Source organism: Haliotis rufescens, unplaced genomic scaffold, assembly GCF_023055435.1.
Source record: "Haliotis rufescens isolate VD_foot unplaced genomic scaffold, xgHalRufe1.0.p SCAF_62, whole genome shotgun sequence".
NCBI classification, from domain to species: domain Eukaryota; kingdom Metazoa; phylum Mollusca; class Gastropoda; order Lepetellida; family Haliotidae; genus Haliotis; species Haliotis rufescens.
This window is the reverse complement of record NW_025964353.1, coordinates 711605-855783: the sequence shown is the minus strand read 5'-3', so window position 1 is coordinate 855783 and position 144179 is coordinate 711605. Positions and strand designations below refer to the sequence as shown.

The 144179-nt window shown below is 40.5% G+C and overlaps 8 protein-coding genes across 11 annotated transcripts in view; 5 read left to right on the top strand and 3 right to left on the bottom strand.

Moving 5' to 3' along the window:
- LOC124114000 (nodal-like) overlaps window positions 1–1159 on the top strand; it is a 1983-nt gene extending 824 nt beyond the window's left edge. The window contains exons 2-3 of the mRNA XM_046474512.2: window positions 102–189; window positions 333–1159. Of these exons, the coding sequence (XP_046330468.2) occupies window positions 102–189; window positions 333–1159 (915 nt within the window). The remainder of the gene's footprint in view (window positions 1–101; window positions 190–332) is intronic.
- A 2338-nt stretch (window positions 1160–3497) lies between these two features.
- LOC125375909 (nodal-like) lies at window positions 3498–5481 on the top strand. The gene is made up of 3 exons (XM_048386913.1): window positions 3498–3542; window positions 4423–4510; window positions 4655–5481. Exons 1-3 carry the CDS (start codon window positions 3498–3500, stop codon window positions 5479–5481), a joined length of 960 nt encoding a protein of 319 aa, XP_048242870.1.
- Window positions 5482–8494: 3013 nt separating this feature from the next.
- LOC125375908 (nodal homolog) lies at window positions 8495–9793 on the top strand. Its single transcript, XM_048386912.1, has 2 exons — window positions 8495–8822; window positions 8967–9793. The coding sequence occupies exons 1-2, from the start codon at window positions 8495–8497 to the stop codon at window positions 9791–9793; spliced, it is 1155 nt and encodes a 384-aa protein (XP_048242869.1).
- Window positions 9794–36083: 26290 nt separating this feature from the next.
- Window positions 36084–40559, top strand: LOC124114002. Its single transcript, XM_046474515.2, has 3 exons — window positions 36084–36464; window positions 36552–37100; window positions 40539–40559. Exons 1-3 carry the CDS (start codon window positions 36084–36086, stop codon window positions 40557–40559), a joined length of 951 nt encoding a protein of 316 aa, XP_046330471.2.
- Window positions 40560–42125: 1566 nt separating this feature from the next.
- Window positions 42126–43124, bottom strand: LOC124113994 (nodal homolog 4-A-like). Its single transcript, XM_046474506.1, has one exon. It carries the CDS (start codon window positions 43106–43108, stop codon window positions 42302–42304), a length of 807 nt encoding a protein of 268 aa, XP_046330462.1. The 5' UTR covers window positions 43109–43124; the 3' UTR covers window positions 42126–42301.
- Window positions 43125–60262: 17138 nt separating this feature from the next.
- LOC124114005 (TNFAIP3-interacting protein 1-like) lies at window positions 60263–110179 on the bottom strand. Of its 3 annotated transcripts, none has more exons than XM_046474518.2 (19): window positions 110028–110179; window positions 100980–101028; window positions 99783–99852; window positions 82439–82672; window positions 81150–81271; window positions 79832–80362; window positions 78702–78836; window positions 77528–77622; window positions 76771–76900; window positions 76342–76455; window positions 73709–73906; window positions 70543–70782; window positions 69966–70112; window positions 69408–69491; window positions 68651–68864; window positions 67982–68128; window positions 66754–66803; window positions 65976–66088; window positions 60263–65602 (listed from the first exon to the last, which is right to left on the bottom strand). In XM_046474518.2, the coding sequence occupies exons 4-18, from the start codon at window positions 82599–82601 to the stop codon at window positions 65990–65992; spliced, it is 2469 nt and encodes an 822-aa protein (XP_046330474.2). In that variant the 5' UTR covers window positions 82602–82672; window positions 99783–99852; window positions 100980–101028; window positions 110028–110179; the 3' UTR covers window positions 60263–65602; window positions 65976–65989. The 3 variants fall into 3 exon arrangements, with proteins under 3 accessions (XP_046330474.2, XP_048242880.1, XP_046330475.2); XM_048386923.1 differs by lacking the exon at window positions 110028–110179 and adding an exon at window positions 109693–109711; XM_046474519.2 differs by lacking the exons at window positions 99783–99852; window positions 100980–101028; window positions 110028–110179 and adding an exon at window positions 84604–84664.
- A 3098-nt stretch (window positions 110180–113277) lies between these two features.
- On the bottom strand, window positions 113278–134366 carry LOC124114006 (dynactin subunit 4-like). Its single transcript, XM_046474520.2, has 14 exons — window positions 134230–134366; window positions 134003–134073; window positions 133261–133439; window positions 131124–131167; window positions 129847–129948; window positions 129640–129707; window positions 128686–128795; window positions 128165–128274; window positions 127630–127703; window positions 126768–126822; window positions 125282–125389; window positions 123832–123932; window positions 121615–121693; window positions 113278–116091 (listed from the first exon to the last, which is right to left on the bottom strand). The coding sequence occupies exons 1-14, from the start codon at window positions 134356–134358 to the stop codon at window positions 115963–115965; spliced, it is 1359 nt and encodes a 452-aa protein (XP_046330476.1). The 5' UTR covers window positions 134359–134366; the 3' UTR covers window positions 113278–115962.
- A 28-nt stretch (window positions 134367–134394) lies between these two features.
- Window positions 134395–143847, top strand: LOC124114007 (DNA-binding transcriptional regulator BolA-like). Of its 2 annotated transcripts, none has more exons than XM_046474521.2 (7): window positions 134395–134524; window positions 136226–136308; window positions 137375–137422; window positions 138032–138083; window positions 139107–139171; window positions 142994–143062; window positions 143448–143847. In XM_046474521.2, the coding sequence occupies exons 1-7, from the start codon at window positions 134506–134508 to the stop codon at window positions 143526–143528; spliced, it is 417 nt and encodes a 138-aa protein (XP_046330477.2). In that variant the 5' UTR covers window positions 134395–134505; the 3' UTR covers window positions 143529–143847. The 2 variants fall into 2 exon arrangements, with proteins under 2 accessions (XP_046330477.2, XP_046330479.2); XM_046474523.2 differs by having other exon boundaries at window positions 134422–134496; window positions 136223–136308.
- Window positions 143848–144179: the final 332 nt, after the last annotated feature.

Sequence of the window (144179 nt, the reverse complement as noted above, 5' to 3'; positions counted from 1 at the left end):
TTGCAGACATATCCCCTTTTGTCAGCAAGCTGAGTCATACAGTTGATTATCAAAAGGATTCAACCAAATTCATGCTGCGATTGTTTAATATTCTTCAAAAGGGGGCACCACTTGCAACAGCAGCAGGCAGAAAGCTCAAAACAGCTGATTTTATGAAAGTCGACACTATCAGGAGCTTCGCAGCTAAAGGTAAGCTTAACACCAGACTGACTGGTGTGTAGATGTGCAATACAAACCCGGAAAATATCTTTCTGATTCCAAACAAGAATCTATTTTGGGAAAATGCTTCACCTTTTTATTTACTTGTTATATGATTCGGTTTCTTATTTCAGACATGAGTAAAATCAATGAAAGCAGCAGATTTGGCCTTTCGTTCAAGATACCTAGTCTGCCTAAGGACGAGAGTCTCCGATTAGCTGAGTTCCGGTGCCCACGCGCTCTCTCCCTTCTAAAGAAGTACAAGGTCAAGGTCAGCATTTTTAAGGGAAAGAAGATCGCAAGAAAAGTTACCATCAGAGTCCAACCTACTACACACCATAAAGATGTTGTTTTTGACATCAGTCGAGCCATCACTGCCTGGGTCAACGGTTACCACGGTGACGTCACCATTCATGTGGAAATGCCGCGGACTTTCTTCCGACTTCTTTCGAAAACAACATCCGAAGCTTATGAAAACTTACTTGTTTTGTATTTGGAAAATCAGGACTTTCTTCAAAACGTTTTTGTCAAAGAGCAGTCAACATACGATGGATTGAAGAATAGCGCATCGCGTGGTAAGAGATCTGCACCTGACATAATCAGACGTCGTCGACGCAAGAACAGAAGATGGAATAAGGCAGGAAAGAAACAAGGCTGTCGTCTGTACGATTATGACGTGGACTTTAACACAATCGGCTGGGGACAGTGGATAATCCACCCTACACGCTTCAACTCCAAATTCTGTCACGGAAACTGTCCCTCCCCGATCGACGTCCGCCTCAAACCCACCAACCACGCCATGTTGCAGTCACTCATGAGAAGCAAGCGTTCCAACGTCGCTCCCTCCCCTTGTTGTGTCCCTACCAAACTGGAACCTCTCAGTATGATGTACGTGGAGGATGGCGAAGTCGTTGTACGTCATCACGAAGACATGATCGCCTCTGAATGTGGCTGTCGGTGACGTCCACCAAAGCATAAAACGTTTGAGAGGTTTGAGAATGCCATGTGATAAACGTATCAGTGCTATTATTATTTATACTAATAAACTTGAATTGATAAAATGTCTTGATGCTTTGTCTTTCACTGGTTAATTGTTCCATCTGTCTTGGACATGTTCTGATAATACACTGTACAATGTGTACCTCTTGTGGTACAAAGAACATTTTGCACTCACGATGTAAAGATAAACCCTTCAGTCTATGTGGCTTACTCCATCATAAACGATTGTAAAAGACATATTCCAGCAACATTTGAATGCACCTCACAATCGTTAAATTAGTTGAACGCGTACTTGTGACGGCATTTTAGTTCCTCGATATAAATTATTGTTTGTGGTTTCTTTTCAAAAACATGTACTCGTGACAAGGAGTAGTATTATGGATAACAACTTCTTTATTGAACATACACAACTTCATCAGGTGAAGGGACAAGAAGTAGCCATGGAACGATGTACATGTATTTGAATAATAAAGAAGTTGTTGAACCTAATAATATTCCCTGTCATGTTTACATCCAACTTCGATATTCCTATAAACACTCTCAAATAGCTGTACTGTCACTTTAATATTTTTGCTTGCAACTACAAGCGACTGAGTCAACCCATGTAGATCGCGAAGGGCCTCAAAGTCAGTTCTGTAAATACCAATAAAAATGTCTTCAATCTCTGACAGAATAGTGTGATGAACTGTTTTCATTTCACCAACAAGAACATCGATTGGAAAAGATTATTAGTGGAAAAGTTTAACAGTTTAATCATTAACAGGGTTAGACTATGAGTATTCTAGTTAGACGAGTCTGGAAGACAGCATTTCTGGTGTCCCCCGCCGTGATATTGCTGGAATATTGCTAAAAGCGGCGTAAAACAATACTCACTCACTCACTCACTGGAAGACAGGCTTGTTACAAGTAATGATGGTTGTTGTTCGGCGTCTAACGTTGCCTTTATGTTGAACAGCAGAACGAATTAATGGAGTGTTTCTGATACAGTGTGTAGAGTTAAATCTAATAATAACCTTTTCGTAAATGTATCAACCTACTTCACTATCAATAGTAGAAATTAAAAGATACATCATTTAGGAATTAGTTTCAAGATAATTTATGGTGAAAATATCCTCATGCTTACACATAATACGCTAAAAACAATAGTTCTTCATTCAAATGAGTGTCTTCCATTCCTGTTGTTTTAAAGAGCATACTGCAACGGAAAATAGACAACGCAATATGATTTTACTGCTATTCAGCAAATGGTTTGGAACAGATATGTTATTACATTGAACATATTTTATTTTCAAGGAGCAGTGATTTTAACAAATTATATAAAGTTTGTCTCTGAAATAGTTCAGTTACTCTCAGCATAACGAGTAGCTGAAAATTGGAATCCACTTTGGAATTCTAATAGAGCCAATCAGAAAATAACGACTTTGGTTATATCCAGAGATGTACAAACTATTCATTCTTCACAGATCAAGAAGTTAATTATGTCTTTTGATTCACTTTCACCATATTGATTCAACAACAAGAGGCCAAATAGCAATGATGATAGCACAGGAGACATGCTAACTGTCTGACACTTTTGCATATGCTGACTGTGGTGTCTGACATGCATGGCGACTTCGTCATCAACATTGCCGCAATAACACATGTCGGGATATTGATAAACACTCAGCTGAGAAGGATTTAAAATAATTGATCTTTGTATTGTTTTGATGATAGACAATCTCGTTTCATGACATGTACCCATACACTTCCTTCGTCATTTAAAACGGAAGAAAGTGTGTGTGTTTGGATCAGACAAAAACAATATTCTATATGTGATCGGCATATGCCATGTACAGTTTCCTTACGAGAAGATGTGTTCTGATATCTTGAAGTGAATCATTAGATTCCAACGTAAATGAACTTGGAGTGAAGGTAACACACATAACATAAATATAAGTATGTATACCGAAACGTCGCCTTTCCAAGAAGTTGTTATCCATAAATTGTGTCTACTTTAACAAACACAATGTAGTTATATTACAGACGATACCAACGTGTAGATACCAATCTTGGAAATATTCCTGTTAGGGAAAAGTACAAATGATATGTAGGTAGTGATACTTTCTATGCTTATATTGATCTTACATACTGCGTAAATGTTTGCGAAAAGGATAGGAGTGAAGTAAAATCTCTGCAATCTAAAGAAACAAAGGTGTAATCCGTTCCATGAACATTCACTGTCGCGTGTAATGGGTTACTCTTGAACCTGACGAGTTGTTCTCTTAAACCAATGACAACAGTAATAAGCTTAGATTAGCGGGATGAGAGTGATCCTGAAGACAGGATCAGACAGTGATTGTTCGACAGTCAGATGAGACAGGGAGACGGGCTTGTTACTGTGGATTGGGGATGATCGTCCCTGTCTGGTGAATGGATATCGAAATCCTTGTTTATCTATGAATATTGAATATATTTTATATCTATGAGAAACAGCGTATAAGTACATATTTGAACAGTAAAATCAAACAAATTGAAAATATACAAAGTCCAAGAAGTCTCTCCACTGTCATAAGATTACCTTTTAAAGTAGACATTTCACGAAATGGGAATATACATTAGCAAAATTAATTACTAATTTAAAGTATCCGAGGTATCAGAATATGTATGGCTAATGTGTGTTTAATTCTTCATTTCACAAAGTATTAGGTTATTTTCCTCAAAACCTTGCATTAAAGGTATGATGTAGTGATGTAACCAGAAGGTGTTATTTTACATGAAGAAGCTACAACTAGATCTGATGCACGCGACATGTCCTTACGACAGATTATAATCTTTGCCTGAAGGAATATGGACACCTCGCCAACACCCGACCATTATGTTACCACTTGTCTTGTTTACACAAGTAGTAGGGTCTGGTATATAACGCCACACTGAAGCTATCACATCATCGCTTGCATTTCTGCATCCTACACTGACAAACTAAAAAATCAATCCAGCTATCAGAAAATGTCGCAGTGTAAAATCGCCATTTTATTTCTGACATATCTTGCCAATGTTGGAGCACGTCGCTTAGTTTCACCCAAACAATGGCTAAACCAGGATTTTCAAGTCAAACCCCACACTTACCGGAATGAGGGAAAACATGTTGCAGACATATCCCCTTTTGTCAGCAAACTGAGTCATACAGTTGATTATCAAAAGGATTCAACCAAATTCATGCTGCGATTGTTTAATATTCTTCAAAAGGGGGCACCACTTGCAACAGCAGCAGGCAGAAAGCTCAAAACAGCTGATTTTATGAAAGTCGACACTGTCAGGAGCTTCGCAGCTAAAGGTAAGCTTAACACCAGACTGACTGGTGTGTAGATGTGCAATACAAACCCGGAAAATATCTTTCTGATTCCAAACAAGAATCTATTTTGGAAAAATGCTTCACCTTTTTATTTACTTTTTAATATGATCCTGTTTCTTATTTCAGACATGAGTAAAATCAATGAAAGCAGCAGAGTTGGCCTTTCGTTCAAGATACCTAGTCTGCCTAAGGACGAGAGTCTCCGATTAGCTGAGTTCCGGTGCCCACGCGCTCTCTCCCTTCTAAAGAAGTACAAGGTCAATGTCAGCATTTTCAAGGGAAAGAAGATCGCAAGAAAAGTTACCATCAGAGTCCAACCTACTACACACCGTGAAGATTTTGTTTTTGACATCAGTCGAGCCATCACTGCCTGGGTCAACGGTTACCACGGTGACGTCACCATTCATGTGGAAATGCCGCGGACTTTCTTCCGACTTCTTTCGAAAACAACATCCGAAGCCTATGAAAACTTACTTGTTTTGTATTTGGAAAATCAGGACTTTCTTCAAAACGTTTTGTTTGAAGAGCAGTCTACATACGATGGATTGATGAATAGCGCATCGCGTGGTAAGAGATCTGCACCTGACATAATCAGACGTCGTCGACGCAAGAACAGAAGATGGAATAAGGCAGGAAAGAAACAAGGCTGTCGTCTGTACGATTTTGACGTGGACTTCAACACAATCGGCTGGGGACAGTGGATCATCCACCCTACACGCTTCAACTCCAAATTCTGTCACGGAAACTGTCCCTCCCCGATCGACGTCCGCCACAAACCCACCAACCACGCCATGTTGCAGTCACTCATGAGAAGCAAGCGTTCCAACGTCGCTCCCTCCCCTTGTTGTGTCCCTACCAAACTGGAACCTCTCAGTATGATGTACGTGGAGGATGGCGAAGTCGTTGTACGTCATCACGAAGACATGATCGCCTCTGAATGTGGCTGTCGGTGACGTCCACCAAGCATAAAACGTTTGAGAGGTTTGAGAATGCCATGTGATAACCGTATCAGTGCTATTATTATTTATACTAATAAACTTGTATTGATAAAATGTCTTGATGCTTTGTCTTTCACTGGTTAATTGTTCGATCTGTCTTGGACATGTTCTGATAATACACTGTACAATGTGTACCTCTAGTGCTACAAAGAACATTTTGCACTCACAATGTGAAGATAAACCCTTCAGTCTATGTGGCTTACTCCATCATAAACGATTGTAAAAGAAATATTCCTGCAACATTTGAATGCACCTCACAATCGGTAAATTAGTTGAACGCGTACTTGTGACAGCATTTTAGTTCCTAAATATAAATTATTGTTGTTGTTTTTTTTCAAAAACATGTACTCGTGACAAGGAGTAGTATTATGGATAACAACTTCTTTATTGCACATACACAACTTCATCAGGTGAAGGTACAAGAAGTAGCCATGGAACGTTGTACATGTATTTGAATAATAAAGAAGTTGTTGAACCTAATAATATTCCCTGTCATGTTTACATCCAACTTCGATATTTCTATAAACACTCTCAAATAGCTGTACTGTCACTTTAATATATTTGCTTGCAACTACAAGCGACTGAGTCTACCCATGCAGATCGCGAAGGGCCTCAAAGTCAGTTCTGTAAATACCAATAAAAATGTCTTCAATCTCTGACAGAATAGTGTGATGAACTGTTTTCATTTCACCAACAAGGACATCGATTGGATAGGATTATTGGTGGAAAAGTTTAGCAGTTTAATCATTAACAGGGTTAGACTATGAGTATTCTAGTTAGACGAGTCTGGAAGACAGCATTTCTGGTGTCCCCCGCCGTAATATTGCTGGAATATTGCTAAAAGCGGCGTAAAACAATACTCACTCACTCACTCACTGGAAGACAGGCTTGTTACAAGTAATGATGGTTGTTTTTCGGCGTCTAACGTTGCCTTTATGTTGAACATCAGAACGAATTAATGGAGTGTTTCTGATACAGTGTGTAGAGTTAAATCTAATAATAACCTTTTCGTAAATGTATCAACCTACTTCACTATAAATCGTAGAAATTAAAAGATACATCATTTAGGAATTAGTTTAAAGATAATTTATGGAGAAAATATTCTCATGCTTACACATAATTTCGCTGAAAACAATAGTTCTTCATTCAAATGAGTGTCTTCCATTCCTGTTGTTTTAAAGAGCATACTGCAACGGAAAATAGACAACGCAATATGATTTTACTGCTATTCAGCAAATGGTTTGGAACAGATATGTTATTACATTGAACATATTTTATTTTCAAGGAGCAGTGATTTTAACAAATTATATAAAGTCTGTTTATTGAGATAGTTCAGTTACTCTCAGCATAACGAGTAGCTGAAAATTGGAATCCACTTTGGAATTCTAATAGAGCCAATCAATAAATAACGACTTTGGTTATATCCAGAGATGTACAAATTGTTCATTCTTCACAGATCAAGAAGTTAATTATGTCTTTTGATTCACTTTCACCATATTGATTCAACAACAAGTGGCCAAATAGCAATGATGATAACACAGGAGACATGCTAACTGTCTGACACTTCTGCATATGCTGACTGTGGTGTCTGACATGCATGGCGACTTCGTCATAAACATTGCCGCAATAACACATGTCGGGATATTGATAGACACTCAGCTGAAAAGGATTTAAAATAATTGATCTTTGTATTGTTTTGATGATAGACAATCTCGTTTCATGACATGTACCCATACACTTCCCTCGTCATTTAAAACGCAAGAAAGTGTGTGTGTTTGGAACAGACAAAAACAATATTCTATATGTGATCGTCATATGCCATGTACAGTTTCCTTAAGAGAAGATGTGTTCTGATATCTTGAAGTGAATCATTAGATTCCAACGTAAATGAACTTGGAGTGAAGGTAACACACATAACATAAATATAAGTATGTATACCGAAACGTCGCCTTTCCAAGAAGTTGTTATCCATAAATTGTGTCTACTTTAACAAACACAATGTAGTTATATTACAGACGATACCAACGTGTAGATACCAATCTTGGAAATATTCCTGTTAGGGAAAAGTACAAATGATATGTAGGTAGTGATACTTTCTATGCTTATATTGATCTTACATACTGCGTAAATGTTTGCGAAAAGGATAGGAGTGAAGTAAAATCTCTGCAATCTAAAGAAACAAAGGTGTAATCCGTTCCATGAACATTCACTGTGGCGTGTAATGGGTTACTCTTGAACCTGACGAGTTGTTTTCTTAAACTAATGACAACAGTAATAAGCTTAGATTAGCGCAATGAGAGTGATCCTGAAGACAGGATCAGACAGTGATTGTTCGACAGTCAGATGAGACAGGGAGACGGGCTTGTTACCGTGGATTGGGGATGATCGCCCCTGTCTGGTGAATGGATATCGAAATCCTTGTTTATCTATGAATATTGAATATATTTTATATCTATGAGAAACAGCGTATAAGTACATATTTGAACAGTAAAATCAAACAAATTGAAAACATACAAAATCCAAGAAGTCTCTCCACTGTCATAAGATTACCTTTTAAAGTAGACATTTCACGAATAATTAGCAAAATTAATTACTAATTTAAAGCATCCGAGGTATCAGAATATGTATGGCTAATGTGTGTTTAATTGTTCATTTCACAAAATATTAGGTTATTTTCCTCTAAACCTTGCATTAAAGGTATGATGTAGTGATGTAACCAGAAGGTGTTATTTTACATGAAGAAGCTACAACTAGATCTGATGCACGCGACATGTCCTTACGACAGATTATAATCTTTGCCTGAAGGAATATGGACACCTCGCCAACACCCGACCATTATGTTACCACTTGTCTTGTTTACACAAGTAGTAGGGTCTGGTATAAAACGCCACACTGAAGCTATCACATCATCACTTGCATTGCTGCATCCTACACTGACAAACCAAAACATCAATCCAGCTATCAGAAAATGTCGCAGTGTAAAATCGCCATTTTATTTCTGACATATCTCGCCAATGTTGGAGCACGTCGCTTAGCTTCACCCAAACAATGGCTAAACCAGGAGTTTCAAGTCAAACCCCACACTTACCGGAATGAGGGAAAACATGTTGCAGACATATCCCCTTTTGTCAGCAAGCTGAGTCATACAGTTGATTATCAAAAGGATTCAACCAAATTCATGCTGCGATTGTTTAATATTCTTCAAAAGGGGGCACCACTTGCAACAGCAGCAGGCAGAAAGCTCAAAACAGCTGATTTTATGAAAGTCGACACTATCAGGAGCTTCGCAGCTAAAGGTAAGCTTAACACCAGACTGACTGGTGTGTAGATGTGCAATACAAACCCGGAAAATATCTTTCTGATTCCAAACAAGAATCTATTTTGGAAAAATGCTTCACCTTTTTATTTACTTTTTAATATGATCCTGTTTCTTATTTCAGACATGAGTAAAATCAATGAAAGCAGCAGAGTTGGCCTTTCGTTCAAGATACCTAGTCTGCCTAAGGACGAGAGTCTCCGATTAGCTGAGTTCCGGTGCCCACGCGCTCTCTCCCTTCTAAAGAAGTACAAGGTCAAGGTCAGCATTTTCAAGGGAAAGAAGATCGCAAGAAAAGTTACCATCAGAGTCCAACCTACTACACACCGTGAAGATTTTGTTTTTGACATCAGTCGAGCCATCACTGCCTGGGTCAACGGTTACCACGGTGACGTCACCATTCATGTGGAAATGCCGCGGACTTTCTTCCGACTTCTTTCGAAAACAACATCCGATGCCTATGAAAACTTACTTGTTTTGTATTTGGAAAATCAGGACTTTCTTCAAAACGTTTTGTTTAAAGAGCAGTCTACATACGATGGATTGATGAATAGCGCATCGCGTGGTAAGAGATCTGCACCTGACATAATCAGACGTCGTCGACGCAAGAACAGAAGATGGAATAAGGCAGGAAAGAAACAAGGCTGTCGTCTGTACGATTTTGACGTGGACTTCAACACAATCGGCTGGGGACAGTGGATCATCCACCCTACACGCTTCAACTCCAAATTCTGTCACGGAAACTGTCCCTCCCCGATCGACGTCCGCCTCAAACCCACCAACCACGCCATGTTGCAGTCACTCATGAGAAGCAAGCGTTCCAACGTCGCTCCCTCCCCTTGTTGTGTCCCTACCAAACTGGAACCTCTCAGTATGATGTACGCGGAGGATGGCGAAGTCGTTGTACGTCATCACGAAGACATGATCGCCACTGAATGTGGCTGTCGGTGACGTCCACCAAGCATAAAACGTTTGAGAGGTTTGAGAATGCCATGTGATAACCGTATCAGTGCTATTATTATTTATACTAATAAACTTGTATTGATAAAATGTCTTGATGCTTTGTCTTTCACTGGTTAATTGTTCGATCTGTCTTGGACATGTTCTGATAATACACTGTACAATGTGTACCTCTAGTGCTACAAAGAACATTTTGCACTCACAATGTGAAGATAAACCCTTCAGTCTATGTGGCTTACTCCATCATAAACGATTGTAAAAGAAATATTCCTGCAACATTTGAATGCACCTCACAATCGGTAAATTAGTTGAACGCGTACTTGTGACAGCATTTTAGTTCCTAAATATAAATTATTGTTGTTGTTTTTTTTCAAAAACATGTACTCGTGACAAGGAGTATTATTATGGATAACAACTTCTTTATTGCACATACACAACTTCATCAGGTGAAGGTACAAGAAGTAGCCATGGAACGTTGTACATGTATTTGAATAATAAAGAAGTTGTTGAACCTAATAATATTCCCTGTCATGTTTACATCCAACTTCGATATTTCTATGAACACTCTCAAATAGCTGTACTGTCACTTTAATATATTTGCTTGCAACTACAAGCGACTGAGTCTACCCATGCAGATCGCGAAGGGCCTCAAAGTCAGTTCTGTAAATACCAATAAAAATGTCTTCAATCTCTGACAGAATAGTGTGATGAACTGTTTTCATTTCACCAACAAGGACATCGATTGGATAGGATTATTGGTGGAAAAGTTTAGCAGTTTAATCATTAACAGGGTTAGACTATGATTATTCTAGTTAGACGAGTCTGGAAGACAGCATTTCTGGTGTTCCCCGCCGTAATATTGCTGGAATATTGCTAAAAGCGGCGTAAAACAATACTCACTCACTCACTGGAAGACAGGCTTGTTACAAGTAATGATGGTTGTTTTTCGGCGTCTAACGTTGCCTTTATGTTGAACAGCAGAACGAATTAATGGAGTGTTTCTGATACAGAGTGTAGAGTTAAATCTAATAATAACCTTTTCGTAAATGTATCAACCTACTTCACTATCAATAGTAGAAATTAAAAGATACATCATTTAGGAATTAGTTTAAAGATAATTTATGGAGAAAATATTCTCATGCTTACACATAATTTCGCTGAAAACAATAGTTCTTCATTCAAATGAGTGTCTTCCATTCCTGTTGTTTTAAAGAGCATACTGCAACGGAAAATAGACAACGCAATATGATTTTACTGCTATTCAGCAAATGGTTTGGAACAGATATGTTATTACATTGAACATATTTTATTTTCAAGGAGCAGTGATTTTAACAAATTATATAAAGTTTGTTTATTGAGATAGTTCAGTTACTCTCAGCATAACGAGTAGCTGAAAATTGGAATCCACTTTGGAATTCTAATAGAGCCAATCAGAAAATAACGACTTTGGTTATATCCAGAGATGTACAAATTGTTCATTCTTCACAGATCAAGAAGTTAATTATGTCTTTTGATTCACTTTCACCATATTGATTCAACAACAAGTGGCCAAATAGCAATGATGATAACACAGGAGACATGCTAACTGTCTGACACTTCTGCATATGCTGACTGTGGTGTCTGACATGCATGGCGACTTCGTCATAAACATTGCCGCAATAACACATGTCGGGATATTGATAGACACTCAGCTGAAAAGGATTTAAAATAATTGATCTTTGTATTGTTTTGATGATAGACAATCTCGTTTCATGACATGTACCCATACACTTCCCTCGTCATTTAAAACGCAAGAAAGTGTGTGTGTTTGGAACAGACAAAAACAATATTCTATATGTGATCGTCATATGCCATGTACAGTTTCCTTAAGAGAAGATGTGTTCTGATATCTTGAAGTGAATCATTAGATTCCAACGTAAATGAACTTGGAGTGAAGGTAACACACATAACATAAATATAAGTATGTATACCGAAACGTCGCCTTTCCAAGAAGTTGTTATCCATAAATTGTGTCTACTTTAACAAACACAATGTAGTTATATTACAGACGATACCAACGTGTAGATACCAATCTTGGAAATATTCCTGTTAGGGAAAAGTACAAATGATATGTAGGTAGTGATACTTTCTATGCTTATATTGATCTTACATACTGCGTAAATGTTTGCGAAAAGGATAGGAGTGAAGTAAAATCTCTGCAATCTAAAGAAACAAAGGTGTAATCCGTTCCATGAACATTCACTGTGGCGTGTAATGGGTTACTCTTGAACCTGACGAGTTGTTTTCTTAAACTAATGACAACAGTAATAAGCTTAGATTAGCGCAATGAGAGTGATCCTGAAGACAGGATCAGACAGTGATTGTTCGACAGTCAGATGAGACAGGGAGACGGGCTTGTTACTGTGGATTGGGGATGATCGCCCCTGTCTGGTGAATGGATATCGAAATCCTTGTTTATCTATGAATATTGAATATATTTTATATCTATGAGAAACAGCGTATAAGTACATATTTGAACAGTAAAATCAAACAAATTGAAAACATACAAAATCCAAGAAGTCTCTCCACTGTCATAAGATTACCTTTTAAAGTAGACATTTCACGAATAATTAGCAAAATTAATTACTAATTTAAAGCATCCGAGGTATCAGAATATGTATGGCTAATGTGTGTTTAATTGTTCATTTCACAAAATATTAGGTTATTTTCCTCTAAACCTTGCATTAAAGGTATGATGTAGTGATGTAACCAGAAGGTGTTATTTTACATGAAGAAGCTACAACTAGATCTGATGCACGCGACATGTCCTTACGACAGATTATAATCTTTGCCTGAAGGAATATGGACACCTCGCCAACACCCGACCATTATGTTACCACTTGTCTTGTTTACACAAGTAGTAGGGTCTGGTATAAAACGCCACACTGAAGCTATCACATCATCACTTGCATTGCTGCATCCTACACTGACAAACCAAAACATCAATCCAGCTATCAGAAAATGTCGCAGTGTAAAATCGCCATTTTATTTCTGACATATCTCACCAATGTTGGAGCACGTCGCTTAGCTTCACCCAAACAATGGCTAAACCAGGAGTTTCAAGTCAAACCCCACACTTACCGGAATGAGGGAAAACATGTTGCAGACATATCCCCTTTTGTCAGCAAGCTGAGTCATACAGTTGATTATCAAAAGGATTCAACCAAATTCATGCTGCGATTGTTTAATATTCTTCAAAAGGGGGCACCACTTGCAACAGCAGCAGGCAGAAAGCTCAAAACAGCTGATTTTATGAAAGTCGACACTATCAGGAGCTTCGCAGCTAAAGGTAAGCTTAACACCAGACTGACTGGTGTGTAGATGTGCAATACAAACCCGGAAAATATCTTTCTGATTCCAAACAAGAATCTATTTTGGAAAAATGCTTCACCTTTTTATTTACTTTTTAATATGATCCTGTTTCTTATTTCAGACATGAGTAAAATCAATGAAAGCAGCAGAGTTGGCCTTTCGTTCAAGATACCTAGTCTGCCTAAGGACGAGAGTCTCCGATTAGCTGAGTTCCGGTGCCCACGCGCTCTCTCCCTTCTAAAGAAGTACAAGGTCAAGGTCAGCATTTTCAAGGGAAAGAAGATCGCAAGAAAAGTTACCATCAGAGTCCAACCTACTACACACCGTGAAGATTTTGTTTTTGACATCAGTCGAGCCATCACTGCCTGGGTCAACGGTTACCACGGTGACGTCACCATTCATGTGGAAATGCCGCGGACTTTCTTCCGACTTCTTTCGAAAACAACATCCGATGCCTATGAAAACTTACTTGTTTTGTATTTGGAAAATCAGGACTTTCTTCAAAACGTTTTGTTTAAAGAGCAGTCTACATACGATGGATTGATGAATAGCGCATCGCGTGGTAAGAGATCTGCACCTGACATAATCAGACGTCGTCGACGCAAGAACAGAAGATGGAATAAGGCAGGAAAGAAACAAGGCTGTCGTCTGTACGATTTTGACGTGGACTTCAACACAATCGGCTGGGGACAGTGGATCATCCACCCTACACGCTTCAACTCCAAATTCTGTCACGGAAACTGTCCCTCCCCGATCGACGTCCGCCACAAACCCACCAACCACGCCATGTTGCAGTCACTCATGAGAAGCAAGCGTTCCAACGTCGCTCCCTCCCCTTGTTGTGTCCCTACCAAACTGGAACCTCTCAGTATGATGTACGCGGAGGATGGCGAAGTCGTTGTACGTCATCACGAAGACATGATCGCCTCTGAATGTGGCTGTCGGTGACGTCCACCAAGCATAAAACGTTTGAGAGGTTTGAGAATGCCATGTGATAACCGTATCAGTGCTATTATTATTTATACTAATAAACTTGTATTGATAAAATGTCTTGATGCTTTGTCTTTCACTGGTTAATTGTTCGATCTGTCTTGGACATGTTCTGATAATACACTGTACAATGTGTACCTCTAGTGCTACAAAGAACATTTTGCACTCACAATGTGAAGATAAACCCTTCAGTCTATGTGGCTTACTCCATCATAAACGATTGTAAAAGAAATATTCCTGCAACATTTGAATGCACCTCACAATCGGTAAATTAGTTGAACGCGTACTTGTGACAGCATTTTAGTTCCTAAATATAAATTATTGTTGTTGTTTTTTTTCAAAAACATGTACTCGTGACAAGGAGTATTATTATGGATAACAACTTCTTTATTGCACATACACAACTTCATCAGGTGAAGGTACAAGAAGTAGCCATGGAACGTTGTACATGTATTTGAATAATAAAGAAGTTGTTGAACCTAATAATATTCCCTGTCATGTTTACATCCAACTTCGATATTTCTATAAACACTCTCAAATAGCTGTACTGTCACTTTAATATATTTGCTTGCAACTACAAGCGACTGAGTCTACCCATGCAGATCGCGAAGGGCCTCAAAGTCAGTTCTGTAAATACCAATAAAAATGTCTTCAATCTCTGACAGAATAGTGTGATGAACTGTTTTCATTTCACCAACAAGGACATCGATTGGATAGGATTATTGGTGGAAAAGTTTAGCAGTTTAATCATTAACAGGGTTAGACTATGATTATTCTAGTTAGACGAGTCTGGAAGACAGCATTTCTGGTGTTCCCCGCCGTAATATTGCTGGAATATTGCTAAAAGCGGCGTAAAACAATACTCACTCACTCACTGGAAGACAGGCTTGTTACAAGTAATGATGGTTGTTTTTCGGCGTCTAACGTTGCCTTTATGTTGAACAGCAGAACGAATTAATGGAGTGTTTCTGATACAGAGTGTAGAGTTAAATCTAATAATAACCTTTTCGTAAATGTATCAACCTACTTCACTATCAATAGTAGAAATTAAAAGATACATCATTTAGGAATTAGTTTAAAGATAATTTATGGAGAAAATATTCTCATGCTTACACATAATTTCGCTGAAAACAATAGTTCTTCATTCAAATGAGTGTCTTCCATTCCTGTTGTTTTAAAGAGCATACTGCAACGGAAAATAGACAACGCAATATGATTTTACTGCTATTCAGCAAATGGTTTGGAACAGATATGTTATTACATTGAACATATTTTATTTTCAAGGAGCAGTGATTTTAACAAATTATATAAAGTTTGTTTATTGAGATAGTTCAGTTACTCTCAGCATAACGAGTAGCTGAAAATTGGAATCCACTTTGGAATTCTAATAGAGCCAATCAGAAAATAACGACTTTGGTTATATCCAGAGATGTACAAATTGTTCATTCTTCACAGATCAAGAAGTTAATTATGTCTTTTGATTCACTTTCACCATATTGATTCAACAACAAGTGGCCAAATAGCAATGATGATAACACAGGAGACATGCTAACTGTCTGACACTTCTGCATATGCTGACTGTGGTGTCTGACATGCATGGCGACTTCGTCATAAACATTGCCGCAATAACACATGTCGGGATATTGATAGACACTCAGCTGAAAAGGATTTAAAATAATTGATCTTTGTATTGTTTTGATGATAGACAATCTCGTTTCATGACATGTACCCATACACTTCCCTCGTCATTTAAAACGCAAGAAAGTGTGTGTGTTTGGAACAGACAAAAACAATATTCTATATGTGATCGTCATATGCCATGTACAGTTTCCTTAAGAGAAGATGTGTTCTGATATCTTGAAGTGAATCATTAGATTCCAACGTAAATGAACTTGGAGTGAAGGTAACACACATAACATAAATATAAGTATGTATACCGAAACGTCGCCTTTCCAAGAAGTTGTTATCCATACATTGTGTCTACTTTAACAAACACAATGTAGTTATATTACAGACGATACCAACGTGTAGATACCAATCTTGGAAATATTCCTGTTAGGGAAAAGTACAAATGATATGTAGGTAGTGATACTTTCTATGCTTATATTGATCTTACATACTGCGTAAATGTTTGCGAAAAGGATAGGAGTGAAGTAAAATCTCTGCAATCTAAAGAAACAAAGGTGTAATCCGTTCCATGAACATTCACTGTGGCGTGTAATGGGTTACTCTTGAACCTGACGAGTTGTTTTCTTAAACTAATGACAACAGTAATAAGCTTAGATTAGCGCAATGAGAGTGATCCTGAAGACAGGATCAGACAGTGATTGTTCGACAGTCAGATGAGACAGGGAGACGGGCTTGTTACTGTGGATTGGGGATGATCGCCCCTGTCTGGTGAATGGATATCGAAATCCTTGTTTATCTATGAATATTGAATATATTTTATATCTATGAGAAACAGCGTATAAGTACATATTTGAACAGTAAAATCAAACAAATTGAAAACATACAAAATCCAAGAAGTCTCTCCACTGTCATAAGATTACCTTTTAAAGTAGACATTTCACGAATAATTAGCAAAATTAATTACTAATTTAAAGCATCCGAGGTATCAGAATATGTATGGCTAATGTGTGTTTAATTGTTCATTTCACAAAATATTAGGTTATTTTCCTCTAAACCTTGCATTAAAGGTATGATGTAGTGATGTAACCAGAAGGTGTTATTTTACATGAAGAAGCTACAACTAGATCTGATGCACGCGACATGTCCTTACGACAGATTATAATCTTTGCCTGAAGGAATATGGACACCTCGCCAACACCCGACCATTATGTTACCACTTGTCTTGTTTACACAAGTAGTAGGGTCTGGTATAAAACGCCACACTGAAGCTATCACATCATCACTTGCATTGCTGCATCCTACACTGACAAACCAAAACATCAATCCAGCTATCAGAAAATGTCGCAGTGTAAAATCGCCATTTTATTTCTGACATATCTCGCCAATGTTGGAGCACGTCGCTTAGTTTCACCCAAACAATGGCTAAACCAGGAGTTTCAAGTCAAACCCCACACTTACCGGAATGAGGGAAAACATGTTGCAGACATATCCCCTTTTGTCAGCAAGCTGAGTCATACAGTTGATTATCAAAAGGATTCAACCAAATTCATGCTGCGATTGTTTAATATTCTTCAAAAGGGGGCACCACTTGCAACAGCAGCAGGCAGAAAGCTCAAAACAGCTGATTTTATGAAAGTCGACACTATCAGGAGCTTCGCAGCTAAAGGTAAGCTTAACACCAGACTGACTGGTGTGTAGATGTGCAATACAAACCCGGAAAATATCTTTCTGATTCCAAACAAGAATCTATTTTGGAAAAATGCTTCACCTTTTTATTTACTTTTTAATATGATCCTGTTTCTTATTTCAGACATGAGTAAAATCAATGAAAGCAGCAGAGTTGGCCTTTCGTTCAAGATACCTAGTCTGCCTAAGGACGAGAGTCTCCGATTAGCTGAGTTCCGGTGCCCACGCGCTCTCTCCCTTCTAAAGAAGTACAAGGTCAAGGTCAGCATTTTCAAGGGAAAGAAGATCGCAAGAAAAGTTACCATCAGAGTCCAACCTACTACACACCGTGAAGATTTTGTTTTTGACATCAGTCGAGCCATCACTGCCTGGGTCAACGGTTACCACGGTGACGTCACCATTCATGTGGAAATGCCGCGGACTTTCTTCCGACTTCTTTCGAAAACAACATCCGAAGTCTATGAAAACTTACTTGTTTTGTATTTGGAAAATCAGGACTTTCTTCAAAACGTTTTGTTTAAAGAGCAGTCTACATACGATGGATTGATGAATAGCGCATCGCGTGGTAAGAGATCTGCACCTGACATAATCAGACGTCGTCGACGCAAGAACAGAAGATGGAATAAGGCAGGAAAGAAACAAGGCTGTCGTCTGTACGATTTTGACGTGGACTTCAACACAATCGGCTGGGGACAGTGGATCATCCACCCTACACGCTTCAACTCCAAATTCTGTCACGGAAACTGTCCCTCCCCGATCGACGTCCGCCACAAACCCACCAACCACGCCATGTTGCAGTCACTCATGAGAAGCAAGCGTTCCAACGTCGCTCCCTCCCCTTGTTGTGTCCCTACCAAACTGGAACCTCTCAGTATGATGTACGTGGAGGATGGCGAAGTCGTTGTACGTCATCACGAAGACATGATCGCCTCTGAATGTGGCTGTCGGTGACGTCCACCAAGCATAAAACGTTTGAGAGGTTTGAGAATGCCATGTGATAACCGTATCAGTGCTATTATTATTTATACTAATAAACTTGTATTGATAAAATGTCTTGATGCTTTGTCTTTCACTGGTTAATTGTTCGATCTGTCTTGGACATGTTCTGATAATACACTGTACAATGTGTACCTCTAGTGCTACAAAGAACATTTTGCACTCACAATGTGAAGATAAACCCTTCAGTCTATGTGGCTTACTCCATCATAAACGATTGTAAAAGAAATATTCCTGCAACATTTGAATGCACCTCACAATCGGTAAATTAGTTGAACGCGTACTTGTGACAGCATTTTAGTTCCTAAATATAAATTATTGTTGTTTTTTTTTTTCAAAAACATGTACTCGTGACAAGGAGTATTATTATGGATAACAACTTCTTTATTGCACATACACAACTTCATCAGGTGAAGGTACAAGAAGTAGCCATGGAACGTTGTACATGTATTTGAATAATAAAGAAGTTGTTGAACCTAATAATATTCCCTGTCATGTTTACATCCAACTTCGATATTTCTATGAACACTCTCAAATAGCTGTACTGTCACTTTAATATATTTGCTTGCAACTACAAGCGACTGAGTCTACCCATGCAGATCGCGAAGGGCCTCAAAGTCAGTTCTGTAAATACCAATAAAAATGTCTTCAATCTCTGACAGAATAGTGTGATGAACTGTTTTCATTTCACCAACAAGGACATCGATTGGATAGGATTATTGGTGGAAAAGTTTAGCAGTTTAATCATTAACAGGGTTAGACTATGAGTATTCTAGTTAGACGAGTCTGGAAGACGGCATTTCTGGTGTCCCCCGCCGTTATATTGCTGGAATATTGCTAAAAGCGGCGTAAAACAATACTCACTCACTCACTCACTCACTCACTGGAAGACAGGCTTGTTACAAGTAATGATGGTTGTTTTTCGGCGTCTAACGTTGCCTTTATGTTGAACAGCAGAACGAATTAATGGAGTGTTTCTGATACAGTGTGTAGAGTTAAATCTAATAATAACCTTTTCGTAAATGTATCAACCTACTTCACTATCAATAGTAGAAATTAAAAGATACATCATTTAGGAATTAGTTTAAAGATAATTTATGGAGAAAATATTCTCATGCTTACACATAATTTCGCTGAAAACAATAGTTCTTCATTCAAATGAGTGTCTTCCATTCCTGTTGTTTTAAAGAGCATACTGCAACGGAAAATAGACAACGCAATATGATTTTACTGCTATTCAGCAAATGGTTTGGAACAGATATGTTATTACATTGAACATATTTTATTTTCAAGGAGCAGTGATTTTAACAAATTATATAAAGTTTGTTTATTGAGATAGTTCAGTTACTCTCAGCATAACGAGTAGCTGAAAATTGGAATCCACTTTGGAATTCTAATAGAGCCAATCAGAAAATAACGACTTTGGTTATCTCCAGAGATGTACAAATTGTTCATTCTTCACAGATCAAGAAGTTAATTATGTCTTTTGATTCACTTTCACCATATTGATTCAACAACAAGTGGCCAAATAGCAATGATGATAACACAGGAGACATGCTAACTGTCTGACACTTCTGCATATGCTGACTGTGGTGTCTGACATGCATGGCGACTTCGTCATAAACATTGCCGCAATAACACATGTCGGGATATTGATAGACACTCAGCTGAAAAGGATTTAAAATAATTGATCTTTGTATTGTTTTGATGATAGACAATCTCGTTTCATGACATGTACCCATACACTTCCCTCGTCATTTAAAACGCAAGAAAGTGTGTGTGTTTGGAACAGACAAAAACAATATTCTATATGTGATCGTCATATGCCATGTACAGTTTCCTTAAGAGAAGATGTGTTCTGATATCTTGAAGTGAATCATTAGATTCCAACGTAAATGGACTTGGAGTGAAGGTAACACACATAACATAAATATAAGTATGTATACCGAAACGTCGCCTTTCCAAGAAGTTGTTATCCATACATTGTGTCTACTTTAACAAACACAATGTAGTTATATTACAGACGATACCAACGTGTAGATACCAATCTTGGAAATATTCCTGTTAGGGAAAAGTACAAATGATATGTAGGTAGTGATACTTTCTATGCTTATATTGATCTTACATACTGCGTAAATGTTTGCGAAAAGGATAGGAGTGAAGTAAAATCTCTGCAATCTAAAGAAACAAAGGTGTAATCCGTTCCATGAACATTCACTGTGGCGTGTAATGGGTTACTCTTGAACCTGACGAGTTGTTTTCTTAAACTAATGACAACAGTAATAAGCTTAGATTAGCGCAATGAGAGTGATCCTGAAGACAGGATCAGACAGTGATTGTTCGACAGTCAGATGAGACAGGGAGACGGGCTTGTTACTGTGGATTGGGGATGATCGCCCCTGTCTGGTGAATGGATATCGAAATCCTTGTTTATCTATGAATATTGAATATATTTTATATCTATGAGAAACAGCGTATAAGTACATATTTGAACAGTAAAATCAAACAAATTGAAAACATACAAAATCCAAGAAGTCTCTCCACTGTCATAAGATTACCTTTTAAAGTAGACATTTCACGAATAATTAGCAAAATTAATTACTAATTTAAAGCATCCGAGGTATCAGAATATGTATGGCTAATGTGTGTTTAATTGTTCATTTCACAAAATATTAGGTTATTTTCCTCTAAACCTTGCATTAAAGGTATGATGTAGTGATGTAACCAGAAGGTGTTATTTTACATGAAGAAGCTACAACTAGATCTGATGCACGCGACATGTCCTTACGACAGATTATAATCTTTGCCTGAAGGAATATGGACACCTCGCCAACACCCGACCATTATGTTACCACTTGTCTTGTTTACACAAGTAGTAGGGTCTGGTATAAAACGCCACACTGAAGCTATCACATCATCACTTGCATTGCTGCATCCTACACTGACAAACCAAAACATCAATCCAGCTATCAGAAAATGTCGCAGTGTAAAATCGCCATTTTATTTCTGACATATCTCGCCAATGTTGGAGCACGTCGCTTAGCTTCACCCAAACAATGGCTAAACCAGGAGTTTCAAGTCAAACCCCACACTTACCGGAATGAGGGAAAACATGTTGCAGACATATCCCCTTTTGTCAGCAAGCTGAGTCATACAGTTGATTATCAAAAGGATTCAACCAAATTCATGCTGCGATTGTTTAATATTCTTCAAAAGGGGGCACCACTTGCAACAGCAGCAGGCAGAAAGCTCAAAACAGCTGATTTTATGAAAGTCGACACTATCAGGAGCTTCGCAGCTAAAGGTAAGCTTAACACCAGACTGACTGGTGTGTAGATGTGCAATACAAACCCGGAAAATATCTTTCTGATTCCAAACAAGAATCTATTTTGGAAAAATGCTTCACCTTTTTATTTACTTTTTAATATGATCCTGTTTCTTATTTCAGACATGAGTAAAATCAATGAAAGCAGCAGAGTTGGCCTTTCGTTCAAGATACCTAGTCTGCCTAAGGACGAGAGTCTCCGATTAGCTGAGTTCCGGTGCCCACGCGCTCTCTCCCTTCTAAAGAAGTACAAGGTCAAGGTCAGCATTTTCAAGGGAAAGAAGATCGCAAGAAAAGTTACCATCAGAGTCCAACCTACTACACACCGTGAAGATTTTGTTTTTGACATCAGTCGAGCCATCACTGCCTGGGTCAACGGTTACCACGGTGACGTCACCATTCATGTGGAAATGCCGCGGACTTTCTTCCGACTTCTTTCGAAAACAACATCCGATGCCTATGAAAACTTACTTGTTTTGTATTTGGAAAATCAGGACTTTCTTCAAAACGTTTTGTTTAAAGAGCAGTCTACATACGATGGATTGATGAATAGCGCATCGCGTGGTAAGAGATCTGCACCTGACATAATCAGACGTCGTCGACGCAAGAACAGAAGATGGAATAAGGCAGGAAAGAAACAAGGCTGTCGTCTGTACGATTTTGACGTGGACTTCAACACAATCGGCTGGGGACAGTGGATCATCCACCCTACACGCTTCAACTCCAAATTCTGTCACGGAAACTGTCCCTCCCCGATCGACGTCCGCCACAAACCCACCAACCACGCCATGTTGCAGTCACTCATGAGAAGCAAGCGTTCCAACGTCGCTCCCTCCCCTTGTTGTGTCCCTACCAAACTGGAACCTCTCAGTATGATGTACGCGGAGGATGGCGAAGTCGTTGTACGTCATCACGAAGACATGATCGCCTCTGAATGTGGCTGTCGGTGACGTCCACCAAGCATAAAACGTTTGAGAGGTTTGAGAATGCCATGTGATAACCGTATCAGTGCTATTATTATTTATACTAATAAACTTGTATTGATAAAATGTCTTGATGCTTTGTCTTTCACTGGTTAATTGTTCGATCTGTCTTGGACATGTTCTGATAATACACTGTACAATGTGTACCTCTAGTGCTACAAAGAACATTTTGCACTCACAATGTGAAGATAAACCCTTCAGTCTATGTGGCTTACTCCATCATAAACGATTGTAAAAGAAATATTCCTGCAACATTTGAATGCACCTCACAATCGGTAAATTAGTTGAACGCGTACTTGTGACAGCATTTTAGTTCCTAAATATAAATTATTGTTGTTTTTTTTTTTCAAAAACATGTACTCGTGACAAGGAGTATTATTATGGATAACAACTTCTTTATTGCACATACACAACTTCATCAGGTGAAGGTACAAGAAGTAGCCATGGAACGTTGTACATGTATTTGAATAATAAAGAAGTTGTTGAACCTAATAATATTCCCTGTCATGTTTACATCCAACTTCGATATTTCTATAAACACTCTCAAATAGCTGTACTGTCACTTTAATATATTTGCTTGCAACTACAAGCGACTGAGTCTACCCATGCAGATCGCGAAGGGCCTCAAAGTCAGTTCTGTAAATACCAATAAAAATGTCTTCAATCTCTGACAGAATAGTGTGATGAACTGTTTTCATTTCACCAACAAGGACATCGATTGGATAGGATTATTGGTGGAAAAGTTTAGCAGTTTAATCATTAACAGGGTTAGACTATGATTATTCTAGTTAGACGAGTCTGGAAGACAGCATTTCTGGTGTTCCCCGCCGTAATATTGCTGGAATATTGCTAAAAGCGGCGTAAAACAATACTCACTCACTCACTGGAAGACAGGCTTGTTACAAGTAATGATGGTTGTTTTTCGGCGTCTAACGTTGCCTTTATGTTGAACAGCAGAACGAATTAATGGAGTGTTTCTGATACAGAGTGTAGAGTTAAATCTAATAATAACCTTTTCGTAAATGTATCAACCTACTTCACTATCAATAGTAGAAATTAAAAGATACATCATTTAGGAATTAGTTTAAAGATAATTTATGGAGAAAATATTCTCATGCTTACACATAATTTCGCTGAAAACAATAGTTCTTCATTCAAATGAGTGTCTTCCATTCCTGTTGTTTTAAAGAGCATACTGCAACGGAAAATAGACAACGCAATATGATTTTACTGCTATTCAGCAAATGGTTTGGAACAGATATGTTATTACATTGAACATATTTTATTTTCAAGGAGCAGTGATTTTAACAAATTATATAAAGTTTGTTTATTGAGATAGTTCAGTTACTCTCAGCATAACGAGTAGCTGAAAATTGGAATCCACTTTGGAATTCTAATAGAGCCAATCAGAAAATAACGACTTTGGTTATATCCAGAGATGTACAAATTGTTCATTCTTCACAGATCAAGAAGTTAATTATGTCTTTTGATTCACTTTCACCATATTGATTCAACAACAAGTGGCCAAATAGCAATGATGATAACACAGGAGACATGCTAACTGTCTGACACTTCTGCATATGCTGACTGTGGTGTCTGACATGCATGGCGACTTCGTCATAAACATTGCCGCAATAACACATGTCGGGATATTGATAGACACTCAGCTGAAAAGGATTTAAAATAATTGATCTTTGTATTGTTTTGATGATAGACAATCTCGTTTCATGACATGTACCCATACACTTCCCTCGTCATTTAAAACGCAAGAAAGTGTGTGTGTTTGGAACAGACAAAAACAATATTCTATATGTGATCGTCATATGCCATGTACAGTTTCCTTAAGAGAAGATGTGTTCTGATATCTTGAAGTGAATCATTAGATTCCAACGTAAATGAACTTGGAGTGAAGGTAACACACATAACATAAATATAAGTATGTATACCGAAACGTCGCCTTTCCAAGAAGTTGTTATCCATACATTGTGTCTACTTTAACAAACACAATGTAGTTATATTACAGACGATACCAACGTGTAGATACCAATCTTGGAAATATTCCTGTTAGGGAAAAGTACAAATGATATGTAGGTAGTGATACTTTCTATGCTTATATTGATCTTACATACTGCGTAAATGTTTGCGAAAAGGATAGGAGTGAAGTAAAATCTCTGCAATCTAAAGAAACAAAGGTGTAATCCGTTCCATGAACATTCACTGTGGCGTGTAATGGGTTACTCTTGAACCTGACGAGTTGTTTTCTTAAACTAATGACAACAGTAATAAGCTTAGATTAGCGCAATGAGAGTGATCCTGAAGACAGGATCAGACAGTGATTGTTCGACAGTCAGATGAGACAGGGAGACGGGCTTGTTACTGTGGATTGGGGATGATCGCCCCTGTCTGGTGAATGGATATCGAAATCCTTGTTTATCTATGAATATTGAATATATTTTATATCTATGAGAAACAGCGTATAAGTACATATTTGAACAGTAAAATCAAACAAATTGAAAACATACAAAATCCAAGAAGTCTCTCCACTGTCATAAGATTACCTTTTAAAGTAGACATTTCACGAATAATTAGCAAAATTAATTACTAATTTAAAGCATCCGAGGTATCAGAATATGTATGGCTAATGTGTGTTTAATTGTTCATTTCACAAAATATTAGGTTATTTTCCTCTAAACCTTGCATTAAAGGTATGATGTAGTGATGTAACCAGAAGGTGTTATTTTACATGAAGAAGCTACAACTAGATCTGATGCACGCGACATGTCCTTACGACAGATTATAATCTTTGCCTGAAGGAATATGGACACCTCGCCAACACCCGACCATTATGTTACCACTTGTCTTGTTTACACAAGTAGTAGGGTCTGGTATAAAACGCCACACTGAAGCTATCACATCATCACTTGCATTGCTGCATCCTACACTGACAAACCAAAACATCAATCCAGCTATCAGAAAATGTCGCAGTGTAAAATCGCCATTTTATTTCTGACATATCTCGCCAATGTTGGAGCACGTCGCTTAGTTTCACCCAAACAATGGCTAAACCAGGAGTTTCAAGTCAAACCCCACACTTACCGGAATGAGGGAAAACATGTTGCAGACATATCCCCTTTTGTCAGCAAGCTGAGTCATACAGTTGATTATCAAAAGGATTCAACCAAATTCATGCTGCGATTGTTTAATATTCTTCAAAAGGGGGCACCACTTGCAACAGCAGCAGGCAGAAAGCTCAAAACAGCTGATTTTATGAAAGTCGACACTATCAGGAGCTTCGCAGCTAAAGGTAAGCTTAACACCAGACTGACTGGTGTGTAGATGTGCAATACAAACCCGGAAAATATCTTTCTGATTCCAAACAAGAATCTATTTTGGAAAAATGCTTCACCTTTTTATTTACTTTTTAATATGATCCTGTTTCTTATTTCAGACATGAGTAAAATCAATGAAAGCAGCAGAGTTGGCCTTTCGTTCAAGATACCTAGTCTGCCTAAGGACGAGAGTCTCCGATTAGCTGAGTTCCGGTGCCCACGCGCTCTCTCCCTTCTAAAGAAGTACAAGGTCAAGGTCAGCATTTTCAAGGGAAAGAAGATCGCAAGAAAAGTTACCATCAGAGTCCAACCTACTACACACCGTGAAGATTTTGTTTTTGACATCAGTCGAGCCATCACTGCCTGGGTCAACGGTTACCACGGTGACGTCACCATTCATGTGGAAATGCCGCGGACTTTCTTCCGACTTCTTTCGAAAACAACATCCGAAGTCTATGAAAACTTACTTGTTTTGTATTTGGAAAATCAGGACTTTCTTCAAAACGTTTTGTTTAAAGAGCAGTCTACATACGATGGATTGATGAATAGCGCATCGCGTGGTAAGAGATCTGCACCTGACATAATCAGACGTCGTCGACGCAAGAACAGAAGATGGAATAAGGCAGGAAAGAAACAAGGCTGTCGTCTGTACGATTTTGACGTGGACTTCAACACAATCGGCTGGGGACAGTGGATCATCCACCCTACACGCTTCAACTCCAAATTCTGTCACGGAAACTGTCCCTCCCCGATCGACGTCCGCCACAAACCCACCAACCACGCCATGTTGCAGTCACTCATGAGAAGCAAGCGTTCCAACGTCGCTCCCTCCCCTTGTTGTGTCCCTACCAAACTGGAACCTCTCAGTATGATGTACGTGGAGGATGGCGAAGTCGTTGTACGTCATCACGAAGACATGATCGCCTCTGAATGTGGCTGTCGGTGACGTCCACCAAGCATAAAACGTTTGAGAGGTTTGAGAATGCCATGTGATAACCGTATCAGTGCTATTATTATTTATACTAATAAACTTGTATTGATAAAATGTCTTGATGCTTTGTCTTTCACTGGTTAATTGTTCGATCTGTCTTGGACATGTTCTGATAATACACTGTACAATGTGTACCTCTAGTGCTACAAAGAACATTTTGCACTCACAATGTGAAGATAAACCCTTCAGTCTATGTGGCTTACTCCATCATAAACGATTGTAAAAGAAATATTCCTGCAACATTTGAATGCACCTCACAATCGGTAAATTAGTTGAACGCGTACTTGTGACAGCATTTTAGTTCCTAAATATAAATTATTGTTGTTTTTTTTTTTCAAAAACATGTACTCGTGACAAGGAGTATTATTATGGATAACAACTTCTTTATTGCACATACACAACTTCATCAGGTGAAGGTACAAGAAGTAGCCATGGAACGTTGTACATGTATTTGAATAATAAAGAAGTTGTTGAACCTAATAATATTCCCTGTCATGTTTACATCCAACTTCGATATTTCTATGAACACTCTCAAATAGCTGTACTGTCACTTTAATATATTTGCTTGCAACTACAAGCGACTGAGTCTACCCATGCAGATCGCGAAGGGCCTCAAAGTCAGTTCTGTAAATACCAATAAAAATGTCTTCAATCTCTGACAGAATAGTGTGATGAACTGTTTTCATTTCACCAACAAGGACATCGATTGGATAGGATTATTGGTGGAAAAGTTTAGCAGTTTAATCATTAACAGGGTTAGACTATGATTATTCTAGTTAGACGAGTCTGGAAGACAGCATTTCTGGTGTTCCCCGCCGTAATATTGCTGGAATATTGCTAAAAGCGGCGTAAAACAATACTCACTCACTCACTGGAAGACAGGCTTGTTACAAGTAATGATGGTTGTTTTTCGGCGTCTAACGTTGCCTTTATGTTGAACAGCAGAACGAATTAATGGAGTGTTTCTGATACAGTGTGTAGAGTTAAATCTAATAATAACCTTTTCGTAAATGTATCAACCTACTTCACTATCAATAGTAGAAATTAAAAGATACATCATTTAGGAATTAGTTTAAAGATAATTTATGGAGAAAATATTCTCATGCTTACACATAATTTCGCTGAAAACAATAGTTCTTCATTCAAATGAGTGTCTTCCATTCCTGTTGTTTTAAAGAGCATACTGCAACGGAAAATAGACAACGCAATATGATTTTACTGCTATTCAGCAAATGGTTTGGAACAGATATGTTATTACATTGAACATATTTTATTTTCAAGGAGCAGTGATTTTAACAAATTATATAAAGTTTGTTTATTGAGATAGTTCAGTTACTCTCAGCATAACGAGTAGCTGAAAATTGGAATCCACTTTGGAATTCTAATAGAGCCAATCAGAAAATAACGACTTTGGTTATCTCCAGAGATGTACAAATTGTTCATTCTTCACAGATCAAGAAGTTAATTATGTCTTTTGATTCACTTTCACCATATTGATTCAACAACAAGTGGCCAAATAGCAATGATGATAACACAGGAGACATGCTAACTGTCTGACACTTCTGCATATGCTGACTGTGGTGTCTGACATGCATGGCGACTTCGTCATAAACATTGCCGCAATAACACATGTCGGGATATTGATAGACACTCAGCTGAAAAGGATTTAAAATAATTGATCTTTGTATTGTTTTGATGATAGACAATCTCGTTTCATGACATGTACCCATACACTTCCCTCGTCATTTAAAACGCAAGAAAGTGTGTGTGTTTGGAACAGACAAAAACAATATTCTATATGTGATCGTCATATGCCATGTACAGTTTCCTTAAGAGAAGATGTGTTCTGATATCTTGAAGTGAATCATTAGATTCCAACGTAAATGGACTTGGAGTGAAGGTAACACACATAACATAAATATAAGTATGTATACCGAAACGTCGCCTTTCCAAGAAGTTGTTATCCATACATTGTGTCTACTTTAACAAACACAATGTAGTTATATTACAGACGATACCAACGTGTAGATACCAATCTTGGAAATATTCCTGTTAGGGAAAAGTAGAAATGATATGTAGGTAGTGATACTTTCTATGCTTATATTGATCTTACATACTGCGTAAATGTTTGCGAAAAGGATAGGAGTGAAGTAAAATCTCTGCAATCTAAAGAAACAAAGGTGTAATCCGTTCCATGAACATTCACTGTGGCGTGTAATGGGTTACTCTTGAACCTGACGAGTTGTTTTCTTAAACTAATGACAACAGTAATAAGCTTAGATTAGCGCAATGAGAGTGATCCTGAAGACAGGATCAGACAGTGATTGTTCGACAGTCAGATGAGACAGGGAGACGGGCTTGTTACTGTGGATTGGGGATGATCGCCCCTGTCTGGTGAATGGATATCGAAATCCTTGTTTATCTATGAATATTGAATATATTTTATATCTATGAGAAACAGCGTATAAGTACATATTTGAACAGTAAAATCAAACAAATTGAAAACATACAAAATCCAAGAAGTCTCTCCACTGTCATAAGATTACCTTTTAAAGTAGACATTTCACGAATAATTAGCAAAATTAATTACTAATTTAAAGCATCCGAGGTATCAGAATATGTATGGCTAATGTGTGTTTAATTGTTCATTTCACAAAATATTAGGTTATTTTCCTCTAAACCTTGCATTAAAGGTATGATGTAGTGATGTAACCAGAAGGTGTTATTTTACATGAAGAAGCTACAACTAGATCTGATGCACGCGACATGTCCTTACGACAGATTATAATCTTTGCCTGAAGGAATATGGACACCTCGCCAACACCCGACCATTATGTTACCACTTGTCTTGTTTACACAAGTAGTAGGGTCTGGTATAAAACGCCACACTGAAGCTATCACATCATCACTTGCATTGCTGCATCCTACACTGACAAACCAAAACATCAATCCAGCTATCAGAAAATGTCGCAGTGTAAAATCGCCATTTTATTTCTGACATATCTCGCCAATGTTGGAGCACGTCGCTTAGCTTCACCCAAACAATGGCTAAACCAGGAGTTTCAAGTCAAACCCCACACTTACCGGAATGAGGGAAAACATGTTGCAGACATATCCCCTTTTGTCAGCAAGCTGAGTCATACAGTTGATTATCAAAAGGATTCAACCAAATTCATGCTGCGATTGTTTAATATTCTTCAAAAGGGGGCACCACTTGCAACAGCAGCAGGCAGAAAGCTCAAAACAGCTGATTTTATGAAAGTCGACACTATCAGGAGCTTCGCAGCTAAAGGTAAGCTTAACACCAGACTGACTGGTGTGTAGATGTGCAATACAAACCCGGAAAATATCTTTCTGATTCCAAACAAGAATCTATTTTGGAAAAATGCTTCACCTTTTTATTTACTTTTTAATATGATCCTGTTTCTTATTTCAGACATGAGTAAAATCAATGAAAGCAGCAGAGTTGGCCTTTCGTTCAAGATACCTAGTCTGCCTAAGGACGAGAGTCTCCGATTAGCTGAGTTCCGGTGCCCACGCGCTCTCTCCCTTCTAAAGAAGTACAAGGTCAAGGTCAGCATTTTCAAGGGAAAGAAGATCGCAAGAAAAGTTACCATCAGAGTCCAACCTACTACACACCGTGAAGATTTTGTTTTTGACATCAGTCGAGCCATCACTGCCTGGGTCAACGGTTACCACGGTGACGTCACCATTCATGTGGAAATGCCGCGGACTTTCTTCCGACTTCTTTCGAAAACAACATCCGAAGTCTATGAAAACTTACTTGTTTTGTATTTGGAAAATCAGGACTTTCTTCAAAACGTTTTGTTTAAAGAGCAGTCTACATACGATGGATTGATGAATAGCGCATCGCGTGGTAAGAGATCTGCACCTGACATAATCAGACGTCGTCGACGCAAGAACAGAAGATGGAATAAGGCAGGAAAGAAACAAGGCTGTCGTCTGTACGATTTTGACGTGGACTTCAACACAATCGGCTGGGGACAGTGGATCATCCACCCTACACGCTTCAACTCCAAATTCTGTCACGGAAACTGTCCCTCCCCGATCGACGTCCGCCACAAACCCACCAACCACGCCATGTTGCAGTCACTCATGAGAAGCAAGCGTTCCAACGTCGCTCCCTCCCCTTGTTGTGTCCTTACCAAACTGGAACCTCTCAGTATGATGTACGTGGAGGATGGCGAAGTCGTTGTACGTCATCACGAAGACATGATCGCCTCTGAATGTGGCTGTCGGTGACGTCCACCAAGCATAAAACGTTTGAGAGGTTTGAGAATGCCATGTGATAACCGTATCAGTGCTATTATTATTTATACTAATAAACTTGTATTGATAAAATGTCTTGATGCTTTGTCTTTCACTGGTTAATTGTTCGATCTGTCTTGGACATGTTCTGATAATACACTGTACAATGTGTACCTCTAGTGCTACAAAGAACATTTTGCACTCACAATGTGAAGATAAACCCTTCAGTCTATGTGGCTTACTCCATCATAAACGATTGTAAAAGAAATATTCCTGCAACATTTGAATGCACCTCACAATCGGTAAATTAGTTGAACGCGTACTTGTGACAGCATTTTAGTTCCTAAATATAAATTATTGTTGTTGTTTTTTTTCAAAAACATGTACTCGTGACAAGGAGTATTATTATGGATAACAACTTCTTTATTGCACATACACAACTTCATCAGGTGAAGGTACAAGAAGTAGCCATGGAACGTTGTACATGTATTTGAATAATAAAGAAGTTGTTGAACCTAATAATATTCCCTGTCATGTTTACATCCAACTTCGATATTTCTATGAACACTCTCAAATAGCTGTACTGTCACTTTAATATATTTGCTTGCAACTACAAGCGACTGAGTCTACCCATGCAGATCGCGAAGGGCCTCAAAGTCAGTTCTGTAAATACCAATAAAAATGTCTTCAATCTCTGACAGAATAGTGTGATGAACTGTTTTCATTTCACCAACAAGGACATCGATTGGATAGGATTATTGGTGGAAAAGTTTAGCAGTTTAATCATTAACAGGGTTAGACTATGAGTATTCTAGTTAGACGAGTCTGGAAGACGGCATTTCTGGTGTCCCCCGCCGTTATATTGCTGGAATATTGCTAAAAGCGGCGTAAAACAATACTCACTCACTCACTCACTCACTGGAAGACAGGCTTGTTACAAGTAATGATGGTTGTTTTTCGGCGTCTAACGTTGCCTTTATGTTGAACAGCAGAACGAATTAATGGAGTGTTTCTGATACAGTGTGTAGAGTTAAATCTAATAATAACCTTTTCGTAAATGTATCAACCTACTTCACTATCAATAGTAGAAATTAAAAGATACATCATTTAGGAATTAGTTTAAAGATAATTTATGGAGAAAATATTCTCATGCTTACACATAATTTCGCTGAAAACAATAGTTCTTCATTCAAATGAGTGTCTTCCATTCCTGTTGTTTTAAAGAGCATACTGCAACGGAAAATAGACAACGCAATATGATTTTACTGCTATTCAGCAAATGGTTTGGAACAGATATGTTATTACATTGAACATATTTTATTTTCAAGGAGCAGTGATTTTAACAAATTATATAAAGTTTGTTTATTGAGATAGTTCAGTTACTCTCAGCATAACGAGTAGCTGAAAATTGGAATCCACTTTGGAATTCTAATAGAGCCAATCAGAAAATAACGACTTTGGTTATATCCAGAGATGTACAAATTGTTCATTCTTCACAGATCAAGAAGTTAATTATGTCTTTTGATTCACTTTCACCATATTGATTCAACAACAAGTGGCCAAATAGCAATGATGATAACACAGGAGACATGCTAACTGTCTGACACTTCTGCATATGCTGACTGTGGTGTCTGACATGCATGGCGACTTCGTCATAAACATTGCCGCAATAACACATGTCGGGATATTGATAGACACTCAGCTGAAAAGGATTTAAAATAATTGATCTTTGTATTGTTTTGATGATAGACAATCTCGTTTCATGACATGTACCCATACACTTCCCTCGTCATTTAAAACGCAAGAAAGTGTGTGTGTTTGGAACAGACAAAAACAATATTCTATATGTGATCGTCATATGCCATGTACAGTTTCCTTAAGAGAAGATGTGTTCTGATATCTTGAAGTGAATCATTAGATTCCAACGTAAATGGACTTGGAGTGAAGGTAACACACATAACATAAATATAAGTATGTATACCGAAACGTCGCCTTTCCAAGAAGTTGTTATCCATACATTGTGTCTACTTTAACAAACACAATGTAGTTATATTACAGACGATACCAACGTGTAGATACCAATCTTGGAAATATTCCTGTTAGGGAAAAGTAGAAATGATATGTAGGTAGTGATACTTTCTATGCTTATATTGATCTTACATACTGCGTAAATGTTTGCGAAAAGGATAGGAGTGAAGTAAAATCTCTGCAATCTAAAGAAACAAAGGTGTAATCCGTTCCATGAACATTCACTGTGGCGTGTAATGGGTTACTCTTGAACCTGACGAGTTGTTTTCTTAAACTAATGACAACAGTAATAAGCTTAGATTAGCGCAATGAGAGTGATCCTGAAGACAGGATCAGACAGTGATTGTTCGACAGTCAGATGAGACAGGGAGACGGGCTTGTTACTGTGGATTGGGGATGATCGCCCCTGTCTGGTGAATGGATATCGAAATCCTTGTTTATCTATGAATATTGAATATATTTTATATCTATGAGAAACAGCGTATAAGTACATATTTGAACAGTAAAATCAAACAAATTGAAAACATACAAAATCCAAGAAGTCTCTCCACTGTCATAAGATTACCTTTTAAAGTAGACATTTCACGAATAATTAGCAAAATTAATTACTAATTTAAAGCATCCGAGGTATCAGAATATGTATGGCTAATGTGTGTTTAATTGTTCATTTCACAAAATATTAGGTTATTTTCCTCTAAACCTTGCATTAAAGGTATGATGTAGTGATGTAACCAGAAGGTGTTATTTTACATGAAGAAGCTACAACTAGATCTGATGCACGCGACATGTCCTTACGACAGATTATAATCTTTGCCTGAAGGAATATGGACACCTCGCCAACACCCGACCATTATGTTACCACTTGTCTTGTTTACACAAGTAGTAGGGTCTGGTATAAAACGCCACACTGAAGCTATCACATCATCACTTGCATTGCTGCATCCTACACTGACAAACCAAAACATCAATCCAGCTATCAGAAAATGTCGCAGTGTAAAATCGCCATTTTATTTCTGACATATCTCGCCAATGTTGGAGCACGTCGCTTAGCTTCACCCAAACAATGGCTAAACCAGGAGTTTCAAGTCAAACCCCACACTTACCGGAATGAGGGAAAACATGTTGCAGACATATCCCCTTTTGTCAGCAAGCTGAGTCATACAGTTGATTATCAAAAGGATTCAACCAAATTCATGCTGCGATTGTTTAATATTCTTCAAAAGGGGGCACCACTTGCAACAGCAGCAGGCAGAAAGCTCAAAACAGCTGATTTTATGAAAGTCGACACTATCAGGAGCTTCGCAGCTAAAGGTAAGCTTAACACCAGACTGACTGATGTGTAGATGTGCAATACAAACCCGGAAAATGTCTTTCTGATTCCAAACAAGAATCTATTTTGGGAAAATGCTTCACTTTTTATTTGCTCGTTCATATGATACTGTTTTCCTGTTCCAGACATGAGTAAAATCAATGAAAGCAGCAGATTTGGCCTTTCGTTCAAGATACCTAGTCTGCCTAAGGACGAGAGTCTCCGATTAGCTGAGTTCCGGTGCCCACGCGCTCTCTCCCTTCTAAAGAAGTACAAGGTCAAGGTCAGCATTTTCAAGGGAAAGAAGATCGCAAGAAAAGTTACCATCAGAGTCCAACCTACTACACACCGTGAAGATTTTGTTTTTGACATCAGTCGAGCCATCACTGCCTGGGTCAACGGTTACCACGGTGACGTCACCATTCATGTGGAAATGCCGCGGACTTTCTTCCGACTTCTTTCGAAAACAACATCCGAAGTCTATGAAAACTTACTTGTTTTGTATTTGGAAAATCAGGACTTTCTTCAAAACGTTTTGTTTAAAGAGCAGTCTACATACGATGGATTGAAGAATAGCGCATCGCGTGGTAAGAGATCTGCACCTGACATAATCAGACGTCGTCGACGCAAGAACAGAAGATGGAATAAGGCAGGAAAGAAACAAGGCTGTCGTCTGTACGATTTTGACGTGGACTTCAACACAATCGGCTGGGGACAGTGGATCATCCACCCTACACGCTTCAACTCCAAATTCTGTCACGGAAACTGTCCCTCCCCGATCGACGTCCGCCACAAACCCACCAACCACGCCATGTTGCAGTCACTCATGAGAAGCAAGCGTTCCAACATCGCTCCCTCCCCTTGTTGTGTAGAATGGCGAAGTCGTTGTACGTCATCACGAGGACATGATCGCCTCTGAATGTGGCTGTCGGTGACGTCCACCAAGCATAAAATGTATCAGTGCTATTATTATTATTTATACTAATAAACTTGTATTGATAAAATGTCTCAATAATATGTCCTTCACTGGTTAATTGTTCGATCTATCTTGGAAATATTCTACCCTACAATGTATCCCTGTAGCGCCTCACAGAACATTTTGTTCATATATATAGTTTACATCAACATTAGTATCCTTAAAACATCCCTCGATTAACTCATGATCATCATCATCCTGGACAGTGGACCCTTATCATCCAAACGGCATCGAATATCAAGCTAGACACAATTTTATGGATGACAACTTCTTTAATACTGTGAAAAGCGACGTTTCGGTATAGATCCTTATACCGTTGTCTAGCAAGACTGAATGAGGGATATAGGTAAAGATATATGTAATATTATAGTAGGTGGAGGATTAGCAGTAGAGGATTAACAGTAACAACAATTGCATACATGAGTGGGATAATAGCCGACTCCTTCATCTCGGACTCCACGGACTTCTGCTCCAAACTCAAGAACACCACCGATCCAGATCAAATCATCAGTTACGACGTAGTAGACTTCTTCACCAACGTACCCATAGATGACACTCTGCAAGTTCTCCTCCGTCGCATCACTGAAACTCCTCTTGAAACTAGCTTAACCACCGAATCTATCATCGCCCTCACCACCGCCTGTATCTCCTCTACCTACTTCGCCAGGGGCGACGAGTACCATCAAGAGATACACGGCCTACCCATGGGATCCCCACTGTCTCCTATACTTACTGAAATCTACATGACCTACTTCGAACAACAAGCCCTCACCACATCACCCGTTCCAACCTATTTGCTGGTTGACGACACCTTTGTCTTCCTTAAACAAGACCAAAACCCAACCCTGCCACTACAACATCTTAACCAACAACACCCCTGAGTACAGTTCACCATCGAAATAGAAAAGGACAACCGACTACCCTTCCTAGATGTCCTCGTCTCCAGAAGCCCAACAAACAGAATCCAAACCAGTGTCTACCGGAAGCCCACCCACACCGACCAGTATATCCACTTCAACTCCAACCACCCTCTTAGAACCAAGACTGGCATCAACTCCACCCTCACCAAACGAGCCATCAACCTTTCTACTGCTGACCCCAAACCTGAGATCGAACACGTCCGCCAAGTCTTCACCGACCTCAACAATTATCCACCCAATCTCGTCGACAAAGTCATCGCCTCTGTACTCTATCCCACACCCAGACCTGCGACCCTTAAACCCGAATCAGCGCCCTTCCGCATCGCCCTCCCGTTCATAGGAAAAGCCTCCCACATCATCAGCCGCCTCCTCAAACAGCAAGCCAACATCATCACCCACTTCACCAGCTCCAACTCCCTCAACACCCTGCTAAGAGCCAACGGCAGTAACACAACCAAACCCCAAGAGCCTAAAGGTGTAGTTTACACAATTGACTGCAACTGTGGACAATCTTACGTAAGTGAAACATTCCGTCCAATCAACACCAGAATGAAAGAGCACAAAACCTGCACCATTAAATCCGACAGCACATCAGCCATCTCGGACCATATCAGCAACTGTCCCAATCACAACATCAACTGGGACAACGTCCAAATCCTCGCCAACAACCTGCATGATTTCACTAAAAGAAAACTAACTGAAGCTGTCCACATTCGCCGCCACAAGCCATCAATCAACAGAGATCAAGGCTATTTCATCCCATCGCCTACTATGAACTCATCAAGCAATAATCACTTATCCTGTTTATTGGCTTCATGTCCCTATTGGCTTCCACCTATGTGTTCTCTGTCCGCGTGCTGTGACAGCATCATCCCCTTGATGTCAACACCTACCAATGTTATCCCACTCATGTATGCAATTGTTATTACTGTTAATCCTCCACCTACTATATATATTATGTACTATATCTCTCATTCTTAAACAAAACTGCAAAAAATCAAATATCTTCACCCCTAAACTCGAAATACCCAAAATAGACACAACGCTAGCTAACCAAATAAATAAACAAACCGACCCAAACATAGCTAAAACCACCACACTTGCATACATACACGAAAATTGGCCAAATTGGTGTCACATTTACACTGACGGATCTTGAGACCCGATCTCCAACCACACAGGCTTCGGAGTCCATACCACACAACCAGTTATATCCACACAATCTTAACGACTCTCTAACAACCAATCTATATTCACGGCCGAACTTATGGGTATGGCCTCAGCCCTGCATAACCAACAATCTAAAAACAACAATAAAATCCTAATTCTCACCGACTCCCTTAGTGGACTACAAGCCCTCCAAAACAAAAATACAAAAAAACGGCCTAAATTAATAAAGCAAATACTTAAAAGCTCCAACGACCTAACAAAAGCAGGCAAACAAATAACCTTCTTGTGGATCCCCGCCCACGTAGGAATTTACGGCAACTAAAGCGCCGATAAAGCAGCTAAATTATCTCTCAAAATACCAGAAATAAGCCTAAACCTACCCATCTCAAAATCAGAAATTAAAAGTGTAAACAAACAAAAAAATAACCAGAAAATGGCATAATCAATATCAAAACTCAAATAGCCAAATAAAAAAAGTGCTTAGAAAACCACTAGCCAAACCTAAAATCCTACACCCCTCTAAAAAAATTGACAGATTAATTACAAAACTCCAAACAGGACACACGAACCTAAATAACCACCTAAAAAAACTTAAAAGGCACACCACAGGCAACTGCCCACACTGCAAACAACCCGAAACCACAGAACACGCACTCATCCACTGCACCCACTACCAAACACACAGAACCACACTACAAACTACCCTCAATCTAAATAAGGTTCCTACTCTAGATGAAATACTAAACCCTCAAAATAAACTAGAAAACTTCAAGGCCCTAGGCGTATTCCTAATCAAAACAGATCTAATTAAGCGCATCTAAAAACTCATTAATCTACCAATCCAAAATCCAATAAACATACAAACACCCACCTCACCCGGCTCCCTTAGTTCCCTCCTCCACCCACCTCGGCATTTATTCCAAATTTAAAAATTCCAAAAATTCAATATAAGCAAACCCTAAAAGCCCCCTCTTGGGTTGCACACACCACTTTCACCCTTTTCGGAATACACTAAATGGTCCGGCCAGGCCCGTGTGCGAAATACGCTACAGTCGGAAAGCGCACGTTAAATCTCCTATATCAGTCAGTCAGTCCCTCATTCAAATAACTGGCAAAATAACTATCAGAAATCTGATTGCAAACTAAAACACCTGCTACAAAAGCCACTCAACAAACCAAAAATCCATCATAAAACAAACAAAATTGACAGAGTAATAACTAAACTACAAACAGGCCACACTAAGTTAAACTCCCATCTGCACCAAATTAAAAAACACCAAACCGGTAAATGCCCCCACTGCACGTAATACTATATTGCACACATTACCAGCATCACAGAACAACACTCCAATCAACACTAAATTACAACAATCAAATGACACTAGCAACTGTACTGAACCCCCTAAATGACTTAAAAACCTTTAAAGCACTAGGCATATATCTTATCAAAACAGGCTTACTTGGCCGCATTTAAAAATAAAAGTACAACAAAGAAGCTGTCAATAAACCCTAAAATTCTAAACCTATAAAACACACAAACTCCTTTTAGTCCCCCCACCCCCACCCCCACCCCCCCCTAATGGCATATTTCAAAATTCCAAAATTGTTCTCCAAATTAAGTAAGCAACCCTAAAGAGCCCCACCTAGGTTGCCTCACCTTTTCGGACATACTCTTTTCGACCAAACACTAAATGGCCTTGCGGGCCCGTGCGCGAAATACGCATATGTCGGAAATCGCACGTTAAATTCCTAATTTAAGTAAGTACCCTCATTCAGTCTTGCTTGACAACGGTATAAGGATCTATACCGAAACGTCGCTTTTCACAGTATTAAAGAAGTTGTCATCCATAAAATTGTGTCTACCTTGTCATCCGTCAACTTCTAAGTAATGCCTATCAAACAATTTAGGCTTCGAATATGGCACCTTTAACTAATTTCCACATCAATAAATCATGGGTATATGGAATAGTGTCACCTTGCAATCACAAAGACGTTCTCAACAGTAATTTTCCGAAAGACGCAGTTGTCGGACCAAAGGGGTCTGCTCTAACAGGGGTTCACTGTTTACATCATTTTACCTGAACTCGGACTTTGTAGAAGATTGACATTATTGAATAGTTTGAAGGGATGGGGCAAGGTCACTCAAGCTGGGATTTTATCTGCGACTATTATAGTTTAAGTCGTTTCTCAAGTGATAAATAAGTACTAAGTTGAAATTTCAAGATACTAAGTTGAAATTTCAAGATACTAAGTTGAAATTTCAAGATAGAGAAGTTGGAATTTCAAGATACTATATTGAAATTTCAAGATAAGAAGTTTTTAACATCCTAAGATGTAAAAATACGTTTGAAGTGAATAATCTTGAAATTTCAAGATAGTATCTTGAAATTTCAACTTCTCTGTCTTGAAATTTCAACTTAGCATCTTGAAATTTCAAGATATTATCGAAAAAATTAAAAAAACAAATGGCCCTAAAAGGCTTCCGTAAGATGATGTAATGCTCGTGGACCTAGTTCCCGAATGTTGAGGTTATTACGCAGTAATAATTAACATGTGTTGCCCAGTTGTGTGTGTGTGGCCTGGTGGTTAAAATATTCGCTTGTTACGCTGAAGACCCGGGTTCGACTTCCCACATGGGCACAATATGTGAAGCCCATTTCTGGTGTCCCCTGCCGTGATATTGCTGGTATATTGATAAAAGCGGCGTAAAACTATACTCACTCACTCAAACTGAAACGGGATTATGGACAAAGGTGTGATTTCCCAGAAGGTATTACATTGTAGCGAACACTGTACCGAGGGTGATGAATATCAGGTATAAGTTTATCTTCTGATTTTCTGAACCTCAAAGAAAAACCCTTTACCTCAAATTTATTGTGGTTCGAGTGGAATTGTTGCGTACAATGTGGATAAATGCAATGTTTTGAGGGTAATAAGTTATCTTTGAGACATGGATTTGGTGGCACATTTCCTGGACCCAATACACATATATATTTATCCGGATTTGTGTCCATGTCGAGCTTTTGACTCCAGTATAAAAGACGTTTTAAAAACAAGCCAAATGTTGATACTATTGGTTTTCGTAGATTGGACCATTGTCCAATCTTATCCATTACATATACTAGCTGGGTAAATGGTCTTGGAAACGTATGTTCGCGAATATATCTGTAATGCATTGATATACAGACACACAGACACAGACACATACACACAGACCCACAAACACCCAGACAGATAATGTGGACACGTCACAGAGATAATCCGACTTCTAGTTATGGGCGGTTCCTTAGAGGTAAGAGATTGACATGCTACATATTCCGTTAATCCCTGTGATCGTGTACCGGTAAACCGGATTCATATTATCTGACAAGCGGATTATTCTGTTAACAGCAGCAGATTCTGATTAGTTTATCTTCATGGCAAAATATTCAAACAAACATCTTGTATTGTATTGGTGACGCAACAGAACGAGTAATGCGCTGTGTTGTAAGTGTATTCCGTATAATTGTACAAGTAGATAATTGCATCTTGGTGTGTTTGATTTATGAAGAACAACACCGATCATCTGTTTCTAACACAATCATATACAAGTGTACCATCCCTCCATTTATGGTTGGGTTCCCTTCAATGTAAAGTTTAGTAGTGAGTGAGTATGGTTTTACGCCGCTTTAAGTATTATTCAAGCAATATCACGACAAGGGACACCAGAAGTGGGCTTTCATGAATGCTTTGACCACTAGGGTACCCCACCACCTTAAGTTTAGTAGATAAATAACACTCAGCGGTGACAATACATTGACCACATGGACATTGCTGGTTAGAATAGGGCTCCAGTAAAATATACTGCCATTTTGAGGCTGCGTAGTGGATCGGGTGGTCTGGCTCGGTGACATGGTTGATTGCGGGTCACCGTACCCCGACTGTATGGAAAGTTGTCATGATATCAACCACTGGTTTGTCGGACTTGATTATATACAGGCCGCCGACATATAGGCAGTACTGCTGACTGCGACATTAAACAACAAACAGCGACAATGTACATATTGAACAAACTGACATTGAGGTAGAAATCATTACACTTACATACACAATTGTGAACATACACGGACACATTATTCATGTTCAACTCATCAGGTTATGGCGTTTACATTTTCTGTACAAAAATAGCCTCTTTATCAATGCTGTCGCTGTTCACTGCAAAGGCCTGTATTCGATTCCCACCATACAAATGTAGGTACAACATTTTCGACACTGATGCTTGCTTTAGACCGACGGCTTATTCAAATTGCTCAACGAAAAGTGAAATTTGCTCAACTATCTCAGTATAAAAATTATAACCCAAATTCAATATACCAATCTACACATGTTTTATTTCATTGTTTACATCACATATATTACAGTATAAATTCCCAAAGAAACACAATATAATCAGGCTTCTACAATATAGCACCATAGAATTGTCATCACAGATCAGCTTCCGTAGAATTGTATTTTGTTGCACATAGCCTCATGCTGTAGAATAAAATGACGTCACAAAGATGATGATGTCATCGACAACCACACTCATCAGCAATCATGTCTTCGTGGTGACGTACCACAATTTCGTCATATTCGAAGTATAACATGCTCAGTGCTTTTAACTTGGTAGGAACACAACAGGGGACGGGTGCAGAGTTTGACCGTTTGGTTCTCATCAGTGACTGCAACATCGCGTGGTTGGTGGGCTTGTAGCGGATGTCGATGGGGGAGGGACAGCTGCCGTAACAGACTTTGGAATTGAAACGTTTTGGATGAATGATCCACTGTCCCCATCCGATAGTGTTGAAGTCAACGTCAAAGTCGTACACATGACAGCCCTCTCGCTTTCCTGCTTTGTTCCATCTCCTGTTCTTTCGATGACGTCGATTCTTGCCACGTGACGCCCTCTTCCCACGTGACATAACGTCACTTGACGTCTTAGACGCACGTTCTTCCGCTGTGTAACTTTCATACATATTTTTCAGGAATTCATCATCTTCCAGGTAAAAGACGATTAATGAATCAGCTTTCTTTGACTTGTTTTTAGAAAGTGTTTTGGTATATTTCAATGGAAGTTTAATGTTTATCGTGACGTTACCATGGTAACCGTTGATCCAAGGGGTCAGTGCGCGACTGACGTCAAACACATCATATTCAGCGTGAACAAAAGGCGGTGTCCTAAAGGCAAATTTGCTGACAAGACTTCCTCCCTTGAAAATGTCTATCTTGATCTTGTACTTCTTAGTCCTTACGTTTCGGGATTTTTTACGCAAACAGCGGAACTCAGCCAATCGAAGTCGTTCATTTCGGGGTAAAAAGGGAATCTTAAAACGCATTTCCACTTTTTTACTTCCTTCTGGTTGTAGAATTTCTGCAAAAATACGTATATATGTATCATATGTGAAATATTAGACAACATATAAGCAAGATTGATAGATATATTTCAGTACACGAGGCCACCTGACCCACAACTTATTAATGTTTGACAGTCATGGTTGCGATGAGAAATCGCTCCTAATATGGGAGTGGTTATGCACTGATTTTGACGTTAGTACACATAAACTGTCGGACAACAGACATAAAGTATACACCCATGTTTGATGGAGGCTAAAGATGAAACAAAAAAGAAATTGTTACTCGATGGGGATGCATTTGGGTCGGGTATAATAGTTTTTGTTTTGGACCTTAAGTTTACAGTGTTTCGGCGACTGTTTTCAGCGCCAAGTAACGTGAGTGAGTGAGTGTAACGCCGCTTTTAACAGTATTCCAGTTATATCACGGCGTGTCAGCTTAATGTGGGAGGAAAGCCCCAAGTGATGCAGGTCCCAGACGTTTACCACTTCGGTGAAACTCACGAGCACGGGTATGCCGCTGACAAACCTAGAAACATAATTGGGGCGAACCGGGATTCGAATCCACAATCATAGGTTTCTGCCACCCCCCCCCCCCCCCCCCCCCCCCCCCAAATAACGTTTTCATAACATTTATAATGTTTGGGCCAAATCCAATTGCCTTTCGTTTGCCCGACAATTAATGTTGGAATGTGTGTATATACACAATAATATAGCATCCGGTGTAAACTTAAAGAAAGTAACAATGTGTGTATCTTTATAGGTGTGTGGCCTATCAGCTCCGTCAACAACAACAACAACAACCATAATAATAATAATGGTATAAACTACGCTTATGCGAATACTGTGGCTAGATGAATAAAATATGTGTTCATCTTCAATTGACAAAAAAACGATTAAGGCCCCTGCGTCATTATCACGACACGTGCCCTTCCCAACTGTAAGATAGCATACGGATTGCTTTAGTTTACCCTTAATTACAGGTTCATCAGAACTCCTCTTAAGTTGAAATTAAAAGTAGTTTTTAAATTATTTTTTTTATAAAAGTGACAATCCAGACAAAATGTAAGAGACAAATTCAGGAACATAATGAATATATTATTAAATGTAAACTGCAGGGCAAAAAAAGTATGTACTTGAAAATTGAATTTGACCAAAACAATACAAACGTTATAAAAAAATCGTTACTTGGCTGGTAATAGTCTCCGATACAAAACATTGCAAACTTAAGGTCCAAAACACAAATATGTATCGAATACATCGCGATCGAATAACAATTTCTCGTTGGTTTCATTTTTAACCACCATCAAATATGGGTGTGTACTTTCTTTTACCAGGCAGTTGATGTTGACTCGTAAGCAAATATCCTAATTTGACGCTATTTGTCATTTACACCGAAGTATCATTAGCATAAAATCATGTTTCATATACACTTAAAACTTTAGTCATGTGAACAGATGCAACTGCTATTATTTTGAAATGATAAAAAATAACCATATTAACTACACTTTTATCTCGAAAAACTATCTGCCATAGTCATAGGCCACAATATATTGAGCATTTGTTCCTCAGTTTTAGTTTTTCATAGTGAGGAAACCGAAGAAGTATTTCTATTCCAATTATAATAAATCAAACATGTATTTATTGTTTTCGAGGATTGAATAATTCTCTTTACATATGAAATAGTTCATAAACTGATCCAATACCAATATTTATATGTGATTGTCTTTAGCTTCAGTTGTTATACCCTTCCCTTAGATAACGTATAATAGCACATCATCTATTTTTACATCGTACTTCTGGCAACACATATATATAATAACTTGTTAATTATCAGAAAAGCATTGCCAAATTATGATATATTTCAGACATAAATCAGGAAATTTCGCGAAACTTGGTTGTTTCCATATTTAAATGTTTTTTAATGATATTCTTAGTGTGGCTCGTGAACCATGTATCGCAGAACCTACTTAGTTGATTGTATGTAACACATACATGCATCACACTTGTTTCTAATGCAAATGTCATGGTGAATAGGCCGGTTGTGTAGCATAGATATATCACAGACAGCCAACATGTTTACGTATAAGAGAATTGGGATTGTCGTACACATCCAAGTGTTCCATGTTGAACACGAAGTTGCGTATACCATGTTTTTCTCAGAACTGTCTCAAGAAATCCATTCATATAAAAGTCATATGTATTGTATGAACTTACACACAAAATGTATTTAAGTATGGTACACTTCGAACGTATGCAGTTGTTCCGGGCCTAAACATTTCATGACATAATGGTTGGTTAAATGTTGTTTGTAAATCGCAAATATATTGCTTTAAACATTCAACTACTCTGTACATGTTAAACATTTTTTTTAAACTAAAGTGTTTCAAGTATTTAGTTACATATGCGAAATTATTCTGTTTGTTTGTTGTTTTTGATTTGGACCCGAGTTGATGATTCTCTGAACAAAACCACCAATAAATCCCTTCCACTGTTCATTCGTTTTGCTAAACCTTTCAAATTCGTATAATAATGTCCTTAAATTTCTTTCGTGATCCTGCTTTATAACACCAGAAACAACATATCTCGTTCATCTAATTTCAGTTGGCTAATAACGGCCACTACTTGTAAAACATTTGAAATTGATGTTTTCACAACCTATTTCATGGGTATGGTTCTATTGGTGACATTGGTATTCTCAACTATATAATGGACGAATATTTATCATCCTAACATTGTCCAATACAAACATCCATTCTTCGTACTATACATGTCCCCGTGCTCTTACCTTTGGTGGAGAAACTCCTAATGGTGTCGGACAATCTCAGATCGGGTTGGTTCAACCTTCCACCCGCCGCTTTAGCAACGGGCGATCCCTTCTGTAGGAAATTAAAAAGTTTCACCATAAATATAGTAGATGCTTTCCTATAATCCGCCGCAATTCTCCATTTCTTGAAGTATCGAATCGTATCGTCCGCAGTTGAGTCCGACTTTTCAACAGTTGTTTCCGTGCTGACGTCAACTCCAGATTTGATCCAATGTGGAGGAAAATCTACTCCATGAATAAACACAGGTCCAATACACACAATCAAAATGATAATTCCTAACTGTGACATTGTGTTACTCTTCCAGACAGTTCGGTCCACGTTTTACTGTTTAAGTGCTGGATGTAGCAATTTAAGTGATGAAGTGATACCTCCCGTGTTGGTTATATACCTTGTCCTGCTGCTTGTGTTTAGGGGACAGGGGTCTTACAATGGCCGGGTGTTATCGGGGTGGGCAAATCCCTCAGGGCTAACTCCATAATCCCCCGAGTCAAACCTTGCTGGTTGTTTTGAGGTGTATCATTGTGACCTTCCGGAAGATGTTTGTGCATCAGTGATGTCCCTTGTTTCAAAGGTCTGTTGCTTTGTCACACACACAAATCATACAGCACCTTAATACTTTAAGAAAATAATTTATTAAGGTCTGATTATTTAGGCAATATGTCAGGCAGCTAATTCCAGACAACTCGATTGAAATTCACAATTTCTTTTCCTTCACAATAAATGACTTTGTGTACAAAAGGACATATATTTCATGACGACCCTTTATCATAGCACGAACAAAGCAGGACAACACAAGTAACATCAACTATATCAATTTACAGTCCATTGCGTCAGTCTTAATACAGCTGGGGAATATTTACTTTAAGTAATCAGTTAAAAGGGACCACGTAACAGAAATATACAAATTATTAATCTCATATAATGTAATATCATTTGTATGATAGTTTTATGATAATTGGCCGCTGTAGGTAGACGTGAGAACGGCATGGCTGTAGGAAACTTTAACCTCGAAAGGACCAGGCTAAACACTGAAGCCAAAAGTTGTATTGAACCAAATATCCATGTTATCTCCGATTGGTACGTTATACACAGTTTATCCCTAACCTCAAGTTGAGACCGACGTGTGCAGCCCCGGGGCCCCGCCAGTCTAATTGCTCCAGTACAGATGGATCAAGTGGAAAAGATTATCAAAATCGTTTCTGTCAAATATTTTCACGCCATTGAACAATATCAATAGCCACTCAATCACAAGTTACATGGCAAAGCACAATATACCCAACAAGTGCGATCAAGTGCTTTATAACCAATTATAACGGTCTTTTTGGTTTCCAAACTTTTCTAAGAAGTCCATACCCACATACCATCTGACAATGGCGTTTAGTAGGCCCTCAAGAGCTGGTATATACAAACAATCGACGGGATTAGTACGTGTCGCTTCAATCTGTCTGGAAAAAAATCTTAGTGGGTTTTTTGTGCAGGCACTTGGTACCCCGGGGCTGCAGTCGGGCTAATTGGCTTCTTTGCCCGTTCATACGACGGACGTGTTGTGTAAATTAACAATAATTCAACACGAAATGTTTCATTGAATAGACATGTAGGCTTAGAGTGAGGTGGTGTAGGTTATTACACATTGTTCTTGGGTTTGTATCAAGTGTACTTATAAACACCCTGAAGAAAGAGGAGCCATGAAATGACGAAGTTTGATTGGCTATATGAAGCCAGGGTGGCATTTGATTGGATCAGAAACAGCTCGAGGTGAGGAGGAAACAATGAGTGTAGTGGATGCGATAAATCAGTTTGACCATGTTAATAATCGCTGGATTAGTGACTGTTGTCCAACTCTGGAATGATTGACAGGTTTATGGGGGACTGAGGGGGTGCCACCGCTTCCACTGATCCCCTGCGCCTTGAAGACAAGAGATGGGGAATTGATACAGACAGATACATCTTCTGTGGGCCAAGATAAACAAACGAAATGCAGTTGGCAAAGTGATAGAAGATGGCCGTTCCGGTTCATGAAACGCCAAGGTGGGACATATACGCTGAACCTGGTACTTATGTACTGTATCACCTCTTTCACGAATGAATAACAACTAACACTGAAATTCATTTGGTATTTACTTCGATGTTTTTGCAACGTTTGAAAGATAATTTTCAACAAACATGGAACAGAAGTTTATGTAATAGTTCTAAAATCTCCTTCTATTCTCATTTTAAATGAACGTTGAAGTGTGAAGAATATTGTGTAATCGTGAGTAAATTTCGGTCATGTATGTCAAGGTTTAGATGCACACTGGTAGAAAACGTAAACACCCCTCGTAAAGAAAGATTTTGTAAACTATGTCAATTTGGCCTAATAGAAGACGAGTTTCATTTCCTGCTGGTGTGCCCTGCATATACTCATCTCTAAATTCCTTCAAAATATTATTTACACCCAAATGTCCATAAGTTTAATATTCTTTTATCTACAACTAACACAAAGCTCATGATTAATACCGCTAAAGTAGAAAGAATACGTTGCCATAAATATGCCATACATTTTGTTCAAAGGGCATGTGGCCTGTACAGTACTGAATAAAGAATTCAATTGTAAAAAACAAAGTAAAGAACAGCAAAGCAAATAAAATAATTTACTTTTATTACTTTAAACTAAAAGATACATATTGCAAAATGTTTGCTCCGAAATATTAAATAGAGAACGTGGAAAGAAAAAAAGAATATGTTTACAAAATTATTACTTATCATAGAGTCAAATATTTCTTGTTCGATCTTACATGTAGATCTTTGTTTACTTATGGATTTGACAAACACATATTCATTTTTCATCAATTGCATTGATAACTCTACTTGATATGTCTAAAATATGTGAATTTGTTATTGGTTTGGCCTTTCCAAAGAAAGGAACGTTATTTTAATTGCACTGTTTGTCCCGAGGCAAATTGTATCTCTTACAGATACACACTGACAACAAACCCTCACTAATCATCACTTCGATTAATACACAGCCGTACATAATTGCAATCATTAGTAGATACAAAACAACACCTCACTACTGTGCTGCCGGCGACGCCAGTAACCTCATCACACGCCACTTGTTTGTTTATTTGTTTATGTAAATACAGAACGTGTATCTCCTCTACCTATTATCTTGGTATTACTATAACCCCGTGTCGTCGGCGTGATTGCAATTGAGTCGCCGGGCACGTAACGCTGAGGTAACATTCTCGCTATCGAGGTGTGCCGGGGGTGATGACGGCAGTCGCCTCGTCATGAAGACGTTACAGAGCAGATGCGTCAGTGCGTACAAGAAGGAACTATGTCATACTCCGAGTGATATGTGATACTCCGAGCCTCCCACTCCTTTGTCTCAAAGAATATGTAAATATTGTATATACTCTCATGAACACAATGCTCCTCCCACTTATATTGAAGATGAATGCCATTTCTTAATCGAATGTACCTATGATGACTTACGTTTTGATCTTTTACAAGAAGCTTTTGCTATGAACAGAGATTTTCTAAATTTAGGCAGCTCAGACAAATTGATTTTTAGTATGCAAGAGGAATCATTGCAACATATTTTAGCTAAATGTCTATATCATATGTTTAAAAGAAGACAAAACTATAAAAGTTAATTATCATTATTATTACAATTATTATTGTTATTTTAAGAAAGTAAAACACCACTTTTATTTTTATTAGTATTGTATATATATCTTATATTTATTTTTCAATTTACTTTTATTATTATCATTATTATTATTATTATTATTATTATTTCACAATGGATACACTTGTATTTTAATATGTCTCATAAGCCTAATAAGGCTGGATGTACAAGCTTTTGTTCTGAAATCGTACTATACCATTGCGCGTTACGTAATGCAGAGTTTTAACGTTAACGTGTGTCGATAAACTCCGACAGTTCCACATTGGTGGCCATTACATCTACATATGCGCCGTGACGTTTTACTACACGTCGTATACACCGAGTTCAGTTGAGGATTTATGTATCGTTAACATAAGAACTATGCCTTTTCATAATCACTGCACGAAGACTTCTATTATTAAGCCGTTATATTTTGCGTACAAACTCGTCAACGTCCAGGCCTTTTCACCTGCTTAACTCCCAAATCGTTGTAACTGTGACTGTTAATTAATGTTACTTATTGTCAAAAGATCAACGTACACACAACTGCATATCTGGCAACAACGAAAACGTCTTTCAAAACTTTGCAAAGGAACACCCCCTCTCTAGATGCCTGTATACTCCCGGCTTGAACGTCATGGCCTGAAGCCAAGTGGTAAATATAGCCAAATGTCTATTTCTAGCAGCATGTCAAGGGTTGTACAATTTTAAATTAAAACACTATTTAAAAAAGTAGCTATTTATGGTCTGATCCTATTATTACAAAACTGTATTAATATATGCTAACGGCTGAAGTCCCACGGAGTGCCTTTTATCGACTTGCATGCCTCAGATAGATGCAGAGCGTCAGACATATTTGTGTCCTTCCCACTGACTCAACCCACCCACACCAACAAGCGTCCAGTTCTCGCGAGGCCTGACACTGATCCAGCCGATGGAATGACGAGAGATCTATTGCAATGCACCAGTCATCTATCAGCAACAGCTAGCTACAAATTTGGTTTCTGAAACTAATCCAGGATTTGTGCATGTCCATTTATTTCTTAAAAGGGTCTTTTGATCTATGACGGGTACTTTCCGGAGCTGATGGGAGATAGTTCGCTGTGATCCCGGGGTATCACTTATCACTGGCGGGTCTTTCACACCAGAACGCTGTCTCAGACGATACAGTAATCCCGTTCGTACTGCGATACCTGTGTATTGTCCTAGGGGAGCTAATCAGCGTTTCTTCTGATACTGGCTGATGATTTGACTAGTTCAGCTGTTTGTACAGGCCGCTACATACCCATAGCTCCACCCTTTACCCAACGCTGCGTCATTATGTAGGTAAGATCAAATAACACACTCTCCCAGGTAAACATGCGCCTGTACGTTATAAAAAATTGGCCCCTGTATTTTATGACCAGGGCTAATACTACAGAAGGAAGTAGAGTGTCATTCCATAGAGATATTGTCTTTGTAGTAAATCTCCTCTACAATATGACATATTTACAGTATATAATATGATACAACATCAAGCAGATTCGCTGTCTATTAATGTCATGTTCATAAACAGGAAACAAGATCCTCAAACATAAAGGATCGTCTCTATGTTATTTTGGCGCTTTCTCAGTCTTTGCTTTGTATTGTCATATCGATACCCACTATTCTTTATTGAAAATATCGATATAAATTGAAACTCTTGTGAGGATTGTTATTCATTACAAAAATCATTGTAGCGATATGTTCATAGGTGAGGCACTTAGTCTTTATCGTGAGTGAGTATGGTTTTACGTCTCTTTTAGCACATTTCAAGCCATAGCTCGGCGGGGGACACTAGAAGTCGGTTTCACGAGTCGTACCCATGTGGGGAATGAGACCCGGATTTTCAGCGCGACGAGCGACCGCTTTACCATTAGGCTGCCCCACCTCCCCAAAAGTACTTTATAAGTTCTTTATCTTCCGAGAGGTGGATCACACAAAAGACACACCTGCTCTCAATTTCAGTCCACATATTCACTGCAAATTACACACATTTGACGAATACATTACACACATGGAACTAATAACAACCATCTGCAGCCATCGAAGTAATTAACCCAAACGAGGCGCTTATTGGGACAATGTATCAATAAATTCTTTACAGGCCAGTAAACACAGGCTTTCAGTTTCATCAAGTTTCGGTCTTGGGGAAGCCTCGAGGTTTCAAGTGTTCGCTCGTCACGCGGACGGTCCGGGTTCGAATCACCACGTGTATTCTTCTGACAGGTAAGGGACCTAAGGGCGTGTTAACGCTGGAAGGAGGGCTCATAGGTCATCGTCATCATTTCACGGGTTTGTTTACATACTTCCTCCATCACTCGCGAATATACACGGAAGCAGTGTATTGGTGGTGTGTGGCTACTGTAAGTAAGTAGTGACATGAGGCCGCGTTGAACCCTGGGAAGTCAACCGAGCCCAACTCCGTGTGTTAACTAGGGGATACGTAGATGGGGATCGAGTGGATGCGACGTCGTATACACATATTGAAACATTTACATGCAAATACACAACCGAAATTGTATGTGCCTGCAACTTAAAGAAACATAACAAAATGTATTTCAACCAACCGCATCAACATCTAGTCGTATGTAAATGCCCATGCTTTGAAGACTAGTCTAACTTATGATCCAAAAAAAATAATTTGGAGTTCAGCTAGAAGGCGTCACTTTCAGCTTGGGAAACCCTTCCCCACTACATGAGAGAACAGAAAATAGTTCGAACATTGCTACCTTTATAAACAATTTATACACATTTGCGATCCGTTGATGCTACTTGGGATTTGAAAAAGACATAACTAATGCAGTCAGCATCGCCATGCACGCCAATATAATCTAATGTATACCTTCTCTTTTATCAAACCGTAAATAAAGACATGGCCTTGAGTTGAACAAGTCACATAGGTTGAAAAAACATATCTAAATGATGGAAACAGTTTGAAAATAACAGAAGTGGATATCTATTTACCCGTCAGTCAGTATATCTCGGCATTATCAGTGAGTCCTGTTACTAGCCGAGTTGAATGAGGCAACCACGTGGATGACTGCATGGGCAACCATTCAGGCCCGCAAGGCAGTAGGACACACAAGCAGCCACACTGCAACCTCCCAGGCCGACTGACATTAAGACACACAAGCAGCCACACTGCAACCTCCCAGGCCGAGTGACATAAAGACACACAAGCAGCCACACTGCAACTTCCCAGGCCGAGTGACATTAAGACACACAAACAGCCACACTGCAACCTCCCAGGTCAAGTGACATTAAGACACACAAGCAGCCACACTGCAACCTCCCAGGCCGAGTGACATAAAGACACACAAGCAGCCACACTGCAACTTCCCAGGCCGAGTGACATTAAGACACACAAGCAGCCACACTGCAACCTCCCAGGCCGACTGACATTAAGACACACAAGCAGCCACACTGCAACCTCCCAGGCCGAGTGACATAAAGACACACAAGCAGCCACACTGCAACTTCCCAGGCCGAGTGACATTAAGACACACAAACAGCCACACTGCAACCTCCCAGGTCAAGTGACATTAAGGCACACAAGCAGCCACACTGCAACCTCCCAGGCCGAGTGACATAAAGACACACAAGCAGCCACACTGCAACTTCCCAGGCCGAGTGACATTAAGACACACAAGCAGCCACACTGCAACCTCCCAGGCCGACTGACATTAAGACACACAAGCAGCCACACTGCAACCTCCCAGGCCGAGTGACATAAAGACACACAAGCAGCCACACTGCAACTTCCCAGGCCGAGTGACATTAAGACACACAAACAGCCACACTGCAACCTCCCAGGTCAAGTGACATTAAGACACACAAGCAGCCACACTGCAACTTCCCAGGTCAAGTGACATTAAGACACACAAGCAGCCACACTGCAACCTCCCAGGCCGAGTGACATTAAGACACACAAGCAGCCACACTACAACCTCCCAGGCCGAGTGACATTAAGACACACAAGCAGCCACACTGCAACCTCCCAGGCCGAGTGACATTAAGACACACAAGCAGCCACACTGCAACCTCCCAGGCCGAGTGACATTAAGACACACAAGCAGCCACACTGCAACCTCCCAGGCCGAGTGACATTAAGACACACAAGCAGCCACACTGCAACCTCCCAGGCCGAGTGACATTAAGACACACAAGCAGCAACACTGCAACCTCCCAGGCCGAGTGACATAAAGACACACAAGCAGCAACACTGCAACCTCCCAGGCCGACTGACATTAAGACACACAAGCAGCAACACTGCAACCTCCCAGGCCGAGTGACATAAAGACACACAAGCAGCAACACTGCAACCTCCCAGGCCGACTGACATTAAGACACACAAACAGCCACACTGCAACCTCCCAGGCCGAGTGACATTAAGACACACAAGCAGCCACACTGCAACCACCAAGGCCGAGTGACATTAAGACACACAAGCAGCCACACTGCAACCTCCCAGGCCGACTGACATTAAGACACACAAACAGCCACACTGCAACCTCCCAGGCCGAGTGACATTAAGACACACAAGCAGCCACACTGCAACCACCAAGGCCGAGTGACATTAAGACACACAAACAGCCACACTTCAACCTCCCAGGCCGAGTGACATTAAGACACACAAGCAGCCACACTACAACCTCCCAGGCCGAGTGACATTAAGACACACAAGCAGCCACACTGCAACCACCAAGGCCGAGTGACATTAAGACACACAAGCAGCCACACTTCAACCTCCCAGGCCGAGTGACATTAAGACACACAAGCAGCCACACTACAATCTCCCAGGCCGAGTGACATTAAGACACACAAGCAGCCACACTGCAACTTCCCAGGCCGAGTGACATTAAGACACACAAATAGCCACACTGCAACCTCCCAGGCCGAGTGACATTAAGACACACAAGCAGCCACACTGCAACCTCCCAGGCCGAGTGACATTAAGACACACAAGCAGCCACACTGCAACCTCCCAGGTCAAGTGACATTAAGACACACAAGCAGCCACACTGCAACCTCCCAGGCCGAGTGACATTAAGACACACAAGCAGCCACACTACAACCTCCCAGGTCGAGTGACATTAAGACACACAAGCAGCCACACTACAACCTCCCAGGTCAAGTGACATTAAGACACACAAGCAGCCACACTGCAACCTCCCAGGTCGAGTGACATTAAGACACACAAGCAGCCACACTGCAACCTCCCAGGCCGACTGACATTAAGACACACAAACAGCCACACTGCAACCTCCCAGGTTGAGTGACATAAAGACACACAAGCAGCCACACTGCAACCTCCCAGGCCGACTGACATTAAGACACACAAACAGCCACACTGCAACCTCCCAGGCCGAGTGACATTAAGACACATAAGCAGCCATATTGCAACCAACCAGGCAGTGACATTAAGACACACAAGCAGCCACACTGCAACCTCCCAGGCCGACTGACATTAAGACACACAAACAGCCACACTGCAACCTCCCAGGCCGAGTGACATTAAGACACATAAGCAGCCATATTGCAACCAACCAGGCCGAGTGACATTAAGACACACAAGCAGCCACACTGCAACCTCCCAGGCCGACTGACATTAAAACACACAAACAGCCACACTGCAACCTCCCAGGCCGACTGACATTAAGACACATAAGCAGCCATATTGCAACCAACCAGACCGTGACATTAAGACACACAAGCAGCCACACTGCAACCTCCCAGGCCGAGTGACATTAAGACACACAAACAGCCACACTGCAACCTCCCAGGTTGAGTGACATAAAGACACACAAACAGCCACACTGCAACCTCCCAGGCCGATTGACATTAAGACACACAAACAGCCACACTGCAACCTCCCAGGCCGAGTGACATTAAGACACATAAGCAGCCATATTGCAACCAACCAGGCCGAGTGACATTAAGACACACAAGCAGCCACACTGCAACCTCCCAGGCCGACTGACATTAAAACACACAAACAGCCACACTGCAACCTCCCAGGCCGACTGACATTAAGACACATAAGCAGCCATATTGCAACCAACCAGGCCGTGACATTAAGACACACAAGCAGCCACACTGCAACCTCCCAGGCCGAGTGACATTAAGACACACAAACAGCCACACTGCAACCTCCCAGGTTGAGTGACATAAAGACACACAAACAGCCACACTGCAACCTCCCAGGCCGATTGACATTAAGACACACAAACAGCCACACTGCAACCTCCCAGGCCGAGTGACATTAAGACACATAAGCAGCCATATTGCAACCAACCAGGCCGTGACATTAAGACACACAAGCAGCCACACTGCAACCTCCCAGGCCGACTGACATTAAGACACACAAGCAGCCACACTGCAACCTCCCAGGCCGAGTGACATTAAGACACATAAGCAGCCATATTGCAACCAACCAGGCCGTGACATTAAGACACACAAGCAGCCACACTGCAACCTCCCAGGCCGACTGACATTAAGACACACAAACAGCCACACTGCAACCTCCCAGGCCGACTGACATTAAGACACACAAACAGCCACACTGCAACCTCCCAGGCCGAGTGACATTAAGACACACAAGCAGCCACACTGCAACCTCCCAGGCCGACTGACATTAAGACACACAAGCAGCCACACTACAACCTCCCAGGCCGAGTGACATTAAGACACACAAGCAGCCACACTGCAACCTCCCAGGCCGAGTGACATTAAGACACACAAGCAGCCACACTGCAACTTCCCAGGCCGAGTGACATTAAGACACACAAGCAGCCACACTGCAACCTCCCAGGTCGAGTGACATTAAGACACACAAGCAGCCACACTGCAACCTCCCAGGCCGAGTGACATTAAGACACACAAGCAGCCACACTGCAACCTCCCAGGCCGAGTGACATTAAGACACACAAACAGCGACACTGCAACCTCCCAGGCCGAGTGACATTAAGACACACAAGCAGCCACACTGCAACCTCCCAGGCCGAGTGACATTAAGACACACAAACAGCGACACTGCAACCTCCCAGGCCGAGTGACATTAAGACACACAAGCAGCCACACTGCAACCTCCCAGGCCGAGTGACATTAAGACACACAAACAGCGACACTGCAACCTCCCAGGCCGAGTGACATTAAGACACACAAGCAGCCACACTGCAACCTCCCAGGCCGAGTGACATTAAGACACACAAACAGCGACACTGCAACCTCCCAGGCCGAGTGACATTAAGACACACAAGCAGCCACACTGCAACCTCCCAGGCCGAGTGACATTAAGACACACAAACAGCGACACTGCAACCTCCCAGGCCGAGTGACATTAAGACACACAAGCAGCCACACTGCAACCTCCCAGGCCGAATGACATTAAGACACACAAACAGCGACACTGCAACCTCCCAGTCCGACTGACATTAAGACACACAAACAGCCACACTGCAACCTCCCAGGCTGAGTGACATTAAGACACACAAGCAGCCACACTACAACATTGCAACCACACAGGTCTCACTAGACTCGCGATATCTTCTGTCTTTGAATCGCTACAGGTCGCAAATGTCTGTGAGAAACGGTCCATTGTTTCAGTTTGTAATTTTACCTGACATTGATCCATGTTCGCGCTTAACCTAAATCTCTCCATATTTGTCCCTAATAAACTAAGTGTCATCAGAAGTTAACACCCCACCCACCCCACGACACCCACAAATTCGAAAGGACAAATCATATTATTGTTACAGCAAGTCCTGCAAGAGTGATTTGTCCCACTCGATGAGAGTACGAGTATTCCTACTAGTTATTGAGCTATTAAAACAACACCATGGAATTGGAATCCAGAACTTTGTATTTTAAGCTGTAAGCTGTTGCAGATATATGATTGCCTTAATTCTTAATTCATGGTTTTACTTTTATATGCGTTGTAGTTTATGTACCTTTTATTTATATTTTAATATGCTCTTTTTATGAAAAGTCTCTCGTAACCCTGTATAGGGTAGCAGTTACATTTTATACTTGTATACTTTTACATATGATATGTATTTGAGATATAAATTTTTGTATTTTAAAAGTATGTATAAATCATTGTAATGAGGTGAGACTATAATAAACCGTCTGTCTGTCTGTCTGTCTGCATTACCAACTGTAGTTATCAATAGTTACTGAAGCTCACCTTTCACATTAACAATATATATATGAACTCTTATATATTGCAGCTTAATAGAAATATAGCTATAAATGTTTACACTAAAGAATTCACTTCCATTCCTTTGGTTACCTTCACTGGTGAAGAGCTATCATGTGCTCTGACCAGATTCAAGGTTAAATATGTTGCCATGGAGTGAGTGAGTGAGTGAGTGAGCGACCAAGTAGGCCTATTTGATTAGATATATGCCTAGTGCTTTAAAGGTTTTTAAGTCATTAAGTTTCAGTACAGTTGCTAGTGTCATTTGATTGTTGCAATTTAGTGTGGATTGGAGTGTTGTTCTGTGATGCTGGTAATGTGTGCAATATAGTATTACGTGTTCGGGCGTTTCTTTTAAGTTGCAGAGAGCATATATAGTATATGTGCATGTTAGGACAACAAAAGTAATAAGATAACAAAAGGTGGAAACGAACAGGGGAGGCCAACAGATAATTGCCGCTGATGGGTGATTAGCAAAAGACAATAGATGCCAATATTAATTAGGGCTGATGGTTATGGACAACTGGTAGCCCTTACATTATAATTGATTGGTAATGGGCAATGGACAATGGGCAAACGGGAGGCCGGGGGTAATTAGCACTGATGGAAATATCAATAAGGGCAAAAGGAAGCCAGCTAGATAATAAACACCGACAAGGATCAAAGCAATAATCCCAAGCACTGGGCAGATAGGCTCCCTGGTCACGGTTGATGGCTGGCTGGTGTCTCCTGATGTCAATGGCTTCTTGTAGTTTCCTTTGTCGCCAGTTGTTGTTGTTGGTAGACAGGACTTTGGTGGCTTCCCACATGATGTTATGGCCTTGGTTCTTCAGGGTGTGTTCGGAAATGGCCAGAGTTGCAGGGGATCTGGTATATACATCCTCGGGGGTTGGGACTTACGCTGCTTGTACCTCTGTCATTGGTTTGGAGACTTGACCTGAAATCCGCCACTTCCTGAAGAACCAAGACCATAACATCATGTGGGAAGCCACCAAAGTCCTGTCTACCAACACTGTTGCAAAACGAACATATTTATTAAACTATTAAATAGTACAAGCAGCAAAGTCTCTGTACACAGCAATCGTAATTTAAAACATATCGTTTTCGTTGTTTTTTTAAAAATCAGCAAATGTACTATCGCGTCACCGGAGTTTCTGGTTCATTCATCATTTGATAGTCTTGTTCGTTTACAGGCCGTCGTCGCATGGCAGGAGTACTGGTGCGTGGCGTCAGGCAACAAACCTTTTTATGCCAAATGTGTAAATCCCTGGGTGCTATCTGTAGGACAGTACATGCTTACCCATTGACAGGAGTTTTACCGCTATGTTGCCTGTTTCTCCCAATGGAATCTGTTTCGGCGGAGAAATGATTATCGGGTGTTGACATTTCATATTAATGATACAACACCAATAACAATTGTTTGTTGTCCGTCCATAAAAGCTGAATTTCCCGAGGTTGCATCCTCTTTCACGAACTTAATCTCTGGTTAATCTTGATCTTGAATGTAAGTCCACACAATTCTTCACATAAAGACATTGTTAGCTTTGGCAAGATATATTCAGGAAAGATAATGTGGAAACAAGCCTTCTTAACGATTTTTATTCGATTAAACTTATATATTTAAAGGTGAGGTGACAAGGTGTTAAAAGGTACCATTCAAACTAACAGCACTTACATACCAGCAACGTACATGCACGTTTGATGTGTGTACCTGCTTGTACTAGTCTGGACTAAAGCCGGTTTATAGTGCTAGCCCACTGTGATAACATGCCACAGTCATAACACGAACACCCACTGACACAGTGTACGGGCTCAACTCAACCAGTCTCGTTTGATCCCCTTAATGCCAACAGCCAGGCAGGGTAACAGCCGACAACTTTTAACACTCTTTGGTATACACACGGATAGGAATCAAACCACCGGCGGACGCATTATCCACTGGACCACGGATGCATCTATCGTATATTGGAGGGGATTCCTTAATAGCCTGAGTTCATACTCTTATGAGAACATCAGTGTCTTCAGATAAGTAATTAGCCAGAGTGAGTGAGTGAGTATGGTTTTACAGCGCTTTTAGCAATATTCCAGCGATATCACGGCGGGGGACACCATACATGGGCTTCACACATTGTACCCATGTCGGGAATCGAACCCGGGTCTTCGGCGCCCGACCGCCCCGTAATTAGCCAGAAGTATGCATACTTATACATTGCTTGGAACCATCTTTCATTCAGCAAACTTTCACATCAAATACAGTTTGGCAGACTTCTAAAAAATCGAGATGCGGTGTCATCACTGATATTTAGTGATTTTTTTCCCTTTTATATAATTTTCATCGCAAGTATGCCTTTAATGCCCAATAGAATCTGTGTCATCAGATCATTGAGACTAGCTATTCTCTGGAATTGATTTTTTATATTTGAAAAAGAACACAATAACCAAAAAAAGGAAGGACAAGGTTTTATTTTCATTACTGATACGATAAATACGAATAAACAGTATACAGTGTTTGCAAACAGACAAAACGAAGACCCACATGCCTTTTATATTGATAAACATTCCCAAACCGAATTATATCAGTATTTCCACAATGGAGTAAATAGGTATACTCTGTGAAAGGTTATCAAATAATAATGGATTATCTCAGAAATATCAAAATCAACTCTTACAAGTTGAGAACAAAACATTTGACTTAGCACCCAAATCATTTGTTTTAAGTCAAATTATGACTTTCTTTTTGTACATTTCAGGTAGTGAGGGTCATTCAAAGTGTTAACATAGTGCAGTAATTGTACTTGACAAAGCATTGCACAAGGGTTTTCTTCCAAACCCATCATTTGTCATTTGATAATATGAAATTAAAACAACATAATTATATCTGAAGAATATTACACTAAACCTTGTGTCATATTTGATTTGTATTTTTCTGCACATAACCTACCTTTCCGTTTATATGCAAAACATCTCAATTGCTATAAAGAGAGATTGTTTCTGTCATCTTTGGCATATTTCAAAGACCTCAAGCCACAGACTTGATCACATAAATAAGAATTGTGCCATCTGAATTTTTCCAAGTAGCTTATCTCGATAATTATTTTTGGGAGAAATGGCACAGATACAAGTGTTTACAAAAACACCATCACCAACAAATCAAAATGACACAATTCTTTCAAAACGACTCATTATATAACATATTTTCCTGATGCTAACTAATACAAGCATTACGATAAACTGCAAATAAAAGCATTACAACTGTCACAAAAATCAAGACTAACTGGACAGAGGTTATACAGATAGACTTAAAAAGAGTAATTTAATAATTACTTATCAATATTTATATTCCCCTCTGTCAGGCCGGTTTCATTTGCACTGGTAATGAACACATTTGCTTTAATGACGGAATCTGCCATTTTCCCCATGACACAAGAAATTCTGTTTATCATTAGCCATTTTCCCATGACATCAGAAACTCTGTTTATCATTAGCCAGTTTCCCATGACACAAGAAACTCTGTTTATCATTTGCCAGTTTCCCATGACAAAAGAAACTCTATTTATCATAAGCTAGTTTCCCATGATACAAGAAACTCTGTGTATCATTAGCCAGTTTCCCCTTGACACAAGAAACTCTGTGTATCATTAGCCAGTTCCCCCTTGACACAAGAAACTCTGTGTATCATTAGCCAGTTTCCCCTTGACACAAGAAACTCTGTGTATCATTAGCCAGTTTCCCCTTGACACAAGAAACTCTGTGTATCATTAGCCAGTTTCCCCTTGACACAAGAAACTCTGTGTATCATTAGCCAATTCCCCCTTGACACAAGAAACTCTGTGTATCATTAGCCAGTTTCCCCTTGACACAAGAAACTCTTGTGTATCATTAGCCAGTTTCCCCTTGACACAAGAAACTCTGTGTATCATTAGCCAGTTTCCCCTTGACACAAGAAACTCTGTGTATCATTAGCCAGTTTCCCCTTGACACAAGAAACTCTGTGTATCATTAGCCAGTTCCCCCTTGACACAAGAAACTCTGTGTATCATTAGCCAGTTTCCCCTTGACACAAGAAACTCTGTGTATCATTAGCCAGTTTCCCCTTGACACAAGAAACTCTGTGTATCATTAGCCAGTTCCCCCTTGACACAAGAAACTCTGTGTATCATTAGCCAGTTTCCCCTTGACACAAGAAACTCTGTGTATCATTAGCCAGTTTCCCCTTGACACAAGAAACTCTGTGTATCATTAGCCAGTTTCCACTTGACACAAGAAACTCTGTGTATCATTAGCCAGTTTCCTCTTGACACAAGAAACTCTGTGTATCATTAGCCAGTTTCCCATGACACAAAAAATACTCTGTTTATCACCTGTGCAAACAAAACGGACATGACATAAAACATGACATAGGTACATTTTCTTTCCCTGTCTACTGAATCTTGAAACTGTGGCAAAAGCCTGTGACAGAGACATATGAGGAAGGTGCTAATGAGATGCTAAATAATGCTCTTTACATGGCATCTAAGAAGCTGAAGACAGAGTTGACATGGATTTCATCCTCTTTATTCTTATCAACCAGATACAATTAATAAAAGTACAAGCAAATGTTCTGAAACATTGAATTGGTGGAATAACAAAGTTGAAATGCTAAGTAAGCTCTTGTCTTTATAAATGATTGTTAATATAAGCAATAAAGAGAATAGGAAAATGCATCTGTGCAAACTACAAGTTGCTATAGGCCTCCAGTGAGTCATCCTGCAACCAGCTTGTCTACAAGGAGTTTACTACAACATACACAACAATAGAGTGGTTAAATAATCCACATTGACAATTAAATCTTGTTAATTCACATGGCACTGCACAACAAGAAGCCAATAATATCTATATAAGACCATGATGTTTAAACATCACTCATAGCTGGCACATGTGATCCAACACGTTTTTCTTCAAACATAAGAAACTTGATACTTGATACTTGTTAATGAATGTAGTAGACATCGTCAAGTTCAGTGTCCTCTGACACGAAACTAGGGTAAATCCGGTTATGATTGACATGTTCATGTATCACAGAGCTTCCTTTCTAGGATTGTATCCAGCATTAAGGCAAACAAAAATACCAATACATCCTGTTCAACTTTTGAAATATTTGGCAGTGATGGGACTTATTTTCATTTAATAATGTGAGAATTTCCTGGTCTGCCTGTCATAATGAATTCAATAGAAATTCAACATTTACTGACCAGAAACTTCAGGGGTTTAAATTGGCAGTTTGTTCAGCAATTAAAAGTGATACTTAACGCACAAGCTGTATCAATCTGTTGAAAGGCGACTACACCAGGGAGAAACGTTATCCCGCTGAATGTAGTGTTGTATACGTCCACTGTTGTCCAGCATTGCAGGCTGACACTCATTTCTTCAGTCTTCAGTTTGTTGTTGTCTTCAGTTTGATGTGAATCATGCATGATCTGCTTACACATCTCAGAACGTATGCCCCTAAACATTATTGCATCCATGTCCAACAAAAGTAGAGTCAACAACTTAAAATAATGGATGCTGTTTGGGGTTTGCTTTCACATAGGTCACCATGTATATATGTATGTTATCAGTTACATTTAACATGGTCATACATGGTTCCACTGTTTAAAATGGGTATAAATTTCACATTCAGCTTTGTTTGAAATATATTGTATTACACTCTGAGATCAACAAACATTTCATGCTATCTTGTAGAGTCCGGGGGATATTCTAGTGAACAATTCTGTTAGCAATATTTCAAACAATAATATGGACATCTTTTACCATGGGTGACTATGACAACATTGTACACAGAATATTCTACACAAACATCAGAGAAGTGGGGATCACCAGATACATTCATAGCCAACGTACTGCGTGGTTATGATCGGCTTTAATAGTCCACATCTTACATTAAGGGCATATAAGGGAAGTAAAACAGGATTGAATTAATTATTATGAATATATATTATTAAGTTAAATAGGTCGCTTCATGATAATAATGTTTCATTTTGAGATATTGTTGCTACTTTGAATTATCAACAGAAAGAACCAAGCATATAGTGGTATTATAATATCAAGGCACTAGTCACACATCATTCATCAATTTATGGTTAACATATATGCAACTACAGCATACAAATCTATATCGACTGGAGTAAGGCTTCCAACGCAAGTTCTCACACAGGCTCTTGATTATGATACTTTTGTCATCAAGCACCTGTGATCTTTGAATCAGTGTCAAACCCAGATACTTCATGAATGTATATACGATAATGTTGGTCATACAATTTCAACTTTTACTTCACATATCATTGAACTGTATGATAAACATGATAAACAGTTAAATAGTAAACAAAATCGCCTTCCTTCGTATTCAAATATGAACTGATGTTTCATGAATATACGTACATCTACGTACAGCGAAAGATGAAGAGATGAAAACAGCTTGGTTCTATCCATGACAGTTTTAAGCAGACTTACATGAGGAATATCAATCCAGAAATTAAATAATTCCTTCGAGAAAACGTTTCTGTGCATCGACTCAACTATGCAAAATGATGCAGGGCATGAAGCCATCCTGATGAAGCTGTACACACAAGGCAGACTCTGAGACTACAGATCAACAACAATGTTTGGGATCGGAAACACAAGCATCAGCTATACTCAGAAAGAATCATACAGAATAACACCAATCTCTGTCCATGAGTAGGTTTGTGTTTTTAGTTTCTCACGAACACAGATTAACATCATTTTGTACATTTCGCCACAAGCATTTTTGCATTTCAGTGTTGGAATCCCGTTCTGTACGAGAGCTATAGTCTCCAACTCTACCTCATGTTGTACATGTTTATACAGACATACTTAACACACTGACAACTTGAACACCTGTTTGTCTGATGGGGAAATATTTGTCAACGTTATCATAGTCACCCTGTGATATTCTAACTATAGAACAGAAAGGAACTACATTAACAAAATCATACTTTGATAGAACAAACTAATGAGTTACCCCGAGGAGCATTTTGCTCTTAATAATCAAAATCATATATAATGAAATAAAAATCCCTGAGCAAACAAAAAAGTTAAGAAATATGGAAGATTTAGCTTCATTAAAAGCTGGTGGTACACATGGGGCTTTGTGTATTCCAACGTGCCTTTCTTCTGCGGTCAGCTTTCGAATTAACTGTCCGTCATCAGTAAACGTTGTGGGTAAATAAGAAAGCTGAGGGCAAGAAAGGCTGTTACAAAATTTGGGAAAATCATGACAGAACCCTTGCGTTTCACCTCACAAGCTACACCTGAGTCACCAGCGTACCACGAGACTCCTGACCCTTGAACTGGGTGTAGTGATCCGGGCAAGATCTTTACACATCAGCTCTTGGGGAGAGTATGCCCCACATCTTCATGGTGTGCACATACAGTGTAGCCAGCTTGGAGCCCTATTCCGGATCAGCATTTCCTTAACCACAGAAAGATGATGATTGTGGTAACAGGCTGGCTGTTCTGGCCATTTGTGTTATGGCTGATCCATCTTGGTATTTCTGTAAGCTGATGTGCTGCAGCGTAGAAATATTCCATCTTCTCATCCACAATTCGTCTGGTGAGGTGCGATGTTGTTCACCCTGGTTGTGGCTTGGCTCGGCTCTGTCATATTCTGTCATGTGTTTCCCCAAACTTGCCAGCAGGAGGACGTGCAGGGGATGCCCTGTGCTGCCTCCACTTAGTTATGTAAATGGAGTGCCTAGAACTCATCTAGGGAGTGTTTTCACTTCAACCTGTAAATAAAAGGGAGAGCAGCTAGATGAAATTATGGGAATATCTGCCACGGATATTTGTGAAACTTGATAGGCAACAGAAATTACAACAGTGTTTCACTCTTTTTATCCCTCTTATTCATCTTGGAAACCTGCCTACAATCCCATTTGACACCTTATGTTTCATATTATTATCATTGAACCTTAGTTAACATATTTATATCAACATAAACACAATTGCCATTTAGTATGGTTCTCAGGACTGGACTTTTCCCTTGTTGCCAATTCATCTTTACAACATGGCAGTACCAGTGAATAGAATGGTGTGTATCATCAACTGATCTAAAGGTTATCTATTAGTTTTATGATTTGGTTTCATGGAGCATTGTCTTACAGAAGTGTTCACTATTACAGTCCATTATCGGTGACCAGGTCTCCGTTTTCGTCCGGGACGTCTTGGCCTCTGGACAGAGGTGGTGGGTGGATCACATCACGGGACATCAGCACCTGAAACACAAACACATCCCATCATACACAGCAGGAAGACACTATCTCTTATACTGCAAGGGCACAAAGACAACTTTACAAAGCAGGGCACCGTTCCACAGAGCAATCGTAGTGCTACGACTGTCGTAAGCCTATGTTAAAGTATGGGAGCTACGATCATCTTAGCGTTACGACTGTCGTAAGCCTATGTTAAAGTAGGGGAGCTACAATCATCTTAGCGCTACGACTGTCGTAAGCCTATGTTGAAGTATGGGAGCTACGATCATCTTAGCGCTACGACTGTCGTAAGCCTATGTTAAAGTATGGGAGCTACAATCATCTTAGCGCTACGACTGTCGTAAGCCTATGTTAAAGTAGGGGAGCTACGATCATCTTAGCGCTACGACTGTCGTAAGCCTATGTTTAAGTATGGGAGCTACGATCATCTTAGCGCTACAACTGCCGTAAGCCTATGTTAAAGTATGGGAGCTACGATCATCTTAGCGCTACAACTGCCGTAAGCCTATGTTTAAGTATGGGAGCTACGATCATCTTAGCGCTACAACTGCCGTAAGCCTATGTTTAAGTATGGGAGCTACGATCATCTTAGCGCTACAACTGCCGTAAGCCTATGTTTAAGTATGGGAGCTACGATCATCAACCCTCATGATATCCAAGTGACATACCGGTTCAGTAGAAGCATTTCCCGATGAGGCGTACCCCGTCTGCTGTTGACCTGTAGAGTACAACAGTGTGAGTACAACAGTGTGAGTACAACAGTGTGCATACAACATGTTACAGGCCATAAATGGAATGTCAGTAATTCTGTGTGATACAGCAGAAGAATTACAAATGAGGATGAATATATAGACACCTTCAAAATTAATTAATTTCTGCTAATTCTAAGGCTACCTTTATGTTTGAGAGTATTTGTTTGACTTGCAGGGCTAGTACCAGTTTCTACTGCAGGTCCTATTTTATATAATGTGATTGAGTTTGATAACCGTTTTCATTATTCACTTCAAGACATGAAATAAGTTTATTCAAGGTCCGCCCGAAGGTCATCACATGCTCGGTTGTTAACCTTGCAGCCCTTGAACATTCAGTGGTCCCCTTGAGGGTGAGGATTATTTCCTGAGAAGGATTCACAGAAGACATTCTTGATGTCCTGAAAATACCATTGAATGTTGTATATATATCATGCCCCCTTACTGTGATATACCAAGGTCTCCAAGTGTTGCTAGATTCACCAGCTTGTATATCATGATCCCTTACTGTGATATACCAAGGTCTCCAAGTGTTGCTAGATTCACCAGCTTGTATATCATGACCCCTTACTGGGATATACCAAGGTCTCCAAGTGTTGCTAGATTCACCAGCTTGTATATCATGATCCCTTACTGGGATATACCAAGGTCTCCATGTGTTGCTAGATTCACCAGCTTGTATATCATGACCCCTTACTGTGATATACCAAGGTCTCCAAGTGTTGCTAGATTCACCAGCTTGTATATCATGACCCCTTACTGTGATATACCAAGGTCTCCAAGTGTTGCTAGATTCACCAGCTTGTATATCATGACCCCTTACTGTGATATACCAAGGTCTCCAAGTGTTGCTAGATTCACCAGCTTGTATATCATGATCCCTTACTGTGATATACCAAGGTCTCCAAGTGTTGCTAGATTCACCAGCTTGTATATCATGACCCCTTACTGTGATATACCAAGGTCTCCAAGTGTTGCTAGATTCACCAGCTTGTATATCATGATCCCTTACTGTGATATACCAAGGTCTCCAAGTGTTGCTAGATTCACCAGCTTGTATATCATGACCCCTTACTGGGATATACCAAGGTCTCCAAGTGTTGCTAGATACAGCCACAATAACAAGGTATTACAACTCCACACTCACGCTTGATCTTGCCACACATCTCACACACCGTCCTGCTGGGGATGTTGGAGAAGGTGCAGAAGTCACATGTCCACTGACTCTGGATGACCGGTGAGTTCGGGACACCTCCCATCTGGGGCCCTGCGCCATACTGCATGAATGCCGGATCTGTGAATCGAGCAATCAATACTTTCAAAATTCCTAAACCAACTAAACTGTTTTCAACAGGGCCATACTTAAGATTTTGATTTTTTTGTTTGTTGTTTAACGCCACGCTCAAAAACAGTCCAGGCACATGACGTCATTTCGAAAATAATCGGGTCTGGACAAGACAATCGAGTGATTGACAACATGAGTATCAATCTACGCAATTGGGATCGATGAAATGCATCAACCAAGTCGGCGAGCCTGACCACCTGATCCCGTTAGACACCTCTTACGACAAGCATAGCCGCCTCTTTTGGCAAGCATTGGCAAGCATCAAGACCTATTCTAACCCATATATTCACGGGTCCATATTTAAGAAAAGCTTAAATTAAGAAATTGTATGGTGCATGTTCAAATTTATAACTGCTCAATATCACTTAGACCATGATGGATCTAGTCAGAAAGGCTTGCTTGAAGAGACAGGTCTTTAGTGACTTTTAAAGTTTGTCAGTAATGTCAGCATGTTTAGTTTAATAATCTTACTGTTCATGTTCATTTGTGGATGGTTGAATGCTTGGGGTGACTGTGGCATGAAGCCTGCCCCGCCCATCTGTCCGTGGGGTGAGAAGCCCTGTATGGGTGTGTTGGGGTACATGGGCATGTTCTGGAAGGTGGGCTGGTTCTGGTAGCGTGGGTATGTATGGTTCATCATATTCCCCTGGAACTGTGGGAGGCTGCTCTCCTGCAGTCGCCGATTCTGGAGACAGAAAAAAACCCCAGGAATATCAGACGGGGTGATGTCTCCATAAAAAATATCCAATTCATTACAAAAAATACAAAATATTAGCTCCACTGTTCATATAACCAATAAACTCTTAGATGTCAGCAGAGATAATTTGTGAATTAGGATAATTGGGACTTGAAATTTGATATGAAAATTAGTAATCACTACAAGTATGATTGACTGCATGTTTTGATTAATATAATTCAGGTTTTTCATTGCATATAAAACTCAAAATATGTAAACCTTCCAATGGCATGCTAAAACATGTGATTTATAATTGGTTGTAAAATGTCTGTATACCCAGCAAGGTCAAGAACTAACTCAACAATCGGTATATTTTGTCAAATATTTTGTAATATCTTAAGTGGAATGTGCTTAAGTGTTTTTAATTATTCAGAAAAAGAGAATGTTGTCTTGTATCTCAAATGTAAGAATGAGTCAGTGATCATGGTGGTAGCAGGTTGGGGGCTTACCTACCTGACCTACATGACCCTGACCTACATGACCTTGACCTACCTGACTCTGGAGGTCACGGAGCTGTGTCTGCAGACTCTCGTTACGCTGCAGGGTCTGCTGCATTGTCGCCTCGTGACTCTTCAGCTGAAAAACAAACCATCCACTACATCAGTGCTGAAGATGACCATAAAGTTGCGGCAGTGTCAGCAGCAAACAACGCAAATATGAATTAAAATATGCATCCATATCAGAAAGGCAAACAATGAATTGAAAATTGGGAAGGGTTGGGGTCCTAGTATATGCGTCTCCCCACAGATACACAGTTCAATATCCAATATCTTTGTAAATCTGAAGGAAACCTAGCTCAGAATGGTTGGGAATTATGTGTAGAAATATAATAATAACAGAAACTGTGTTAAACTGAGAGTGAAATATTCTCTTGTTTCATGAATCCTGCTTAAATGATACTTGAAAATGAAATGTGCATCAGTAACTGGTTTAGAGCCCTGAAAATTATAACCGGTGCTTTTCAATCCAGCAGTGCATCAAGAAAATATACAACATGACAAATTTTCTGTTTCCTTAACAGAGCAACCCAGATGAAGCTGAATGTGATACCTTTTGTTCCAGGAACTTGGTTCGACGCGTGAGGGGTTCCTTCTCTTCTCTGACCTTCTCCAGCGTAGTCTGAAGGTCATCCCTAGCAGACTGGGCAGCAGCACGGTCTTGTCTCTCGCGGTCAAAATCTTCCTCGAACACAGTCAGCTGTCACACATCAACACACTGGTCATAAAGATTGCTGTCGTACCAACAATGACGTTTATTGAAAATACCAGAGCAAAAATCAGACTACTTCGAATTTCTAAGGAATATACTTCAGTTTTAACACCCGTATCACACTGTTTGGAAGGTGGGGCTTTGGTTTGAGATCAACATTTTTTAAATAATGTTTAGGAGCTTAGCCATTTTTTTCAACATAAACGGGAGCTCAATTATTCATTTTTTTAAATAAATATATATAATGAACTGTATTCTTCGGTCACTTCATTGTAGTCTGCAAGAAACAGGACATGTAAGTTTTTTTCTGTAGACAAGGGGTTTGAATATTTTTTAGAACAAATCCTACCCAGCTCTGTCCAATCCAGAAAATCAAATGCTCGATCCCTAAACTTAATCATGTGAACATGGCACATACCTGCTGTCTCAGGACCTCAATCTCAGTGGTCAGATCCTCTCTGCTTCGTTCCATCCCAAACTGGCCACTTCTCATGTTGCCTTGGTAACGAGATTTGAGCACACCGAGTTCCGCCTCCAAACTGTGTTTGTCCCGGATCGCGGTCTCCAAGCGGGCCTGGAGCTCACCCAGCTGATCCTGCAGACTCCGCCTCTGGTATGTGCACTGGTCGAACCTCATCAGCGCTTCTTCCTTCGCAGTCTACAAACACAAGTCAGAAAGTGTTACTCGGGGCATTCCCATAACATAAACCAACCCTGATCTCAGTAACATTATCAGAATTGAGATGATTCAGTAGAGCATAATGGCACATTGAAGGAGTAAAAAATCATCTTTGGAGAAAGTCAGCAGTAACCATGGCAACTACAGTCAAACACCATTGTGTTGAAGCTAAAGGGACCTATGTAAATACAACCAAAAAACTTGGTACTCATTTGCTGATTGGCATGAAGAAAGCCTTAGATGAAAAACATGTGCGACAAACAAACAACGGGAACATGAAATAGATGACTAACATTATTCTTAGCATTGATCCTTAACACGAGACTATCATGGCTTCTCTAACTTTAGCATGTGGTGTTGATCAAACGACCTGTTAATCCCCAATAGGCTCATCAATTAAACATTTCTTTGAGGGTAGCTGACAAGACAATAGGTCTCTGACACGGGGAACTCAATACAGTGATACCTGGCTTGTTAAGCCTTGTAATAGAACCGTGATGACCGATGATACGTGGCAAGGTCGTCTCAACAGGGTAAATTTGTGCTGGAAGTACATGTCTGTGACTGGGAGATGACGTCGAGACAATCGTAACTTGTACCCATCAGAGGTTACATAATAATAAAGAAGGAATATGCAGGGACCAAACTTTGAGACAAGCGTAAGTTTGACACAGCAGTGTTTGACTGTTGTTCTTACCTCCACAAGTACCACAGGTTTCACGGCTACGGGAGTAACACTCTGGCTTGACAGACTCAAATGTCTTGAGAGCAAGCTACCAATGTAATCACATGGATGCTTATTGTTTCTGAATATTAATTCTTGAAGATAGCCAGTAGGTAAAGAAATACCTGCAAATTTGCTCTCAGGATGTAATTATTAATTATTAATCAATCCTTGAAAGAACACTTTACTTCAATATAATGACCTTTTTCAATCTTGGAATAACTAGTTTCATTACATAGAGACACTGACCAGAGTGTCACATAGAGTCTCACACTGCAGACCGAGGCCGGACATGGGCATGATAGTCGAGTGCATCATAAATGATTAGTGAGTGAGTGACTGAGTTTGGTTTTACACCGCTTTTAGCAATATTCCAGCAATATCACGGCGAGGAACACCAGAAATGGGCTTCACACATTGTACCAATGTCGGGAATCAAACCCGGGTCTTCGGCGTGACAAGCGAACACTTTAACCACTAGGCTACCCGACTGCCCATAAATGATTAACCAACAACAACGGAGTGCTGGCAAACATAACCATCCTTCCTTATATACTTCTCAAAACTCCCTACAGTACCAACTTTGTACACCTGGCCATGTCTTTAGCCTTCTCTTTCACAAGTACCATACATGCACAAACAACTAACAATAAACATCCATGGACCAGCTCCATTTATTTGGTCGCCCTCTGCCCACTCACAAGGCCGGGTCAACTGGAGCAAGACTCTGCTAGATTCCTCATTCAGTTGTATATATGTTTGCCCAAATTTTCAAAAATTCTGACAATATCCATGATAAGTATTACACAAAAGAAAGTCTGCTCCGGCCAACCAGCTCAATGTTGAGGTTATTATTCAGGGAACTTCCAACTTTCTCGTATATGTAAATCTCTTTCTCTGTAAAGGAAATTTCGGGATAAATGACTCTTTTCAGCATTTGTCAGAGTGATTACAACATAAAGGGAAACCATCCAAAATACGAAATGTTCGAATATACCTCAACACGGAGCAAATTGTTTTGGCTAGAATCTGACATTTCTTGATTATCCAGTAATAACTGAATTTGCTGTTATGTGTATTATGTGCACCATTACATAGACATTGACAAATTCCAGGTCCTACTACCCTGATGTTGAGGTTCTAGCGAGTCAGGAATGTCCCTATGGGTTCCTATTGAGCAAGCTCGATCAAGCATTTTTCAAGTATCAACCAAGATGGCCGTGGCCAACTTGATCTGTGGAAGGAAGTTGGATCACACATTAATATGTGCATGGTGAGGCATGGTGAGGCATGGTGAGGCATGGTCAACACATCAACAATACACAGTGTATAATGTCACCTATACTCTCCCACACACTATAACTAACAAAGCATTCATGCTAAAATTTGAGGCATGAGAAATGCTATGAGATAAAAGAAAAAAGACAAAAAAGAAACATTCCAACCACTGCCAAATCAAATGAAAAGAAAATGTAAATAACATAAACCAAGGTTCATACAGATATGAAACTCTAAACGTCTTTCAACTGTAATTTTCCAGGCCTTTTCGTTGGGTTATTAACCTTAGTCAACATTTATTAAATCCACCATATATGACAGTAGTAAGACCTAAAATCAGTGTGAACATCAGACATATTTCATCAAGGTCTATTTTCACAACCAACAAATAAAATGAATTAAGCCTTGTCACAAATTCTTGGGCACACAAATCTATCACTGTGATAAATGACACTTAAACTGTTATTAACAAGTACATGTATGTCATTTTGTACAAATTCAAGGCTTTTCAAGCTATTTTAGCCATTTTCAAGGCCTTTCAAGGTGGACACTAAAATTCAAGGCCTTTTCAAGCCTGTATGAACCTTGTAAATCACTGATTTGTAAATGAATCTCCAATCCCCAAACCACCATGACAAATAACAAATAAAATATGTCCTCAAGGCAACCCTAATCCCTGCTACTGCTGACAAAATAACTAAAACCAAGTTTTACGGACAAGCATAAACCGTAGATTTATCGGAAGTAAAAATAAATGTTTGTTACTCATAAACTTTATTTCAGTAGGTAATCACTCACTCTTGGAATATGAAGAAAATCTGTTTAACTCAAAAATAAACGGCCTAACATGCCAAAGTCAAAAAGGAAATTCAGAACTATTTGATCAAACAGCTAAGATCTCACCTCCTCCTCATATGCCTTCGTCTTGGCATTCTGGACCATCTTCTCACAGTCCTGTTGGAGCTGCTTCTCTCGCTTCTGCAGTTCTGTCATTTCCTGTTTGTAGGAGTCGACCTGTGACCTCATGTCCTTCACCTTCAGCTCCCACTGTCGGTTCAGTTCCTGCCATCTGATATTCCAGCTCTGATTGGCTTGTTTCAGCTACAAAAAAAAGATATTGGCTAAATACACTTCTTGGCTTCTTAAATATACAGATGGGACGTCCTGTTGCTTGTTGTTAGAGGGATTTAAACAGGTCGAAGTGACCCGCTCCGTGGGCTGATCATCCTGACTGCATGTCACTGTGCTCCTTTACCAAGGATCGTTGCTCCTGACTGCATGTCACTGTGCTCCTTTACCAAGGATCGTTGCTCCTGACTGCATGTCACTGTGCTCCTTTACCAAGGATCGTTGCTCCTGACTGCGTGTCACTGTGCTCCTTTACCAAGGACCGTTGCTCCTGACTGCATGTCACTGTGCTCCTTTACCAAGGATCGTTGCTCCTGACTGCGTGTCACTGTGCTCCTTTACCAAGGACCGTTGCTCCTGACTGCATGTCACTGTGCTCCTTTACCAAGGATCGTTGCTCCTGACTGCATGTCACTGTGCTCCTTTACCAAGGATCGTTGCTCCTGACTGCGTGACACTGTGCTCCTTTACCAAGGACCGTTGCTCCTGACTGCGTGACACTGTGCTCCTTTACCAAGGACCGTTGCTCCTGACTGCATGTCACTGTGCTCCTTTACCAAGGATCGTTGCTCCTGACTGCGTGTCACTGTGCTCCTTTACCAAGGATCGTTGCTCCTGACTGCGTGTCACTGTGCTCCTTTACCAAGGACTGTTGCTCCTGACTGCGTGTCACTGTGCTCCTTTACCAAGGATCGTTGCTCCTGACTGCGTGTCACTGTGCTCCTTTACCAAGGACCGTTGCTCCTGACTGCATGTCACTGTGCTCCTTTACCAAGGACCGTTGCTCCTGACTGCATGTCACTGTGCTCCTTTACCAAGGACCGTTGCTCCTGACTGCATGTCACTGTGCTCCTTTACCAAGGATCGTTGCTCCTGACTGCGTGTCACTGTGCTCCTTTACCAAGGACCGTTGTTCCTGACTGCATGTCACTGTGCTCCTTTACCAAGGACCGTTGCTCCTGACTGCGTGTCACTGTGCTCCTTTACCAAGGACCGTTGTTCCTGACTGCGTGACACTGTGCTCCTTTACCAAGGACCGTTGCTCCTGACTGCGTGTCACTGTGCTCCTTTACCAAGGATCGTTGCTCCTGACTGCGTGTCACTGTGCTCCTTTACCAAGGACCGTTGCTCCTGACTGCATGTCACTGTGCTCCTTTACCAAGGATCGTTGCTCCTGACTGCGTGTCACTGTGCTCCTTTACCAAGGATCGTTGCTCCTGACTGCGTGACACTGTGCTCCTTTACCAAGGACCGTTGCTCCTGACTGCGTGACACTGTGCTCCTTTACCAAGGATCGTTGCTCCTGACTGCGTGTCACTGTGCTCCTTTACCAAGGATCGTTGCTCCTGACTGTGTGTCACTGTGCTCCTTTACCAAGGACCGTTGCTCCTGACTGCATGTCACTGTGCTCCTTTACCAAGGACCGTTGCTCCTGACTGCGTGACACTGTGCTCCTTTACCAAGGACCGTTGCTCCTGACTGCGTGACACTGTGCTCCTTTACCAAGGACCGTTGCTCCTGAATGCGTGACACTGTGCTCCTTTACCAAGGACTGTTGCTCCTGACTGCGTGACACTGTGCTCCTTTACCAAGGACCGTTGCTCCTGACTGCGTGACACTGTGCTCCTTTACCAAGGACCGTTGTTCCAGACTGCGTGACACTGTGCTCCTTTACCAAGGACCGTTGTTCCTGACTGTGTGTCACTGTGCTCCTTTACCAAGGACCGTTGTTCCTGACTGCGTGACACTGTGCTCCTTTACCAAGGATCGTTGTTCCTGCTGCAAGTTGCTGGTGTGTCTGGGCCAGATTTTGTTATTAAGGGACCAGTTCAAACGTTTGATGTCGGGGAAAAAAAACCTTATTCCTTATGTTTTGAGACATATTCCCAAAAAACTTAATCCTGAAATGTCAAATTCCTGAGTTTAGCAGCCTCGTTTGTCACTCATTCTTGTGTTTTGCCCTACTTTTTCAGAACGTTTTATTAACTTGAAAAAGCGTTCAATATTTTTCAACATAAATTGGCAGATATATCAAACAGATCTTGAAGTTGTGCCTTTTGCTATTAGGGGATTTTTGGCATTTTTATTTTCTCGACTTCCATGGAAACAATTTGGACTTGGGTGAGGTAAGTGTCACTTCTGGAGCACAACTTGAAAAAACTGTGAAAGACTTTGGTACATATATTAACCAAGGACAGAAGTGGTCCCTTTGCTATTTAGGAATTTTTCAAAATTTGATTTTTTCATGTTTCCATGGCAACACATTTGACTTTGACTGTTTTAAGTTGGCTCTAATAACAAGTGGGAGTATTAGGGGCCCACTATGTGAGACTCCCCATAGCGCTGAGACTGCCACAAATCACATGGTGACATACACCTCTGTCAGCCCCCACTCTCTGACTACCTACCTCTTTGTTCTCTTTCTTCAGGCATCGGATGTTGGACATGACGGCGCCAAGGTCCTCTGGAAGTGATGAGTCTGGGCCCTGCTGGAACAGCTCCCCTTCCACGCCAGCCTTCCCCTGAGAACAAACCAGTCGACGGCTTTTAAATATTAAAATCTTCATAATAATTTCACAATATTTAGAATATTATAAACTGAAATGAAGCGTCATTACTGCCGCTTTTGCTTCAATTCAAATAATCAAATCAACATAGTCAAATTACTCATGTGAATCACTTTTAACTGATAAGGTTTACTAATGTTTTCTATCATTACACAGAACAGAAAAACATAATAAAATCTGCCAAAGACAGTGAATATATCACTGGTTTAATCCCAATTCATTTTATAAGTTTTAGGTAAAACTATGCAAGGGAGGCAACTGCTGTGTTACCTGTGGGGTCTCTACTGCCACCCAGTCTGCCAACCGGGTCTGTGACGTGAGAGGCTCGGAGGTGACAGGCAGGTGGTCCCGATCGTGTTCCAGCCTCTTGATCCGGCTAATGAGCCGCTTGTTTTCCTCTCTGTCGATCACAATAGAGTTCAATAAAATGCAGAAAACAACATTGATACCTTGGTCATATTTCTGTTGATGACTTTGCCAAGGCTAAGCCATACGGTATTTATCTGGTGATATTATGTTTAAAAACAAAAAATTATCACAAGTATATGGGGGGACCACGAAAATATGATGCAATTTTTTTCCAATAAAAAATTACAAATGTGAACAGTATTTTTGGATTGGTCATTTATTAAGGGGGGTTGGGGGTGTGTGGCAAAATATGATACAGTCCTAAGAATGAATCCCACCCCTTTAATAAATAGTTTCTTCTGTAACCATGGTGACACTTTACACATTTTATGACCTCTTCATATACGTCCTCTCCTTGCTTTGTGTAAGTGGTCTCCCAAGTAGAACCCTGTGCACATGCCCAGGGATCGACGTGTACACTTTCAAATCTGCACTTCATGTCTTACCCTCATCTGACAATAGCTTGGAACCCCTTGTACAGCAATGCACTGACACACCAGTGAAACAGTTACCATGGTTACAGGCCTATAGTTGGAAGTGAAAGGCCAATCACTGAATCAGATTGGAGAAACTAGCTGATACTCCAACATATCTGCGTATAGAGAAACATCATGTTTACCTGAGCTCGAAGTTCTGGTTCTTCAGTTCCTTCAACTCCATGGCCGTTGACGTCTTCAACCGCTGGTTCTCTTGGGCAAAGGTGTAGGCCAGATTCTGGAATACACTGACACTCTTATTTGTATATCATGGTATTCATAAAAGTCATGCAAGTGAAAATAAATGAATAAGACAGTTTCAATAATGTAAGTTAGAGATTAGGCAGAATATGTGAATATGTAATTATTTCCCTCTTCCTGAGGCGTGGGTGTCAACTGACTATAAAAGTACCATTTCCACCTTGCCGAACTAGGCTGGAATTCCGGAGTTACATTTTGGCTTGACAAACAAGTCTATGCATAGTCCAATCAAAATCGCGTGATGAACTAGACACACCGTTCATAAACAACATGGATTTCAACGTGCAGATTTCGGTTCAACTGGAGGGGTTGCAAAGCTTGTTTACCCCCAAGTGTCAGACGACAGATATTTTGCAAATCATTTCACGTTTTTAATCAAGGTGCTTCAGTAATCTGATGCACAGTGCAGGGTAAGACCTGTTTTATTACAATATAGATCTTGATTATCAATCAGATCGTCTTGACTGAGCACCACCATTTTGTTTCAAGCAATTGCAAGTGATATGACAATTGGGATCTGATTGGTCAATAGGAGGGAAATAGAAGGGACATAACTCATAATAGCCACTGGTAGTGCTACGATCGAGTCTGGAAATTCCAGACTAGTTCGGCAAGGGTGGAAGCTATTTCTTCCAAAGTCCATCTTTCTGTGAGTTAAAGGTATCAGTGTATAATGTTACCATGGTTACAATGCTAAATAATGAAGTAAGGTAATCGTTCGCAATGATGGCTAGAAATAAAGGAATAGCAATATTCAGCAACATTCCATCTTTATCATGACTGACAGTAAATAATCTAGGCATGATAACACACTTTCATCCATGTTAATGATCTAATCCTCAGCTCTTGTGACAAGCAATGGGTACCGTCACCCTATTGTGAACCAGAATTTACAAAAATAATCATCATTTGCACAACAGTTTTGGGAGCACTCCTGACGAAATGCTTTAAACTGTATACTGGATCAAAAGTATAATGTCATAAATCATGTCAGTAAGCTAATTACAGTAAATCTGTCAACGAATGAGAACAATGATACAATAAAAATGTCCTTACCTTGAACCTTTTGGCATCTTCCTCTGTTTTCGCAATGTCCTCCGACATCTTGCGGAACTTGGCTGCCAGTTCTGGTTCCTCAACGGTGCTGTGCATCTGTAGCATGTACTTCATCTGCACGCTGAGCTCCGAGTCCTGCACATCAACACAGGCTGTCTTACAAGCTCATAGAGGTTAAAGTGAGTGAGTGAGTGAGTATGGTTTTACGCCGCTTTTAGCAATATTCCAGCAATATCACGGCGGGGGACACCAGAAATGGGCTTCACACATTGTACCCATGTCGGGAATCTGACCCGGGTCCTTGGCGTGACGAGCGAATGCTTTAACCACTAGGCTACTCGACCTAGAGGTTAAAGAGTAGTACATAGAGGATATTATATGAGTGTTCATGTCATACTATGTCTACGACATGAGTGTCTAAATTCCAGAGTTTCATGAGTAAGAGCGAGGAAAATACCAGAATTTAGGCACGAGTGTCATAAACATAGTATGACATGAACACAAATAAAATGGTCTATTTATTACCAAAGAAGATGTCGAAGACGAATCTTTAGTGTTTACCTAAATGGACAGCAAGTCGCAACAGTAGTGGAACCACAATTTGTCAAAAGACGTCAACAATCTACAGCTATGACATTTCTAGTGTGACGTCATTGCCACCTCACGTTGCATAAGATTCAAATGACTTAAACAATTCTGTACAGATGACGGAAACAATACACTGTTGTCTCGTGACAAGACATGACCCAAGGGCACATATGATTTTTATGAACCATGATATGTTTGCCCTCGTACGTAATAAATGGTACTTATGTACGTATTATTTCAAAATAAATAGACAAGCATGTAAGACATGCAAGAAGATGCTGAAAAGCATCTTTTTAACCCAAAAACAATGAATAAGGACACCATGTAGAGAGATACGCTAAAAGTAAAATTGTTAAAAAACATCACCTCTGTTGTTTCTTTGAGAGTTGAAAGATCATCGCTGAATCAGCTTATTGCTCTGATTTCTGAATTTTGCTTAAAATAATCCACCTCTAGGATATGTGGTATGCTTGATACAATAAACTGATTACAATTGACATGATCATGATGATGCAAGCGATACTATCATATCACACACTCACCATAGGTCGGAGTTCATACTCATTGGGCTGACATTGGTACGTCTTTGGTCTGACATCTTGGACTCTTCGCGAAGTTCCCGATGACAAGGAGGGGAAGTTATACTTCTCATCAGGTCCAGAAGAGATGACAGACATACTGCTCATGCTGCCGGGCTTGTACGCCATCTGGTGGCCAACCTTCTCATATTCTGGCTCCTCATATCGATCGGAGTCGAGTTCCAAGTTTTGGGTCATGTTTCCACCCTTGGTGGTGGTCTTTCCTGTTTCGGTGCGAGATAGGTCGTTTTGGGTATCCACCATAGACTCCTGCATAGGAGTTATCTCTCTTATTGACCCGTGCATCTCGCTGGTCTCCGCATTGTCCCGGTTGCTGGCGACAGATCTCTCGGTGATTGTGGGCACACCGGGATCATGGGAAGGCCCCATCTGAGATACAGCTTCAACGTCAGCCTCGGCTATCTGGGTCATGTTCATGTCGGTATTCTGTGTCGGTTCCAGTTTAACGGTGGTTGTAGTAGTCTGTGAAGTTGACTGGAAAATTACAAGTTCTATTGATTTTATTCAAACTCAAAATTGAAACTCATGACAACTAGTCTCAGACCCCAAAAAGTAAACAATACTTGGGTTTCAGGTAATCCAACTGACCAATTCTTTTACTTTATTATCAAGGTACTAGTATCTGCTCAAATGCAGTTTTATTTGTTCCCCAACCAGTGGATCCGTTAGCATTCCAGTTATCATTCTCAACTCCCTGGGGAGTATACAACATTTGAAATTATCTTTTATCTAATAACTGTTATAATATGTACAAGTCATAGCACTAGTCTTGGAACTGTATAATAGTGGAAACTGTACTTGATTTTTGTTATTTGTGACTCGAAGAATGATGCAATTTTTGTGTTACTAGATTATATAGGTATATCCTTGCTTTTTAATGCGCATGGTCAACTAAAATAAAATACTAATTACATTAATATTTATGTATTTTGGTTCATTGTCGACTTTAGGAGGAATTATTTGTACAATTATGAGCAGACGTGTTTACCAAGATCAACTGTTTTTTATTTTTGTGTCTACATGTGCATAGCAATGGAAGTTATTCGCCACACGATATTTTTCAGGGTAGTCATTTGGCTACCTCTGAATTTTAGACAGTAGACAATTGAAATTTAGGTCGCATTGGCGACCGTTTTAGTTGCCACATTGAGGCCTGTGAACTGAAGCCCCAGCTATATAGACTGCATAGGGACATCAGTCCTAAATAACCAGGAAATGTGTTAAAACAAGTTGAACGTATCACATGGTCCCAGTAACTTACATGAAGGTCGGAGTCAAACTCAGATCCGTTAATCGATGTACAACTATCAAGTTTCTGTTTCAAATGTCTTTGTGCCACTACAAGCTTCTTGTTCTCTTCTTTAGCTTCCTGCAGTAAATCACCTGAAACACGAACATGATGGTGAACACAAACTGTACACATGCAGAACCAGGTCGATGGAAACGAGCAACCAGGAATCAGATATATCTTGTCTAAAGCTCAGAAATGATGGGCCGTTAATATTTTCAGTACCAAACATCTACACACCCTCGCAATCTAAAGCACTGCTTTAAACTCAACGTTTTTAAGCTGAAGATTGACAAAGTAGACACAATTTTATGGATAACAACTTCTTTAATTACTGAAAAGGTGATGTTTCGATATAGATCCTCATACTGTTGTCAAGCAAGATCTATACCGAAACATTGCCTTTACAGTATTGAAGAAGTTGTTATCCATAAAATTGTGTCTACTTTGTCATTCATCAAATTCTAAGTAATGCCTATTGAACAATTGAAGATAATTGGTTTTCAAATATGAACATTCTCATCATGACGAGAAGACTTTTGTGTAATAAAAATTCTTGCTATCCTAGTGTCAGTTTGTTCATTCTATAGACATGTCTGTTTCAGTACAGTTAGCAGAGTCAGAAAACAATAGTTGTGGCCACAAATACTTTTAATGTATGTAACCTTACAGATTTGAGCCCCCCCTCCCCTAATGTCAACACTAATCATTGTATCACAGAGCCTCTAGGATAAACATGATGATCATTTCAAACAAATGACACCAGTGACCCATAAAGACCCGAGTTAGAATAGGTCATTAGTAACTCAAGCTTGTGCGAGGGGGCTGTGCTTGTCACACGAGGCTGTTAATAGGATCGGGTGGTCAGGCTTGCTGTCTTGGTCGATGCACTTCATCGTATCCCAATTGCATTGATCGCGGCTCATGATGTCAATCACTGGATTGTCTGGTCCACACTCAATTACTTACAGACTGACGTCATGTAGCTGGAATAGTGCTACTGTGGCATTAAACAACAAACAAAACATGACACCATTATTATGACTATGAATGTCCAAACATGTAAAATACTGGCACTTACAACACAGGTTTCATTCCTGAGTAGTAGTAATTAACATGATTACATCCTTATTCATACATATTGTAAATTTGAGTAGCTGTTTGTAAGGTCCTTCAAAGATCACTTTGTGTGGAGATGTGGACTTAATGACTGTACAAATCTGTACTGTTTAAGTGACCAAAGAGAATAAAAAATAATGTACCAAGTGTCTTGTATCCTCTTATTCTTCCATGGAGTACTTTGTTTTCATTTTCAAGTCGTTTAATCCTGTCTTCATAATCTTGTAGTTGCTGGTTTGCAGGTGTGACATCACTGGAGGCACCATTAGGGCTGCTGCTTCGGTCCCGAGTTTCTATCTCAAACATTTTTACTTTTGTCAAACCTTTGGATTGTTGTCAAAGTAAAAATGATTCAGATACGGTACCTTCAATGATGTCTGAAAAAAAAGACAAAAACACAAATTAAACATAAGGTGGATATGGTTGGTTACAAAAAGAAACATTTCACGATATTAATAGGATGATGTACTAAAATATCACAGGAACTCGTTATTGAACAGTAAATAAAAATATATGCCCCTTATATGTAAGCAGAGAATAGGGGTACAGTATATATTTTTATTTACTGACAAATAACGAGTTCCTATTTAAAATATGTATCATGTACGTTAAAGTTATATAATATTAGAAGAAACAGTATCATATAGCCACTTTACATTAACTAAATATTAGTGCCAATCAGGGGTCCGGAAACCGTCAACCGTCAACCTGCCAATGTATGTACTATGCCATGTCATACAATTCAATGTGCTCTTGGTTGCTCAAACATGTGTGACGGGTTACAGGCCGGCAAAGCCACATTTCGAAAATAGATAGCCCAAATTGATGTGGCTCTCGCGGCAATGGTTATGGTTGCGTGATTGTATAATGTGGCTCTCGTGGCTATGCTGTCAAAACATGCTTTGTGATTCTAACAGGTTACCGTATATAACAAAACAAATCTTGTTTTCTCATTTTTTATTCAACAAGGATAACATATTCATCAAAACTTTACATTGATGAATATGAATAGCATATGAATATCATAATGGATTTAATGTCATTACTGCAGATGAAGGAGGTCGCCCACGTGGTCAGCATATTCCATCTTACTCAGGTGTTGGTTCAGGAGCTGGATCTTGAGGGACGCAATACGTGCATCGATTGCCTTGTACTTCTTTCTTCGTGAAGGTTCTGACCACTGGTGAGAGAGTCTCAGGACTGCAACCTCTTTGAGTGACTGCTCTCGCTGAAATAGCTTCACTACCTCGTAGATGTTCGGGTGGCACTTCTTGGCAAGTTTCTTTATCTTGTTGTGCCACCCTTCCAGGTGATTGTTGGTACGGTGGCCTTGGTTTTCGAAATGGTTCCAAATCTCTGGCATGAAGGCCCATCCTTGAACCCAACTGGTTGTCACGTAGTCCATGAAGGCAGTCACTTTAGGGCCAGCAATGGCATCAAGTCACACATCATCCACTTTGTCACGAGGTACTAGAGGGAGAGCAGCAGCTCTTCTCACCAGCTTCTTCACCTCCTCATCTTCCTTATAGTCCATCACCAGACCTTCTTTCTGCACCCTCCTCCAGATACATGATACAATGTTCTTGTCTGAAGTGAAGATGAGGATGTCGTCACTAACACGGTGTAGGAACTGGTCGCCTCCCTCAGTCTGGGAGTACTTCTCCTCCAGCTGGATCTGGGGTCTGCTGTCAGGAGGGGCAATTTAAATGTGGGACACTCATTTAAAGGTATCTCTAAAGAACACCACGCTTAGTAATTTAAATGTGGGACACTCATATAAAGGTATCGGTAATCGGATTAATTAATTACCCGCTAGAATAGGTGAAATGCACTCAGCTGAAAATGTGGCTCTACCGGCAATAGCCATTTCTGAAATGTGGCCCTCCCGGCTAGACACCGTGTGACGACTCTATACGACGCATTATTAATCTATTTTTAGAAAGCGTCGTAGTTTATTGACAGAACAATTGTTACAACATGTTGGCGCAATCAACACATGTCCTGTATCTACCCTAGTTGGTGATAGAATGCACGTAAATAACCTTATCCGCCAATATCCGGGCCCTTTTCTGTTAAGACATTTTTTTCACAACACAACATATGCCGTCAACTCGTCAAACTTTAGCCACGCACACATGAGTACATCGCCAAAACGCATTGCTCTGTAGGCCAGATAGTTTACGGGGTACAACGGACATGATTGGAGTAGAACGAGCATACCACGTCAGTTGTTGATAGCCACATCAATACTGCATAATATAATGAAAGTAAAATACAGTGTTAGAATTCCTAATGAGAAATATCTTACACATTCCATGCCCACTCCTGAACCGTATTTTCACATCATCGCGTTCAACCAGGAAATAGATTCTGATTGGATGTGAGACACATTGTGCAAAATCTTGACTCGTGGATGGAATTACTGTATTTTAAAGGTATTAAATATCTCGAAGCAGAATCAGTGATTCGTCAGTTCTGTCTAACAAAATAACCTTTACAATAAAAAAAATCACTTTTTGTGCAAAAGAAACATAGAGTAACTAGATTGAAATTTTGAATAAACCGGCGTTCGTTGCAGCGATCGATTCATAATTATCATACGCTCCGATGGGAAATCCCCTTTAATCTTTTCCGTTTTGGTGAATGTTTTGGTTCGTATAGAAAGAAAACACGTTCTGTTGCGATTTCTTGATTGAGTGAGTGAGTGAGTGAGTTTGATTTTATGCCGCTTTTAGCAATATTCCAGCAATATCACGGCGGGGGACACCAGAAATGGGCTTCACACATTGGACCCATGTCGGGAATCGAACCCGGGTTTTCAGCGTGACGAGCGAACGCTTTAACCACCGGGCTACCCGACCGCCCCGATTTCTTGATTGAAGTGAATTCTTTCACACAATTGAGACAGCCTAACTTCTTTTAAATCTAGCCTTGATCCCCTGGACATATGATCAGAATCGTGATTACAAATCTCTATCAGTGATATTAGGACTTTACGACAGATCTGTATCAATCTTAAAATTTGATAAAAATTCTCACGACATTTTTAAATGTGTTTTAGATCTACATTCTCAAAATACGATCAATCTTTTCACATTATGGTTAAGAGTCACACACTCTGTATGGATTATCATGCAGGGAACTGGACAATCCATACCAACGGAGATCCAGACCCATTTTTTGGCCGACTTCCAAGAATTGTTTTATTGGCATTCTCGATTTTCCAAAGTTAGTGAGTAAGTAAGAAACGTACAACTTTATGGATAACAACTTCTTGTTTATTGCACATAGCTACGTGTTCGATGCAGATTATTACACATGCAATAAACAAGAAGTTGGTATCCATAAAGTTGTACGTTTTCTGACTTCAAAGAAGGTTCACTCCCAATTGTCAGACGTGCCAATCACCGATAGGTCAGTGCAGTGTGACCAGTATCACTGCCCAGCCTTACCTACTTAATTAATGAGCATCTCCCAACTGTGTGCAGAGTAAGATACTTCAACTCGTTTAGGTGATACAGATGTAGATCTACCAGATTTTTAACCAGTGTTTATAATTAAGTTGTGTTTGATCTGTGCCCGTTTTTTTCAGTGATATAGAACATCCATGGGACTCAGTGTATGTTAATAAAATCGGGTGTCTTTAGACTTTATGGTGCATTCACATCAAGTGAATTAAATGCTAGAATGAATAAGAACGTATTGAAAAGATTAACAGAACAGAACAGAAAAGAAGTGTATTCAAAATGAAAACTTGGGCCACAAGCCGTTCGTCTTACAATTTACATTTACAAGGCGGAAGGAGTCAACAGTTATCAATAGAAGCAGTATTAGATATATTTCGAGATGTACATGATAAGGGTTTTACTATCACATTTTAACAATTTTTTCATTTTCACTTGGGTTTTGCCAGTAATATTCAGTAACAATATGTAGTAGTTTAAATACTGAAAACAGCAATATATGCCACCACGGCCAATTGAGTTAAATCAATTTATTTAATCCCAATGTTTTAAATGTATAACGAAATTTGAATTAAAAGTGCACAAAATGTTTGAATATGTGAAATTAGTGCTATGAGTTAAATACTATGAAAATGCATGTATGCCAGAATATGTGATTTTAGTGCTGTGAATAAATGTTAATGAACATGATTTTCTGACGTTTTTACGGTCTAATTTGGTCAAAGCAGTCCGGTTTCAGACATCTTGCTTTAAAAAGTAACTGAGTACGGGTTATAGCCATTTTCGGTGGGTGTAGTATCCATGTCATTCTGTATGAATCCGACTTCAAATGTAACAACCATGGTATTTAAAGGTATTTGAATCTTTATTTAAACATCACAATCGTATAGTGTCATAGTTATAGATCTAGATGCTTGATAAAGTCATAAAGTTAGTCGGGCTTGACAACGGCGTAAGGATCTAAACCGAAACGTCGCTATTACAGTATATACTATAATAAACAAGTTATCAATAAACTTCTTTGAAAACACGCCTCGTTCTTCGATGTTCTTTGCGAATTACCTTCTAGCTATCTTATATAAGATAATAATATTGCCCTTCCCGACACTCGTTGCTGTATAGGCCTACTTATGCATATGCTATAGGGAGGTGTGTAGCCGCTGGGGTAGTATCATCAATTTCTTATACCACAACATGGTGTTCACTTGGTCTCTCAGAATGCAATTATGCATGAGTGAGTGAGTATGGCTTTACGCCGCTTTTAGCAATATTCCAGCAATATCACGGTGGGGGACACCATATATGGGCTTCACACATTGTACACATGTCGGGAATCGAACCCGGATCTTCGGCGTGACGAGCGAACGCTTTAACCACTAGGCTACCCGACCGCCTCCAATTATGCATGAGGGCACGTTGATCCGTTCACCGGATGTTATCGACTTTGAATAATCAACACACACCCTTCCCCCGCTTCCTATTTTACCTCTACCATTATTTTCCTCTAGCCTTTGCACATAATATCATAAAGCAAATGTAACTATTATATACATTGTTTGAAACGTTGTATAGTGCAATTGCATATGGTTCCCACTTAGTATGAAGCTGACATCAATATACCGAAAAGGGGTGGGTGGGTAGTCTCGGGGTTTTACTAAAGCGTTGACTTGCCACACTTAGCGCCGGGGTTCGTTTTTCTGCCTTTGCATGTGTTTGTGACAAGTGCCACCGGTGGGGCAGGATACGCTAACCTTTTCGCGAACACCTGGTATCATCACTACCTGATAGTGCTTCATAAACACATGCTTATGATATAGTCGGAATCGTACAAACGACTCTGTTTTGAGCAGAGAGTTCTGCTTTTATTTTGTCGCTTTTATTTACTATACGGAAAGCCCATTCTTGGATGTTCTTTCTGACCCCGTGGCTTGAATATTGTGGCAACGGCACAAACAACTCCACCAGATCAATCACTTCCATATATGATGGTCAGATTCTGTACACACGTACAAGTTGAATTCTTTATTTCGATACGCAGTATCAACGATGGTCCACACAAACGGCTTTGCTCACAACACGTTGCACGTCAACTTTTTCAACGCACCTGTTATACCTGTATACATGTTTAAAGAGTGTCTGGACATAACGTCTGTTATCTCAATGTTACTGTCATTTGTTAGTTTGTTGCTTAACGCCGCACTCAGCATTATTCCAGCTATATGACGGCGGTCTGTAAATGATCGAGTCTGGCCCAGGCAATCCAGTGACTGACATCATGAGCACCGATCTACGCAATAGGGATACGCTATATGACATGCATTAACCAAATCAGCGAGTCTGATTACCCGATCCCGTTAGTCGCCTCTTACAAGTTACTGGCAATGTGAAGACACGTCTAAAACAAGTTTTTACGAATTTCACAGGAAGTTTAGCTTATAGGCTTATATTCAAACGGGTTTTGTTTCTTAAAAGGATCATATTTGTAATTTAAAATACTATTAGACGAATAATTGCTTACAGCTATTTCAGCTTTAATGAATGACAGATATCCATTATGATCAAACAAACTGTATATTGGTTCCGATAATGCATCATCATGAATATTGGAGGAAGAGCCAATGCATGACACGTACGGGATATGCTTTCTTACGGTGCCTTGAACAGTCTTCCAGTTATATCACGGCGTGTCAGCTGGTGTGGGAGGGAAGTCTGGAGTGATGCAGTTGAAACGAGCACTGTATGGTGCTGACAAACCTGGAGCCATAATTGGCGCGAACCCGGGCTGGAACCCACGATCATAGGTTCCTGGCGTGACCAAGGGACGCAACTCTGCACAGCGAATATATAGTACTCCATAGAAGTTAATGGAAACTTTCTACCATTGCTAGCATCGATGTTCTCTTACTTATCCCTGTGTGATCGAACGAAGGAAGGTATTTCTGAGTATTTCACCTGTAATGTCAAATATTCGCCAGGGATGTGTTTTGAGCCCCAGACCATTTATTATCTTTTTAAATAAACTCATTGTGATTTTGGAACAAAACAGCGTCCAAGGCATATGTATTAGCATTGAGATACTACATCTATCTATATAATTTTACGCAGGCGATGTATCGTTAGTTGCAGACAGCGCTTTCCAGCTACAAAAGAAAATATACGTTCTTGTAAAGTTGTCTAAGTCCACTGAATGAAAGAAAACTAAAATTATTGTGGTTCGACGAGGCGGTGTAGTGAAAAGCAACCTCAAAATGTTATTTTAGAGGGGAAAAATTGAAATTGAGAATATTTATAAATATTTCAGAACAGTTTTCATCCCCAAGTTGTGGTGAAGCAAAACATTCTGTAGTCTTACAGCTTAATCAAACACTTCAGTTTTATCAACAACTATACTTATCCTATTATTCCTTTATGAATTTCAGCAAAGACTATCAGACAAATCTCTGTCAAGACTGGCATTTTCCAATGAAATATTTTTCGATATGTAATTACAGTTTAACACCCGATTCTTTCATATCACGATAGTTAATCTGTCACATCGAACTATATGTATTCCACCTAAAATAAGTTAAGGGACACCCGATTCTTTCATATTACTATAGTTAATCTGTCACATCGAACTATGTGTATTCCACCTAAAAGAAGTTAAGGGACACCCGTTTCTTTCATATAACTATAGTTTATCTGTCACATCGAACTGTATGTATTCCACCTAAAAGAAGTTAAGGGACACCCGATTCTTTCATATTACTAAAGTTAATCTGTCACATCGAACTATATGTATACTACCCAAAAGAAGTTAAGGGACACCCGATTCTTTCATATTACTATAGTTAATCTGTCACATCGAACTATATGTATACTACCCAAAAGAAGTTAAGGGACACCCGATTCTTTCATATAACGATAGTTAATCTGTCACATCGAACTAAATGTATTCCACCTAAAAGAAGTTAAGGGACACCCGATTCTTTCATATCACGATAGTTAATCTGTCACATCGAACTATATGAATACCACCCAAAAGAAGTTAAGGGACACCCGATTCTTTCATATTACTATAGAGAAATGCAGGCCGAAGCCTCGAAGGGTAGTTTGGTCCATGAATGTGTTTTGTTAATATGATGAGACTTTGGGTAGTCCTCTTTGTCATTTTGTTCAAATTATTATTACATAACACGAGCCAAAGCATTAACTCACTCATTCACTGAACCAAACATTTATAATATAGATTGCCAGTGTAAATAATTTCTCCAACATTCACAATGTAAGACAATCTTGTAAGTAAGTAAGTAATCTAGACTTGCCAACTATTATAGACTTGCCTTGGCGGTATCGGATATATTTGTTTGTTTCAGGGTCTACGTGAAAGACTATTTTTTCTGCATGCTAGCCGCTGGTATTGCTGCTTTGTAGCAACAATTTCTTGTAATGTTTAGCAGTAGACGATTATCCTTATTACACAGAGACCAGAGTGAGCTTCAGTGTTACACACAGCACAACGTCTAGTGGCGTCTAGACCTAGACATGAAACAGGCATCAGGAAGTGGAGCAGTCTCTATTCAACTGAACATTAGAGGGATGCAGCGCATGACATTTGTGTTGGCGGACACAGACAATTTCGATCGAACGACGAAATATCAAACTTGACTGCCAATGGGCCGAACCTAGCATACGTTTGCATGATTTCTACCACTGCATGTGACGATTAAAGTTGGAAATACATAGCTAATATCTCAGTGAACAAAATAATGTGTATTGTCACTATATATAGATCATGCTGGCGCATACACATGTAATCACGGTATGCATGCATTTGCGTGAATGGCGTCTTGTCTATAAACATTACTCATGCATTGAGAACGTGCACACCTACCTTCGTGTACTAGTCCACATAGTAAGGGCATAAGGATAAATGACGCTGATAAGGAAACCACAGGGACGAAGAGATTTAGAAAAGTAGGGATATCCCAAAAAGGGGAATGGGAAAAGCCTAAATCTATTTTTAGACCAGCTTGGCGGTAAATGCCAAGATATCGAAAATGCAAGCATGTGCATGATTTGAAGTTGTAGTGGTACAAGGTCTAACAATAGTGTTTTATTGACTACTTTTTTATGTTTATATTTTGTATGGTCTATGAAGCGAAACTGTTTGCGAAAATCAATTTTTTTAAGGTACCCGAAGGTACAATATTAAGGAATCACAATCTCCTTGTTAAATACATGTATATGGTATATAGCAGTTCTATCAAAAACTATAGACACGGTTAATATATATTTGTTTTAACACATTTCGGGAGAAAGAGAAATCTGACCTATACATTGAAATGCATAGTCAATCACTAAACTAACATAAGGGCCTACTTTCTCCATATTACGGTAAATAATTCAAATATTCAGTTCAATTTTATTGCAGTGCACTAATACACAATGTTTTGGGGGCATTACAGCTGATATGGAACGCTAACGTACTTCCTACGGCCCTGCGTGTCCTCGCTGCATGTATGTGTTATGCTGATGCAATTGTTGCTCAGAAACTGGTTTGAAACTGACAATTCAGCTTGCCTCAACCGGCCGTAGGGCTGCTGAAAACACACTATCCCTATCGTTGGGATTGCATCGTGAATAGATTTGTCGGATGGTGCATATTGTTCATGCAGATGTGACGTTGTTATTGAGTTTTGGTGTGTCCTAGCTTTCGTACGCGACGGGCATGCCCAGAATAATGTGATGACGGTGCAAGGTGAAGGTCACTGATTACAACCGCGGTACACGTGGAACATGTTGCTGCAGGTCGGTTATGTGAATCTCAATCAGGGGACTCCCCTGCTTAACGTTAAACCTGTATCTGATTACCATATCTCGGCATGGCATGAGAGAGAGAGAGAGAGAGAGAGAGAGAGAGAGAGAGAGAGAGAGAGAGAGAGAGAGAGAGAGAGTAATAGTTCAATAGTTTCCCAATCCATAAAATAATTAAAAATATCACACACAAGAGAGAGAGAGAGAGAGAGAGAGAGAGAGAATAATAGTTCAATAATTTCCCAATCCATAAAATCATAAAAAATAACACACACAAGAGAGAGAGAGAGAGAGAGAGAGAGAGAGAGAGAGAGAGAGAGAGAGAATAATAGTTCAATAATTTCCCAATCCATAAAAACATAAAAAATAACACCCCACCCCCCATCCCCCACCCCCACCGGAATTACTTAATTCCCACCTAAAAAAAAGAATTAAAGTAAACAAAGATAACCCGCCAACCAATTGATATATACCCACATTAAAAAGGCAGTTATTTTTTTTATAAGGGGAATCAATCGTACCTTACTACATCCTACCATTATCCAGATAAACCTAATAAACCTAATAACCCTAATACACAGTGTAGGGCTATGTAGTGTAGTGACATAAACAAGTGTTCCGCGTTCTTTAGGTACAAAATGTTTTTTCTGGTGAAAATCAGATCGCATGAATGAATAAAATGTATGTATTCTCCAAAGGAAGGTGACACGTCCATGCACACTCTGCTGCACAGAATTTTTTATGTTTAGATCAGACATCCGGTTTCATAACAAGGTATAATAAGGTAGAACTTGGCACATCCGGATATCGGGGCCTAGTGGATCTCATTGGGCCAGCGAGTGCGGCGTCACAATGTTGTAGATAATATCTGTTTCTTCCGGTTAGTCTGTGTTCCTCAACATGTGTTAATAATGATAATGATAATAATAATAATAATAATAATAATAATAATGATAATAATAATAATAATAAAAGAAGAAGAAGAAGAAGAAGAAGAAGAAAGTGGGACAAGAAAAATAATTTCATCAGACAAAACAAATTGTTTAAATCTAATGAAAAACAATTTTACAGGCAACTAAATGCATCCTATGGCAGTGATGAGAAAAGACGCACCATGGATTCCAGTGAAATGTTTAGGAAACAGTTGTGGTCTGTACCCGGCATCTGTAACCTCGAGGAACCATGGGTAGAGGAATATAATGATTGTGTACACGAAAAAATAAAATCACCATTGTTGTGTTTCATTACACCTGATTGCCGGAAAAATGTAATTAAAAAGTCCAAATCTAATACGGCGCCAGGACCAGATAGTATTCGAAACCGGTTCTGGAAACTGTTTCCTTGTGTCCAAACACCATTACTTCACTGTTTTAATTCTCTTGTGGATGCAGGGAATGTTCCGCCTTGGTTCTGCAAGGGGCGAACAATACTTCTCCCAAAGAAAGGTGATTTGACTGATCCCAAAGATTTCCGCCCTATTACTTGTCTGAATACACAATACTTTATATTGGATCCTTATATTTACAGGATGTCTTACAGATATTGTGTCATCATACTGTGCATCCAATGACATTATTTACATGGAGCAGAAAGGAGCCAGAAAGGGATGTTGGGGTTGTAGGGATCAACTACGAGTTCAGAAAATGATCCTTGAAGAGGCTAAAACTTACCACCGTAACCTCTCATGTGTTGGATAGACTACAGAAAATGGATTTTGAGGTCACTGGAATGTATTGGCTTCCCCGAGCGACTACTTGTTTTACTCAAGTCTTTAATGAATTGCTGGTCAACTCAACTTGAGATGTATTCGCAGGGGCAGGTGGTGACTTCGGAACCCATTTCTATTAGAAGAGGAATAGTTCAGGGCGATTCTTTTAGCCCTTTGCTTTTCTGTTTGTCACTAAATCATTTTAAGCTTTTTGCTCAGCAAAGAGGAAGGTTATCACCCGGGACCCCCTAAGCACAGACCCCCAGCATCCCTTATTCACCTCCTTTACATTGGATGACCTTGAACTTATTGCCAATAGAGGATCTACACTAAAAAAAACAGATTCTGCTTGTCGACTCCTTTTCTAATGATATCGGCATGTCCTTTGGACTCGACAAATGAAACATTCTTCATTTGAAAAGTGGCAAGGTAGAAGAGGGAGGATCAGTCAGTTTACGTGGAGGAGGAGTTATTTACCATCTTGTGGAAGGTCAGGCCTATACGTACTTAGGGATGCAGATTAGGGACAAACTCCAGAATACCCATATCAAGGGCAAACTTCGAGTACAAATGTAGACTAATGAAAATCTGGAGTTCAGAGCCACAAATACTTATGCTGTGCCCGTTCTTTTGGTGTTGTTGTTTGAACGAAACAAGAAATTCAGGGTATTGACACCATCACACGAAGAATCATGCCAGAATACCCATATCAAGGGCAAACTTCGAGTACAAATGTAGACTAATGAAAATCTGGAGTTCAGAGCCACAAATACTTATGCTGTGCCCGTTCTTTTGGTGTTGTTGTTTGAACGAAACAAGAAATTCAGGGTATTGACACCATCACACGAAGAATCATGTCAGACAATAGATCTCCCCCCCCCCCCCCCACCCCCCACCCCACCCCCACCCCACCCCACCCCCCATCCTCGCTCTTCCCTCAATCGCTTATATTTGCAATTATGATGGGAGGGCGTGGTTTGATTAATGTGGAGGCTCTTCATGATAGAATTGTTTTGTGCACGTTTGCACACATTTATTTGTCTGGTGATCCTCTTGTGAAGCATGTCAAGATTCATGATGAAAATAAGGCAATCCACAGTTTCCTAAAACGAGCCAAGGATGTGGGACATAATATCAATGTCGGTGTTGATTTTGTTGATGGTTCTGTACTGCTGGACGGTACAGAAATGAGTGTCAACCAAGCGAAGTGCCATATCAAATCGGCCCAGACTCAGCTTTTCAAGGAGAGGCTTCCTGAACGACCACTGCATCGAGTTTATGTGCAGTGTGTTGAGAAGATCAGCAATCCTGCAGAGTGCTTCGCTTGGATGAAATCGTCTGGCCTGAAAAGTGAAACAGAAGGCTTTCTGTTTGCTGCTCAGGACCAGTCACTTCCCACTCCAGTGATCCTGGTACAGTCAGGCTGGTTCGGCTCATCATCAGCTCAGGGCCCTTGCCCTCTACACGCAGCCCAGACAGCGAATGGGACTTCTCCCAGGAAGCGCTGCCAAGTCAAACCCACCCAGAACATTTCGGAGAATGTGAAGACTCCCCAACACTGCAGTCTTCTGCATTACCCAGATTGTCAGAAGGACTGTATTCCTGGTAGTAAACCCGGGCACTCTCCCAATGTCAGTCAACAGATTGGGAGGTACCAAACCTAAGGCAGCGAGAACAATGGGGAGATGAACAACTTGGTACTTGGGATGCAAGCGTGACATTTCGAAAGCGAGGTCTGCATATTTGCCATGATGATGATGATGATGATGATGATGATATATAGGTTTAACATAGCATTCGCATGGGTTACTGGTCTGTTTACAGTGTGTCATTGCCTCACGTTAATGATTTAATACAACGCAATGGTTAAGACTGTCTCGTGGTATCATAAAGTCGATCAACGATATTGGCGATCTTGTAACCCATTGAACACGTTCAGCACATTGGACACTTTAACAATTGTCTATGAACTCACTTAAAACTATTGATATGTTACAATATACTTCTTTGTTATGTATGAACCTGTGCTACAACCCTTACATACATATCCTTTTATTTCAGCTTATGATATAATATTGAAATAGATCATTTTTAAAATCAAGAAATATTCCTCGGGACTGAAATGAAATTTTGCAAATATTCTTCAGCAACTTCACAACAATATTACCGTTATCCACTGTCAAAGGAGACCGTCCCCGTGGTCTGGTGAATGGAGCGTCTGCCTGGTGAGCGGAAGGTCGGGTTCGGCTGAGACAAGGACGGGTCGGCTCGGAATCAGTGTATTGTGTCTGAGTGGGATATGTGGACTAGCACAATAAACCCGGCATGAGTACAATCAGACACACGCACACGAACACGAACACGCACAACCACCCACCCACCCTAGTGCGCGTTACAATATAAGTGCAAACGTTAAATCCAATGCCGAGCCCACTCAACGATCACGGTCAAAAGCAAGGTACTCGTCGAGGATGTTAATTCCACAAATTGTTAGCTGAAAGCAGGGATTGTTTTCAAAGGCTGTTCTGCCACCCCTTGAAGTGTACAACGGTGAATATGTTTTAAAGAATAACGAACATATCACTCTCGAACCCCCTCCCTCCTCATCGCTGAAACACCCTTCAATCCCCACCATACGCTTGTTTTAAGTTCAACAGCAAAATGCCACAAAGTGACACAGCATTTTTAGGTTCTTCATCCTTTAGTGTTTAAGGATAGTGAGTGTCTCATTTACAATACTCATGACCAATAAGAATGCAAAGGATGTGACGTCATAATCTTTCTATACCCAACAATTTTATAACGTTGCTTTTTCACATTAAATCTGCTATTGCTGACAAGGATTGTAAAGTATTTTGGAGAAAAATCAAATCTCTGTTACATGTGAGAAGATTGAGAGGACATGTTTCGTTTATAACGCTCAATGTTTGGTTTGAATATGTTTTACAAAATTATTAAGGTGTACGCCAAGGTTGCATGCTGAGACCAGTTTTATTTATTCTCTTTATAAATGAGTTAGTGTTCTGTCACTTTTATTTGTTGATGACATTGCTTTGATGGACGATTCTGTGATTGGTTTGCAAAGATTAAATTTCTTAGAAGTCTATTGTTTGAAATGGGGATAAGAGGTAAATTTGGATAAGTCTAATATAACCGTGTTTAGAAATGGCGGTTATTTGCGTCGTGTAGAAAAGTTGTTGTATTCTGGAGCTGAAATGAAAACCGACTTGTTATTAATATCTAGGTATTATTTTTTCTTCAAGGTTAGTGTGGTCTGAAGCATGTGGAACTCATAGATTATTGAGGACTTATTCGTCTCTGTCATATGGTTTCATCCAAAATATATGCGTTACTAAACTTGCACCAATCGTATTGTATGGTTCAGAAATTTGGGGATTTACGTTTAGGGATTCAATAGAAAAGATACAGGGTAATTATTTTAACAGGTGTCTGGGTTTCTCTACAGTGCTCAATTAGGTGAAGTAGACACACGTTATATGTGCGTTTATTATAGGCAATGTATAGGTTATTGGTACAGACTTCTTCACGTGGAACGTTCCAGGTATCTAAGGGCTTGCTATAATATGTTGCGGATTTGTTTATGATAATGGGTCTCTCACTTTCGTAAGTAATTATTTGTAACTGGTTTCTCATTTGTCTGGATCACTCAGGATTACTCTGGATCACTCAGGATTGTGGTAGTGTTAGAGCTGTTTCTCATTTTTCTGGATCACTCAGGACTGTGGTAGTGTTAGAGCTTTTTTGAGCATGTTTTCACAGAGATGTATAGATGTAGATTAGCAGAATTGGCATAATAAGATATATATCTTATTTTAAATTTTGTATTGTGGTTTCAAAACTATAATGGGTGTTGAAAAGTATACAATAGAATTATTTCCTTCTAAGGATTTATTAAGAGTATAAAAGTTATGTTGCGCATCACATAAGTTGAAAGGGCAGTGTAAACGGTTTAAAGCATATGATGATCCCAAATGTGTTGTGTATAAACTGTGTAACACACGTTCTATTGATGAGGAGTTTCACTTTCTCTTTGAATGTCCTTATTTTCAGTCGAGTAGACAATGTGATGCATGAACAGTTGGTCCAGTGACAATCTGAGTCACCGGACTGAACACAACTAAGCACCAGCTTTCATTTAGTAATCATATGATCTGGATTAGACTCTAATTTGTTTAACACAATACTGAAACAAATTTTATTTCCACCATATATTTGACATTACTTCAACAAACCTCATATCCCGTCTGAAGTATGAAAAATTACAGGTGCTTTTGGAAACTCACCAGTCGCAACTGGATACCTTTATAATTTCCTGAAGAGAAATAAATCTGAAATGATACCGTTTGTGTTTAATTTGGAATCTCCAAGTCACAATTACTCCACCCACCCCCGGTCACTCTATGTGCTCCGACGCCACTGCTACTCAAGTGGCATTGTGTTTCATGTGTTACGGCCACAAGTGGATTCACAGGGAACAAAATCTATTCACTTCCCGTGCATGCAGGAAATACTTTATGACATGAACATGGTTGACATTTAATCTTATGTCAGTCTCACTTTTGAGTTGATCATTTTGAACTAATGATCGGTTAAGCGTCTTTCTTCCGTATTTTGCCATTTAGTTATTTAACCTGTATGTATCGTCAGACCTTGCATTCAACACCAGGGTGATTAAACTTTGATCTTTACTTAATTTTTATACGAAAATCAAGGCCTTTTTTCATGAATGGAGACAACTTCATTTTTTACTCCGAGTAGACGGAGGTAGACCATGACATTCCCGTAAGGTTCCCCAAATCGTGAAATGTGGAAGGATATTCAATGTACCCTGAATCTAGGCCCTGTCCTACACGGCAAGCTCAACGCTTAAAGACGACGACCGCTGTGTTGAACGGGACTACCGCTAAAAACTGTACTCATAAACATGATGTTGTCAGCACTCACATATGTTTTTTTTTCTGAATAGTGAGGACAAACGTGAGTGAGTTGGTTTTTACGCCGCTTTAACCAATATTCTAGCAATATCACGTCGGGAGACGCCAGAGATGGGCTTCACACATTGTACCCATGTGAGAATCGAACCCGGGCTTTCTGCGTGACGAGCGAACAATACTACAGAACGTGAGCCAATAAGCAGATCCTGTACACGTGTAGTTATTAATAGTATACATTGTACCATGCATGACGCGGGAGATCTGTAATTGTCACTGTTATATTAACGTTCACGAAAAGATCCTGTAGGAGGCGGAAATGCGCCCATAAGGTATTCTCGTATATCATGCAAGGTTGTTTCTTTACTGAGCATGATGCTCGTCACGATATGGCTGAAATATTGCCGATGTGACGTAAAGCATTAACTCACTCACTCACTGAGCATGATATAGATCTATGTGTATCCTGTTGATATATTCATGTCTCTATTTATCCTGTTAGATAAAACGAGTCATTACAATATAAATAGTATCTTGGAGATATTTTAAGTAGAGTATGTAATACATATTTTATAGAATGACCGTATATATATATATATTTTCGTCATGTATATCCTGTAAAGTATATCAAAGTACATTATATAAACAGTATCTCATGTCAATGATTTGCATGGTTTGGTGACTCATAGTTGTCCAGTTCGCCCAGATTATGTTTCTAGGTTTGTCAGCACCATACCCGTGCTCGTGGGTTTCACCGAAGTGGTAAACGTCTGGGACCTGCATCACTTCGGGCTGATATAACTTGAATACTGTTAAAAGCGGCGTTAAACCCAACTCACTCACTCACTCATTGTTGCCCTAGAATCAAATTATCGCGTCATGATCTTATTACTGAGTTATATGGCCATGTTTGGGTAAGGCCTCTACACGTACATGTACTACATTGCAGGACATACGTGGACGGTGTTTTTAACGCCTATTTGAACACATTTCAGTGATATCACGGTGTGTCAGCTTGGCCTGGAGGGAAGCCCAAAGTGATGCTGGTCAGAGATGAGTACGGGTTTGGTACAAACCAAGACTTATAAGGACGAATCTGGGGCTCGAACCCACGATCACTGAAATTCGGGCATACAGAAGGGAGGCAACTCTCCTCAGCGGATTTACGGCGCCTAACACGTCGGGCAACCCACAAAAACAAAAGTACAACCTAGTTAGTTTCTCCATCTACACTGGGTTTATTTCACGGATATACGAATGTGTCGTGACAGTAATGATCAGGTGTCTCGTTATTTGATGTTTTGATATGTTATGAATTTAAATGTAATGTAGTCTCTAGATTTTAGTTTAACGGAATTCACTGAACAAATAACAGTAAACTACGTTTATAACGAATACGTTTATAACGAACTTACCGATATAACGAACTTATGTTTTAGTGCCGGACATTTGTTATATATATTCTGTATATATGCTTAAACCGAACAACGGTTATTACGAACTACAATTAGTGGTCCCTTTGAGTTCGTTATAACCGTAGTTTACTGTATATCAGTAAGTTACTTACCACCCTGGTGTCACTTGAGTTTCTCCAGAGTTGCAGACAGTGTTGCTTCACAAGTCCGATCAAGCATGTCCTGGAACATAGTATACAATACACTGTATTTAACCTCCTGCCTCGCATCAGTGAGTGAGTTGGGTTCAACGCCGCTTTGAACAATAATCCAGTTATTCCAACATCAGGCGCGTCAGCTAAATGGGAGGGAAGCCCCAAGTGAAGCAGGTCTCAGACGTTTACCGCTTTGGTAAAACCCAAGAGCACGGGTATGGTGCTGACAAACCTAGAAACATAATCTGGGCGAACGGGATTTGAACCCACAATCATAGGTTTCTGGCGTGCCCAATTCAATGGACACAACTCTACACAGCGAAATGCGGCGCATGAGACGACTGCGCCACCCCTGACGCCGATTTAAGCATAAATCCAGCAATATGACGGCGGTGGACGCCATCCAATTTCATCTCACGTTGTATCCATTTGAAAGTCGAACACAGATCCTATTCGTGATAGGCGAACGTTATAACCACTGGACTACCTTGGTATGTATTTATCAACTTCTACTTATCAGTAAAAAGATACATTCACCAAAGTTTCACATTTGTTTACGGCAGGAGTAATTATTACAACTCACGGGATAGGTTAAAGATATATATTTTATATATTTAAGAAGAATATCCCTGCATTATTAACATTACACAGATGTGCTCTTGTTTCGGATGTTTCAGATCAAAAACCACATTAACACCGAAATAGTCAGTCCTATATGTCCTGCTACACACAGGACCGCCTCCGTGGTCTAGTGGTAGAGCGTTCGCACGGGGAGCGAAAGGTCCGGGGTTCGAATCCCTGCCGCGTCATACCAAAAGACGTTAAAACAACGTACTTGTTGTGACCCTGTCTGACGCTCGGTATAAGGGGGCTCGGAGTCAGTATACTGCGTCTGAGGGGGGTATTCATGTTAAACTGCGACATCGTATCTCAGTGGGCTTGCACTATAATCGGCATTAGTACAGACCAGTACAAGCAGACACACACGCTAAATAAAATAATCTTGGACGCGACGTTAAACCCAATTTCACCTCACCTCACCTCATATCTCACCTGCCCAATACAACCAGACGGGGGTGGTTGTCACACATGATGAATATAAACATTCATATTTGGTAACATAGAAATCAAAACAAAGCCCTTGGTGATATCTACCTTCTGCCTGTTTACAGGGTGCACGTGGTCAACATTTGTTGGAGGAAGTCTGGAAAAGAGAGTAAGACCATATCATATGTGTGTTTTCGGTGACCGCTTCAAGAACAAATTTGTAAACCCTGAGGCATGGAGAATAACTATCACATGGTCTGCCCCTAACAGTTACTGAGACACTTGAGAGCCTGCTTGTGAGGCCGACTACAACAAACTGCATCTACTCCTCGGTGCATTTAAATGATATTGAATTCGTCTGTCTCGTATGGATACCTCGAAGCCATACCGAACCTATCTTCCCGAGGCAAGTGAGTTAACTGACTATAAAAGTCCAGTTTCCACCCTTGCCAAACTAGGCTGGTACTATGGAGTTACATTTTGGCTGGACTAACGAGTCTATGCATAGTCCAATCAAAATCGCGCACCGAAATCGAAATCCGGTTCGTAAAGCGTCATGCTCATTTCGGTCGACTGCAGGATTTGCAAAGCATGTGCACCGCTAACTCGTTGTCAACAGATATTTTCTATATCTTTTCATGTTTTTAATCAAGGTGCTCACGTGATTTGATGCACTTCGCGATGTAAGACTCGTTTGATCACAATATAGATCTTGATTATCGATCAGATCGTCTTGATTGGGCGCCACCGTTTTGTTTGAAGCAAATGCAAGTGATACAAGAGGTTGAATATGATTGGTCAATAGGAGAGGCATAGAACGGACATTACTCATAGTAGCCACTGGTGGCGCTACGATCGAGCCCAGGAATTCCAGCCTAGTTCGGCAAGGATGGAAACTGGACTTTTAAAGTCAGTAAACTCTCTTGCCTCGGGAAGATGTACCGAACCGAGCAGCAATGAAGTTTAAACTTTTCCAAACCGTTGTACCACTACTACCACCAGCACCTCCACCACAACTACTACCAGCACCTCCACCACAACTACTACTGCTGACTCGTGAAGATCCGGGGTAGAATAGGTCTTCAGCAGTCTTACATTCTAAACGTGTTTAGATTATTAGGATAATCAGCATTTATATGTACTTGTCGTAAATATGTTTAGATTATGCGGTTGTGTTTAAGCTGTGAGAAGATGACATTTCATGTGTTCAGACCTTAAAAAAGTGATTAGATATAAAACACCAAATGTGTATACCGTTTAAGAATTTACATTATACACACTCTAAACACGTTTAGATCTAACATGTCTTGTATGTGATAACACTCTAAACACGTTTAGATCTAACATGTCTTGTATGTGATAACACTCTAAACACACTTTTCACAATGTGAGAAAAGGGATCTACTTAACATCACGGGAACAGAATTTGAAGTCAATATATGCACCTGTTCTGTATTATGAAAAACTACAAGTATATTTTATAGACAGAAAGTTACCTTTAAATAAATAACAGCAAGGTATAACAAAAGAAGGACGTTTCAGACTTCATTCGTTTAAATGAAAGATCTTTTATTCCATTTACATGCCCCGTGGGTAGCACATGTTGTGTGTGGGGCCGTCAGTGCAGTGGTTGGACCGGGAAGTACTGTGGACCAGGAAGACGTGTGACTCCGGGTTCACAAGACAAACTACAAAGTCGTTTGTTGACAACGAAGATAAGCTTGTGTTTGAGAGTGACTCGATTTAAGATATTCTCCCCCTTACAGACGGATCGTGTCTTCATCCTTACACACGGATCATGTCTTCATCCTTACACAGGGATCATGTCGTCGTCCTTAGACAGGGATCATGTCGTCATCCTTAGACAGGGATCATGTCTTCATCCTTACACAGGGATCATGTCGTCGTCCTTATACAGGGATCATAGGATCTAGTCCCATCCTTTAAAACAGAGGGTTGATGTTCTCACCTTTACAGAGGGTCGATATCCTCACCCTCACATAGGGATCTAGCCCCATCCTTTAATACAGAGGGTCGATCTCCTCACCCTCACATAGGGATCTAGCCCCATCCTTTAATACAGAGGGTCGATCTTCTCACCCTCACATAGGGATCTAGTCCCATCCTTTAACACAGAGGGTCGATCTTCTCACCCTCACATAGGGATCTAGCCCCATCCTTTAATACAGAAGGTCGATCTTCTCACCCTCACATAGGGATCTAGCCCCATCCTTTAATACAGAGGGTCGATCTTCTCACCCTCACATAGGGATCTAGCCCCATCCTTTAATACAGAGGGTCGATCTCCTCACCCTCACATAAGGATCTAGCCCCATCCTTTAATACAGAAGGTCGATCTTCTCACCCTCACATAGGGATCTAGCCCCATCCTTTAATACAGAGGGTCGATCTTCTCACCCTCACATAGGGATCTAGCCCCATCCTTTAATACAGAGGGTCGATCTCCTCACCCTCACATAAGGATCTAGCCCCATCCTTTAATACAGAAGGTCGATCTCCTCATCCTCACATAGGGATCTAGCCCCATCCTTTAATACAGAGGGTCGATCTTCTCACCCTCACATAGGAATCTAGCCCCATCCTTTAATACAGAGGGTCGATCTCCTCACCCTCACATAGGGATCTAGTCCCATCCTTTAATACAGAGGGTCGATCTTCTCACCCTCACATAGGGATCTAGTCCCATCCTTTAATACAGAGGGTCGATCTTCTCACCCTCACATAGGGATCTAGTCCCATCCTTTAATACAGAGGGTCGATCTCCTCACCCTCACATAGGGATCTAGTCCCATCCTTTAATACAGAGGGTCGATCTTCTCACCCTCACATAGGGATCTAGTCCCATCCTTTAATACAGAGGGTCGATCTCCTCACCCTCACATAGGGATCTAGCCCCATCCTTTAATACAGAGGGTCGATCTTCTCACCCTCACATAGGGATCTAGCCCCATCCTTTAATACAGAGGGTCGATCTTCTCACCCTCACATAGGGATCTAGTCCCATCCTTTAATACAGAGGGTCGATCTTCTCACCCTCACGTAGGGATCTAGCCCCATCCTTTAATACAGAGGGTCGATCTCCTCACCCTCACATAGGGATCTAGCCCCATCCTTTAATACAGAGGGTCGATCTTCTCACCCTCACATAGGGATCTAGTCCCATCCTTTAATACAGAGGGTCGATCTCCTCACCCTCACATAGGGATCTAGTCCCATCCTTTAATACAGAGGGTCGATCTTCTCACCCTCACATAGGGATCTAGTCCCATCCTTTAATACAGAGGGTCGATCTCCTCACCCTCACATAGGGATCTAGTCCCATCCTTTAATACAGAGGGTCGATCTTCTCACCCTCACATAGGGATCTAGTCCCATCCTTTAACACAGAGGGTCGATCTCCTCACCCTCACATAGGGATCTAGTCCCATCCTTCAACACAGAGGGTCGGGCACTAGACTGTGGAGTGAAGTCCAAAGTACGGTTGGCACATTGAAAGATGCCGAAACTTGAGAGATGATGCTGTTGGTTTACTTTGAGAAATCACAACTCCCAAACAGTTATCTTTCGAAATTTACCAGAGCGTAATACGCATGCATTTACTTAAAATACAATGCTTTCACAAAAAGAAGTCTGCGTACGGAAGAAGAATATGAAATCGTCTATGTGCTTGTAAAGATTCTACACGAGGAAACGTATCAGAAACCATGTCTCGTTTAGAAAGGTACATCGTTTCCTTACACGGTACATATGAATGAAATAATAATGAAAAGGAAAAGAAAGCAGGCAAGCGCAATGTTTGGGATACACCTAACGATATAGTCCGAAAGACGTTCTTTTATGCAGCTCCTGCTGTTGCCAGGCGACTTAACAACGTCCACGTGACAACAATCAGGTGGTCAGGAAGATGGCGGCACGATTACACCTTTCCGGACCATTATCTCATCTCAGTCGGGGCATCACGGACTGCAATGAATATCCAAGGACAACGGGGACCAGTGTCCGAAAGGACTGTACGCCGCCGCTTACAGTTTGATGCAATAATCGTCATCCTGGGCAGACTTGTGTCTCTGTAAATGTCCTGTCGAATCCCATTTAACTTTCTCGTAGGACGCCCTTTCTCTTTCCTGTAGGTCGCCTTTAATTCTCCAGTTTGGTCCTATTTAACTTCCCTGTAGGACGCCTTTAACTCTCCAGTTTGGTCCTATTTAACTTCCCTGTAGGACGCCTTTAACTCTCCAGTTTGGTCCTATTTAACTTTCCTGTAGGACGCCTTTAACTCTCCAGTTTGGTCCTATTTAACTTTCCTGTAGGACGCCCTTTCTCTTCAACTCTCCAGGACAACCCCTTTTAACTTTCCAGTAGAGCCCCATTAAATCTTCCAGTAGGACGCCTTTGAGTTTCCAGTAGGGCCCCTTTCAGTTTCCTGCAGGACACATTTTAAGTTCCCTGTAGTAAGCGTTTAACTTTCCAGTAGTGCCCCTTTAACTTTTCTGTAGGAGGCCTTTGAGTTTCCAGTAGGTCCCCTTTCAGTTTCCTGCAGGACACATTTTAAGTTTCCTGTAGTAAGCGTTTAACTTTCCAGTAGTGCCCCTTAAACTTTCCTGTGGGACACCCTTTCATTTTCCTGTGGGACACCCTTTCATTTTCCTGTAGGACACCCTTTTATTTTCCTGTAGTAAGCCTTTAACTTTCCCTTAGGATCCCTTTAACTTTCCTGCAGGACACCTTTAACTGTCCCGTTTGACCCCCTTAACCTCCACGTAGGACCCCCTTTAATGTCGCTTTCTTTTGTACTGTAGGGTATAATACTAAAGGGATACATCGATGATTTTAAACCAAGTGCCTTTGGCTGACAAAAAGGGAAATATTATTGTCATTTTGTTCAAATTTGGGATTTTTAAAAGATCTCATTTTCCTGTATTCTGAGGTATTTTGACACTGCACATATACAAAAATATGGCTTGAAGCCTCCTCCTCTGTATCGGTCCTGTTATCAGTGGTACAGTTACATCTACACAACCTAACATTAACTACATGTACATAAACATGAATTGGGAAATTTGTAATAATTTCAATCTGGGATTTTTTATTGACATTTGCTTCAAACTTGAGCAGGTCTAGATAAAGACCTGAAAAGTCGTACGTCCCCAGGGTACACGTGTGCGGGAAGCTATACTCCACTTCGTGAAGTCTGGGCAAGCAGGATGTGTATGAAATATCATCTAACATAAAGATGTTTATGAAAAATGGAAAAATACATGACTGTTTGTCCGGAACAGCGGAGATAAATAATATAAAAAGAATGGAAAAATACATGACTCTTCCGATTATGACTGACAATGCGATATGACCGAAATACCAGAGAATGACGTTTTGATATTGTACCCAGATTCATCCGTGTGGGGTTCTATGTGGTTTCTCCGAAATCTCGTTTGAACATTTTGTATTACTACTCAATAGGATTAACATTCTAGGCATTTTGAAAGGGAGACTGAATACAGCCTATAGATAAAGGCAATGTAAAATATGTCGAAAAAACAAAACAAAGGAATCCCCTTCAGTGGAACAAAGTTCACGACGCGGGGTCAGCCATTCGGTCTTCTTAACAGTAAAATCTCTGTTATTACATATACCAATCTCGGTTGATTTACTGAATCATAGTGACAAATAACTCTACACCTCTCCTGTTACAGTATATGAATTAAGACAATCCCAGCACAATGATTGTTCTGTCAAACAGAAACAATTCAAAATACGAAAGGTAATTACAAAATAGAATCATAAGCGTCATATCATAGTATCACGTTACACATACACAAGTAGACGTCACCATGACGCTCCTACATGCTGAACAAAAGAATTCTCTGGGAAGAGAAAGAATTTATGGATGTCAGCTTCTTTATTATGAGGAACACAACGTTTCGGAGTATAGGCTTACTCCTTCACCAGGTGAACGAAAGCTAGGAGGCAGAGATCTGAGAACATATATATGTACATATGTACCTGTAAGAACATCAAAGGTAAAAGATAGCACAGGTAGAAACATTAACAAGCGAAGCAGACAGTTAACTAGCGCCGATAGGTGATTGGAGAAATCGAACCTAGGGGTTAAATGAGACCAATGGACAAGGAGGCAGCGGGTTAATTATCGCTGATTGGTAATTAGCAATGGACAAATGGCTTCCATGGATGGACTGACTTCCATTTACCACTGCTCCTGATGAGTGAGCATACTCCGAGACGTTGTCTTCATCATAACAATGAAATTGACACCCATACATTTTCTCTCTTATGTGTGTTACTTCTAAATGAAATTCAAAAACTTGATAACATGGAAAGTTTGTCAAGAGATAAGATAGCGGCACCATTGTTTGGCTATTGATTTAACTTTACGGCTTCATGACTAAACCGATTTGTTTCAATCTGTTTCAGGTACATTTTTTGGAGTGGCTTAAAACCTTCCTTACTCACTTATTGGCACATAAGTGACAATAAATACCAATGTATTAGCGACAAAAATGGTTACAAAGAAATGAGTGAGTGAGTTCGGTTTAACTCCACTTTTAACAATATTCCAGTTATATCACAGCTCAATGTGGGACGAAAGCCCCAAGTGATGCAGGTCCCAGACGTTTACCACTTCGGTGAAACCCACAAGCACGGGTATGGTGCTGACGAACCCAGAAACATAATCGGGGCGAACCGGGATTCGAACCCACAATCATAGGTTTCTGGCGTGCCCAAGGGATGCAATTCTGCACAGTGAATCGTGGCGCCTTAGGCGACTGGGCCACCCGTGCCCCCACAAAGTAATGAACATATTTAATGACCAATGCAGTGTTTCACTGTCACGAATATTATTCAATATCTGAGAGATTCTAGGATGTTGGTCCTGCCCCACACTGAAACACATGTTACGTGTGGTGTCTCATTAGACAAGAATAGCTGCGAAACATTCTGTTCAATGTGCATGTTCTGTGGATGGACCTCTGAGTCAAAACCACAGGCATGCCGAAGACGTTAATAAAAGGAACGGGCCATAACATCATGTGTTTTTGAATATGCAGCAGTAGTAGTAGTAGTAGTAGTAGTAGTAGTTGTTGTTCTGGTAGTGGTGGTAGTCGTGGTGATAATAGTCTGACGGTTACATGCAGGGGCTTGTCGGGAAAGGAGTAACGGACGACTTACATGTGATGTATAATCTAAGCTCTCTGACCAAAGTTCATGGTTCAGGTGATCAAACAACGGTTACTTATCTCATAAGATACTTAATAAATACACTCTCCGTGGATCTTGGACATGAAAAAGTTGCTTACCTGTCTCAGTTTGTTTAATAAGGTCTTAGAACTTGACATGACCAGTACATGACACTGTTGTTATTTGATAGGGTGGGTATTGCGACCTTTGAATGGCTGTGATTATTCATATCGAGGCTATTTTAAGGTATTACTCTGCACTAGGGTCGCTTCTCTTTAAGCACTGTGTTGGTAAATAGCTAGTGATGCTGACACTCCCGTAATATGTAAATACAGTAGGTTCTATTTCGGAGTGCCTTTGTATAAGTTACACATTGGCTATACAATGTCAATGTATACAACACCGTTCTATATCCTAGAATCAGTACTATATGTAGAAGAACGAGTGAGAATGGATTTACGCCGCTTTTCAGCAATATTCCAACAATATCACTGTGGGGGACACCAGAAATGGGTTTCACACATAATCATTTGTGGGGGATCGAACCGGCCTCCGGCGCGACGCGCGAGCACTTTAACAAATTAATCATTCATAGAAGAAAGAGTATTATGAAATTTGCAACACAAATAAAATGTATAATTAGGTGAGGGCTGACCGAAGTAAGCAGCTTCCCAGATATACTGAGGGCGTAACCTTGCTTACGCCGTCATTTTTTATTTTTCAAGAGTGGAAGTGAGGTGAGGTGAAATGGGGTTTAACGTCACGTCCAAGATTATTGCACTTATATAGCGACATGCATGCACGCGTAAGTGTGTGGCTGCTTGTTCTAGTCGGGACTGATGCCGATTTATAGTGCTAGCACACTGAGATAACATGCCGCAGTTTAACATGAATACCCCACTCAGACACAGTATACTGACTCCAAGTGGACCAGTCCTTGTTTTAGCCCCTTAATGCCGAGCGCCAGACAGGGCAACAACAAGTACCATATTTTAACGTCTTTTGGTATGATGCGGCCGGGGATCGAACCGGGCAGACGCTCTACCACTAGACCACGGAGGCGGTCTAAGAGTCGAGGAAACAAAGGATCTGGTTATCGTTAACAGAAATGTACCCATGTGGGGAATCGAACCCTTGCCTTCGGCTTGACGAGCGAACGCTTCAACCATGAACCACAACCCCGAAGACGCATAAAAGCCGTTGTGAATGGCCGATGTTTTTTTTCTACTTTCGTTTTAAAGCGAACGTAGGATTCATTTTAACAAACACACAAAGAACTATAAAACGAAAGTGAAATTAAACTATTCAACTATTGTTATCTGCATGTGTTAACGAGATCCATCCAATCCATAATATCGCAGTGACGTTCGTTAGATAACGTGACAATGTATCACGTGCAGGAAGTTACATGGGATTGCTTTGAGACCAGGTACTTCCCGAAGTCAGATTTGATTGGTCGCTGAGAAGATATTACACATTCTTTTGTTCTTACAGTATGCATGTGTAATCCCTGTTCGATCTCTTTAATCGGCTATATATATGCTGAATTCAATAAAGTTATGTTTATGAGTATATGAAATATTAAAACACTTCATTAACATACTGGTATCGTTACCGCAATCACTGGCCATTCATTCACGACAGTCGGTATTCCGTCTTGAAGACGACGTCTCATACACGTAGTACAGTTTCGAAGAACATTCTATGTCGGTTTGTATACTTATACCCAATAAAACAGTTCGTAAGCTCTATAAATATCTACGCAATGCCAGGCAACACCCCAACACTGGTCAAGCTAATTATATGGATGTGTACCGTTATATAGACAACAGATACTTATAATTTCATTAACGTATGATTAATCCATACCACGTAGGCAAATATAGACGTTAACTCGGAGATATAAACTGTATATGGTGTGAAAAGATCAACATTTACCTCGCACTGAATGCATGGTGATCCGTCGGGCTGTTACTGCGATTCAATTGACAGGCGCAGTCGGGATTTACGCGGGGATTCCCCTTTAGCCATGACGACGTAGATGAATGTTGGGAAGGGCATGACTGCATCTCGCTAGCTATAGCAGGGTTTAAGACTATTAAGTGTAGTGTTGTGCATGCACGCCTCTCTCTCTCTCATCTCTCTCTCTCTCTGTGTGTGTGTGTGTGTGTGTGTGTGTGTGTGTCTGCTTGTTATGGCCTAAACTAATGCCAGCTTTATAGTGCTAGCGCTAGCCCAGTGAAATACACTTAATGTTTACCGACTCCGAGTTGACCAGTTCCTAGTTTAGCCCCTTAATGCGAGCCCCAGGCTGGGTATCAACAATCACCATCCTTTAACATCTTTTGGTATGACACGGTAGGGTGATCGAACTTCAACAACCACTAGACACACTTGAGAAAGTCAAGGGATAATTATCTCATTCAACCACACTATAACCTCCATTTGCTCATGTCGATACACGTTCAGTACACGTTCCAGGTGCGTATTGCCAGTAGGATTGTATTGAACTGAGGTGCAGGTTCAAGGTGGAATATGAAATGACACCAGAAACAAACTTCATACAAACATGAAAATCATTTCATAATGATAAAAACGAAAAAAAAAACCGAAAACGAAACACAGTACTGTCAAGGTTTGCTTTACAAACGACTACCTTACGATGATCTCTGCGAAAGCAAGATGGTGGTTGAGAATCTGAGATTCAAACTCAGTATTGTTTCAGTTGTTTTTGTTTTATCAATAATCCAGCAACATCCCTGCTTCACACACTGTGTGTGTGTGTGTGCGTGTGTGTGCGCGCACGTTCTTGGCTGTCTGCGTGCATGAGGGTTTACACTGCACTCAGCAATATTCAAGCCACATGACATCAGATTATAAATAATCGTTTCTTTGTTTGCTTGTTGTTTAATGCCGCACTCAGCAATATTCCAGCTATATGACGGGGTCTGTAAATATACTAAATAATCGAGTCTGGACCAGACAATCCAGTGATTGACATAAAGAGCTTCGATCTATGTAATTGAGATAAGATGACATGCATCAACCAAGACAGCCAGCCTGACCACCTGATTAGTCGCCTTTTACCACAAGCATAGCTGTCTTTTAGGGCAAGCATGGGTTGCTGAAGACCTGTAAATAATCAAGTCTGGACCAGACAATACAGTGATTGATATAATGAGCAACTATTTACACAGAGGTATGATCACATACCATCACCAAGTCACGGAGCCTGACTACCTGATCTATAAATTAACATCTTATGACCAGATTAGCTTGCTGGGGAACAATTCTATTCCGGATCCCCACCCGTTTCAAACAATGTACCCATGTTGGGAATCAGGTGCCTTCCTCCTGACAAGCAAACAGTTGAACACTAAGTTATAAGGTGACTATACTTGTCATAAGAGGCAACTTACGGGATCTGGGGGTCAGGCTCACTGACTTGGTTGATGGATGTCATCTTATCCCAATTGCATGGATTGATGCTCATGATATCAATCACTGGATTGTCTGGTCCAGACTCGATTATTTACCGCTGTCATACAGCTGAGTGGAATATTGCTGAGTGCAGCGTTAAACAACAAACAAACAGAAACACCCCTTCCCAGCAAGGTGTTCCACCATTGACACCAGTGATTTAGTGAGCAATTGTTGTTTCAAGCCATTGTCAGCATATTTCTATCAATATCCCAACAAATGTATACAATGGAGTTGAAGCCATCCAGTAGTCGATAGCGTAAACAATGATCCACAATGCAATGGTATCTTGACACACAATCCTTACTGTAATCTCAGGAACTGGGAACCTATGCTGACATGGAATACCCAAAGGGGCTGATTGAAAGGAATATAGTGTATTTTTTTTACATATTGCAAGTACCATCATTTTTCATAAGAATTGTTAAGCAGGTCTAGAAAATACAACCAATTCAGAACTATTTCATCTTGATTTTTCTTATTTTGATACAGTCAAGTCTCGTTAATCCGACATCGTTGGTTGCACATGATTGTATCGGATTAACGAGTATGTCGGATTAACGAAATTAAGTGATTTGTGATCGAAAATCGGACATCTTCGTATTTGCATACATTCCTACAATTAACATCAACACTTCCTTTCTACTCCGACCTTGTATATGAAGTGCAAGTTGAGCAAGAATGGAAGAATTAGTCATGGGTCTTCGATAACTTAAAGCAATTTGAAGGACCCTGTTCCTATTGTTTGGACTGAAACAGTCTTCACAGCCAAAAATATTTGCTTCAATACTGGAGCTAGAGTATATAAATAAGTTAATGTGACATATACTAAAGTGCATGTACAAGTCTTTGAATGGCATTTAATGTGATGAACATAAGAGAGAGATTTTAGGGATGTGAACTTCTTTTTATGATATAAACAAAAATTGATTGGCTTCAGTTTCTAAACTACTGGATTGTCTGGGCCAGAGTCATTTATCAACAGGCTGCCATCATACAGTTGGAATATTGCTGAGTGTGGTGTTCAGCAACAAACAAACAAACATCTACAGCCTGCAGAGCCTGATCAAGGTTATGTGACATTGCCGAGTAGAACCCCATGGTTATTTGGGGTTGGAATTGGTCCTCTTCAACCTATGCAAGCTGTACGAGCCAACCATGTGGATCGGTTGGTCAGACTCGCTGACATTAGCTGATGTTATCGTTCCCGATGGCGTGGATGGATGCTTACAATATCAACAACTGGATTGTCTTGTCCAGACTCTTAAATAAATATTGCTGGTAGGAAACAAGAAACAACAAAAAACTCAGTGAGTAGACAGAACCCCACACAAACACAAGAGACAATGATAATCTACCTCCATGGAGCCCATACTTTCATAGTCACTTCAAACCGTACATTGAACCTTTGATTTTGTTTGTTTGTTGTTTAACGCTGCACTCAGCAATATTCCACCTATATGACAGCGGTCTGTAAATAATCAAGTCTGGACCAGACAATCCATTTCCATCATGAGCATGGATTCATGCAATTGGGATATGATGACATGCATCAACCAAGTCAGCGAGCCTGACAACCTGATTCCTCTTACAACAATCATGGTCGCTTTTTACGTCAAGCATGGGTTGGTGGCGACCAAGTCTTCCCCGGATCTTAACGGGTCTTGAACATTTGAATGACACAGCATTGCAGAAACAAGAACAAAACAACATTTTTAAGGCTTTATTAGCACTTTGAAACATCAGCATCAAGCAAGAGATAAACAAGATAAATAGAGTCACCATTTTAACAATCAACTTTGACAGTGGTACATTCCTTCAATGCTCAATGGGATTTCTTACACATGACAACTAGAGGTGTAATAATCGATCTAGCTGTAGATGTATTGAAAACTGTCCGAGGACCCCAGTAGCAATACAGCAACGACAAATTAAAATATCAATGCTTAACATTAATACGGTCCCCGACCGTTCTAAACAGAAGTATGAGAAAAAAGTTAATTTCCATGCAATAATGATTTATTTTACCATTCATTTTCCCTAAAACATCTTTGTTGAAGAGGCATATTGGTATCAAAACTTTTCAGAGAATAGAGAAACGAAGGGAGTGAGTTTAACCCCACTTTAGCAACAGTCCAGTAGCATTGTGGCAGGGGACACAAGAAATGGGCTTCACCACCACCGGAAAAACTACCCCCTGTAACTCATTTCCTGAGCTTGGACACCATGTTAGATAAAAATGGCAAGGAACTGTGGGAAGGTAAAAATTGCCATCATGCTACTGTTACAGCTATACAACTATTGCAATAGAGAGGAAATATTGTTTTAAGCTCCTCATATACCAACTGACTTAGCCACAGCCACACATCGCAATTTGTCTTTCATTGAATAGAAGGAACTGTAGAAAGGGGAATTAACGGCTCATAACAGAATGTTCCATGCAGGAACTGTACACCCAATACGTCAGACATTATTACAAGATCCTTCACACAAATGAAAATATGGTTAGAAACTTTCCCTTTACTTGGATTACTTGGATTACTATCTAATCTATTTCTCATAATTGATAATATTGTGACACTGACAGAACAGGGACAGGGGCTGACATTGTGGTAGTTGACAACATGCAATGATAAGGATCAGAGGTCTGATATTTCCACAAGCCTCCTTTCAGGGAAGGAAGGAAAACTGAGTTCTGGTTGATAATAATAACTACAGGGGGTTGGGGGGTGGGGGTATGACAATATTTTTATTTCCTGATCAAAAATAGAACCAATTCATGTGTTTATTTATTGTATCCAGTTCAATGAGCAATAAGGAAATAAATACCATCTGTCACCACTGCAACTGCATCTAATGGAACATGACAACTACTCCATGTAGTCTTGGTGCATTAACTATATCATTCAATCATTGCCTATATATTCACAGAACTGTACAGAATTTTCCATTCACCACTTCCATTTCAAACAGTTATCAATATACATTTTTAAATAAAAACATTTCCAATAAATGCATTTCTATACAAGGAAATAAATACTACTCAGTGGAAACCTAGAGAAAACATGGAGACTTGAGGCAAAGTGGCTATACCCTACAACATTAAGAAGGGGACCAAACATAAATGGGAATATTAGACCTTTACCAATGTAGATACTCAAGATATATTAGTTTGAATATATCCATGAATAAGCACCACAGATAAATCATAATAAACCACTCCCGAGTTAACCAGCAATATTTTTAGTTATCACCATGTAGGGTAGAAAGATTAAGGGTAATAACTTTCTGATATTTGCACATATATTTTTGCAATCTCAGTGCTGATTGGTCAAAAGAGCAATATGATGTCACACTATTTCAGTGTTGAGAACAATATGATATGGTGTCAAAACGTGATTACATTGTCATCGGTACAATAGGTGAGCCTCTCTAAAAGGTTGACATATCATAGATTTTTCTTCAGTTTCCTCTTAAAATGACATTGAGTAATATATACTACTCCGAGAAGGAAAAGACCACTTGATTTTTTCACATGACTATAGTTAAACTGTCATGCCTGGTGAATATTGCAACACACAGTCTTCCAATTGTGGATGTTCTTTAACTTGTTTTGAGTAGTATATATATTTTGGAGCTTAGAATTTACGAATTATCCGTCTGTTGTGAATGAATTCTGCAAGTCTTGCCAAAGTCTAGGGGCTTACGACATGCACTCATTGTTGAGGATACACTGTAATTTGTTGTAACTCGTTGGTTCTACACTGAACAGGCTGCTTCCACTGAGATGGCTGATAGTGATGTTACTGACAAAACACAGACACACATATTGCACTTGTATGACATGTTCAAGGCTGACAGAGCATTACATGCGACTTGGCATATGATGTAGATGACACTCATAGCTCAAACAAGCTTCTGTTAAGTATTCCTGCATCAAACATTTGTGACTATGGGTGTTGATAATCTAATGGAGTTAAACTGAACCGTTGACATAATCTCAAGGGTGTTACACAATTATACGAAACAAACTGACTTTCAGTCAACCGTGACATATTGTCACATCAACCAGATGACAAGGAAGTCTGAAGACTTCGCGAATTTTGGTGCGCAAAGACAGAATATATAGTTTGCTTCAATTATTAATGGTAGACTGGATGAGGTGTCCCAGTCAACCAGACTCCTGGACCCAGTTGCACAAAGCAATCTTAGCTATAAGACTATCGTAAGCCAATGTTAAAGAATGTGAGTTACGATCATCTTAGTGTTAAGATCGCTTTGTGCAAGTGGGCCCTGATCAGTGTGAGTTGGCCAACTCTTCCCCTGGCTCTGTATTTGGCCGACTGTCATGTAGATGGTGTGTTCCAGCAATACAATCTGGGTCTGCTTCCCTCTATTTGCTCTGTATCTGGCCGACTGCCATGTAGATGGTGTGTTCCAGCCATACAATCTGGGGCTCCTTGTCCTCACTCTGCAGTGCCGTGGTCGTGTTGCGGTACTCGTGCTGCATCCGGAAACGCACCTGCCAACATACAAGATGCTGTACAACTCTTGGGTAACATAATTCATGGCCTTTGTAAAGCTTTCAGGACGTTTAATAGTAGACGTTTAATGTGGAGGACATTTCCAAATGTGACACATCAGTGACAAAAATGATGACTGATGCATTTCCCTATTTTGACTTGTAGTTGTACCATATGTTCCTGTGACTTTACAGGTGAACACTTGCCTTGCCTTTTCATGTGTTTGTGACTGGTGCCAATGTTTGGGCAGGATACCCGCGAACACCTGGTATTTTAACTATTTGATAGTGATTCATAGACACTGCTAATGATATAGTCAGAATCTTACAATGCTCTCTGCTTGTAGCATAGATTATGAAAATAGTTTTGCTTCGTTTATTTAGACTACATTGTCATGAACCCAAGATTTACTTTAAATCAAATATGTGAATCTCAGCAAAAGGTCCTCAGTGGATTGTGATATTTTACTTCATGATACAGCCACACACTAAGTAGAAAATATTAATTCATACCTAAATGTTTACTTTAATGGCTGTTACACTAAACACTAACAAGAGTTTGCCACTAACGTGGCTATATCCCCCGCCCCTGTTGCAGAATTTATGACATAATTAAATCTAAACAAACCCTAACCTTTCTTAACCGAGGTGGAACTTGTCATGGAAATTGTAAAAAAAAGAAGAGTTTGGAACCTAACTCCATCTTGCTGCCATGGAAACGTAAAAAATAAAAATTTCTAAAATTTCTAAATAGCAAAAGGCACCAGTTCAGCATGTACCTGACAAACCTGCAAAGTTTGATGAAAAAATATTGAACGGTTTATGAGTTATGCTCCGGAAACGAACCCTACCCTCACAGAACCTAAGTCCATCTTGTTGCCAATGAAACATAAAAAAATAAAATTTACTGAAATTTCTAAATAGCAAAAGGCACCAGTTCAGCATGTACTTGACAGACCTGCAAAGTTTCATGAAAATTTTTTGAACGGTTTCTGGGTTATGCTCCGGAAATGAAACGTGACGGACGGACGGAGCTGTTTCTATATCCCCCGCCAACTTTGTTGGGCGGGGGATAATAAGTAGAGAAAAGGTAAATATTTTCATCCATTGAGCCATACTTGACACTGCCAACTGTTAATTGTCACTAACGCACCACAGATAAGAGCACATACAAGTATCACAAGTATTTGTCACAGAGTGACGAAATATCCCCCGCCTGTACACCATAGTACCAAATATGAAGACAATCCAGCGATTAGTTCTTGAGATATTGTGGCAACACCGTTTTCCAACTCCAAAAACAGATTTGCCTGCTGTGACCTTGAAAATGGGGTCAAGGTCACCAAATCTGACAGGTGGATGCGGTGTCTGTATATACACTATAGTTCCAAATATGAAGACAATCCAGCGATTAGTTCTTGAGATATCGCGGCAACACCGTTTTCTAACTCCAAAAGCAGATTTACCTGCTGTGACCTTGAAAATGGGGTCAAGGTCACCAAAACCGACTGGTGTCTGCGGTGTCTGTATATACACCATAGTTCCAAATATGAAGACAATCCAGTGTTTAGTTCTTGAGATATCGCGGCAACACCGTTTTCCAACTCCAAAAGCAGATTTGCCTGCTGTGACCTTGAAAATGGGATCAAGGTCACCAAAACCGACTGGTGTCTGCGGAGTCTGTATATACACCATAGTTCCAAATATGAAGACAATCCAGTGTTTAGTTCTTGAGATATCGCGGCAACACCGTTTTCCAACTCCAAAAGCAGATTTGCCTGCTGTGACCTTGAAAATGGGATCAAGGTCACCAAAACCGACTGGTGTCTGCGGAGTCTGTATATACACCATAGTTCCAAATATGAAGACAATCCAGTGTTTAGTTCTTGAGATATCGCGGCAACAAACAGGTGGGACGTACGGACGTACGGGACGTACGGACGGTCGTGAATACTATATCCCCCGCTTCGCGCTTTCGCGCGGCGGGGGATAATAAAACATATTGGATCGTGAGCAAGGGATCGTGATATGTATCGGATCACACAGTTGGTTTATTATCCCAACCCTACTATATACACACTACATTTGGAGGATAAAAAAATCAAAGAAAGTCAATCACATGACATGGTATAACATCATGATCATAATAATAAACTTAATGTTTATTAGGATTTGGACTTTGAAACTACAATGGAACCAGTCTCAACATGCTGCACCAGGCTTGTGAGGGACCGACAGGGTCCAGGTTAGACAGCAATGTGATTAGTCAATCCAGATTAGGGATTGTCAACAGCATGATGAATTGGTCCTTGGTGACACAGTTTCAGTCTGGATTTCAAACTGACAATAACTGATTATAAATTAATGTAGTAAAATTGTGTCCCTTTTTGTTTGGCCTGGTAATTTTTATAGACAAAAATCAGGATAAGCTAGGTGTGGACAGATCCAAATCACAGAAATCAATTTCAAGCTGAATGTCAGGACAGTTTCCTGTGTTGAAGAGGAGCTAGGCTCCGGCCATTTGGCAGTTGTAGCAAGTTGGATTCAAATCACCAGCAACCCATGCCTGTTGAAATTAGTGATTAACAGGATCACGTGGTCAGGTGTGCTGGCTCTGTTGATGGATGTCATCCCATCCAACTGCGTAGATTGATGCTCATAATGTCTATCACAGGATTGTCTGGTCAAGACTCTATTATTTACAGGCTGCCATCATATAGCTGGAATATTGTTGAGTGCAGCGTTAAACAACAAATATACTTGAAACACCCCTATGTTGATAAGCTCAATGTAATGATGTTTATCAATCCTAATGCTCAGCCATAAACAAAGTTCACTTATCTTAAATGACAGATATGTATGGGGTTTCCCCACTAACCAGTGAATGGCTTGACCTAGCTCCTCATTGGTGCAGAACACAAGGCACTTCCTTCTGCAGCAGTGTCACTAATCACACAACTATGTACAGGGAAATGATTACAAGTTGGGTCCTGTCAAAATGACATCGTAACAACTGTGAGGTATGAGCTGGCAAAATGTGATCAGTCTGATTGTAACCACTATGTACAAGACATTCAATTCTAATGTTAATATAAACTTTCCAAGTAGATAATCTTCTTTTTTCTAAGGTTTCCGGTTGGGTGGCATCTGAAGGCCTGCCTGACGGCAAACTGTGGAATAGTCAGGCGCATCCTTACCCATCACTTTACACATGCGATCATGGATTTCTTTTGCTTTGCATCCCTCCTTGGTAAGGAACTTTATTTGCAGCACATTGTTCATGTTTGAGAGAATCCATGATTGTGACCACCCTTAGGTGAATAAAGCCATCACATCTAACTTATTGTTGTGTCTGGAACTTGTTATGACACGTGTCAACCTGATGTTATGACCAGTGTCACACCTGCCACAAGTTGAGTTGACATTGTTTGTGTAAACACAAATGCCCAAGTTGCAAAACTTATTGAACGCCCCTTGTATGTTCATTCCAGAGACTAGATGTAAGTCTAGCTTGAATGGAAATAGCTATCTGCTTGGGGAACATAGCTAAAAACCCTTCAGTTTTATACAGTAAACATAACTACAAGAAAAGTCAAGTCAAATAAACAAAGATGGCGGATACAATAAAATTTCAAAGTTAAATCAGTACTTTTAAAAAATCGAGCATAGCTTCGCGCACCTGGCTACCCGCCAGGTCTGGGAGCAATCCTACCATAAACTTCAACCCTATGTGTCATGAATAATAGTAAAGGCATATATGATGCTGGAAGCTCTGATCAAAAACAGGACAATCTGTGACAGTTTGCGGGAAACAAAATAATATTTTTGGAGAATTTTTTTAAAATCTTTGATTATATTTTTCCGAGGAAGATAATTTTTTCCGAGGACTACTGTTTTAAAAAACGCAATTTTCTGCGTTTCCGAGGAGAGTTCACAACCCTGTCACTACCCTGGTATGTACCAGTTTACAAAACTTGAATTATGTACATGTTTATAGTGTTGACTACAGTCTAGCAAGTAAACATCAATACTGTTTTTATCTGTTAAAATAACAAGTAAGTTCAAATAGGTAAGTCAGTGATTTACCTGGATTATTTATTTTGGGGAGCAGGGGAAATAAATTCTTTAATCGTAGGGGACCCACTTTAAGAAACAAAACTGGGGTCCAAGAAAAATGTAAAAAAATTGCATAGAGTACTCTATAAGTCAGTTAAAAATAGATCGCGTTCTCCAACTGAAACTACAAGTGCTCACACAAGAAGATTATGAAGGATTTGACTGTATACTGTAGTTTTTAAATGATGTATGTAAATTAACTTAAAGTGGCACCAATTATGAAATACCTGGTAGTGGCTTTTGTTCTTAACATGTATATGAAATTTATCTGCATGCACTCTGAATTATTTTTGCATCCCTTTTCAATATTTATTTGCATATGGGGGGGGGGGGGGGGGGGGGGGGGCGATTTTGCTCGCATAAATGTTAAAGTTAAGAAAATTCTAAAAAACATGGGACTCAACCCCCCAAAGTACTGGAATATGTACTTTACTAAGAAAGTTTTACCCCAAATATAACATTTGTTACATTATTTCAGTAGTTATAATGGTATGAACAGAATAACTTGCACAGCCCTAATTCCTATTTTCTCTTCTAACAAGCTTTGTCTCAGCCCAGAGACAGGCAATATTACTAGCATTGTGGTAGAGGTAGCCAGCTGTTGAACTCGTTGACATAACCTTTAAGCCAGCAAAATAAATCAATAATTCTAATGACTTAAATATGCTGGGACTCACACATGGTTTGCAAGACTATTAATAAGAATTTTCTCATCACATCCTGAGTTTGACCACTGTCAAAAAGACCCCAGAAATGAACTAGACATCCATTTTTACCTGAATCAGAAGCACCAAGTCCACCAGCCAGTGGAACAGTTCAGTCAGTTGTTTGTTCAACAGAATGAGGAGAATCAAAGGACAGAATTTTGGGGAGCATTTGTGAAATATATGTGTAACTGTTTTATACCGAGCTCTAGCCAATTTAGTGGCAATGGAGATATGCCTATCCCAAAGAAATTACATCTGCTAAACGAAATACCTCATGAAGAACATTTTATGCTTTGAAATATCTTGAACCACTATCAAACAACTGATGCTTCAGTGTTAACATAGAGCTTTGTTCCTATATTTGAATCCAGGACCCTTTATATCTTCAAGTTTTAACACTAGAGACATGACAAGGACTATATTTACTTTATTTAGGCACTGCTGAAGAAATAAACGAGTGGGAGTTGTTTATTGCACGATAAACGACCACGAGTCGTATATTTAAAAAAAAAAATATGACGACTCCCTAAATAGAATCCGACCTCGGCAATGTCTGACAAGTCCATTTTATAAACAGGTGGGGAACAACTCACTTGACACTTCCCTATCTATAAATTATGTCGTCCATTATATGACGTCATTAAGTTGCGAGAGTATATGAATGAATAAACTATAGCAATAAACCATAATCATCACTTACCTTGACATCCCCCTCTTTCAAGTTGGGCTTCACTCTCATGAAGATGCCAATCTTGTTGGACTTCCGGAATGCTATCACACTGAAAATAAAAGTTCACTCAAATAGTAGTTACTTTGTTTCCATCTTAATAGTAAAACTATCATCTACTAGAGCCATGGCCATACATCAACAATGGACACACATCAACCATGGCCTTACGTCAACCATGGCCCAACATCAATCATGGCCACACATCAACCATGGCCCTACATCAACCATGGCCACACATCAACCATGGCCCTACATCAACCATGGCCATGCATCAACACTGGCCATACATCAACCATGACCTTACATGAACCATGGCCCTACATCAACCATGGCCACACATCAACCATGGCCATGCATCAACCATGGCCCTACATCAACCATGACCTTACATCAACCATGGCCATACAATCAACCATGCCATACATCAACCATGGCCACACATCAACCATCAATCATGGCCATACATCAATCATGGCCACACATCAACCATCAATCATGGCCATACATCAATCATTGCCACACATCAACCATGGCCATACATCAACCATTGCAACACATCAACCATGGCCATTCATCAACAACTATGAGGGATAATCATGAAGCAAAAACTGTAGGGGGAGATAAATCAGACATCCTGACATCAAAAGGGGGACGAGGCTTGGGTCAACAGGCAGTCATAACAAATACACTGGAGACCCTCAAATTCCAAACTGTTTCAGTTTTAAACAAGTTACTGACAACATCTAGGCCTAGACTGGAAATAGTCCCTAGATCACGGAGACTAGTCACGCATTACATAGATCTTCTTATGATTTTGTTTTGTTTGTTTGTTTTTAAACTACGCACTCAGCAATATTCCAGCTATATGATGGCAGCCTGTAAATAATAGAGTCTTGACCAGACAATCCTGTGATAGACATCATGAGCATCAATCTACGCAGTTGGATGGGATGACATACATCAACAGAGCCAGCTAACCTGACCACGTGATCCTGTTAATCACTAATTTCAACAGGCATGGGTTGCTGGTGATTTGAATCCAACTTGCTACAACTGCCAAATGGTCGGAGCCTAGCTCCTCTTCAACACAGGGAAACTGTCCCGACATTCAGCTTGAAATTGTTTTTATCATTAGGCAGGAATCTGTCCAAACCTAGCTAATCCACGCAATTAGGATACAATGACATGCATCAACCAAGTCAGCGAACCTGACCACCCGATCTCGTTAGTTGCCTCTTACGACAAGCATGGGTTGCTGAAGACCTATATTCTACCCCGGATCTTCACGGGTCTCTTCTTATGATGAGGGGTGAGTGGGTGAGTATTGTTTTAGCCACTTTTAGCAATATTCCAGCAATATCACGGCGGGGGACACCACAAATGGGCTTCACACATTGTACCCATGTCAGGAATCGAACCCGGGTCTTCGGCGTGACGAGCGAACGCTTTACCCACTAGGCTACCCGACCGACCCTTATGCTGAGGGACTGAAGCATACACACTAAGTAACCTTAACATCTGTGGGGTTGGTTATACAGAATATAAATTTTTAAATCAAAGATCTGTCAATTCTTTGATCTTCATACCTGTCTCTAGTTTGATATGTTGTACCCATTGTTCAAAGAATATTTGTTATCAATTGTACAAGAGCCTGAGGCCTTATTCCCGAATTAAAGTAATGATGAATGAATTAAAACTTACTGCACAAAGTTTGTGCAAACACTACCATTGTGTTCTGGCGATGCTCATACCAGGTTATTGTAAGGCTAAAAAAAGTAATAGTCTTGGTTCTCAGGTGCAACCCACATCATCATAAAACCTGCCGCACATTTTGTGTTTATTTCCATTTTCAAAATTAAAATCCTAATACTTAAAAACAATGCAATCCAATAAAGCACACAGTTACTAACCTTACCATGTGCACTGCATTATGGCGCATCGCGTGGTATGGTAAGGTAGCAATAGGAGTTTGTATGCTTGTTTATGAAGGGAGGCTCTTTCCCAGGTTCTTGGAACACAACTGTTTATTTGGTTTCATACTAGTTTGAACAAGCAACAAAAAAAAACACCATCCGCCCGCACTATATTTTCAAATGTCACTGCCTGAGAACAAGTTATTCTATTTTTTTAAGCCTAATGTAAAACATTGAATCTTTGTAACAGCTTCTCCCTATAGTTGAGACTCACCCAGGGTCATCCTTGAACTCTTGCTGCAGCTGGTTCTGATCATCGTACATGGCAGCATCGTCACGACGTGCGATCACTAACTCTCCCTTTGGCAGCACACACTGAGGAGTTACATGGACAGTATGTCAGTACATACATAGCATTCCAGATACACAATAGAATTCGTTACTAGGCTCCGAATCTCTCACCTCCAAAACACATCTGAATGCATGCAGAGCACGGTTGACCATCAGCAATTACTGTTCACAGAAACTTTCAGTTCACCCATTTCATGACGTAAACCATCATCATGATAATGTACCCTCTAGCTTTAGGATTTAAGTTATTAACCCATATTTTGTTATCCTTACACCAACAAGAAATACTGCTCGTGTGCAATAAAATGTTATCTCCAATGTGATATTGCTTTCCTGATCAGCCATTGGTCAATTGACATGAGTGCTAGCTTGAAGTTTATTAGTTCAAATATAAGACATGTCATTCTATAATGACCGCCAAAAGAAACGCGAACAATAGAAACATATAGAGAAGTATGTACGTTATGAAGATATGTTTCAAATATGTACCACTTAATGACAAAACTAACAAAACAAACAATCATTCAAGTGTTACCACCAAGTGGCTTTATTCTTATCTTACTTCAAAACTGTTACAAAACGTCCCACATTTGTGATTTCAATGTTGCCACATTTACAGCTTTGGGGTATTTTTGAAACTTCTTGACCAACATTCACATTTGGTGAATATTTATGAATACATGCCTTAATAAAGGCAGGGAGAGAACTTATCACTAGCCTTATCATTTGGCTAATGTTACTTTCTCCCCCTGTTTGTGCTGCTCCTCCTGTTCACAATCTACAGACCAAAATAAAAGCTGCAAACTTTTAAACTCCCTTGGTTACACTTAAAGTACTGTCGGAAATGCTAGAAAACTGCTTTTCTGGTTTCATTTAATAAAAACAAATCATAGGACTATAAAAAGAGCATATATCAAAATAATGCAAATTGCCCTAATCTAGCCTGTCCTAACTGACAATGTGATTACCTTCAAAATGTACTTTTATGGGTGAAATGATGATCAACTTAGAAAATATTCGGGTGTTGTCATGCATGTATGAAATGGCCTATAACCTGGGGTTATGACCTCACACCGTTCCGTGCATTCTCACAGGTACAAATGTCACCGAGTTAGGGGTGGTCTCAAGATATTGCTGTTATTGTACTTAATTGACATGTACGTTGATGGGGTAGCATTATATTTACTTGGAAACTTGATGGAATAGTTAAGAGCTATGAAACAGGATGAGGATTGGAAGGTTGTGGTTTTGGAATCCAAAAGTATTGTCTGTGAAAAATTATACCCTTTTTTAACAGGCAAAATGCAGTTTTGTAGCATTTCCGACAGTACTTTAGCACAAACACTATAGTTTTGATCTGTTATATGACCTACTTTGGCATTGACCTCGTCGCCAGTCTCGTTCTCATCATCCAGGGACAGAAAGTGCACCGTGGTATTGTACACTGACGGGTTGCTCAGTGTCAGCGTGACCAAGGTCTCCTGTCGGGAAGGAAACAATGTGTCAACAAGTGCAAACACAATCAGCAACTGGGACCGTGACTGTTTCATAAGTTGATAAGATTGTTGTCTTCCTTCTGGAATGCCTGGTGTATTATTATACCAATTCAAGTGTGACCACACAGGGCAACAATTTGGCAAGGACAGCTGAATGTCATCTGCACCTAATGCTCTGAGCATTTCAAGTGGATAATAATCACATAGTGCCATGCAGAGTTACAGATAAGCTGCGTATTTGTGTAAGATACCCTCCCCCAAAATATGCAAAACCTAATTACTTTCAATTAACTTGCGTACAGAAACGCATGCATTAAATGAAAAACTCAAATGTATAAAAACAACTCACGTAAATACCCAATGAAGCTTTTTCAGCATGCGTACAAAGGAGCTAATTTCCGAAACACAATTATGAGCTAATTTACTTTCCGAGTCAAGGCCATATTTAGAACAGTTACATACATCTGAAACATTATTTCATTTTTTTTTAAATCTTAAAATGTTCACAATTATGGGGAAAAAACGAATAGAGTGATGACTAGATGAGTGGAAACATATTGGTTACCTAAAGAAAAATGTAATGACCCAATTATTATAGAAACTCTAGAGTAAAAACTTGATTGCTCAAAAAGTTATCTGGAGCTCTGGCCATGGTAACAATTGTTTATTTGTTTGTTGTTTAACGCCGCACTCAGCAATATTCCAGCTTTATAACGCCGGTCTGTAAATAATCAAGTCTGGACCAGACAATCAAGTGATTGACATCATGATCATCGATTCACGCAATTGGGATCGATGACATGCACCACCAAGTCAGCAAACCTGACCACCCGATCCCGTCAGTTGCCTGTAAAGACAGGCATAGTTGCCTTTTAGAGCAAGCATGGGCTGCTGAAGACCTATTCTACCCCGGATCTTTTCGGGTCCCATGGTAACAAAGTAGGCATGATCATCGGTGGGAACAAGTGGTGAAGTTTCAGACTCATTGGGATGATTGTTTCAGAGATTACAACAGACAATGGACAAATAGACCATGACATCAGATCACTTGACTTTCAGTAAGGTGAGCTAAAATGAAGAAGAGGGAATTTGTTGTGGGGCAACCATTTTCTAAATTAATGTATGCTACAAGGAAAATAAGTAAGGATAAGATTTATGTATGAACGACTTCTCTATTACAATTAGGAGCGACGTTTCGGTGAAGGTTCTAACACCGTTATCATGCAAGGTGTCAGAACCTCAACCAAAACATCATCCTAATTGTAATAAAGAAATTGTTCATCCATAAATCTTATCCTTACTTAGTACTCCAACTTCTAAATGCCTCTCAAAGATGCTACAAGGAAAATGGTGTAACACTCACCTTCTGTGGCAGGAAGACAGCTGGTGACAGGATGCGGATCTCTGGGACATGGTTCCTGTAGGAAAATAAGAAGTTATCAATATCTTTACAAAATATAGTGCAAAAGATTTTCACACATTAAACTCAGAAATGTTTAAGAACCGCAAAACTCTATTACTACAGTAATAATGGAAATGTGAAATGGAACATGACTTCCAACGTATCACTCTTCACCTTTCACATCATCTTCCCGAGGCAAGTGAGTTAACTGACTTTAAAAGTCCAGTATCCCCCCTTGCTGAACTAGGCTGGAATTCCTGGGCTCGATCATAGCACCACCAGTGACAATTACGAGTTATGTCCTTACTATGCCTCTCTTATGGACCAATCAGATTCCACCTCTCGTATCAATTGCATTTGCTTCAAACAAAATGGTGGCCCCTGGTCAAGACGATCTGATCGATAATCAAAAACTATATTGTGATAAAACGGGTCTTACATGGCGATGTGCATCAAATCACGTGAGCACCTTGATTAAAAACATGAAAAGACTTGGAAAATATCTGTTGACAACGAGTTGGCGGTGCACATGCTTTACAAATTCTGTAATGGACCGAAATCTGCATGACAGTTTACGAACCGGATTTCGATTTCGTTGCGCTATTGTGATTGGACTATGCATAGACTCGTTGGTCCAGCCAAAACATAACTCCATAATACCATCCTAGTTCGGCAAGGGTGGGCTGAAACTGGACTGAAACAGTTAACTCATTTGCCTCGGGAAGATGCCTTAACACATGTCACAATTAGATGTGTGATCCTGTGACACCAACACGTTACTTCACGTTTCGTTGTATGTAAAGTCAATGTACATGCAACTTACAGTGCTATAAGCTGGATCTTGAACTTGATGGAGACTGGGTTAAAGTCAGGCTTGCTCAGGTTATGTTCACACTCCTGAAGAATACCATACAGAAGAGGCGTTAAATACTGGCTTCTAACATTAAATAACATGGAAGAAATAGAGGATATTTCATGTGTCAACTTAAACAAAAAATATTCTTGAAAACTTCAAGACTGCTGTTGGAAGCAAAAGGATACACGCTGGTCAAGTAACTAAAATGGTACTTTGCGAAACAAACAGTCTCGATTGAAGAGTTGAATAAAAGATTTTACAGTTTAATACGAAATATTTTCAAGAGAATAACAAATACCATGAAGCGATATTAACTCTATAAATGACCATCTGTCATTATTTTGCCCTGTCAATGTGGAAGTAATGTAATACGGAAGTCAACAGTTTGTGAACGGGCCAGACACTTATGATAAAGGGAGACAATTTGAGGGGAGGTCACTCTTGTATTTTTACATCAAAGATGTAGAAGGCTTTTCAAAGGCTTCTGTCAGTTCCTCCTCACCTTGCACCTGAGAGATTTCCTGATCAACAGGTGCTTGTGCTGCGGATAGAGCTTCAAGGCACCTGGAGGCTGGAACTCGGGCGTGGCCAGTCTCTGCTTCATGCTCGATGCTGAATCATCACACAAATACGTTAAATGATAGACAGAGGTGAAACATGTACAACAAAGGCAAATACTCCCAACATGTTACCAAAAAATTCAGAAAAATATTTACTTGTCTATGACATAAATATATAAATAGAAAAAGGCCCTTGCACTCTTAATGTCTTTGTTGGTCTGACACGGTCACTTGGCTGATTGTATGTCATTAACAAGGTTGACTTGAATACTATACAGAGTCAGGGTTCACACTAGGAATTTTCTGACATGGCCCCGGTGTGCTCAAATTTCAAATATTCCAGAGGTACACCCATACAGCACAATGTTAAAATGCCCCCTTTTCAGATTTTGGGGCTAAAAGCACAAGGCCTCCACCATCATGGCAGGGACAGATATTTTCTGTTGTTGTCAGGCTTCATTACCTTTCGATAAATCCACAGCCTCAGTGAAAATCTCATCAGGGAGAGAGTCAAAGTCTGTGACAGTCTCCCCAGGCTCGACCGGGGCAGGAGGTTCATCCCCATCCTTAATACTGAAATTATCAGGTCTCAAATTTGTATTTCAATCCTTAATGTGAATTTCATTACTTCCATGTTCAAGCCTAACTAAAGTAACACTGACGTTCCGATTACACTTAATGTCAAGACAGGGTATGTACGAGTTGGAAGACTACTGTGAAGAGAGCAGCGTTTGTGTGCACTTTATGATGCTACATTTTGTCACGAACATCGACTAGCACTGGAAAGATAATGTTGAGACTGGCACCTTATTAACTTAGAGTTTGCCTGATAATCCTAACCTCATCACATTATTCAGGCATCACATAATTTCTTGTGTCTTAAATTGAATAAACATGCTGAATGTGAGTTTTTGAAGACACATTACTATTCTGCAGCGATAGAAACTAACTGTTTTGGTCTTCTACTAGTCCTCATAGTGATAACATGTAGCAAAACCCTTAAAAAAGGCACATTTCTACTTGTCCTTATGATACCTGGGCATTTTGGCAAGGACTACAGAACTAGTGCCAATTTCTAACACTGACCTGGGGTAGAATTGTCATACAAGGTGACTGAATTAGGATACCAGTGAAGATCTGGATTAGAATTGATCTTCAGGAGAGGCGGGTGGTCAGACTTGGTGACTTGGTTGATGCATGCCATTGCATCCTAATTGATTGATGCTCATGTTAATCACAGGATTGTCTGGTCAAGACTCGATTATTTACAGACTGCCGTCATATAGCTGGAATATTGCTGAGTTCAGAGTGAAACAACAACAACAAACAAACAAACAAACAAACAAGACACATTACTAAAAAATCTTTACTAAAATACTGGCGAATGTAAAACGTGAGATGTTTCCTGTGTACTAACCTCATATTTGACATGGCAGCAATGGACTTTCTCTTGGCAGCAGCTACAGATGTCAGCCCGTACTTATCCTAGAGAAGCAAAATCAAGAAAATTATCTTCCACTACAAAGGGGGTATGTTCAACATGTGTGAGATGGGATCAGTTTAAAAAGTAACATAATTACACATTGCTAGCCTTGTACATGTTGTAGAAATGAATACTTCTTACTGAATAGTAAAGGTGAGTCCTCCGTTTAACATATTTCTTGCGCTCTTTTTCTGCTTTCTCACGCTGGGACATCTGGCGATGGTAATCCAACAGGGAGTTTATCTGAAAGACGTATGGCACGTTATTGGATGGTAATCCAAGAGGGAGTTTATCTGAAAGACGTATTGCACGTCATTGGATGGTAATCCAAGAGGGAGTTTATCTGAAAGACGTATGGCACATTATTGGATGGTAATCCAACAGGGAGTTTATCTGAAAGATGTATGGCACATTATTGGAAGATAATCCAACAGGGAGTTTATCTGAAAGATGTATAGCACATTATTGGAAGATAATCCAACAGGGAGTTTATCTGAAAGATGTATGGCACATTAGTGCATACAACATGATTTGTTGGAATATCAATATTCTCCCACTGTTGACACTTAAGCCTTTATACAGTGAGTGTATGTGAGTTTGGTTCACAAACCTCTTTGAACAGTATTTGTTGACATGGCAAAATCAGGGCATGTCAGCTTAATATTGTAGGAGTCTCCAATGCATGCTATAGACATTGACCACTTCAGAGAAATACACAGTGAGTATGGTGCAGACAAACCAAGATCAAAACTATGGTCAAACCCACAACAAACACACCTATGGCAAGCAACAGCAGGTTGCAATTAGGCCTGTCTCAAGTTCACTTATTGTATGAAAACAGAGTGATGAATATCATTCATGTTTCAACTCTCTAAAACCTAGAATCAGGAATTCATTACCCTAGCATGGTCCTCAAACTTTAGAAAACTCTTTGGCCTTAATCAGTTGTTAATGGAAATAATAATAACTGCATGATTTATGTCACTTGTGAACATATCATGATCATGTTCAGCTGTAAAAGACCCGTGAAGACTTTGGGTAGAATTGGTCTTCAGGAACCCATGCTTCCCGTAACAGGTGACTATCAGGATCAGGTGGTCATGCTCGCTGACTTGGTTGATGCATGTCTCAATTGCGTGGATCGATGCTCATAATGTCAATCAATGGGTTGTCTGGTCCACACTCGATTATTTACAGATGGCCGTCATATAGCTGGAACATTGCTAAGTGCGGCTTTAAACAACAAACAAACAAAAAGAAATATTGGCACTGAGGAAATAACCGGAAAAATATACAGGTGTAAGTTTTGTTCCCTAATCGTACAAAGGAAATAATGTGGAAATGAAATGCTGTCATGCAGGGGTACTTTACATTCACTGCGGAAGTGGGGCCTAGGACCAAGAGGAGTGTAGCCTTACCCGCTTGACTTGCTCATTCTCCTGGTCCTGCCATCCTCCACTGGCTGCAACAAATAGTCACTGGTCCATAAATAAACGTATCAGATCTACACTGGCAATAACAGCAACAAATGCATGAATAAATGTTCTGATATGATATGAAAATAAAGATAAGGTTGGTTTGGGTCATACATTGAAAAACAATATACTCATTAAAATAAATTGATGAACCATGATATTGCTGGAATAATTTTCCAATAAATTGTATATTTATATACTTATCTCACGCAATGCATCTCTTCATTCTTCTTCGATTCCATGTGGAAAAGTGCAACAAAGTTTCCAGCTTAAAAAAAATAATTCACCCAAACACATCCCATTCCCTGCTTCACCATGGTCATCACCCAAACAAATGGGCCCCATGCATAGCGACCTCCATGACCTGATCACGTGCTTACCCCTGCCAGAGCGAACAGGCTAGGGGATCTACCTGTGATGCAGAGATAGTCGGTCCCGCATATAGCGTGTGAGATAGGATAAGTATATAAATTTTCTATTTATGAGAAAAATTTCCAAATTGGTAAAACGGGCACTACTAAAATTGATCAATGGAGTCATGGTAGAACGCCGGTCCAAGGAAGGGCATACATGTTGAGGCTATAGTACGTTCGAGGATCAAGAGCTGGCTGTCCCGAATCGTTCGGGTAAACGGAGTGGACATTGTGGGTGGAGTCATAGTCAAGGGCAGTCTATACCCGGTCTGTAGAAGGTGCGAGTTGGAGGATCATCCATGATGGACCAATTTCTTGCAAATAAACCAAGTCTTCTGTATAGGGTCAGTCGACAATGAGCATGACTGGTGGCGGAAGCTGTTAATGTGTGGATACGAAACTTACCCTCGAATACTAAACTGCTGTCTATGATTTGAGAATGACTTTATGGCGGCCATCTTGGTTTGCTCTAGGCAGGCAGTTGAGTGACAACCTGTGTGAGTGCAGGAGGTGTATTGTGTTGGAAGATGGATTTTGAATACAAGTGTATATGAAGAACCTGTGTCAGTCAGCCCGAAGCCGGAAATTTGGGAGCACTACAGTGCATGACACCATTTGTTTGGGTGGTGACCATGGTGATGCTGGGATGTGTTCGAGTGAATAGTTTTTGGAAGCTGGAAACTTTGTTTAAGCATGTTTCCGCATATGATTGAAGAAGAAAGAAGAGATGCATAGTGTGAGATAGGAAAAGTCTAAAACTTTATTATTAACATGATCATAAGGAGTGGGAAATGCTAAAACCAAATTAGAAAATACAGTGATTCCTTGATATGCCGCTGCCATCGGGGTCCAAGATCCTGACCTCGCGTTCTAGGAAGGAGCGCTATACAGATATTCATTGCTGATGATCAGCACATTACGCAATGATGGTAGTGAATGGAACATTATTATTTCAACAGTGACAAGTGACATGAATGTAGGTCTATGTAACCTTGACCGTAGATGATTATTCAAAATGTATGTGGAAATTAGATAATAATACTCAATACTCAATATTAATTAGTATTAGTGTAAATGAATCATAGTATTATTTTATGACTGGATGTTCAATATGGAAGCAAACAATTGTTATATTCTGGTTACTCAGAAGGAACATGGTCTGTTTCCAAACTACATTTGTAGTTTTCTCTCTAATCACATGAACAACGGTAAATCATCATAGACAATTTTCTCCTAAAAGCAAGCCCTCATCAGAGTGTTTCAAATGTCTGTGTGAAGCTACAAATTATAGTGTGAGTAATCATGATAGACATGGCTGTCCGAAAACATATGACGTCGAAAACCTAAGATCCGACAAAACATTATGTTTTACACAACCGGGGCAAAAGGCAGAATGGATACAATGTATCACGAACATACTTGCTTAACAAATACACATGTGTACTGCGATTAGGAATTAAATCTCATCAATTTATTTGTTACTATATTTACAGGCTTTTTAGGGAAATTCTTCATGAAGTTTTGGGAGCCACGGGTTACCCAGCGCTGCATCTGGGCTAGAGGTACACTGAGGAGCGTTATGCCGAGGAATCACTGTAAAGGAGATTTGTAAAATTGTCTGTACATAATAATCAATGATTAATGGAGGCTTGGCCATGTAAACCTACAAGAGAGCTGGTCCGCCATCCCCACATCCCGTGTAGTCCAGCGACAGAATCCACAGGCCATGTAGTACATTTTTTTGGGAGTTGACTTGTTGGCATCATCAGGGTTTGCTACCATGAGACTGGTGGCACGAGTCATCAACGTGTGGCCGCAACTTGGACAGTCAAAACAGTTGCTGCATCTAAAATTTGACAGGAAGGAAACTACAAGTACATGTGTTGCATAGGGGAAATGTTTAGTTTGAGGTGGGCCTATGTTTTCTCAAATGAATTGTTGACTAAAAATATTATAAATAAACGTAAGACTCCATTACGTCCCCAGTAAGACATGACTGTAGTAGCAGATCCTTATGCAAATTAGGGTGATCATCGTGAAGTCATTGGTTATCCCGTACCAAATGACAAGCATGCACATACTTGAACACAGGCTATTCCAGTTGTAAAACTGTTGGTCTTATTAGAGGTGGAGGTTTAGACTAAACATTTGACAGCTGTCTAAGTTTGATATGTTATGAATTACAGGGTAAAATGATATCAAAGAAACTGGGGTCATCACTAATTTGCTCCGAAAAGAAATGTTGCAAATCAGTTTTTGTGATACACCGATCAGATTGTGTATGATATATACTCCGTTCTCACGTATATATTATGCCTCGACTGACACATCATACACCGTTCTGTGATTACCGCTGGTTGGACAGCATCACAACCGAGACAGGCATCCTCATTCGCAAGTTAATCGTACCTGTTTTTCCTCATTTTGGCTTCAGCAGAGGGTAGATTTTCCAAACAGTTCGGGCAATATGGCGTGTCAACCTGTGGAGTATTCAAAGATACGTGAAAACATCATTGCTGTTAAAAATGATAATAAATTATTCGCTCCGGTGTTCTAGGTGCGCGAAAAATGGGCGTCTAAAACAAAAAGAGCGTTTTACCGAAATAAAGACATTGCAACAGAACCAAACCACTTACTTCATGTTGAACACACTCTCCGCACCGCAGTTTCAAGCAATGGCGACACAAATATAATCTACATATAGGCTGGCGCTTTCCACAAGTGCAGAGATACTTCACCAAGTTGACGGCCAGAAAGGTCGCCATCTTGGAAATATGAGTCATTGTATGTAACTCATTATCTCATTGGTTGTTTCCAGGCCGTTTATCCAATCCTGCTTTCCTTTACAAACGCAGCAATATCATCAATGAACCGTAAATGTGATATATATGTGACCATTCATTCAGCTGGGGATGCAATCATTTCGGTCAAGTATGTTTGTTATAAGTTTATAAGTTGTGACAGCTAACAGAGGCTAGATTTTCAAGCAGGGCAATACAGAAACATATGGTCAATTACTACGATAAGGAACGCCTTATAAATTACATGAAGGATATAATAATAATGATGATGATAATAATAACAATCTACTTGTAATCAGCTGATGATAATAATTGTTCAATCACATAAGATAACACCAAGACTCAGAGCTAGAGCATGGACACTGTGTGTTTGGTATCACACACACACTCACACACACACACACACACACACTCACACACTCGCACATACACACAGAGAATAGTCTGTGAGTAGATCTGACCTTGAAGCAAGTACAGACTGTGACATTGATGGGGTCTATCTGCCAGGATCAATTTTGATACAAAACTAATTGTACCTACAAAGATGTTGATGTTTGCACCTGTTATGCCCCAGGTTTTCACGTTTTATGCCCAGGATTCAATATAGCTGTACCTTCACTACTTTGGATACTCAGGCATTTGCCATGGTAGCTTGTCTGTTAACATGGAATAATTAAACACCATGTTGAAGAAGTGTCACAGCACTCAGTGGGGATCCTGGGTTAGAATCGTCTTCCTACATCCTTATATGCTGGTTGTAAGAGGTGACTAAGGCTGGGACGGGTAACTCGGGTACTCGGGCGGGGTGGGTCCTGACTAGAACCCAGGTACCCACAGGACTGCCTTGACCCGTGGTTAGTCACATGATATATTGTTTAATGACAAAAATTATCTAAAACTCTATGGTTACACTATAAGTCACTAATGTTCCAATTTCTTTCTGACAATGCACCCATTCCTTCTTACTTTTATATGTTTGAATAAAGATAAAACTCCATGCAGTAAACTGCATGACCAGATCGTTTTACAGGTGTATCTAAATACATTTTGCCAGGGCTAAGGTCAAACTTTTCCAAATTGGACAGTTTGTACCTATCTCTACATATCTACAGCGAGTACCCGGGTAGGGTCGGGTAATAAGGTGATGGGTACCCGGGTAGTAAATTTGGACTCGTCCCAGCCCTAGAGGTGACTAAATGGATCCAGTGGTCAGGTTTGATGACTTGATTAATGGTGTGTCTTCATATCACGAAGGATCTCTTCTTCTATTTGCATTCTGAATTTGGTATGATGCACAAGGGGGACACTTCATTGGATGTACTACAGTAAACTATGGTTATAACCAAATCAAGGGGCCCACTAATCATGCTAATTTTAGTTCGTAATAACCGTAGTTCGTTATATTCATACATACAGCATATATACAACAAATGGACTAAAAAATAAGTTTGTTATATCGGTCAGTTCGTTATAAGCGTGTTTGTTATAAATTCAATGAATGCAACATTTCGGTGCAGATACCAACACCGTTATCAAGCAACAGAGGTGCATTGCTTGATAACAGTGTTAGTATCTACACTGGAATGTCGCATTCATTGTAATAAAGAAGTTGTATATCATTAAGTATCTCCCTTGTCCTGAAGGATTGTTGCTCATAATATATTATCACTGGTTTGTCTGGTCCAGACTTGATCATTTACAGTCCAACAATATATAGCTGCTTTTTTGCTGAGTTCAGCGTTGAACAACAAGCAATCCAAATAACTGGGGTACATCACTGTATATGTCGCAGCTGTTTTCATGCCTTTTCATCACATGCATTGTCTTCCAGCTTCTGCCTGTGTTCGAAGCATCAGAACAGCACAAAGTGGAATACAGCATTATTGTCGCAGTATGGGTGATGTTGTGACTGAGGTAAACGGCTGGTGGAAATATGTAACAAACACAACAAATGTAGATACCGTATTTGCCATATTAAACACCCCCTACTTCTAGACAAATCTGTAAGCAGTTTTTATTAGCGCCCCTACAAAGACCGAATATTTACAAAACAGATCATACTTTTATGTTATTTCACAGATTGTTTCATGAAATCAGCGGGGGCGGTCGGGTAGCCTTGTGGTTAAAGCGTTTGCTCATCACGCTGAAGACCCGTGTTCGATTCCCGACATGGGTACAATGTGTGAAGCCCATTTGTGGTGTCCCCCGCCGTGATATTGCTGGAATATTGCTAAAAGCGGCGTAAAACCATACTCACTCACTCATGAAATCAGCTGCATAGAAAGAGTTTATACTTGCAAGCTTACTATTACTATTATTGAAATGGTTTCATCGACATTTGAGTTAAGTTATGATGTAATTTTTGTATCATGTGTATGGTTTTAATAAGCGTCCCCTTTTGTCATGTTTTCCCCGGGTGCTGATAACGGTGAATACAGCTCAATATGTTTTGGGTAAATTTGTTGTGAGGCTGATGACAGACATATTAACCAAGCGTGGGTGGTATTCAATGGGTCTGTAAACATTTAGAACACAGTTTTTATGAAACATTTAATCAGTAAAACCAACATATGACACACAATGATAAATATGGACTTGTAAATTAAACTGAGACATGTCCGATTTAAAAGCTTTTCAGTAAATATGGCTTAAACTCTGTAGTGTTAAAATGTCAATATTGAGCATTCTTATCAATTTGCAGAGTTCATGTTTCATTCCTCAAGTAAAGATTGTAGATATTGAGGCAGGAGTAAGTGGTCACGACTGCATGTGAAGCATGTTTGGGGAGCAGTGTCTTCATGGGTGTCCCAGTTCACTTTCCAGATTCAAAATAATTCATCTGTTTTATCATGGACCAGAGAAAGAAGCTGGATGGATGGCCCAGTTGTATGAAGTTGTAATTTGCTGTTTAGAGTCGAGTACCTTTAGTGTGCCAGGAACATATATTTATCAGGTGAAAAGCTAAGTTACTGTTTTCCAGAGGCCTGTTGAAACCTCCATCAAAAAGAAGCTAGCAGATGCCTTCCAGGTGAACTTACTTTGTTCAATATGCAATGATATCCACATGTTTGTTGTGTGTAGGAATAAAGGATACAATCTTATCCTCATGTTTGTTGTATGTAGTAATAAGGGATACAATGTTATCATCATGTTTGTCATGTGTTGGAACAAAGGGATAAAGGATACAATGTTATCCTCATGTCTGTGTGTGTAGGAATAAAGGATACAATGTTATCCTCATGTTTGTTGTATGTAGGAATAAAGGATACAATGTTATCCTCATGTTTGTTGTATGTAGGAACAGAGGGATAAAGGATACAATGTTATCCTCATGTTTGTTGTATGTAGGAACAGAGGGATAAAGGATACAATGTTATCCTCATGTTTGTTGTATGTAGGAACAGAGGGAAAAAGGATACAATGTTTTCCTCGTTTGTTGTATGTAGGAACAGAGGGATAAAGGATACAATGTTATCCTCATGTTTGTTGTATGTAGGAACAGAGGGATAAAGGATACAATGTTTTCCATGTGTTATATGTAGGAATAAAGGATAAAATCACATTGATAAGTGTGTTCTGATAATGTTTATGATTACATTTGCATTTGGTCATTTTAATTTCTCTGTTTGTTCTCCAGCCAGATGTCCTCGAGGTCATCAATGAAAGCCATATGCACAATGTTCCCAAAGGTAATTAAAATCTGTAGACTTTGTCATGTTAAGCCCGTTACAGGAAATGCCATGCACACTGAGACCAGTGTTAGACACAGCGAGATGTGATCCCAATCGAATACCGCCTCCATGGTGGAGTGGACAGAACGTCTGTCCAGAGTAGAAGATTGGTGGTTCTATCCCCTGGTCGCATCATACCAAAAAGTGTTAAAAAATGGAACGTCTTGTTACGCTGCCAGACGCTCGGCATTGAGGAGATAAATATAAAACAAGGAGTTGTTGGCTCAAAGTCAGCAGAGAGGTATTTATATTGAAAAAAATGTTTGGCATGGTATCCATGTGGGCTAGCTCTATAAAACCAGGATAAATCTGAACAAGTACAAAAGTAAAAACACACACGCATGCATGTGGCATTGTAAGTGCAATAATCTTGAATGTGACTTGAAACCCCATTTCACCTTCACCTCATCCCAATAAGATGGATGGCCAGTTGGTGGAGATTAATGAATACATTTCCAGTAATATTACCTCCCTTTGATCGGCCTTGCTGTATGTAATAAGTTCAGTTCCTACGTTTGTCAGCTTCGCTTCAAAATAAAGACTTTTCTACTTTGTTAGCTGTATGGGGTGGTGAGGTAGTGTCTTGGTTAAGGTGTTCGCTGGTCATGCCGAAAGTCTGGGTTCAATTCCCTACATGGGTAGAATGCATGAAGCCCATGTGTCATGTCTCCTGTCATGATATTGCTGGAATATTGCTACACGTGACGTAAAACAACATTCACTCATTACTTTTAGTCGTGCATCATATATGTCCTTTGTAAGTGGAAGGAAGTAGTAGATAAGGCTAGGATGCTCCCTGTTTTACCCAGGGTATCAGGAACGTTAGGAGGATGTGGGTCACCATGTTGTGCCCTTCAGCACCAGGATCTGCTAGTCCTGGGTTCAAATCCCAGATCGGACCTACTTATGATCTTGATCTGTCACTTGGGGTTTGCTTGGTATTGAAGTACTGTTGAAACACTCTCTGGTTTATCTTTGCAGGGTCAGAGAGCCATTTCAAAGTTTTGGTCGTGTCGGAAAAGTTTTCAAATCAACCTCTCATTAAGGTAAGGTGTCTGTGAACTAGTGGAGTGTGTGGACTGGTGGGGTGTGTGGACTGGTGGGGTGTGTGGACTAGTGGGATGTGTGGACTAGTCGGACGTGTGGACTAGTTCGATCTATGGACAAGTGGAGTGTGGACTGGTGGGTGTGTGGACTGGTAGGGTGTGTGGACAAGTGGTGTGGACTGATGGGGTGTGTGGACTAGTGGGATCTATGGATTGATGGGGTGTTTGGACGGGTGGGGTGTGTGGACTAGTGGGGTGTGTGGACTAGTGGGATCTATGGACTGGTGGGGTGTGTGGAATGGTGGGGTGTGTGGACTATTGGTGTGGACTGGTGGGGTGTGTGGACTTGTTGGATCTATGGACTGGTGGGGTGTTTGGACGGGTAGGTTGTGTGGACTAGTGGGTGTATGGACTAGTGGGATCTATGGACTAGTGGGTTGTGTGGACTAGTGGGGTGTGTGGAAAGGTGGGGTGTGCAGACTAGTGGGATGTGTGGACTAATGGGGTGTGTGGACTGGTAGGGTGTGTGGACTGGTGGGGGGTGTGGACTAGTGGGACGTGTGGACTAGTGGGATCTATGGACTAGTGGAGTGTGGACTAGTGGGGTGTGTGGACTGGTAGGGTGTGTGCACTGTGGACTTGTGGGGTGTGTGGACAAGTGGTGTGGACTAGTAGTGTGGACTAGTGGGGTGTGGACTTGTGAAATCTATGGACTGGTGGGGTGTGTGGACAAGTGGTGTGGACTAGTGGTGTGGACTAGTGGGGTGTGTGGACTAGTGGGATCTATGGACTGGTGGGGTGTGTGGACTGGTGGGGTGTGTGGACTAGTGGTGTGGACTAGTGGGATCTATGGACTAGTGGAGTGTGGACTAGTGGGGTGTGTGGACAAGTGGTGTGGAATGGTGGGGTGTGTGGACTAGTGGTGTGGACTAGTGGTGTGTGTGGACTAGTGGTGTGGACTAGTGGGGTGTGTGGACTAGTGGGATCTATGGACTGGTAGGGTGTGTGGACTAGTGGGATCTATGGACTGGTAGGGTGTGTGGACTGGTGGGATCTATGGACTGGTAGGGTGTGTGGACTAGTGGTGTGGACTAGTGGTGTGTGTGGACTAGTGGTGTGGACTAGTGGTGTGTGTGGACTAGTGGTGTGTGTGGACTAGTGGTGTGTGTGGACTAGTGGTGTGTGTGGACTAGTGGTGTGTGTGGACTAGTGGGGTGTGTGGACTAGTGGTGTGTGTGGACTAGTGGTGTGTGTGGACTAGTGGGGTGTGTGGACTGGTAGGGTGTGTGGACTGGTGGGATCTATGGACTGGTAGGGTGTGTGGACTAGTGGTGTGGACTAGTGGTGTGTGTGGACTAGTGGTGTGTGTGGACTAGTGGTGTGTGTGGACTAGTGGTGTGTGTGGACTAGTGGTGTGTGTGGACTAGTGGTGTGTGTGGACTAGTGGTGTGTGTGGACTAGTGGTGTGTGTGGACTAGTGGGGTGTGTGGACTGGTAGGGTGTGTGGACTGGTGGGATCTATGGACTGGTAGGGTGTGTGGACTAGTGGTGTGGACTAGTGGTGTGTGTGGACTAGTGGTGTGGACTAGTGGTGTGTGTGGACTAGTGGGATCTATGGACTGGTGGGGTGTGTGGACTGGTGGGGTGTGTGGACTAGTGGTGTGGACTAGTGGGATCTATGGACTAGTGGAGTGTGGACTAGTGGGGTGTGTGGACTGGTAGGGTGTGTGCACAAGTGGTGTGGACTGGTGGGGTGTGTGGACAAGTGGTGTGGACTGGTGGGGTGTGTGGACTTGTGAAATCTATGGACTGGTGGGGTGTGTGGAATGGTGGGGTGTGTGGACTAGTGGTGTGTGTGGACTAGTGGGATCTATGGACTGCTGGGGTGTGTGGACTGGTGGGGTGTGTGGACTAGTGGTGTGGACTAGTGGGATCTATGGACTAGTGGGATCTATGGACTGGTGGGGTGTGTGGACTGGTGGGGTGTGTGGACTAGTGGGATCTATGGACTGGTGGGGTGTGTGGAATGGTGGGGTGTGTGGACTAGTGGGATGTGTGGACTAGTGGTGTGGACTAGTGGGGTGTGTGGACTAGTGGGATCTATGGACTAGTGGGGTGTGTGGACTGGTGGGGTGTGTGGACTAGTGGGATCTATGGACTGGTGGGGTGTGTGGAATGGTGGGGTGTGTGGACTAGTGGGATGTGTGGACTAGTGGTGTGGACTAGTGGGGTGTGTGGACTAGTGGGATCTATGGACTAGTGGGGTGTGTGGACTGGTGGGGTGTGTGGACTAGTGGGATCTATGGACTAGTAGGGTGTGTGGACTTGTGGGGTGTGGGGACTAGTGGGATCTATGGACTAGTGGGGGGTGTGGACCGGTGGGGTGTGTGGACTAGTGGTGTGGACTAGTGGGACTGGTGGAGCTTGAACTGGTCGGGATTGTGGACTAGTGGGGTGTGTGGACTAGTCAGGTGTGTGGACTAGTCAGGTGTGTGAACCAGTGGGGTGTGTGGACTAGTGGGGTGTGGACTGGTCGGGAGTGTGGACTAGTGGGGTGTGTGGACTAGTCAGGTGTGTGCACTAGTCAGGTGTGTGGACTAGCGGGGTGTGTGAACTAGTAGGGTGTGTGCACTAGGCAGGGTTGTGGACCAGTGGGGTGTGGGGACTAGTGGTGTGTTGACTGGTGGAGCCTGAACTGGTCGGGAATGTGGACTAGTGGGGTGTGTGGACTAGTGGGATCAATGGACTAGTGGGGTGTGTGCACTAGTCAGGTGTGTGGACTAGTGGGGTGTGAGGACTAGTGGTGTGTGGACAAGTCGGTTTGTGTGGACTTGTGGGGTGTGTGGACTAGTAGGGTGTGTGGAGTGGTGGGGTGTGTGGACTAGTGGGATCTATGGACTTGTGGAGTGAGGACTAGTGGTGTGGACTGGTGGGGGGTGTGAACTGGTGTGGACTGGTGTGGTCTGCGGACTTGTTGGGTGTGTGGACTAGTGGGGTGTGTGGACTAGTGGTGTGGACTAGTGGGGTGTGTGGACTAGTGGAATCTATGGACTTGTGGAGTGTGGACTAGTGGGGTGTGTGGACTTGTGGGGTGCGTGGACTAGTAGGGTGTGTGGACTAGTGGGATCTATGGACTTGTGGAGTGTGGACTAGTGGGGTGTGTGGACTTGTGGGGTGTGTGAACTGGTGTGGACTGGTGTGGTCTGCGGACTGGTTGGGTGTGTGGACTAGTGGGGTGTGTGGACTAGTGGGGTATGTGGACTAGTGGGGTATGTAGACTAATGGGGTGTGTGGACTAGTGGGGCGTGTGGAATGGTGAGGTATTTTGAATCGTGGGGTGTGTGGACTGGTGGGGTATTTGGAAAGGTGGGGTGTGTGGACTAGTGGGGTGTGTGGACTAGTAGTGTGTGTGGACTAGTGGGGTGTGTGGACTAGTGGGGTGTGTGGACTAGTGGGGTGTGTGGAATGGTAGGGTGTGTGGACTAGTGGGGTGTGTGGACTAGTAGTGTGTGTGGACTAGTGGGGTGTGTGGACTAGTGGGGTGTGTGGACTAGTGGGGTGTTTGGACTAGTGGGGTGTGTGGACTAGTTGGATGTTTGGACTAGTGGGGTGTGTGGACTAGTGGGATGTGTGGACTAGTGGGGTGTGTGGACTTGCGATGTGTGTGGACTAGTGGGGTGTTTGGACTAGTGGAGTGTGTGAACTAGTGGGGTGTGTGGACTAGTGGGGTGTGTGGACAAGTGGGGTGTGTGGACTGGTGGGGTGTGTGGACTAGTGGGGGCTCACATGTCTGTGCCTCATACTTCTTCCCTTGTGTTGCAGCGGCATCGGATGGTGAATGAAACTCTGCAGGAGGAACTGAAGACCCAGATTCATGCTCTCTCTATTCATGTGAGTGATGCCCCTATTTTGGCGAATTGATGTATTATTAATTAATCATTTGTTAAATGCTTGTGACCAATATAAATGATGACATCATTAATGGTAAAACCCAGAAATTTCAAATTATTCAGAATCTGAAAGAGAAAGATGAAACAGGTTTGAGAAGTTACTTTGCGTTACCTGACAGAAAGTGAATTGTTTGGCGTTTTTGCACTATTATGTTGGTTAAAATGACCCCATGTTTGTAACAAGTGATACAAAGTGTTATGATCAAAGGACTAACCATCCACTGTAACCAGTTTACCCTGAATGTATTCTTGATGACTGGATGTACTGATGTGGCAGTGATGTTTGGTCCATGAAGAGGCATGAGGTACTTTGCACCTTATTTCAGGCCAAGACCCCTGAGCAGTGGAACACGTCAGAACAGAAGATAGGCCAGTCCCCACCTTGCCGTGGTGGGGCGGGGCTCTGATGCCATGCAGGGTGGGGTGGGGCGGGGCTCTGATGCCATGCAGGGGCCCTGGAGGTTGTAGGGGTGGGCAATAGATTTCCAGTCATTATATCATGGCATACATGATTTTGTCAAATTTCTTGGGTCTGTCTGTGATAATTTATGTATAGAGAGTTTGGATATGATAGAGTATGATAATAAATATATGAAAGTGTACTTCTTACATCTTTGCATCAATTGTTATGCAGAATAAACTTAAACTAAACAGACCCATGAAGATCCGGGGTAGAACAGGTCTTCACAAAACTGATGCTTGTTGTACGAGGCGACTATGCTTGTTGCAAGAGGCGAAAAATGGGATCGTGTGGTCAGACTCACTGACTTGGTTGATGCATGTCATTGTATCCCAATTGCGTTGATCGATGCTCATGATGTCAATCAGTGGATTGTCTGGTCCAAACTCAATTATTTACAGACTGCCATCATATAGCTGGAATATTGCTGAGTGCGGCATTGAACAACAAAGAAACAAATAAACAAAACATGTAGAAATCTGTACTTCGGCCATGTGAGTTGTGTCTGGATGAGCATGTGAATGCAATGGGCGGTCAGTGTATTGCGATAAACAGGTACAGGAGGGTTTAATGCATTGGGAGACTAACAGGTTTTTAT

Coding starts and splice junctions, on each gene's coding strand:
- LOC125375908 (XM_048386912.1), top strand. CDS start 8,495: ATGTCGCAGTGTAAAATCGCCATTTTATTTCTGACATATCTCGCCAAT. Junction 8,823..8,966: donor CAGGAGCTTCGCAGCTAAAG/GTAAGCTTAACA, acceptor TTCTTATTTCAG/ACATGAGTAAAATCAATGAA.
- LOC125375909 (XM_048386913.1), top strand. CDS start 3,498: ATGAGAGTGATCCTGAAGACAGGATCAGACAGTGATTGTTCGACA. Junction 3,543..4,422: donor CAGACAGTGATTGTTCGACA/GTCAGATGAGAC, acceptor ATTCTTCAAAAG/GGGGCACCACTTGCAACAGC. Junction 4,511..4,654: donor CAGGAGCTTCGCAGCTAAAG/GTAAGCTTAACA, acceptor TTCTTATTTCAG/ACATGAGTAAAATCAATGAA.
- LOC124114005 (XM_046474518.2), bottom strand. CDS start 82,601: ATGTTTGAGATAGAAACTCGGGACCGAAGCAGCAGCCCTAATGGTGCC. Junction 81,272..82,438: donor AAGAGGATACAAGACACTTG/GTACATTATTTT, acceptor TTCGTGTTTCAG/GTGATTTACTGCAGGAAGCT. Junction 70,783..73,708: donor CGAAGGCATATGAGGAGGAG/GTGAGATCTTAG, acceptor TTGTGTTTGTAG/ACTGCGAAGGAAGAAGCGCT.
- LOC124113994 (XM_046474506.1), bottom strand. CDS start 43,108: ATGCGTTTTAAGATTCCCTTTTTACCCCGAAATGAACGACTTCGATTG.
- LOC124114007 (XM_046474523.2), top strand. CDS start 134,460: ATGAACCGTAAATGTGATATATATGTGACCATTCATT. Junction 137,423..138,031: donor AGCTAGCAGATGCCTTCCAG/GTGAACTTACTT, acceptor TTTGTTCTCCAG/CCAGATGTCCTCGAGGTCAT. Junction 138,084..139,106: donor TATGCACAATGTTCCCAAAG/GTAATTAAAATC, acceptor TTATCTTTGCAG/GGTCAGAGAGCCATTTCAAA.
- LOC124114002 (XM_046474515.2), top strand. CDS start 36,084: ATGAGTGGGATAATAGCCGACTCCTTCATCTCGGACTCCACGGACTTC. Junction 36,465..36,551: donor CCGTTCCAACCTATTTGCTG/GTTGACGACACC, acceptor CCCTGAGTACAG/TTCACCATCGAAATAGAAAA. Junction 37,101..40,538: donor GCAACTGTGGACAATCTTAC/GTAAGTGAAACA, acceptor ATTACATTGTAG/CGAACACTGTACCGAGGGTG.
- LOC124114006 (XM_046474520.2), bottom strand. CDS start 134,358: ATGGCGACCTTTCTGGCCGTCAACTTGGTGAAGTATCTCTGCACTTGT. Junction 128,796..129,639: donor GCTGCCATGTCAAATATGAG/GTTAGTACACAG, acceptor TGATAATTTCAG/TATTAAGGATGGGGATGAAC. Junction 128,275..128,685: donor GGCTGTGGATTTATCGAAAG/GTAATGAAGCCT, acceptor GTGATGATTCAG/CATCGAGCATGAAGCAGAGA.